This window comes from Myxocyprinus asiaticus, chromosome 21 (genome assembly GCF_019703515.2).
Source record: "Myxocyprinus asiaticus isolate MX2 ecotype Aquarium Trade chromosome 21, UBuf_Myxa_2, whole genome shotgun sequence".
Taxonomy (NCBI): domain Eukaryota; kingdom Metazoa; phylum Chordata; class Actinopteri; order Cypriniformes; family Catostomidae; genus Myxocyprinus; species Myxocyprinus asiaticus.
This window is the reverse complement of record NC_059364.1, coordinates 43,488,994-43,633,172: the sequence shown is the minus strand read 5'-3', so window position 1 is coordinate 43,633,172 and position 144,179 is coordinate 43,488,994. Positions and strand designations below refer to the sequence as shown.

Sequence of the window (144,179 nt, the reverse complement as noted above, 5' to 3'; positions counted from 1 at the left end):
AACAGACAGACATTTTAAATAGCCTACTACTGGCTCTTAGCATTTTGTTTTGTTCACCTCTTGCATATGTGTAGCGAACATTATTATTATCATACTGATGCGCATTAAGTATAAAATACCTTGGGCCGCCAAAAGCTGCACGCATAGGAGCCATTGCCGTGCCAGGCAAAAGTATAAAAAGGCTTTATTCACCGTAGTGTGCTAGACAGTAACTCATTAACTAAATCCTTACATTGAATTCAGTCACAAGTGTGTTTGCCAGAAATATTGGTTGGGATAATTCAGTAGTCTCCTAACACTAAACCCTACCATCATCAATACCCAATTTTACACCCAAGCTTTAAGACCATCTAGCCAAACAGCTAAAAACTGATTGATGATTATATATATATATATATATATATATGATTGATGTCATCAGCAACATTAACACAATGAACTTCAAAAAGAAACAATAATGAATACAACAGGAAAATGTCAGTGATATGGCTGGTTACACATTAACAGATCTACAGCAATGATTAACTAGTTTCACTCAGTGATGAATCAGTTTCACTAAGGCTTTTGTTTTTGATAGTCTTCCTAAACCTCAATACAGGAATGTGTTTTTGCTCCAAATTGCGGGAATACAGTCACACCCTGTGCCTGAGGTGGAGGCGGGTGGGGTGAGGGTTGGAAGGGTGTGGTTGGGTATGACAAAAATATCTGATGAATATGACTAGTATTTTTTGGTCTGACTCCAGATCTAATCACATGGCTCAGCAAAAGTGATCTGTGGCAGGAAAGGCTATGAAATAAAACATTGTAAATAAAAACTTACAATCGACACTGTGGTCCCAAAACTGAAGTTTTCTTGTACTACTCCATGCTATTTGCTCATAACAAATACTTTGTGTAAACGTGTTCAGTCTATTCTGTAAACAACTGCTACTTTTTACTTTATAGTAATGAACAGAACAACACAGATAGGTCTAAGTTTTCACATGCAACATGTTCTACTGACAAAGTTTTGAAAATAACAAATCTATCCATTGAGAAACGGTTTCCCATTGATTACAATAAAACAAAATGTCGGGTTAGGCCTAGAGCTCAACCTCTTTGTAAAGCTGTCAAGTCTCAATTTTCCTTCACATTAACGGACTGATTGACTGGTTCAACTGGTTGTGTGCGACTCTATTTGCAAACTTCGTCAAACTCTTTTATCACCACCCCCCACCCTTCTCAAATATTCCCCAAACCATAAACCAATGTAATTACATAATCCATCACTGTTATTACAACATGCTTACAAGTTAACAATTTCAAAGTCAAATCTGAGTAAATTGAATTAACTTTTCTGAACCACAAAGGGTTGTTTTCTGAAACTATGATAACAAACAAACAAGATAAAGTTCGGGTGTAATGTTTAAAACGATTGAATTACTCTAAATATTTCAATGATTATTCTTTTTAAAAAAGTTGTTTCGCACATCAATCTACCTTTTAGTATTGATCCTAAACCGGGATTAAAATCGTTAGACTTCGTCTCATTATTACGATTGAATACTTACGCATCTCCATGAGGGATTTGCATTCCCAATTATCGTTGCGGCCTCGACACTGTTTCCACATGCTGGCGTAGTGTGTTTTGGCGCCCTGGTCTTCAACCCATCCAGACTGCGCTGCGATGGCAATAATGTCAAAAATCACCGCAAACAGCAGAAGCAGAGGAAGGATCCACCTGCATCTTGGGTAAGAGATTCCACAACGAAACATTTTCGCCAATAACGCAGATTTGTGTGTCGTAACCGATGTGTACAACCGTTGTGTTGGGTGTTTTCGGGCCAAGTGTTTTTCTTAACTCTCCTGGAGCTCCACCCCGCAGTGAAACCTGATCTGATCTGGAGGAGCTCAACCTGTTTAAAAGCTCTCAGGGTTGGGCCTTCAATGAGAACTGACATGACACACTCTTAATCATACTGCACTGTAATAATTTCGCTTTTACAGTAATTTACCATAATAGTTAAACAGTTTTTATTCACCCTCATGCTTTGTTTGTGTCTGAAGTAGGGATGGGCCGATTGATCCTAAAGTATCTATACTTCCGATACTGATATTGTATCAAAAATGTCGATTTTATTTGGCTACCATGAACAATATTCATAAGCTTCAAAGTGAAATAAAAAGGATTAGGAGCGCAACTGATGGCACAGGCAAGATAGACTGTCCGAATTTTAAGCTGCTCCTCCAATCAGAAGGTTCATTTCAGACTAGTGATGGGTCGTTCATGAACGAATCTTTTATGTGACTCAGAAGAACGAGTAGTCTCAGAGAGTGATTCGTTCATTTTGTGTTGGCCGCGCATGTGCATTGCGCAACATCCGTTTGTTTATTACGTGAAAACCGCATAGGTGCTGTACAGGAAACGGAAATGATTAGTTCACCTCTCGAGTGGTCTGGTCTAAGTACATACGGCTGTCACGTGACAAAAGAACGAACGACTCGGACAAGAAGATTCCAGAGGTGAACTAATCATTTCTGTTTCTCATAATTTGTCCTTGGCTTTAAATTTACAATTTTAATTTAATTCTGCTTAAATGAACTAAATGACTTGAATAAAGATTCGTTCATTTTGCTGAACGATGACTCAAAGATTCAAGTCAGTAAAATGATCCGATCTTACCATCGTTGGACATTTGCTAACCAATCATATTTTCCGTTTAAGTAAGGGGCGGGACATTTCCAGCATCTGACGCACTAGCATCCCTGAATAACCTTAATCTGCACTATAAATGTAATATATATATATATATATATATATATATATATATATATATATATATATATATATATAAAAATAAAAACGTATATATATATATATATATATATATATATACACACACACTCACACACTGGTGGCCAAAAGTTTGGAATAATGTTCAGAACTTCTTAAACTACTTCAAAGAGTTCTCATCAAAAAATCCTCCACGTGCAGCAATGACAGCTTTGCAGATCCTTGGCATTCTAGCTGTCAGTTTGTCCAGATACTCAGGTGACATTTCACCCCACACTTCCTGTAGCACTTGCCACAGATGTGGCTGTCTTGTCGGGCACTTCTCACGCACCTTACAGTCTAGCTGATCCCACAAAAGCTCAATGGGGTTAAGATCCAAAACACTCTTTTCCAATTATCTGTTGTCCAATGTCTGTGTTTCTTTGCCCACTCTAACCTTTTCTTTTTGTTTTTGTTTCAAAAGTGGCTTTTTCTTTGCAATTCTTCCCATAAGGCCTGCACCCCTGAGTCTTCTCTTTACTGTTGTACATGAAACTGGTGTTGAGCGGGTAGAATTCAATGAAGCTGTCAGCTGAGGACATGTGAGGCATCTGTTTCTCAAACTAGAGACTCTGATGTACTTCTCCTCTTGTTTAGTTGTACATCTGGCCTTCCACATCTCTTTCTGTCCTTGTTAGAGCCAGTTGTTCTTTGTCTTTGAAGACTGTAGTGTACACCTTTGTATGAAATCTTCAGTTTTTTGGCAATTTCAAGCATTGTATAGCCTTCATTCCTCAAAACAATGATTGACTGATGAGTTTCTAGAGAAAGCTGTTTCTTTTTTGCCATTTTTGACCTAATATTGACCTTAAGACATGCCAGTCTATTGCATACTGTGGCAACTCAAAAACAAACACAAAGACAATGTTAAGCTTCATTTAATGAACCAAATAGCTTTCAACTGTGTTTGATATAATGGCAAGTGATTTTCTAGTATCAAATGATCAATTTATCATGATTACTCAAGGATAAGGTGTTGGAGTGATGACTTCTGGAAATGGGGCCTGTCTAGATTTGATCAAAAATGTACCAATTTCCTTCCGAAACAGCAAAATCTGTACATTATATATATATATATATATATATATATATATATATATATATATATATATATATATATATATGTATATATATACACACACACATTTAAATTGAACTTATGCAGTGAAACTTTGTGAAAATACTGCATGTTATTGCACCTCTGCTAGTTTTTGATTTATTTATTTTATTTTATTTTTGCCTTTTAATGCTGTCGGTGGTGCCTTTTTCACGTGATATCAAATCATTTAAATTTATATTTCTAAGTAGGAAAACAGTTTCACTATACACAGAAAAGCACACAATAGTACACAAATAAAACAACAATCATAAATGTTTATGTAGGATATACAGTATATGGTATTTCAAGATAATGTGTTAACGTGAACATTACTACACTCATATTAGCTACAATGCTTAACAGTTTATTGCATATTATGAATTAGTTTATTAGTTAGAGTAATAATAATGTATTAACAATTTTCATAGTAGCCTAATAAAAGGAATATTAATGACACCTATTAATTTAAATACATATTTAACATCAAGTTACCATTTTTCCTTTCCTTTTTTTTATTTTTTTATTTATTTATTTATTTTTTTTTACAAACGTCCACTTTAATTGAGTGTATTGACACATTCTTCATCAGTACAATTAATGGCTTATCACAATTAATAAAAAAAATATTGTAAGAAGAGATGGATTACATTAATAAGATACATTTAGTAAAATTGGGTGTACAAATCATGCCATTACAGAAAATGATATAATAAACTTTGAGAAACACATTTGAAATGAATGGTTATTACTGATTAAAGTTTGAGCTGGGAACTTGCTTAAAATGTTGCCTTAACAGAATACCATTGATATCCTGGGCATCTAAGAAACACTCTTCCTATTGAACTTTGAGTTTAAGGAACCTTGATGTAAGCTCCCTAAAACAGGTGTAAACAAATAACTAAATATTTATTCATTTTAATTTGGCATATTAAAAAATCCATTACAAATGTTAGCTCTGGTTGTGTCTACCACTCCCCTTTGTGCCTTCTATCTTCAAGAGTTTGTATAAGTTTGCTCCTTGGGTGACTGACAGTTCATCTTTGTCACCGACTCAGTTTAGGTCATCTATGGTTAATATTGCATCCAATTTAAGATCTAGTGTGGAGGAAGCCCAGGGTGGCTGCTGGGATCAGCAGACATAGTGCGGTGGGCACAAGACCCAATCCTGCAGCACTGGAATGACTACCATGATTATGCTGTTTTGTGGGACTTGCAGAGGGAGCAGCCGTGGTGGTGTTGCTGACTGTCTTTTTTTTCCCGATTAACATTTTTTATTGATTCGTACAGATAACAAAGAAAAACAAGACATATATACACAGAATCAAGATTTAACCCCCACTATTACCCCTCCCCAATCACCAACCCCACCCATATATATATATATACACCTCCTCAAAAACTGCTACCCTCCCCATCTCTGCACACCACTCCCGAAATGAGGACGCTCCAGCCGACTTCCATCCCCTTAAAACAATCTGTCTGCCTATCATAACACTGGTCAGGACCAAATTTTTTATGTGTTTATCCCCTATATTGATGACCACCCCATAGCCTAAAATACAGAGTCTGGGGCAAAATGAAATTTGAGTGCCCAATACGTCACACATAAAACTCTGAACCAAGCCACGCCCACAGAGGATACTGAGGACCAGTTGGTCTCCATATAAACATTGATTTCTACCTTTAACATTTTTTGTAATTCAGGATTTTGCAAAAGGTATACATTAAAGCGCCAACTACAGTGCATCCGGAAAGTATTCACAGCACTTCACTTTTTCCACATTTTGTTATGTTACAGCCTTATTCCAAAATGGATTAAATTCATTATTTTCCTCAAAATTCTACAAACAATACCCCATAATGACAACATGAAAGAAGTTTGTTTGAAATCTTTGCAAATGTATTAAAAAATACAAAATGAAAAAAAAAAATCATGTACATAAGTATTCACAGCCTTTGCCATGACACTCAGAATTGAGCTCAGGTGCATCCTGTTTCCACTGATCATCCTTGAGATGTTTCTACAACTTGATTGGAGTCCACCTGTGGTAAATTCAGTTGATTGGACATGATTTGGAAAGGCATACACCTGTCTATATAAGGTCCCACAGTTAACAGTGCATGTCAGAGCACAAACCAAGCCATGAAGTCCAAGGAATTGTCTGAAGACCTCCGAGACAGGATTGTATCGAGGCACAGATCTGGGGAAGGGTACAGAAAAGTTTCTGCAGCATTGAAGGTCCCAATGAGCGCAGTGGCCTCCATCATCCGTAAATGGAAGAAGTTTGGAACCACCAGGACTCTTCCTAGAGCTGGCCGCCTGGCCAAACTGAGCGATTGGGGGAGAAGGGCCTTAGTCAGGGAGGTGACCAAGAACCCGATGGTCACTCTGACAGAGCTCCAGCATTTCTCTGTGGAGAGAGGAGAACCTTCCAGAAGAACAACCATCTCCACCAATCAGGCCTGTATGGTAGAGTGGCCAGACGGAAGCCACTCCTCAGTAAAAGGCACATGACAGCCTGCCTGGAGTTTGCCAAAAGGCACCTGAAGGACTCTCAGACCATGAGAAACAAAGATTGAACTCTTTGGCCTGAATGGCAAGCTTCATGTCTGGAGGAAACCAGGCACCGCGGCCAATACCATACCTACAGTGAAGCATGGTGTTGGCAGCATCATGCTGTGGGGATGTTTTTCAGTGGCAGGAACTGGGAGACTAGTCAGGATCGAGGGAAAGATGAATGCAGCAATGTACTGAGACATCCTTGATGAAAACCTGCTCCAGAGTGCTCTGGACCTCAGACTTGGGCGAAGGTTCATCTTCCAACAGGACAACGACCCTAAGCACACAGCCAAGATAACAAAGGAGTGGCTCCGGGACAACTCTGTGAATGTCCTTGAGTGGCCCAGCCAGAGCCGAGACTTGAACCCGATTGAACATCTCTGGAGAGATCTGAAAATGGCTGTGCACCGATGCTCCCCATCCAACCTGATGGAGCTTGAGAGGTCCTGCGAAGAAGAATGGGAGAAACTGCCCAAAACTAGGTGTGCCAAGCTTGTAGCATCATACTCAAAAAGACTTGAGGCTGTAATTGATGCCAAAGGTGCTTCAACAAAGTATTGAGCAAAGGCTGTGAATACTTATGTACATGTGATGTGATGCAAAGATTTCAAACAAACTTCTTTCACATTGTCATTATGGGGTATTGTTTGTAGAATTTTGAGGAAAATAATGAATTTAATCCATTTTGGAATAAGGCTATAACATAACAAAATATGGAAAAAGTGAAGCGCTGTGAATACTTTATGGATGCACTGTATATTATTTATTTTTCTCCGTATGTGGCAATACCTCTAAACTCACCAGGGCGTGATCTGAGACTAAAATGTCTCCAACTGAGCAATCAACAACAGATGAAATGAGGGACTTAGACATAAAAAAATATATTCTAGAATAAATCTTATGGACTGATGAAAAAAATGTATAGTCCCTACCAGATGGGTTCAGTCTCCAAATATCTATTAGACCAAGATTTTTACACATCCTGTAAAGCATCAGGGGGCTTACACACTTTTGTTTCACTATGATCAAGGACTGAGTCCATCAAAAGATTAAAGTCTCCTCCCAATATTAGATCATGAGGGGTGCCAGCGGCTTGCAACCTCCCTTCAAGATCTATAAAAAAGCCCTGATCATCAGAGTTAGGTGCGTAAATATTAGCCAAAATCAGACTTTTCCCCTGAATTTCTGCTAAAACTATAATGACTCTTCTTAATTTATCTTTAATCTGTTTGAGACATTTGAATTGTAGATGATTACTTATCAGTGTAATGACTCCCCTGCTCTTATTTGAGCCAGCACTAAAGAAAACATGTCCACCCCATATCTTCCTAAATTTTTCAGCTTCCTGCAGGGAAAGATGCATTTCTTGAAGAAATACTATATCACATTTCTTATGTTTAAGAAGAGAAATAACTTTTTTTCATGGGGTGCCGCAACCCATTCACAATTCGACGTGGAGAGAGACAATCCACTCATATTAACATTTTACATTTTGACATATTAGAAAAAATAGATTGTGTGTCAAAATTAAAATTATAAAGACCACATTCCACATTAATGCAACAATCTGAAATGAAACATAGTCATGGAGACATCACTGAACCTCGCCCCGAACCAAACAAACAGAAAAAAGAAAAATGTGCGCATTAACCCACACACGTCAGCGCCAACCGGTGTCCATCCTTCTAAACTCAAACGCCTACGATAGCCCCCACGACAACTTTGCTGTCGGATTGCTCAAGTCCGGTGCTTCTATAAAACAGAATTACACAACAGAAGATAATCTATAAAACAAACTCCAGCCAATAGGTGGTATAAACACAGAGAACACGTAGATTCATCCACATAACTGTCCCGAAGGTGTGTTATTCCACAAAACAAACTCCAGTCTCTAGCAGAACCATCATACAAAAAAATAAAAAAATAAAAACGAATAATAAAAAAAATAAAAAAATAAAATTAAAAAAAGGGCCGTTCAGTTTCTTCGGACAGTGAAAGTGAGCCGGCCCATTCAACTGCTACATGAGTGAAACAAATGACCCAATAAATAATGAGCTACATGAGTGAAACAAATGACCCAATCACTCCAATATCCTGCAAGAAATACTCCACAAAATAAAGTCCAAACAATATGAAGAAGCCAAAAAAATGTTGCCACGCATATACAGTGAAATCTTTTTTTTCCACTTATCCCAGCTAAGCTGAGGTCAGAGTGAGGGTCAGCCATGATACAGCACCCCTGGAGCAGATAGACAGTGGAATCTTGGCAGTGCTGGGGCTTGAACCCCTGACTTTCTGGTCAGTAACCCAGAGCCTTAACTGATGAGCCACCACTGAAAACTCCTAACGCCACCCACTAGGAGGCATAAACACAAAGAACATGCACAACACTGTTCCGAACGAGTGCTGCTACACAAAACAAACTCCAAAAGTGTCTTTTATTGTCTCCAGAGCCTGAGGATTTTGAATTCTTTGATATATTATCTTCCTAGAACAGTTATGGATCAGGGTGTATCGACTCACGATGAAACCAGGGCGTTTATGACACAAAAAGTATCAAAACTAGCAAAGTGCGCAGAGCTCGCTTTTCACACGTCCGAACCTCGCATGGCATCCATGTTCTCCTTCCCATAACATGGTTCTTAACAGTGTAATTTACACCATGCCAGCAAGATACTTACCCTGAAATACATGATGTAAGTTTATGTGGGACTATTTTTTTAATTAAAAAATAATAATAATCTTACACTTTTTACATATGTACTGTATATAAAAGTAAATGAATTTTAGAGATCAGGTGCATGTGTTTTTTTTTCATGGGGGGGGGGGTCATTCTTATATTCACAGTATTCCCACCTCTTCAGATGCTTCTACACCACTGCCTCTGGAGTAAATTCACACTAAAATAACAACATATCTAAAAGTGACATTTCTTATTTCTTATAATTGTTGTTAATAAGTAATTTAAAAAATAGCTAACCATGGTTTTACTAAAGTAATATTGTAGTAACCATGTTTTGTTTTTGTTTTTGTTTTTTTGGGTGGGGGAGGGGGGTGAAACCATGGTTGTACTAAAGTAATATTGTAGTAGCAACCATGGTTAATTGTGTGGTAACTATTTTTTAACTAAATTCCATGGTTAAACTATAGTTACTTTTTGTAAGGGTAAACAAAACAGAAGTCTAACAATTTTCTGTTTAGGCTCACAAATGTAAAAAAAAAAAAAAAAAATTATGACTTGAATTATGACTAACAATTCTATTTTAAATAACCATTTTATCCCAAGAAAAAAAGAAAAAAAAAAATCAATTTAATAGAAGTATTGGTAATGGTAACGGTATCAACGATATTGGTCTTGAAATTGTTGGTATCAGATCGAAAAGAAAATAACTGGTCTGAAGGACTAGTTAATAGCTCATAAACAGTAAAATTAACAGATCCGGTTGATATTTCATGACTTTTTAACTTGATATTTTGTGAAATTTCAACTTGATATCACGCTTCATTTAAGTCCTCCTTGAAAATGTTTACATTACGTATAATCATGTGTGAATGTATGTATTTAGCCTTTATGAAATGTAATACATTTTCACATGTTGACTCAAACGTTATTGTAAAAAACATTACTATAGGCCTTCATGGATAACAATAAACTTTCTGAAAAGTGCATGCCTATTTAAATTTATGTCATGTCCATAAACAAAGAGAAGAAGAACTGGCAGTCTCATGTTCCGGCTGGAGATCTACGCTTAGTTCAGTCTGCCATACTCACACAGTTCAGGACAGCATCACTGAAGTCTGGATGGATGCAAAAGCGCAAAAACCACATATGCAATGTATGCGATGCATATGTACAGACACCCACTCAATGCTTAGATGGGGACGGCACTCACAGCCAGTCCCCCCTTCATCTATCTTCATCAAAGCAAGTAATACTTCACTTTTACATTTTTAATTGTATAACAATATCAACATGAAAATAGCACTTTATGACTCTAGCTCTGAATATCTCTCAGTCATGATCACACAGAGACGATGTCCAGGTAAGCTCAAATCATGAGATTCATCCGCCAGAAGAGCAGTGCTGAAACACGATTCACGTAAATTGTTCTTCTGAAAATTGCTTGCAATTTTAAGTTTCAAAAACCACAGATGTCGCTAGAGAGCACAAAGTTACATAGTGCAGCTTTAATGATTCAAATAGTAAGAAAAAAAGCTTCAATAATATATACTGGGTTTTGATTATAGATAATATCAAAAGAATTTGAAGGTAATATAGTTGGATAATTTTGAAATTGGTATTATTCTTTTTTACGTGTACATCATTTGGGTCTCTGGGACCTCAAAGATAAAGTAAGTTAGTCAATCTCAACAGAACATACATAAGAGTTCAATTGTGTGCTGTGAAATCTCTAGTAAGGAGCAGTACTGTTCTGTAGAATCCCACTGATAACTGTGTCTTTAATAAGATATGTTAGATGTTAATTGTATAAAGAAATATACATTATTTTACCAAGTTATTTACTAACTTCATTCTAAATACATTATGGGATCCCACAGTGCAACAAGTATGGTCTTTTTTCTTTTTCTTTTTTAAGTAATTTGATAAGTAGGAAAAATGGACAATGACTAGCCTGCATTTATTTCACAGTAAACTTCTGAATACAGTATTTAATTGTAAATATTACCTTAAAATCCTTGCAATATATTATAGTGTATTTTGTAAATTGTGAAAGTGGGGGATATATTTTCTTTTCTTTTCTGTTTTACAAATTCTAGCTAAATGTTTTATATATTCTAAAAGACAAGGATATGAGTAGCAATGTGTTGTTGTTGCTTTCTTTAGATGTACATTGTACAGAAGCATTGTTCATGTAAATGAATAGCCTGTTCAGCTTTATCTGATGGCAGTGAGAAGCCCGTGTCCTGTAAACTATTGGCTGTTGTTGGTGCTGAATCTGCCTGAGGCAATTCAGAATGGAGCTGGAAGTCTTGGGAACAAGTTTTGCAGTTCCACACCACAAAATGTTTTTTATTGCAGCTTTTTTTCTAGAAGTTACATGAGCAGTGCTGGGCAGATTACTTTTGAATTGTAATCCGTTACTTATTACAAATTTCAAGCAAATATATTATCAGTAATGTAATATTTAAGATTACATTTGAGGTAATCTGATCTGATTACATTTGGATTACTTTTGGATTACTTCTGACCTAATACTTGTTTGACTGATGTCACGTGCATTTGATAATTTTGTACCGTTTTGACATAAAAATACAAAGATGATGAAAATATATTCCGTTCTTTATTACCAGGAAAAAATCTTTAAAAAAAAAAACTGCTTCTAGCGCTTAATAAAAATATTTAAGCCTATTTTTAAGATTTATGCATTTCAATTTCATAACAAATTCCCATCAGATTTAATTGTGCAATCTTATTAAGTTTTATTACCTTAATTTTACTCAATTGATTATAATGGAAATTTGTTATGAAATTGAAATGCATAAATCTTTAAAAAATAAAAATAAAATGAGTGTAACTGGTCACAATTCCCTCCACATCGCAACGTTTGATACAATCTGCTATCTCACTGCACATTGATATGGTATTGTTTTGTGCATGTTTTGTTTTTCTGACACATCCACTATATGCTTTTATTATAAGGTGATCTTTGCAGATGAATCAAATCATTTGTTTAGGCCTGAAGTCCTGAAACTGCCCATTCAGAAGAAGATTCAAGGAAAATCATGTCCACCCTTTTCATCCACTCATATAGAAACTCTGGTGCGGCCTAATTCCTGCACTCATGATTTCATGTGAATCAGAGGTGAGCAGCGCATGGGGCATATTGGTGGGTGTGGTATCTCAGTGAACAGTCAAAAGAGTTACTGATGAAATACAGTCGTGGAGACATCAGCTAATTAAAGAAAAAATTTTCAAATGAGTCATGAAACACTTCAGCGGAGAGGGTGGAGACAGCTTCGCCTTAACACTCCCTGGTTCGATAAGTTCTATGCCAAAACATCCACATGTGCCTGCAGATATTAAGGTGACACACCCAACAAAGATTAATTGTACTGTAGGTTTAGGGTATGCAATAACCCAGCTAGCAAATTTATGTTCTTAAAACATTTTCCAAACATAACGTTGTGGTTGTGGGAACATGAAAATGTCGAGTTTTCTTAACATTAGTAGAACGTTTTTTTAAGGTTAATAACGTTATAAGGATGTTCCATTAATGTTTTTTTTTTACAACATTTGTTCCAAACCTTTAAATAATGTTAGCCAAAGTTGTTGGAACGTTCCCTGTTAGGTGGGAAGCTAAAGGTATGGGTGTGAATGGCCGACAAATTTCACTAGAAGCTTAGAATGCCTGTGTCAGGATATATCTGACTATGTCTTAGTGATGTTTTTTATACAGTATATATATTCTAGAATAAAAGAGTTGTAAAATTAGTGTAAGTCAAGTTATTATTTAATAACTAAAATGGACAAAACAGTTTTTGACTAGTCACAGGTTGGTGAATTTCTAGAAGTGTTTCTCACCAGGTTCACCCGTAATATAAATATAGGATTTTTGTTGTTGTTGTTGTTGTTGTTGTTGTTGTTGTTGAGAGCTATACAGAGAATACAAGCTTAGGTGAATGAACTAAGGTCGGTTCTGTCAGCTCTACCACAGCACTTCTATAATGGCAAACAAAATATGAATTTCTATCAAATAGCTTAAGGGTGATTTGAAGAATAATAAAAGATTATATATACAAGTTATATTTAGGAGCAATTTTACATTTTGTTGTAATAGTCATTGCATCGCTAGTCTTTAACCTGAGTCCAGTGAAAATTAAGAGATTTTAATTTGACCTTGTTTGTCTCTCTGATTAAACTACAGCCGGTGCCAGCCCGACATCACTTCAGTCTTCAGAGGATGAACTGATGCCAACTCCAACCATAAGACGTGGGATACTTCATATGCAATTGCCTGAACCTTGGATTTAGGATAGACCTCACAGAAATTACCTGCCGGTTGAACTGCAATGCACCTCACAGATCTCTGCCTGCATCACCTCGGTCTAATGATGGACAACACTCTTATAATGGAATACATAGACTATCAATTAATTGCCAACAAAACCCTTCATCAGCCAACTAACAAGGACAATGCATCTGTGTGAACTTCTGCAGTTAATCCAGGATGGACTTCAAAGACATTAGACATTAATTTTACAGTTCATACAAAATCTTTGTTTTAAACACTGGCCCTTAACACTTACTTAGTTTAATAATTTTAAACCATGACTTGCACTATACAGAAGTAATATCAGCATTATATTCATGCTGTTAGCCAGAGGGGAACTGGCCCCCACAGTGAGTCTGGTTTCTCCCAAGGTTATTTTTCTCCATTAATCAACATCTTATGGAGTTTTGTGTTCCTTGCCACAGTTGCCTTCAGTTTGCTCACAGGAGTTCTAAATACAATTATTATTTAATTATTTAATTTCTATACACAATTTACAATCATATTTAATCAAACTACACAATGATGACTCTTAAGACTTTATAGATATTACTGTTAAATCTTTTGTTAATGCATGATTTCCTGTAAAGCTGCTTTGAAACGACGTGTGTTGTGAAAAGCGCTATACAAATAAAAATGTTCACCAATAGATGGCTTATTTATACACAGGAATGATATACCTCATAATTACTTTATATTTGAGAACAAGCTACAACCAAAGTGTTAAAATATGTATATAGGTTGACATATATACTGTATATACAGTATGTGTATATGTTTATATGTCAACCAACAGTAAGCAAGTGTGATGAGGTCGACGACGAATGAGGATCTAAATGCGGCTTTAATGAAAAACCAAAGATGAACAAAGCAACTCAGAATAAAATGCAGCAAAACACAGGAAACCAGACACCCAACATGACAACACATGTAAAGACTGATGAAGAAACCAGGGGAAACAAGGGCTTAAATACACATGGACAAACAAGGAAACGAGGAACATCTGGGGAAAACAATAAGGGGAAAACCAATCATGAAATGAAACTACAAAAGGCATAATCTTGTTATTAATTTAAACTGCACAATGATGACTTTAAGACATTACAGCTTCATTTTCTGTTACAGCATGACTCTGTAAAGCCTATTTGTTTTTATTTATTTATTATTTTTACGCTTTTTAGGTCTACACATTTATTTGTTATACAAAGATATACCTCATAGTAACAAACAACATAAATAAATATAAATATAAAAGGAATATCAAATTTAAAATTTGATTGTTACAATTTTTATATTAATATATTAATACTTTGTAACGTTTTCTTATAGCCTTTGTAATTAAAAGTTCTGTATTCACCTGTATAAATAAGTAAAAAATAATAATATAGTACAATAAAAATGTAAACAAAACAAAAAATATAAAATGTATATAAACATTATATAAATATATCGATATATGGGTCAATGTCGTGATGCAAATTTCTTTGTCCACATCTAATAAATTATTCAAAAATACATTACAAGTGCAGTTCACACAAAACAAATACTTGAACATGTTTTCATTTACATGGTTCAAAGTCATTTTAATATTTTTCCTGGGGCTTAAAGTAAAAAATGTCATGCCCCTCCGGAGGCAGTAAAAAAAAAAAAAAAAAAAAGTCTCATTAAAAGCTGAAATTCTTGAAAAAAGAAATATTGGCATGAGTTGTGCTGAATAATGCATTTTTTTTTTTTTTTTTTAAATAAGCAGTGAAACCATTTTATCTTAAAATATGATTAATATTTTAAAAACTTTTATATATATATTCACTTTGAAACATATGTTTGAAAACTTTTTTGGAAGTGTACACTCTCATGTATTCAAAGAGCAAGGAAACTATTTTAATTCTTTTACTTGCTGGTTACACCACACTTTTAAAGTCATTAAATAACTTTTTTTAATTAATTAATTAATTAATTAATTTTTGGTAGCAAATGATGACAAACTCAAAGATGACGTCTACGAATTTGACGTGTGTTTAATCTTGACTTGCTCTTCCTTTTCTTTAAAAAAAAACAAACAAAAAGAAGTAACAGTGAGGCACTTACAATTTATAAATATAAAATGAACAATAAAAATGTAATTAAATTTAGAATGATATCATTATTATTGTATATATTAGATATAGTTGATTTATTATATTTAGTTAAAGTTTATTTTATAATTGTATTAAAAAATATTAATTTGGTTAATATAGTAATTATAACTTCTGCATCCACCTGTAAAAATAAGTAAAAAAAAATAAATAAATAAATAAAAAAACAAATACCAGTAGACGGCGGTATAATCACCACGTGACTACAAACTGTGACGTTGCACAGGAACACATGAGCTGTCCTCTTCCGGTGGCCATATTGCAGTGATACAGCGGGTTTATTGTTTTCGGTTCATCATGCTGTCTGCACAAACTTACGGTGAGAATGGAAAGATGAAAGAATATCACTACACGGGACCAGTGGAGCATAAATTCTCTCCTTATGCCTTCAACGGAGGGTAAGAACACTGCAAAACGCGATATTCTCAGGGTTCTGTTTGTCTTCCTTAGCCACAGCTAGCGAACATGACACTTCAATTCATAACATAATCTCAGTTATAAACTCTTAATAAAGTCTGTTTGGTGGTGTGATTCAGGATTCTGCAAGCTTCAAAAGCACTGGTCATTTCAAGAATTAAATTGAGCTACTGATGTAAAATCACAACTCTGTAAATACGGGTTGAGTTGATGTGAACTGAGGTCTGTTTTACTTTCGCTATCAAAAACGCAGTATTTGATGGGGAATAAAGAGATTGCTACTTGCATTTTCTCAAATAAAAATCCCACCATGCCAAAACTGCTGATTTTTACATGCCTGTCTGAATTTTGCCAAATCAATTCATGGTTTAAATGCGGATTCAAATGATTATTTTATGACTATTCCCCCCATCTAAGTAAGATGTCTTCTCACAGTAGTTGCAAAGCAAACTATTTTTAAGCAAACACTTAAGTCTTATTTTTTATTATTATTATTATATTTTTCAGGACTGTGCTGGCCGTGGCTGGTGAAGACTTTGCTATTGTGGCTTCAGACACACGTTTAAGTGAGGGATACAGCATCCACAGCCGTGATTCCCCTAAGTGCTACAAACTGTAAGTGACTGCGTGTTCAACATGATGCATTTTGTGTGTCAGTCAGTGCATGTAACTATAACTCTACAGATAGTTCATAAAGATGAGACACATCATATACTGAAAGCTGAATCTGATCTCTCTGGTTCAAGGACAAACACTACTGTGCTCGGCTGCAGTGGTTTCCATGGCGACTGCTTGACGCTAACCAAAATCATTGAGGCAAGACTGAAGGTGGGTTTGACAGTGGACTAGAAAAGTACATAATTTTGTAACGTTGATTGTGTGTGCATGCACATCAGTTTCCAACTTGATAGGTAAACGCTCGTCAAGACAGAATTTGATGTTGGCTTGACAAAGCCTTGTCTTAAAGTTTAAACTAGTTTTAGAAGTTTGATTGTTACAAAGACATTACAGTAAGAAAAACACCTAGCTAGCTAGATTGTCAGATGGACTGTCACATAGATAGTCAGGCAGCTTAGATCTGAATAGAAGCAGAGACTATTTAGCAGAGACAGGTCACTTCTATTAAATTGAATGAGAGAAATCGGAATGGTAAACAGATGTAGAAAGGAAGTCCCGCCTTACAGGTAAAAGAGCCAGTCACCTTTTAGGTACAGACATCGCCTGTCAGTCAATTTGAGAACATGCATACGCATTAGCTATACAAACCGGGAAAATAGCTTTTTTTTTAGCATAATTTGAGGTAAAGAAGCTAATGTTTATGATTCCAGTGTTGTCAGATTTTACTGCTGATTTGAAATACGTTCTTTGTTCGTAATCTTGACCAACCGTTTCTGAGATTTCGGTCTTTCCTCATTCAAGTAGATAGGAGCTGCTCTTGCATGCTGCTTGTTTACATAGAAAAATAACTGCCCAGGATTGTTCCAAAGATGGCCGCCAGTGGACTGACTTGCTTAAAAGACTTTTGAAAAGGGTTTGTTTACTTTTGAATTTTTCGACTCCAGCCAGGTCTCCTAAGCAACCAAATTGGCCCGGTTGCTAGGGAGGGTAGAGTCACATAGGGTAACCTCCTCATGGTCGTGATTAGTTGTTCCCGCTCTCAATGGGGCGCGTGGTGAGTTGTGCGTGGATCGCGGAGAGTAGCATGAGCCTCCACATGCTGTGAGTCTCCGTGCTGTCATGCACAACAAGCGACATGATAAAATGCACAGATTGACAGTGTCAGAAGCGGAGGCAACTGAGACTTGTCCTCCACCACCCAGATTGAGGTGAGTAACTGCGCCACCACGAAGACCTACTAAGTAGTGGGAATTGGGCATTCCAAATTGGGGATTTTTCTTTTTTTTTATATAATCCCCTGTGTGAAAAAAAACAAACAAAACGTAAATCCACTCTGTTAGAAAAGTCATACCACACTTAGTCAGAACAGTCTGAAGGTCTGTGCCGAGTTTGGCTCCATGAGGAGTTAATGTTAGAAATAGTTTGGGGATTTTGGAAAAAACCCTAAACCATGTTTGGAGAATAACAGTATGTTGGCTTTGGCATTTAATAAATTAGTATTTATTTATTTTTTTTATGTTTATAATGTAGAATCTCCTCCATGCTTTTCACAACTGTCTGTATCTTATGTCACACAGTATTACTTGCGCAGATATACAGTAAATGAACAGTGGGTATTTAGGATAAAGTTTTCACATGACCCAAAATTCTGTTTCACACATGCATTTGCCAGATTTCTTAGATTTTTAGAGATGGGAATATTGACTTAAAGGATTAGTTCACCCAAAAATGAAAATTCAGTCATTGTTTACTCACCCGTGTTGTTATAACGCTATATGACTTTCTTAACACAAAGGGAGAAATTGTGAAGAAATTGTGTGCTCAGTGATGTCATACAATGGCAGTTTATGGTGACCACCTCTTCAAGCTTCAAAATTATAATTCAGAAGTCTAATAAATTCTTCCATGAGACTCATGATTATGAAAGCATATAAGGTTTGGTGAGAAACGAACTGAAATCTAATATATTATTTAGTAAAAATGTTTACTGACCGTTATTCTCCTGTGCACGTTCATGAGTCTGCAGCTCTTTGCACAAAGCAACAGTAGTTACGCAGCACGGGCAAGATGGGGCGTTCAAGCGATATTAACAACAGAAAACACAACATAGCTGCACACAAACCAGAGAACAGAACTTACAGATCATGTCTGAAGAGTTTGTAGTCGAAAAATAGATGCATTTCTATGCAGTCCTCAATTAAACAGAGAGATGGGGCTGAAGGAAGCAACAGTCACACTGTGTCCTAACCAGACGGCAAACGATATGCAGTGAAGTTTTTTGTCCTAAGCAGCTGCGACGAGCAATGGGACATTCTGTTGATCGCTTGGTTTCTTTATTTGGTGTCGCGCCTGATAATCCCTTTCGCTATGAACTGGCATGGTCCAAAATGTGATGCGTGGTGCGAGCGCAAAGCGATTGTGTTCCGCGACTGCTTTTGAGTCCATGAATAATGTATAACACAACACTTAAGGGCAGCCAGGGGAGTTTCTTGTGCCCTCCTTGGGTAAGATGGTGCCCTACACAGACTGCGTAATTTGCATATAGGGAGCGGCGGGACTTGTAGCTACCTTCAGCCTCATACATCACACTTTTTGATCGAGTACTGGACATTGAAATGCATCTATTTTTTGACAAAAAACTCTTCAGACATGTTTTGTTAGTTCTGTTCTCTGGTTTGTGTGCAGCTGTGTTGTGTTTTCTGTTGTTAATATCGCTGGTGGTCCTGTTTAAGCGAAATTAGTTTTAACTTGAACGCCCCATCTCGCCTGTCTTTAAAGTAATTTTTACTGAGGATGCCTGTAATGTTTGCTGTCAATTCGCACAAGATAAGCAGTGTCTGCTGAAACTGCAGAGTTGGGCATTTCTTCGTCGTTGACGTGTTCATGTTGAAACAGCTCAGAAATATTCCTAAACCTTACATTTTTTTGAAGGAGGTCTGATATTAAGTATTATAGATTTACTGTCACAATAACTGCAAAAAGGTTTAAAAAAAAAATGCGTCCAAGAGTGCCTCTATATTTTAAACTCATTTCTCAAGGAGATTGGGTAATATATCAATTTGCACAGGATTAGTAATTGTTAGCACCACAGGAACACACAATTCATATAAAGTCTGAAAAAGGTACTGATATGACTGATTCACATGGGATTAAAATCACAGAAAAGCTCTGGTGTTTATTACATTATCACACATCCTTATATTAAACCAATCCCATCTGAATAGGGCTGTATGAAGGGTATGGTAATCTAGTTAACAGTACACATTTACATCTAACAGATTTAATTAAAAAAATAAATAAATAGAATGACATTATAATTTGTTGAGCACAGTCTGAAATGAAACTTGAATTTTAGCCAAACTGATTTATTAAATGGTTTTAAAAGTATTTATTTAGTAATTTTAGTTACTAGCCTAAAATTTTTGCAGCAGCTTTGTTATAATAATGGGATATGCAACAAAAATACTGTAATATGTCCTCTAAGTTTGTGTTGTTGACTTCTGAATTTCTTCAGCAGTGAAACTTTGTTACTGTAATGGTGGAATACAGTGGAACTATTGCAGAAATTATGTATCTGTTCTTTTACCAAACAAATTGTAGAATAATATCAACGTAAGATATCTGTCTTTATCGCAGTATGTCTATGAAGTTTCTAGTTTAGATTTAAGGGTTAGTACATCAGTCCTGTCAAGTCATTCAAGATGTTGAAGAATGCATGAAAGGAGTTATCTTCTAATTTATATAATCAACGTGTTTCCTAATAAGTGATCCTCCTCCTCTTATAGATGTACAAGCATTCAAATAATAAGACCATGACCAGTGGAGCCATCGCAGCTATGCTGTCAACAATCCTGTATGGAAGGCGTTTCTTCCCTTACTACGTGTACAACATCATCGGTGGTCTGGATGAGGAGGGTGAGTTTGCGAAACTCAGACAAGCATGGTTTGTCCAAATTATAAAGAAATATATTTTTATTTCCCCTTTTTTTTTTTTTTAAGGTCGAGGTGCTGTTTACAGTTTTGATCCGGTTGGATCGTACCAGAGAGACACTTACAAAGCAGGTGGCTCAGCAAGTGCAATGCTGCAGCCTCTTCTGGACAACCAGGTAAAAAAATTCAAGTTAATCTAGATTATCTATTTTATTATTTTCCTTAAAGAAAATGAAATGCATTTTGTACCATTAAGGGTTTTTGCATTGCTTTCATTACAATCATGATAGTCATTGCAATAAATAAATAGTAATAATTTGTATTAAGTATTTATTGCATTGTACTGCCTTTAAGAAATGCAATTTTTAATGAAAAAAATAATTTTATTACAGTAAATACAGTAATAACAGCAAAAATTACCACTGAGATTAATGAAAATTAAAATAAATGTAAACATCGACACATTACAGTTATGATAACTTGGGGATAAAATATGCTTAAAAATATTCAAAAATGTGATTTGCTCCTATAAATAAGCTTCTTTAAACTATATATATATATATATATATATATATATATATATATATATATATATATATACACTGATCAGCCACAACATTAAAACCACCTGCCTAATATTGTGTAGGTCCCCCTCATGCTGAGATGCTATTCTTCTCACCACAGTTGTACAGAGTGGTTATCTGAGTTACCGTTGACTTTGTCAGTTTGAACCAGTCTGGCCATTCTCTGTTGACTTCCTCATCAACAAGACATTTCCGTCCACAGAACTGCCGCTCACTTGATGTTTTTTGTTTTTCAAAACAAACTGAAAACTCAAACCAGCCCATCTGGCACCAACAATCATGCCACGGTCCAAATCACTGAGATCAAATTTTTTAACTGGCTGTTTTTCCATATTTACTTACTACTAGATGGCTCTGTCCTGAAACTGCAGGTACCCTCAAGTCATTATGGCTATGACATATACCAAGTTTGGCGTCAATACGCCTAAGCATGGAAAAGATACAGCCTTACAACCATTTTGGCGTGCTCGCTGTCAAATTCGTTGAAGCATTATTCGAGAACGGTTTGGTCTATCAAAAAGCTTTTAATAACTTTTTGTCTCCAGTGTCCCTAGATGATACACAACAAATTTAGTGCAAATCGGAGTTACGGTCTTGGAGGAGTTTGAAAAAGTAGATTTTTCAGAAAATTCTAAATGGCAGAAAATCTAGTCAGATGGAAATTGAAATCATGGTGTGCATTAGACTTGGCATGAGCCAAGGAATCATAGGCCTTACGGTTCAAAAGTTGTGAGCATAAACAAAAGTGCAACCTTGAACAGTTGGTGGCGCTAGAGACCTCAAATTTGGGTCAGTTAGAGTGCAGAGTGTCCTTTTATCAGTGTGCCAAATTTCATAACTTTCCTATGTACGGTTCTATGGGCTGCCATAGACTTCATTGGCGGAATAATAAGAAGAAGAAGAACACTAATGAATACAATAGATGCCTATGCACTTTCAGTGCTTGGCCCCTAACTACAGGATTCACACTTTCATGGAAATCCTGGAAATATCAGGGAATTTTTAAATTGTTCCAGGATTGGAAAAGTCGTGTAAATGAATAAAACCTTAAAAATTGTTGGATGTTATGGAAATTTTACTAGTAAACAGTGTGGTTTTATGGTTTTGCTGATCTCTAAGATATTTAATCTTCTATATTTTTCTCTTGTGTGTAGAGAAACTTGCTCACAAGCCATTGTGATGTTTGATTTGTGAACATCATCCCAAAAGCTTAAATGAGTTTTTCATATGCTCAGATTGGATTCAAAAACATGGAGAATGTGGAGCAACTGCCCCTGACTCTGGAGAAGGCCGTGCAGCTGGTGAAGGATGTGTTCATCTCCGCTGCAGAGAGAGACGTCTATACTGGAGACGCCCTCAAGATCTGTATCATCACCAAGGAAGGCATTCGAGATGAGATTGTGCCACTGAGGAAAGACTGAGACGTGTTCTCTGCCAAAATTAGTCTGTTTTTGTTTTTCTACAGTTGCATACATCTTTCTGCTGTTCTTTTTATATTCTTTCTCAAGAATAAATACGTTACCAATACCAGTGTTGTATTTTACTCCATTTATTATGCCATTCAAGGAATATTCCTGGATTAATACAAATTATGCTCAATCGACAGCATTTGTGGCATAATGTTGATTACAACAAAAATGTAATTCAACTCGTCTCTCATTTTCTTTAAACAAAACAAAACAAAAATCTTGGTTCCAGAGAGGCACTTAAAATGGAAGTGAAGAAGGGCAATCCGTAAACATTAAAGTACTCACTGTTTCAAAAGTATAGCCACAAGACAAGCTATATGATTTTAGTATGATAAAATGACTTGCTTACCTTTTCTGTGTACAGTTACATGTACATCCATTTTTTTTTTACAACTTTGTTGCCATGACAACATAATGCTGTAAACTTTAAAACTGTGATTTAAACAACTTTACAGCTCAAACTACACAAGTTTTAACAGAAGAATTAATGTAAGTGCTTTTGTAAAATTAAAAGCTTCACATTTCTGCCTTTTAAACCCTCAAAAAATTGGTCAGGGTCTCACTATAACCTCGTTTTTTGCTGCGAATATTAAACTTTTTTTTTTTTTTTTTTGTGGTAATCTGAATTATGCCACAAATGCTGTCAAATTAGCTTGGTTTGTATCAAATCTGGATTATTTCTTTAACATTGCATCATATACAAACACACTAATCAGGTCCATTTGAATATGGTTAATGTGGTCAGCGAATGATCACATGTCAGGGTTTGTACAGTCTTGGAAAAGTTGGAAAATGCTTGATTTTCACAGTTATGCTTTCAAGGCTTGAAAAATATGATTTTGAATATGCTACGTGAAAATGATTCTACCTATGGTTCTTTAAAACACTAGTGGTTTAAGGTTTTTTTAGAGAACCTTTGATAAAATGGTTCTATGTGGAACTAAAAAAAAGGGTTCTCCTATGGCATCACTCTCAGGAACCCTACTGTGGTTCTTTAAAGCAGTAGTTAAAGTGTTCTTTATAGAACTTTGGGTAAAATGATTCTTTGTATGGCAAAAAAGTGTTCTCCACATGTACATGGCTGTTCACGTGATATAAAAGAAAACGTGACTCATCGGACCAGGCAACCTTCCACTGCTCTGAGGTCCAGTTCCAACACTTGCCCATTGTAGGTGCATTCGACGGTGGACACCCTTTTGCACTCTGACCTGTCTGCGGCTACGCAACCCCATATGCAGCAGAGTGCACTGTGTGTTGTGACACATTCCTCCCGTAACTATCATTATCATTTTCTGTGACTTGTGCCACAGCAGACCTTCTGTCGGTTTGGACCAGACAGGATATCCTTCGTTGCTCTCGTGTATCGATGAGCCTTGGGCGCCCAACACCCTGTTGCCGGCTTTTGGTTTGTCCCTCCTCGGACCACTGTCGGTAGGTACTCACCACTGCTGACTGGGAGCATCCCACAAGCCTTGCCGTTTCAGAGATGCTCTGACCCAGTCGTCTGGCCATAACAATTTGGCCCTTGTCAAAGTCACTCAGGTCTTTACTCCTCCCCATTTCTCCTGCATTCAACACGTTGACTACAAGAACTGATTGTTCGTTTACCATCTCATCTACCCAGACCTTGACATGTGGCCTTGTTAGGAGATGATCAATGTTATTCGCTTCAATTGTGAGTAGTCATAATGGTTTGGCTCATTAGTGTATATCTAAATTCTAACCCTAACCGTGTGTGGAGGTGACGCCCCCTTTTGGAGATCTCCGGCCTGCAGCTATACCTACTTGCATTTGTGTCTGAAGTGCAACTGTCACGTGATCCTCAAATAGCTTTCAAATAGACCAAAGACCCGAGAACTAGTCTATACATCCCAATTCAACTGACAAAATTTTGAGCTAATTCTCTGTTTAACAATTAAAAAGAGAATGCAAAGGTATAATGCCCACTAGTTTGAATTTTATAGTTTATTTCACCTTTTAATAGTGATTGTCTACATATTGGTCTGCATTTATAAAAAGAGTTTGCATGATTCTGGTGCATCTAGTTGTGTCAGGTAGGAGTTGCTGCAGTTGGGCTCTGTGTCTGCTGGGGTTTGCACAGAGTGACAGTGACACGGAGACTGAAAGGGCTTGAGCGGCTCTAATAAACACCTGCCTTAGTTTCCAGGCCAGCACTGAGTTAGAAGGATCCCCTCAGACCAGAGAGCCACCTGAGCAGCCAACCTGTAAGCACTCTTGTCATTATCTCTTTAGTCTATTAAAATTATAGTGCCCCCCAGAATTAAATTCTGACGTTATTTATTTGCTCATATGAGATTATTTTTCATGGAACACAAAAAGCAAGTTTGGACAATGGTGTCCATTAGGGGTGTGCAGTGAAGCATGTGTCTGTATCTGTTGAAATGGCAAAATTGTCTGTATCTGTATTCTGATATAAACGTATAAGGGCAGCGCTTAAATGGAGAGTGTGTCAAAACTAAACAAAAAGCCCATTTTAAATGTGACTCGATTCCATTTATAGTTTCCAATAACAAATATGCCTTGTATAATTATTAAAATGATTTGTTCTTCTTCTATTTAATAGATTATTTTTATTCTTAGTTCTCACAAGATAAAGCTGTGAGAAATAAATTGACAGTAGGATAATAGAATGCATTTTGTTTTTTTTTGTTTTTTTTTTATAACCTACATACTGTATATTTACATATTTAGTAAATAGTATTTACTACAAGGTTGTTCGAGCGTGATCAAATTGCGCAGTAGCTCAACTGATAGAACTCCACACTTTTTGATGCATAGGACCTGGGTACAAGTCCTGAAGAGCATGTGAGTCGACTACACGTGAGCTGAAAGTGTCACAGAAGCACAGGGAGGGACTGGATTGGGAGCACCGGGACTTTTCCCAGTGTGCCGGTTGAGTAGTGAGCCACTCAAAATACTCAAAGTGTGATGAAACAGTGCTACCTGATTAATACAGCATTTCCGCCACTGGCCGCAGAGTGCGATCATGGGTGATCGCGTGGGCCAGATGGGCTGGATTTTTCCAGGGGCGATTTTGACTCACAGTCCAGGCCTATAGAGGCACCACAAAATGTTGTGTTTGCATCAGCAAATGCGTTTTTCATCTAACATTTGCTTTTGTGACCTTTTGTTAAAGGTTTAGGGTAGGGAGGTAGGTTTTACTGATTTGACTCAACAGAGTTTTGACCATAAAAACCTCACCTGTTTTGGAGAACATTTAACTCTTTTTGCACACACAGATGACATTTCACCTCAGAACTGCCGTGAAACGTATAAGAAACCAAATACATTTAATTTTCATGAGATCAGGTTTGTTGAAATAATGTTTTTGATCAACATAAAAATCCTCTAAGATGATACCATATGGGGCAAAGAGGGGTTTTCTGTTCACAAATGACTTAAATTGGTTTGTCTCTCATCTGAGGGAGAGCAGGAGGGCTTGTAGCAGCCAGAAGTAATAGTATAGTAAAGACACCAATCAAATCAGCCATTAATGCTCAACTGACTCCTTGTAAATCTGTACACGAGTTCAGCACTTGATGATAAACCAACAACACCAGCATGTTTGTTCAGATGGCAAAATGTATTCCATGCTTAAATTTTATGGCTAATGGCTTATGATCGAAGATCACTGACGTGCACAGAATGGGGGCAGCAGGGGCGCAAGCCCCTTTCTTTCACAATTCTAAAGGTGCCCGTTTGGTCATCCAGAAAAAGGGGAGAAATTTTAATAATTCAATTAAAATAGTTAACAAAATTAAAATCTCATCATAAACATGGCATTACTGTATGAATATACCCTTCACTAACAGTCTTGTGGAAGGGCCCTCCGAGAAAAGATAAATTTTCTCACTTTTGTTTTGAACGAACTTTCGAGTGGCATCCCCTCCCGCAGCAGCGCCCTTCAAGGAAGCAAAAAATGCAGTTTTGAATTCGCCCCGGAGCATCGAATTGCTGTTACCTCAGACGAGTATCAGGTCAGATAAAAAGCCCCCTCCATGTATTGTGTTGTAAGTTCATCAAAAGAATATTACTCGATTCCTAACGCATTTCCAACATTGCATACCACTAGTGTAGACAGATTTATTAATTATAATGGGAGTGGTCACGTTGCTTTCAGTGATATAAATTCAGTTAGTCTTTTATAGAATATTAACATAAACTGAAGGAGCTGTCAGGTTCAGCCAAAGCCAGTTTGTTTTTGTTGAAACTAATAAGCCATTAGACAAATCACTTTCAGAAAAATACCATTAGACTACCACAGTACCGCCGCTCCCTTTACACGTATTACGCAGTCTGCATAGGGCACCAACTCCCTAGAGGGGCAGCATCATACCTTAGGGGGCACCAGAAACTCCACCGGCTGCACTTACATGTTGATTATTCCACTTACACCATGGTTACCACACCTTAAGACATCGTTCAGGTTTTTATCTCAAGACATTTTCTGGTTTTTGTCCCTAAAACGCTCTTATGACAGCGACTACTTTCTTCCGCCAAGGATTCAGCGTCTAGAATATTATTGTACGGAATGGTCGATCATGTTCATATTTCATGATACTGTCATGGTACTCCAAATTACTTAAAAAAAAAACACCATGGTTTTACAATGACACATGTCAAAAACATGAGGTTATCACAGACCATGTCTGAAAATAAATAAATAAACAAGTGTATTACCACCGTGCTTTTTGTGAGAAATATAACAGAATAGGCTGTTATCTGTGATAAAGGAAAAATGGATTAAATTAGGTACAGTATATACTGTATATACAAGAAAATGGTTAAATACTCAAAAAGCAAAGAAATTAGTAAAGTATTTATAATTACTAATTTAAAAAAAAAAAAAAAATGTTATCCTTCCGCCCCATCCCTGCTAATGTCTGAGCAGGTTAATGTCAAAGATTTATGTCAAAGATTTTTTTTTTTTTTTTTTTTGCAGTGAATCTCATGCAAGCACGTCTATGCCCCATTTTGAAACAAAAATAAAATAAGAAATTCAAGTAAGAAATGATTGGTTGCGTAAAATAAATTATGCAACACACATTTTTAGGATTAATTTAGGATTTGTTTGTATTATTTTATGACAATTAAGCACATTTCCCCCAATTACTTTAGTCTAATCACAATTTTAAATCTTGTAATCAGATTACAGTTACTTTCTTTCACTGAAGTTAATTACTTTCGTTAAAGGTGCTTCCTCATTTAAAAAGTTTAACTCTTAAAGACATGAATTGTAATTTTACAATGTATGTTGGAAATCATGAGCACTCATATTAAAATGAAGATTCCAGTCATATCAGTAACCTTATAAAAGCTGTTTTATTCTACATGGAGAGGGTCCGCATATGGGGGCTGCCATGTTAGAATCACATGACCAGCTGAATACTACTCACTTAATCTCAGTATCCGTCCTGTTATTTGACACTTTCACTCATTGATTGAAGTAATCATGGCTGACTGTGAATACTAAATTTCTACAATGTCATCTGAAACTGAAAACTGTTGATTTTAAATGATGCTGCATCCAAGTCACTAAGTGTCCAAGTCCAAGATGACAAACACAAAAGTTACTGAGTGCACCTATAATTTACATTACTTGGGTTACACATATGTCTAAAATAATATTATTTTTGTAGAAAACATGTGAAAATGAATTATTTTCATATGTGCACCTGTTTGTGTGAGGTACCGAGTGCACGATTTACAGGCGACAGTATACAAGGAATTATAGACATTATTTAGTGACAAAATAAATGCTTTGATGAAAAGTGTTTTTGAAAGTAACTTAAAAGTAAAATAATTAGTAGTAAGAGTACCTTTTCAGCAAAGTAACATAATTATACTTTGAGAAGTGATTAGTAATCTGTTGTGGATTACTTTTTGAGTACATTACCTAAAACTGGTTGTATTTACATTATGGTAATAAGAATTGGACAAGAACATGTGCTTTAAAAGTCTAAAGATTATTCTAATTTTGGGGTGATATGTGACTGGGACATGCTCTTGCCAGTCTGTTTTCTGAATGTGTATACTAACAATCATTTTATATTTTCTCAGAGGACATAAGACAAGCAGGACAATTGAGGTACAAGCTCTGAATTAAATGTCCTATTTGCAAGTCGATTCCCACTTCCCAGCCTTTTTGTGAACAAACCTTTGATGATGCCTTCATGACAGGAGAGATCATTCATATTCTGATGAAACATGAACTGTATGAGAATCCTCAGCTAGCCCCCTATCTGACAGCACATGGAAAATCATGGGACTTGGTAACTTTTTTGAGATTAATTGTTGCTTGTCAGCTCTTAGATATACCCTGGTGGCCATAAGTTTGCAATAATGTACAGATTTTACAGTTTCTGAATTATACTGGCACTTTAATTCTCCAAAGTGGCATTCAACCAATCACAAAGTATAGTCAGGTCATTACTGATGTAAAAAACAGCACCATCACTATTTGAAAAAAGTCATTTTTGATCAAATCTAGACAGGCCCCATCTCCAGCAGCCATCACTCCAACACCTTATCCTTGAGTAATCATGCTAAATTGATCATTTGGTACTAGAAAATCACTTGCCATTATATCAAACACAGCTGAAAGCTATTTAGATCGTTAAATGAAGCTTAACATTGTCTTTGTGTTTGTTTTTGTGTTGCCACAGTATACAATAGTCTTAAGTCATGTCTTAAGGTCAATATTAGGTCAAAAATGGCAAAAAAAAAAAAAAAGAAAGAAAAAAAAAAGAAACATCATTCTCTAGAAACTCATCAGTCAATCATTGTTTTGAGGAATAAAGGCTATACAATGCTTGAAATTTTGAAGATTTCATACAAAGGTGTACACTACAGTCTTCAAAGACAAAGGACAACTGACTCTAACAAGAACAGAAAGAGATGTGGAAGGCCAGATGTACAACTAAACAAGAGGAGAAGTACATCAGAGTCTCTAGTTTGAGAAATAGACGCCTCACATGTCCTCAGCTGACAGCTTCATTGAATTCTACTCGCTCAACACCAGTTTCATGTACAACAGTAAAGAGAAGACTCAGGGGTGCAGGCCTTATGGGAAGAATTGCAAAGAAAAAGCCATTTTTTAAACAGAAAAACAAAAAGAAAAGGTTAGAGTGGGCAAAGAAACACAGACATTGGACAACAGATAATTGGAAAAGAGTGTTATGGATCTTAACCCCATTGAGCTTTTGTGGGATCAGCTAGACTGTAAGGTGCGTGAGAAGTGCCTGACAAGACAGCCACATCTATGGCAAGTGCTACAGGAAGTGTGGGGTGAAATGTCACCTGAGTATCTGGACAAACTGACAGCTAGAATGCCAAGGATCTGCAAAGCTGTCATTGCTGCACATGGAGGATTTTTTGATGAGAACTCTTTGAAGTAGTTTAAGAAGTTCTGAATGTTTTTTTCAATTTGTAATAGTAATTTCTCACGTTATTGTCCTGGCTATACATTGTGATCAGCTGAGTACCAGTTTCTTTCCATAAGAGCAAAATCTGTACATTATTCCGAACTTTTGGCCGCCAGCGTACATTTGATAAATATAACTAGCTTTTCATTATGTTGGCTGCACATATCCGACTTAGACTACTGTTATTGTTATTGTACTTGGGTTAGGTTTATTTTTAAATCGCAAATCAAAGACCTTCATTTAAATGCAACTCCCCTAGAGAGCTTTCAAGCTACATCCATTAAACTCACCAGAGACCTTCGACATGTTCTATCTTTTCTCCAGTGTTTGGTAGACTGCTTTAGAAATGTAATCTGGTACTTATTGCAAATTGGAATCAGTAATCTTTTAGATTACACTTTTAGGTCATCTAATCAGATTTTTTTGGATTATTTGTTGCATGTTGACTAAGTAATCAAAAATGAAAATCCAGATTTTATGTGTATTAAGTACTAATTTACACTCCCTTCATTAAACATTAGTAAACATAAAATCAAACAACAATTTGCTATTTGTCGGTCCCTGAGTGAATGCAATCAATACGTAATCCATAAAAAGTAACGCAGTATCGCACGCATTTAAAAACATATTAGTACAAATACTTGATTCTTATAATCTAAGTACATAATTCAGATTACATGTAGTCTATTACTACCCAACACTGTTTTCCCATAGCTGACAAACTTCCCTAAAAATCCCATATACTTCCATTGAAATTATCTGACTATGATTCCCGCTTTCAAGCCACATCCACCAATGAGACCTTCAGCCTGTTCTGACTTAGTATTCTTAATTTTTTTAACAGGTCAGACTTTCGTTTTGCCTGTCGCTAACAATCAAATTCCAAAAAATCCCAGACTTTCATCTATTTTATTTTATTAATTTTTTTAACAGTCTGTTTTTCAATCAACCAACCAACCAAATCGCTTTTCTTAAATTTTTTATTTTTTTTTACTCTTTTCAAAATTCCAGATAAGGATTGGTCAAGGGAACATCTTCCTTTCTAGTTGAGTAATACGGATCATTGCATTTGAGGGGAAGTTCATGACCAAACTCCTGAGGACAGTTTACGCTAGAATTTGACAAATCGGTGGATAATGAGGAGCTGCAGGACTTTTTCAAATTCAAGTGCTGGATAAGATTTTTCAGTGAGGGAATGTACTTTTGATTCTGATTCATATTGCTGCTTATTACCATGTTAAATAACCACAGTATTTATTATGGTAGTCCTTATGTTTTATCTTTATATATTATTAAATCCATTTGAACATTTAAGACAAAGTGAAACGCTGTTTAACTTTTGTAATCGGACACATTCCTAAGCCAAACAGGATATTCAACAAGTACTATATGTAGGACGGAATTTCATATCCATCTGGAATTGACTGCATCATGAAAAGTGGATGCTACAAAAATAGAATGGAGCAGGTGGTTGGAGGGGAGGGGTTGAAAAGCAAATAGAATCTGTTACGTCCAAAAAGGATAGTGTTTTTTTGGAGCAGGTTATTCAATTTAATATAAGATTATGAAGACAAACATTTTGTTTTACTTGGAAAAACATCCACTGATAAATCGTGCACAATGAGACCAGGAACGTGCATTAAGAAAGTAAATAGGATCAATTTTCATTTCAAGATGAATTTAAAATCCTGGTTATAATACAGGTTCTGATTGCAGCAAGTTATTACGTTGCTTGGCAACCGGAAACACCCAAAAAAAAAAAAAAAATTTAAAAAAAAAAAAAAAAAGATTACTATTATATTAAATAAATTACTATTAATATTAAATTCAACTATTTATTGAACATTGATGTCTTTATCATATTGTTGTTTACACAGTTTTGTGTCATGCCTGAAAACACCCCTCAACCATGGTATAAATCACTGTAACGTACTGCCTTATTGCTTTATTCATTAGGTTAAGTTTGGTTATTTAAAGCATATCAACTTGACTTTCACCACAAAAGGCACAAATGCAGTTAATATTGCAAAGAATTATAACACATTTTTAAAAGAACTCCATATAGCACATATGAACTTAAGACTTAATACATTCATGTATAAACTTAGTCAACCAATATTCCAATTTGTTTGGGAATAGTAGAAAAGTTCTGCAACCTTGTACTGTAGGGCAGTAACTACTTTCCACTCAGACTGTGTTAAGTTTGGTCACGATAAGGACTCGCACAGACTGGTCAAACGAAGAGCAAACACAAAGTCCCTGTTTGTCAGGGCTCCAGTCCAGACTGGAAATGGGTTGTGTGGACACAGTGACATTCTGCAGGAGGTTAACAGTCCCAGCGACGCCCATGTCCAAATCATCTGCACCCTTTTTACTCCTTTGGGCTGGATACTCACTAGAAAATTTGAAAAACAATGCTCAGTCGAACATGGCAAAATAAATAACTCTTTAAATGTTCAAGAAATTAACCATGGTTTACACACTTTGAATTTGAACGACTTTTCATCATGATTACTGGATGAGAAAGGAATGTATACAGTCATCGCAAAAAATACATAAATAAATAAAACCCCAGACAGGGTGATCAGGACTTGTATCACCCTGAATCGTGAAGGTTGCCTGGGACACCGGTCAGATACATAGTTAGCAGTCATTATACAACTATCCTTGACTATTCTGATTGGTCATTCAGGCATTGAGCAGAGTATTCTAGAGAGTCTTGTAATAAGGCATTTCATTCAATCATTTAAAAAAAATTAAATTTGTGTGTGTGTTGGAAAGGCATCTGAAAAAAGTCGATTTTCAATTAAATTAAACATGGCAGACAGGAAAGTATGGCCGACCATGGCATAATGGGATCATTGTCCTCGGCATGACCCAAGGAATGTAAAAAGACTAGTCTCATGAACAAAACAAATGAAAAGATACAAGGAATTTGAAACATTAAGTTATAATTTTTTACCACTAGGTGGCGCTGACCATAAACTTCTCGGGTAACTTTAGGGCATGGTGCGATGACACAGACCAAGTTTTGTAATGATGCAATAATGCATTCGTAAAATAAATTTTACAACAAAATTCAAAATGGCCGATGCCCAATATTGCAGGCAGAGGAGCATTATTTGACTAGGTGGCGCTGTGTGAAACTGCTCAGGTACCCTCAGGTCATATTGGCTATGGTATTTACCAAGTTTCATTTCAATATGCCAAAGTGTTGCCAATATATAGCTTCACGACATCTTTGATGAGCTCGCCGTCAGCTTTTGATAACTTTTTGTCAAGAGTGTACCTTGATGATAAAATACAAATACATGCCAGATTTTGTGCGAATTGGACATTTGGCCTAAGAGATTAGAGAAATACGTTTTTGAGATTTTTGTTTTTTTGGAATAATTAATACAAAAATCTCTCCAATAAGACTCTGAATGGACAGACTAATCAATTAAATGTTTTAGATCAAAGCAAAACTAGAAAAAAAATACAGTGGCAATAAAAAGTATGTGAACCCTTTGGAATTAGCTGGTTTTCTGCATTAATTGGTCATAAAATGTGATCTCATCTTCATCAAAGTCACAAGTATAGACAAACACAATGTGCTTAAGCTAACAACACACAAACAATTACAATCTTTTTACGCCTTTATTGATCAAATCCCATTAAACATTCAAGTGCTGTGTAAAAAGTGAACCCTTGGATTTAATAACTGGTCGATCCTCCTTTGGCAGCAATAACCTCAACCAAGTGTTTCCGGTAGCTGCAGATTAGACCTGCAGAAGGAACGTTCAGAAGGAATTTTGGATCATTCTTCCTTACAGATCTGCTTCAGCTCAGTAATATTCGTAGGATATCTGGTGTGAACGGCTCTCTTGAGGTCATTCAACAGCATCTCTATTGGGTTAAGGTCTGGGCTCTGACTGGGCCACTCCAAAAGGTGGATTGTCTTATTTGGAAGCCATTCTGTAGTGGATTTACTTCAATGTTTAGGGTCATTGACCTGCTGCATCAGCCAACTTCTACTGAACTTCACTGGCGCACAGCCACCCTGACATTATCCTGTAGGATAATACTTCACCGTTGGAATAATGTTTTCATGTTGGTTTGTGATGCCCTTTTTACGCCAAACTTAGTGCTGTGTGTTCTTCCCAAACAAATCAAAAAAACTTTTTCCCAGTAGTGTTGTGGAGTTTCAAGGTGGTCTTTGGCAAACTTCAGGTGCGCAGCAATATTTTTTTGTTGGAAAGCAGTGTCTTCTTTCGTGATGTCCTGCCATGGAAACCATACATGTTTTCCTTATAGTAGACTCATGAATAGAGATGTTAACCAGTTCCAATGATTCCTTCAAGTCTTTAGCTGTCACTCTAAGGTTCTTTTTTACCTCATTGAGCATTCTGTGGTGTGCCCTTTGGCTGTGGCTGGATGGCCACATCCAGGGAGAGTAGCCACAAAACTAAATAGTCTTGATTTATATACAATGTGTGTAATGGTGGACAGATGAATATTTAAGCTCTTTGAGATAACTTTGTAACCCTTTCCAGCTTTATGCAAAGCAACAGTTCTTGATCGTAGGTCTTCTGAGATCTCTTTTGCGAAGCATGGTCCACATCAGCAGATCTTGTAAATAGCAAACTCAAAATGTTTAAGTGTTTTTTATAAGTCAAAGTAGATCTAAACCACACCTCCAATCTCATTTCATTAACTGGATGCCAGGTTTGCCAACTCCTGACTCTAATTAGCTTTTGTTGACATCTTTAGCTTAGTGGGTTCATATCATTTTTCCAACCTACACTGTGAATGTTTGAATAATGTATTCAATATGTACAAGAACAATACAATACTTTGTGTGTTATTAGTTAAAACATATTGTGTTTGTTCATTATTGTAACTTAGATGATCAAACCAGATTTTAAGACAAATTTATACATAAATGCAGGTAATTCCAAAGGGTTCACATTTTCTTGCCACTGTATCTCTAGTAATCACCAAATAAATGTCTATTTAAATTACTTTTCCATGCCTGTATATCACAATTTGATATATGAAAAACCTAATATTTCCAGGTTTTCCATAACTGTGGAATCTCTGATTAACTGCAGTTTACATATGAGAAATCACTTACTATTTCCATAAGTGCAGATTACCCGCTCCGCCAGCTGTCATGAAAATGTCACGATTTTGAGGCAAATGCCTCACTTGCCATACTGTAGACTTATGAGCCTAAAATACAAAAAGCAAATATCTAAAACTCTCAAATTGATAAGAGTAATAGGGGTGTAATGGTTTATCATGGCACGATGCATCGTGGTTAAAAATGTGACGATGCGCATCATGGACAATGGACGTTTTTTTTCGCGTTCTATCCAATAAACGCGACGTCCAGCGCCTACGTAACGTGGGCATACACATGGAAATCGCTTCATTGGTCACAAGGAGGTCTAAAATACGATTGCACACTAGCAGCCACAGGTGTTGTACTTGTACCATGAGTTTGGCTGAAAGTGAAACCAGGAGCGGGAGTGAGAAGCACCTTTTCAGCACGAGGGATTGAATGTCCGTTTGAAGTGCAAGAGTGATCTGCTCTGACTGTTCGAGAGAAAATTAAAGTTTACAGAGGTTTAATGAGAGTGCCATATTAATCTACTATATATAATGCAGAATATTGTGTATAATAATGCTATGGGGGAATATAATCCTAATGTCAAATGTCATGTCATCAATTAGAATTCATCAGTAAATTATTATTATTTAACTGGATAAACATGCACTTCCATTAAATATGTATTTTTAGAAGAATATTTAGATGAAATCAGAGGCAAGACTATTTTAGAAAAATAACATTTGATTTTAAAATATTTTTGTAATCAGTGACAGTGTGTAAGCAGCATATGTATCGAACTTAATTCCGTATTTTCAGTAAGTAGAATTATTAGCTAATATTTCCATTTGGTGTCACCATTGCCCTGGTCTGGGCTGTTATTTAGCACTTTTAAGAACAGTACTTTTAGCTAAATTTTTAGGGAAACTGTTTTGCATATGACTATAAAGTAATAATAATAATAATTAAAAAAAAAACTTTCAATCTTAACTTCTTGATTCAGGCTTAGTTTAAAGAATCGTGAACCGAACCGAATCGTGAGATGAGTGAACCGTACACCCCTAAAGAGTAACTATCAGGGTAATATTTAGCAAGATACACATCTTTTTTTTTTTTTTACAGCAAGTGCACAGAATATTGATTCTGTTAAATGATTATTTTGGGTTTCCCTATCAACATATAAAATAAACAGTATAATAAATTATTCAACAGGAATTATGCAACAGGAAAAAAAAAAATCACTAAGTATACCACTCCAGTAAAACAAAAATACCATTCACACATTTTCCACCCATGTAAGCTAAACTCATCAGCAGACTGGCACACCTTTTCAGACACTGAAGCAAAGCCACTGGTGGGATGCTGAGTCCTCATGTCAAACACATGAAATTTCCCTTCTAAAGATGTTGCCACAAGTTTGTTCATGTTGATGTCTTTTCTGTCAAATTCAAGAGAGCATACCTGTCACAGAAAAAAAAAAAAAGTGTCAAATTAGTTTTCATCCTGTTCTGCAGTTTGGTAGGACCAAACGCATCTGGTGTTGCATTGCAACAGCACTAGTTTGTCTACACGGGAAGCATCCAAGCTGCACATCACAGAATGTTGTAAGTTGAAAGTTAATAATGCTAAAACTTTGTTTACATACAGTTAGAATATGTATTAAATTAATTTAATTTCTGTAACACCTAAAAAAAAATACAGTAACAGGGCATACGTAAACCGAAGGCAATGATTTAGTTGATGCATCACAATGAATGCGCACCTCACATCCAGTGTAGACAGAGTCATTATTTACATTACTGTATTTAATATTTGTGAAGCAGCAACATTAATAAAATCAACACATCCAAGGTGAATATCCCACTTACACCATTTTTGATATTCGTTTCCCATCGTAGAGACATATTTCTGAGATCAAATAGCTTGATGTCACCATTATCATATCCAGCACACACACAGCGGTCTTGGTCGTTGAACGCATGGCCTTGAAATAAAACAAGGCAATCTGCAATTAGTCGCTTGTCATTTTCCCAAATCAAATGCATTGACAGGATAATGTTTACCTTGCTCTTTCTTTGTTTTAGTGTTTCTTACACTACAAAAGCACAGTACAACATATATGACAAATGCCAGAATCAAGAAAAATGGCAATATAACTAATAATAATACTAATTACTATTACTAAGTATTAATACCTGCAGTAAAATATTCTAGGATTATCAAAACATTTCAGTGAGATTAAATGATAAATACAGTTTCTTAAAAAACTCACAACTAGCACTATATAGTCAATAAAATATTGAAGAGCAGAGCATAAAAAGATAAATATATATACTGTATGTACTACAGATCTTTCCATGACTAAGATTTTATTAAATTCCATGACTTTTCCAGGCTTGGAAATCACAATTGTAAAATTCCCTAATATTCCCATGTTTTCCACAACCATGTGAACCCTGAATGAGAGCAAAACATGTCAAATTAAATATTATTCCAAGTTTGACTGAGAGATGTTTAATTTGAGTGATGTAAATACACACCGAATGCAACAGTCCAGCAATCTCTCTTGGTTTCTCCCTCCATTGGCTCCATGTTTGCCACAGGTGTGTCTTTCTGCCTGGAGTCCCACACCTTAACAGTACCTGTCATAATCGGCACACACAGACACAAACATCAGGGCCAATAATATGTTAAGACTAAACATTTGAAGTGTCAATGGTAGTTTCCAATGCACAAGTAATGATAAAGTGTTAAGGTTTTCAAAAGCGATTTTGTGATAAGACTAGTTACCATCTCTACTTCCAGTAACGATCTCAGGGGCCCCGTCTCCGATGCCCAGCCCTCCCACTCCATCAATGCTGTTTATGATCTCCTTGTGCGCTTTCGCAGAGTACACTGGACAGTCAGGTACTTCAAGATTCCTGCAAAGCCAAATTCCAATCTCAGATCGCACATTTCTGGAACTGTTTAGGGTTGGATGGTAAACATGTAAATGGGGAAAAACATTAATCCTACCAAACATTCAGACTGCCATCGAAGTCTCCTGTTGCCAAATGCCTCTGCTGGAGAGATGTGGCTCCAAATGTTCCACATTTGATTGGCTTGGCTTTTTCTATCTGAAATATACATATATACATTAAAATAATTAAATCAAACTGCAAAATTGATTAAAAAGACTAACAATTCTAGTTAAAGCAAGGTATTAAAAAGGATAGTTCACCTAAATGAAAATTCTGTCATTATTTACTCACGCCTATGTGCTTCTATTTTTTTCCATGGAAAATAAAAGGAGAATTTTTTAGAATCTTAATAAGTGCCATAAAAGTTGTACATATGTATGCTACACACACAGGAAATGCCGCATATAGAGCCAGATTTCTGCCAAAAGTAAACAAATAGAAATTTCTGCAAACACACACAATCCGCTTTGCAAAGTAAAACTCGACTCTCAAACAAACCGAAAGCGATTTGCAAATACAAAGGGCCATTTGAGAGAAAATGAAGAGTAGTTATCCAGTACTAACGACTTAACAAATATATGCGCTGTGTTTTACAAATAAATAAATGCGTTTCATTTGAGGCTACATTATATTTCACAAATAAATACAATCTATTCTACAAATTCTACCGGATTGTCAAACAAATACAAAATCCGATGTGAACAAATACATACCACTTGTGAGTCACGTGACTTTTGGCACAATTTTCTCAAACACAGTCCTGATTTTCTCACAAATGGTCTGAGCCACATCCTTTTTTAAAACAGTAGATGATGCAGTGCTGCCACACACTTTCACTCAGTTTTGTCGTTACTTCATATTACATGGTAAACGACTTATTTTCTAGTAAAAATGAGATCCTTTCTGGTAATAACAAAATATGTCATTAATAACAATATTTTCTAGTAAAAATATATATATATTTATCCGTAAAAAAATTTCTGATCAGGTAAATACGAGTAATTTTCTACTAATAACGAGATAAAAATGACCTACATGAATCTCGTTTGTAGTCATTATAGCATAGTTAATTTGACTGATCTATTTATACTTTATCCTCACTTTTAACCATAAAGACATTTTAATACCTTTATGCCTAAAGCTGTTTCCCGGTAACATCGCAATTAATGCTTTAAAGATCATTTTACATCGCAGGCTACATTATTTTACGATAAGCAGTGCTTAGACCTGAAACCAGAGGATCAATGAATGAATGAAGTGTCTTAATATGGAGATTTGTAGTTCAATACAATGCTGAGGCCTGTTGTTAAATACAGTATCTGATACAGTTCTACTCAGCAGTCATTGAGTCTGTCCTCTGCACTTCAATAACTGTCTGGTTTGGTTCAGCTATGAAATCAGACATCAGAAGACTACAAAGGACAGTTTGGACTGCTGAGAGGATTACTGGTTGCCCCCTGCCCCCCTTCAAGAACTGTACACTTCCAGAGTGAGGAAAAAGGCTGGAAAAATCACTCAGGACCCCACTCACCCAGCCCACTACCTTTTTGAACTGTTGCCTTCTGGACGGCACTACAGAGCACTGAACACCAGAACCGTCAGGCACAGGAAAAGTTTTTTCCCTCAGGCTATCCATCTCATGAACAGTTAAAACTGCCTCATTGAGCAATAATTATATGCAATACACAGCTTAGTCTATTTATATTTATCCAACATATCCTACCTCTTCTGCCATTACATTCCCTTGCTTCTGTATATAACAGATTTGTGTTTGTACATACGCATATATATATATACACACACACACACTCAAAAGTTTTGAAACACTCATTCTTGATTATAATTTTTCCTCACATTTTAGAATAAAGTCATCAAAACTATATTTTTGTCTACAAAACTCATTTCAAACATTTTAGCATACGCCTTCAGATCAAAAGATTTTTAAGATCATGAGAAACATTTCAGTCAAGTGTTTCATAACTTTTGACCGGTAGTGTCTCTCAGTGTCTCTCTCTCTCTCTCTCTCTCTCTCTCTCTCACACACACACAAGTTTGGAATAATGTACAGATTTTGCTCTTATGGAACGAAATTGGAACTTTTATTCACCAAAGTTGCATTCAACTGATCACAATGTAAAGTCAGGACATTAATAATGTGAAAAATTACTATTACAAATTGAAAAAAATGTTCAGAACTTCTTAAACTACTTCAAAGTTCTCATCAAAAACTCCTCCATGTGCAGCAATGACAGCTTTGCAGATCCTTGGCATTCTAGCTGTCAGTTTGTCCAGATACTCAGGTGACATTTCACCCCACACTTCCTGTAGCACTTGCCATAGATGTGGCTGACTTGCACCCCTGAGTCTTCTCTTTACTGTTGTACATGAAACTGGTGTTGAGCAGGTAGAATTCAATGAAGTTGTCAGCTGACGACATGTGAGGCGTCTATTTCTTAAACTAGAGATTCCGATGTACTTATCCTCTTGTTTAGTTGTACATCTGGCCTTCCACATCTCTTTCTGTCCTTGTTAGAGCCAGTTGTCACTTTGTCATTATGGGGTATTGTTTGTAGAACTTTGAGGAAAATAATGAATTTAATCCATTTTGGAATAAGGCTGTAACATAACAAAATGTGGAAAAAGTGAAGCGCCGTGAATACTTTCCGGATGCACTGTAATGCATTTATCTCGGGCCACTTTAATAAATTCCTAAGAAGCTGAGCATCTGGGGGCCTGGGTAGCTCAGCAAGTAAAGACGCTGACTACCACCCCTGGAGTCGCAAGTTCAAATCCAGGGCATGCTGAGTGACTCCAGCCAGGTCTCCTAAGCAACCAAATTGGCCCAGTTGCTAGGGAGGGTACAGTCACATGGGGTAACCTCCCCGTGGTCGCTATAATGTGGTTCTCGCTCTTGGCGGGGCGTGTGGTGAGCTGTGCATGGATGCCGCAGAGAACAGCGTGAAGTCTCCAAACGCGCTATGTCCCCGCGGTAACACGCTCAACAAGCCACGTGATAAGATGCGTGGATTGACGGTCTTTGACGCGAAGGCAACTGAGATTCGTCCTCTGCCACCCCGACTGAGGCAAGTCACTACGCCACCACGAGGACTTAGAGCGCATTGGGAATTTGGCATTCCAAATTGGGGAGAAAAAAAAAGGAAGCTGAGCACAGTACTTCTGAAACCTGTTCTTCTCAAAGCCATAATTGTTTCCCTTGTTAAATAAATGTTCAATAACTTTAATACGCGTGTAGACAAGATTACATGCCATTTCCACATTTGCCAGCATTTTCACATAATTTTTCGTGTTGATGAGACAAACTCCTGGACATATTGACGAAAATGTTTTGTGTATCTTTAATATTTGTAAAACAAAGCGCATATGTTTGTTAAAGCTAGGGTGTGTAATCCAGAGAGGCTAGCAGTTAGCAAGCTAGCTCTGAAAGCATTGAGCCCGCCCCCGCTTCAGAGGTGTCTCCAAAGCCACGCCTCCTCAATCACACATGAACACACACACGAGCTAAATACTTAATTACATTAACAAAACATAAAAAAAATAAAATAAAAAAAATCAAACCATGTAATTACCTGTCCAAAAGAAAAACAGCAACCATGGCATAACTTTTCACAGTTGCCTCCAGCGTGGAAAATAAACACCAATGTTAATTCTGCTTTTAGCACGCTCTTGATCCAGACGTTTTTCGTTGTAGAAGTTTCTAACAGGGTCTTTCTTTTCTTGATTCCTTTTACTGGTGGTTCAGGAGGAACAAAGTAGCTGCGGTTCGCCTTCCATTCTCATGCTCGCTCTGGACAGCATCAAGGAACCCGTGCTGATGACGTGTGATTGTCTGCGCGAACAAGTTGCATGGCGGTATGCAAATATAGATTGACAGACAGGAAGGACATCCTATCATTACATTCGGACAGAATGCAATGATTGGTTGATCATTTTTTAGTCCTGCCCCTTCCACAGAAGACATATATATACAGGTGCATCTCAATAAATTAGAATGTCGTGGAAAAGTTCATTTATTTCAGTAATTCAACTCAAATTGTGAAACTCGTGTATTAAATAAATTCAATGCACACAGACTGAAGTAGTTTAAGTCTTTGGTTCTTTTAATTGTGATGATTTTGGCTCACATTTAACAAAAACCCACCAATTCACTATCTCAAAAAATTGGAATATGGTGACATGCCAATCAGCTAATCAACTCAAAACACCTGCAAAGGTTTCCTGAGCCTTCAAAATGGTCTCTCAGTTTGGTTCACTAGGCTACACAATCATGGGGAAGACTGCTGATCTGACAGTTGTCCAGAAGACAATCATTGACACCCTTCACAAGGAAAGTAAGCCACAAACATTCATTGCCAAAGAAGCTGGCTGTTCACAGAGTGCTGTATCCAAGCATGTTAACAGAAAGTTGAGTGGAAGGAAAAAGTGTGGAAGAAAAAGATGCACAACCGAGAGAACTGCAGCCTTATGAGGATTGTCAAGCAAAATCGATTCAAGAATTTGGGTGAACTTCACAAGGAATGGACTGAGGCTGGGGTCAAGGCATCAAGAGCCACCACACACAGACATGTCAAGGAATTTGGATACAGTTGTCGTATTCCTCTTGTTAAGCCACTCCTGAACCACAGACAACGTCAGAGGCGTCTTACCTGGACTAAGGAGAAGAAGAACTGGACTGTTGCCCAGTGGTCCAAAGTCCTCTTTTGAGATGAGAGCAAGTTTTGTATTTCATTTGGAAACCAAGGTCCTAGAGTCTGGAGGAAGGGTGGAGAAGCTCATAGCCCAAGTTGCTTGAAGTCCAGTGTTAAGTTTCCACAGTCTGTGATGATTTGGGGTGCAATGTCATCTGCTGGTGTTGGTCCATTGTGTTTTTGGAAAACCAAAGTCACTGCACCCGTTTACCAAGAAATTTTGGAGCACTTCATGCTTCCTTCTGCTGACCAGCTTTTTAAAGATGCTGATTTCATTTTCCAGCAGGATTTGGCACCTGCCCACACTGCCAAAAGCACCAAAAGTTGGTTAAATGACCATGGTGTTGGTGTGCTTGACTGGCCAGCAAACTCACCAGACCTGAACCCCATAGAGAATCTATGGGGTATTGTCAAGAGGAAAATGAGAAACAAGAGACCAAAAAATGCAGATGAGCTGAAGGCCACCGTCAAAGAAACCTGGGCTTCCATACCACCTCAGCAGTGCCACAAACTGATCACCTCCATGCCACGCCGAATTGAGGCAGTAATTAAAGCAAAAGGAGCCCCTACCAAGTATTGATTACATATACAGTAAATGAACATACTTTCCAGAAGGCCAACAATTCACTAAATTCACTTATGGTGTATTCTAATTTTTTGAGATAGTGAATTGGTGGGTTTTTGTTAAATGTGAGCCAAAATCATCATAATTAAAAGAACCAAAGACTTAAACTACTTCAGTCTGTGTGCACTGAATTTATTTAATACACGAGTTTCACAATTTGAGTTGAATTACTGAAATAAATGAACTTTTCCATGACATTCTAATTTACTGAGATGCACCTGTATATTTTTTTACATTTAGACCACTTAAATTATTATTATTTTTTTTCTCCCAATTTGGAATGGCCAATTCCCAATGTGCTTTTAAGTCCTCGTGGTCATGTAGTGATTCACTTCAGTCCGGGTGGCGGAGGACAAATCCCAGTTGCCTCCACGTCTGAGATCGTCAACCCATGCATCTTATCACGTGTCTTGTTGAGCGCGTTGCCACGGAGACATAGTGTGTGTGGAGGCTTCACGCCATCCATGCTCAACTCACCACGCGCCCCACCGAGAACGAACCACATTATAGCGATCATGAGGAGGTTACCCAATGTGACTCTACCATCCCTAGCAACCGGGCCAATGGCTGGAGTCACTCAGCACACCCTGGGATTCAAACTAGCGAACTCCAGGGGTGGTAGCCAGCGTGACCACTTAAATTATTGATTGCTATCAGGATGTGAAGAGACTTTCAACCAGTATAACAAAAAATGTTTCTGGAAAATTTTGCTTTAAGCCAATAGTACTGTACAACTACTCTTCATTTTCTCTCAAATGCCTGTTACTGTTCAATTCCAGGGACAAAAACATTGAATAGACGCAGCGGTTAGTCTCCACCTCACCCATCCGCTGCATCTTAGGTATGAATTGGCCAGCATTTCAGTAATTATTGAGAAATTTGTGTGGATGGGTCCTGCGCTAGTATAATTCAGTGTGGGATTTGTACAGCGCTGGCTGGGGATGCGGTGCCTGGGCCGTCGACCTCAGCTCCAGGTCAGGGAAACCCAGAGGGAAGTGAGGGCTCCACCTTGTCCATGGAGGATTTCCTTCTGGAGCAGACAAGAGATGAGTCTCTCAGGCACGCCTTTGACAAAGTGAGAGTAATTGATGGTTAACAGATTCAGCCCAGCATTGCGCTCTCCTACCTCTACTTTTTAATTATTAAAGTCAGATCGTATCGGGTGACGCAGGACACCCAAACAAAAGAAAATACAACATAGTTGTTAATTCCGAAATTATTATAGTCATCATAATCATTATAATCCGATGGCGGGACATTTAGGGCAAGATAAGACATTGAACTGTCTCATGGCCCGTTTCTACATTCATGGGGATGTACGCAGGTGGTGTGCTGCATGTCGCGAATGTCAGTTGGTGAATCCTTCGGCCACTCCAAAAGCGTCATTGTGCCCTCTTTCATTGATTGATGTCCCCTTCGAAAGAATTGGCATGGACCTCGTCAGGCCATTAGAACAGACAGCACAGGCACTTTGTATTAGTCTTGGTGGATTATGCAATGCGATACACCTGAAACAGTGCCCCTGCGCTACATTTCAGCACGCAGTGTTGCAGAGGCACTCTTTAAAATTTTCTCCCGAGCTGGGATCCCGAAAGAGATCCTAACTGATCAGGGCACCTCGTTTAGGTCACGTACACTCCGCGAACTTTATGAACTACTGTGGATTAATTCGATCCGCACCAGTGTTTACCATCCTCAGACAGATGGCCTGATCAATTTTCAGGTTAAATGAAGGGATAGAGGTGGAGCACGTCAGATTTACCAGCTCAATCTCCTAAAACCGTGGAGAGAGAGAGGCGGTCCCTGTGACTTTGGCAATGGTGGTTCCAGAAATGGTTGGAGCTCGGACTAGAGGTTAACTTAAAAGCCACCGATCGAGTCACCCCGGTCACTTGCGGAGACCACCTCTCACCGTCACAAGTCACGGAGGTTGCAAGGAGAATTCTCCGATGTGTTCTCGCCTCTTCCCGGTCATACGAATCTCATAGAGCACCATATCGAAACAACCCCAGGGGTAGTGGTAAGCAGTCATCCCTACCAATTACCTGAACACAAAAAACAGTGGTTTGGGAAGAATTAAGTCATGCTAGATATGGGGGTAATAGAAGAATCCCACAGTGACTGGGCCAGCCCGGTGGTGCTGGTTCCGAAGAGTGACGGCTTGTCCTGGTTCTATGTGGATTATAGAAAAGTCAATGTGGTGTCTAAATTCGACACGTACCCATGCCTCGCATTGACAAACTGCTCAGTTAGGTGCGGCTCACTTTTATTAGAGAGGGCTATTGGCAGACCCCCTTGACTCCTATGTCCCGAGAAAAAACTGCCTTCTCCACTCCGTTTGGCTTATACGTTTCAGTGCCTTATGGACAGAGTCCTCAGACCACACTCTGCGTACACCGCAGGCCAGATGGCTCCCCAGCCTGAGACGGACGATGGGGGTATGTGGTGGTGGGGGCATGGTTAGGTGCTGGTTTGTGAATGGAGAGCGAGATCAGAAGATGAGAACGGTAAGGATCATCACCTGGCAATGACTGTCTAACAGCTGTTTGTCATTACAGTGAGAGTGGAGACGGGCTTTAAAAGCGAGCCAGACGCCAGGCAGGAGGAGAGTTGCACGCAGCAGTGTGTTGATGTGTGATCATCATTTCTTTACGCTGAAAAGCATTATTTGAGTTTTGTGAAGCACTGAAAAGTGTGCGAAAATAAAGACCCTTTTGAGTTGGATCTCGCCGTCTCCCGCTTCCTCCTTTCCCCTAACTAGTTTAGGATACCTCTCCAGCACTCTTTAAACAATTTAGGAGCTGAGACCAAATCTTAACACTTATGAACCTTTATGAATCACACTTATTCTTAAGTCTAGGAATAAAAGTAAAATTACGTCAATCTTAAAATTGACAGACTTAAGACAAAAATTTTACTCTAAGTGGCTTTATACATACAGCCTCAGATTACAAGTATTTTTTATTAAGTTAATTATGTTTAAGTACATTACTTGGGTTACACATTTCTAAAATACTATTATTCATGTAGAATTTAAAACATTAATTATGTTCATATGTACTAGGGCTGCATGATATGGAGGAAAAATGTGATATGCGATAAGTTGTTGGAAAATGCGATATTCGATTCGATTATCCTATGATGACGTCATCAGTGCGAGCAGAACCCCCTCGTGGGGACAAAGAGGAATGACTTCAAGTGACAATCCATTAATTGAAAATCATTTGATCTATCCACACAGATCCACAGCAGCTAATAATATGTTTGGGTTTGCATACCGGCGCCTGGTCTTATTATCTGCACACACACACGTGCAGAGTGAAAGCACAGGACAGCGCCAGTTACAGCTTCATATGCACAAATTGTGCCACGCTCCATTATTTGAGTCTGTGCCTATGCACACTGCAGGCACACACACCAAGTGACACTCACGCCCCCAGTCTATATTCTGCTATCTGCGTGGCCTTGAACGTTGCTGTTTTAAAATATCTGTACTGTATTAAATATCATTCCGTTATCGCAAGCCCTTGCGATATGCATATCATGATATAATGTAAATGTACAATATTTCAAAAAATTTGATATTTCTTACAGTGCTGTTATGTAAGTCTCTGCATTTCTGTGACAGCTGAAGGGCGTACGTCCCTTAAAGGAATAGTTCACCCAAAAATGAAAATTTGCTGAATTTACTCACCCTCAGGCCATCCAAGATGTATCTAAGTTTCTTTCTTAATCAAAACAGAATTTAAGATTTCTAGGATTTCATTTCAGGCCTCCTCCTCTAAACAATGCAAGTGAATGTCCTCCATTTTTTGACGGTCCAAAATGCATATTTAGGGTGCATCAAAATAATCCACACGACTCCAGTCGACAAATAAATTTCTTCTGAATCCAAATGATTGATTATTTTTAGAAACAAAACACTACTTATATACACTTTTTAACTACAAATGTTCACTTCCGTACATCTCTGTGACGTGCGCTCACGAGAGGGATGACGTGCGCTCATGAGAGGGATGACGTAAGCTCGTTGGTAAGGTCACGTGTCACGTGGAGGAGGAGTCAGGAAGCGCATCATTGTTTACATTGTTTTTTTTTAATTAGTATTATTTGGAAATTAAAAAAAAACATTTATATTCTTTTGAAATTGTTTTGGACTGTTTTGGTTTGTGAATGGCACAAGTTTCTCTTGTAAACAATGACGCGCTTCCTGCCTCCTCCACGTGACGCGTGACCTTAATCAATCGTTTGCGTTCAGAAGAACTTTATTTGTCGACTGGAGTCGTGTGGATTATTTTGATGCACCCTAAATATGCATTTTGGACCGTCAAAAAATGGAGGACATTCACTTGCATTGTTTAGAGGAGGAGGCCTGAAATTAAATCCTAGAAATCTTAAATTCTGTTTTGATGAAGAAAGAAACTCAGATACATCTTGGATGGCCTGAGGGTGAGTAAATTATCAGCAAATTTTAATTTTTGGGTGAACTATTCATTTAAGTCATTGTTGGGTAAAAACATGTGGTGCTGAGTGTATGACTTGCGTGTGACAATGAACAAGCAGGAAATCTAGACATTATTTTGAATTTGTTAAGCAAAAAACTAAAACAAAACACTTTTCAGTGAAAAGTGTTTTAGAAAATAACAAACGTAATTAGTAATGTGATTCATTTTTCAATGAAGTAAACAGTAATGTGATTAAAATGTTTATAGAATTTATTAGTAATTTGGGGTGGATTACATTTTGAGTAACTTAACCAACACTTCTTATGTCACACGTGAACCAATGGCGTTTTGGCGTTAATAGCTGCTTTTCCACTATTGGGCCAGTGCGAGCCAGGGCTATCAACTGGTCAGCTGGGGCCAATTGCCTCGGACTTCGAGCCAAGAGACCAAAATCGATCTGCATTCCCACCATCAGGCCAATAGCCCCGCAACGCTGCCCTAAAACCCGCCCTTAATACGCCGCCCTGGTGCCAACATCACACACTCCACCCATTTCACAAGCAAGAGAGAAACTCAAGCTGAGGTATCAGACTCTGGAGACTAGCTAGTGTTTGAAAGGAACTGTATTGGCAATCCCCCTCCCCCCCCCGAACCTGTACCGTTGTGCACTGGATACACAACTTGGCAAGTTCGGCTACAATATACTTACTCACGTCTTTGTTTTGGCCGATGCCATCGATCTGACATTGCACATTTTTATCAGTCCAAATATTCAGAAGAGCCCTGATTTCGTCTGCTGACCAGTACTGACGATTCTCCATTCTCCGTTGATCTGTTGAGGCCAGCTGGTAGCTAGATATGAAAAATTGGGAAATGAGTATCTTGGTGCTGAAACCTCTGACCTGACTCAGAGAAACTCTGCCTTTGACACTGACCCCGCCTCAATCCCCAGTTGGCCTTCTTTGGCCCAAGGGTAATTGGTGGGCCAGGGTGTTTGGGCACTGGCAACGCAGAAACCGAGACAAGGCACAATGAAGCCCCAGAAGTGACAGTGGGAACGCAACTGGCATGTACTAGCACACCCTCATTTGGCCCGAGAGTGGAAAGGCGGCTAATGATGACAAACCTGGTGCGAAGTGATCTATTTGGTTTTTGTTTTGTTTTTTTATCTGCACGTGATTGCAGTGATTTCATAGTTTCAGTAGATGGGAAGATTTTTAGGGAATAATGACTTAAAATTTAATCCTGTTCCTCACACAATGCTATCATATGGTTTCAGAAGACCTGGAATATAGTGCACAAGACATTTCTTGGTCTTTCTTGGATTTTGACAGCCATGGCCACCACTAACAGTCGTTGTATGAAAAAGAGCTGGATAAAGCTTCTACAAAATGTCAAATTTTTTGGATAAAATAACAGCATACGACATGAGGGTGGGTAAACAATAAATGAACTGACATTTGTGTGTAAACTAATCCTTTAAAAGGTACTAGAAACAATTTCATACATTTTGCTTGAACTTCCACCAGAATTAGACCTCCCTCATTGCTTCAGCCACACACCTCTGTTAAAAACCTGCCCTCCAATGACATGTCAGCCAACTAATGAGAGTCAATCCGAATGGGCAAAATGACTGACACACAGAGAGACTTTCTGATTGGCTAAGAAGGTGCGGGCCGCTTTCCCAACTCATTTGGTTGTTGCTCACCAAGAGGGCTATGATTTCTCAGGACACCATTTTTTTTTAGTGATATCTGTCAGTTAATAATAGGGACATTTTATGAATAATTTGGAGGTTTTTTTTGAGAAAACATCAAGACAAATCTACAGATTCTGAAAAGGACAAAACAGGAACGGTTCTTGGGTTGAAGTAGGTGGACATAATGGACGACTCTTCGGATGGTGGTAATCAAGATATGAGTTCCAAGAAGTATAATATAATAAAAGGAAATAACATGAGTGATGAGTCTGAATATGAGCAAAGGTATACAAGTAAAATCAGGGATACAGGGAAAAGGGTGATGAGAAATAGTGATAAAAGTTATGATCACATTTGTCAAACAAGCAAAACAATACATGCATCCTGTTAAATTATCAAAAGCGATAGTAAAAGAAATAGGATCAGTGAAAGGGGCAACATGTCTGAGCAATGGAAGAGTCTTGATTAAGTGTAAAGATGAAAATCAGAGAGCAAAGGTTCTAAAACTAAAATCACTGGCTGGTGGTACAATAAGCTGTGCTGGAGTAGATGTGAAGAAGCGTGGGGTGATTTCAGGAGTGCCCTTAAATGTAACTATGGAAGAAATAAAAGGAAACTTGACTGGAGGCAAAGTTGCTTTGGCTAAAAGATTGATGACATGGAAAGATAAGGAAAAGTGTGATAGTCTTTCTGTGTTGATACTCTTTGAAGACAGCAATTTACCAGTAAAGGTGAAGCTAGGTTTCATCAGTCATGTGGTATGGGAATATGTACCCCCTCCTTTGCTTTGTTATAAATGTCAGCATATAAGACATACTGCTGCTGTTTGCAAAGGGGAAATGCGTTGTGCAAAATGTGGAGGAGAGCATGAATATGGGAAATGTCAGGAAGGAGCTGAGATAAAATGCTGCAACTGTGGGGGAGAGCACAGCACTGCATATGCAGGATGTCCAGTACAACAGCAGGCTCGTGAAATCCAGAAGGTAAAGTCCACCCAGAATTTAACATATGCAGAAGCAGCTCGCAGAATAAAACATGTAGAAGAAACAAGAGTACAAAATGGACAGGCGCAAACCTCTCAGACTAATGAGCCAATGACACAGCTGAACTTGTTAAAGAATGACTCAACTGACAATATTAACATGAGCAAAACTGATTTTGTGGCATTTAGCTGTGCAGTGGTGAATGGCACTGCGCAGGTAGAAAAAAGATCTGACAAAATAAAAATTGTGGTAGAATGTGCAAACAAATTCTTGAACTGCATTGATATATCAGCAGAGCAAGTTCACAAGATATTAAAATCTAAAGAAGGGAAAACAGAAGGAAGTATAACAGCAAGCTATGATGCATCTCAATGTAGTGATATATAACATTATCATGTCTTTCCTGTTGCTTCATTGGAATGCCAGAGGCTTAAATCGCTAATGGACAGGAGTTTAAAAAACATATTGCAGATATGAATACATTTCATGATATCATCTGTATACAAGAAACATGGTTATGCAAGTCATTGGACTTTAGACTGAATGGCTATGAGACAATAAGGAAAGACAGGATTAATGGTAGAGGTGGAGGATGTGCGACATTCATAAAAGAAAATGTGATAGATATGCAAAGAATGAAAGTAATGCAGAGTGAATATGTATAGAAGTAATTGGTACACAGGGGGTAATCAGATTATTAAATTTCTATAATCCATGTTCAGAATTAACAGTAGATATCCTGAAAAGTGCCATTGGAGAAATGTCAAACAAAATTATTATATGTGGTGATATGAATGCTCACAATAGTATTTGGGGTAGCATGAATACAGATAAAAATAGAGAAATAATAGAAGAATTCATGGAAGAGAACTATTTAGTGTGTCTAAATGATGGCAATCCAACAAGAATAGACATAACAGTCATGTTTGGATATCACAATAGTTTCAGCATCACTAGCTGGTAAATGTATATGGTCAGTATCTAAGGATAATATAGGAAGTGATCATTTTCCAGTGACCTGTGAAATTCAAAATAAGATTCAACTACAAAAATGTAATTATGGTGTAAAATGGACATATAAGAAAGCAGATTGGGAAAATTTCAAATTTTATGTGAAGAACAATTCGATAATCTGTCAGTAGAGGGTAATGTTGATGATAGGTATGGTAAAGTAATGAAGGACATTTATTTTGCAGCCTCTCAGTCTATCCCACTATTAAGTGATACAGGTACAAGAAAGAATGTGCCATGGTGGTCAGAGGAATGCTCGACAGCAATCAGAGAAAGGAATAAAGCATTTCAGATTTTAAAAAGAACACACCCCAGAAGCAGTCATAGATTATCAAAGGAAAAGAGCTTATGTTAAAAAGGTTATTAAAAGTACAAAAAGGACAGCATGGAAAAACTTCAGCAATACAATAGGGAGGGAAACCGAAATAAACGTAGTCTGGCATATGATAAAGATGATGAATGGAATTGACAGCTTCAAAAAGATACCTGTAATGGAGGAAAATGGGAAGGTAGCTATTACAAATAAAGACAAGGCTACAATGTTGGCTCAAACATTTGCTAAAGCTCATAGCATTGAGAATTTAGATGATACATTCTTAGCAAGATGACAACAAATTAAGAATATATACGGAAATACTTGCAAGAAAAAGCAAGATTTTAATAGTAGTTTGGATGACAAGTTTAATTATTTTGAGTTAAAATCAGCTATTAATAACTCAAAGAATACAACACCAGGTAAAGATATGATAAGTTATAAAATCTTAAAGAAATTATCATCAAAAGCATTAAAAACATTATTGGACTTATATAATTATATATGGAATGTGGGCATCCTTCCTAAGCAATGGAAAACTGCAATTGTGCTCCCTCTAGCTAAGCCTGGGAAAGATATAACAAAACCTAGTAGTCATAGACCCATCGCTCTTACCTCTACGCTATGTAAAGTAATGGAAAAAATGATTGTGAGGTGACTGAATTACACCTTGGAGAAAAGGGAAGTGTTATCAACGTTTCAAAGTGGTTTTAGGAAAAGTAGGTCAACAGTACATCCTTTGGTATTGTTTGAAAATGAAGTTAAAAAAGCTTTTGTAATGAAAGAATACATGATTGCAGTCTTCTTTGACATAGAAAAGGCTTATGACACTTTGTGGAGGGAAGGTTTGCTAATTAAACTGAATAAAATTGGAATAGGTGGCAAATTTTATAACTGGGTTTTAGACTTTTTATTCAAACACACTTTCCAGTTTAAAATTTGAACTATCAGCTTCTTATAACATTCTAAATGGAACTCTGCAGGGTAGTGCAATTAGCCCAATATTGTTTCATTTAATGATTAATGAAGTTTTTGATAAAGTTAAAAAACCAGGAATAGGACTAACTCTTTATGCAGATGACGGAGCATTATGGAAGAGAGGCCGTAATATTAAAAATGTAGTTAAAGTCATACAGGAGTCAATTAAAGAAGTGGAGGAATGGTCACTGGATTGGGGTCTAAAGTTTTCAGTCTCAAAAACACAATATGTTATTCACAAAGAACAAGAGGACTGAACATTTAGATCTGAAGTTGTATGATCAAACATTGGAAAGAGTACCCGTTTTTAAATATCTTGGTTTATGGTTTGATGAAAAATTAACATAGAAATTGCATTTAAGTAAAATTGAATCAAAGTGTAAAAAGATCATAAATTGCATGCGTACGGTTGCTAGTCACAATTGGGGAGCTAGTCGTAGTGCATTGTTGTGCATGTATCAAGCATTGATTCGTTCTTGCTTTGATTATGGATGCATGGTATACGGGTCGGCAACCAAGTCTTTACTGAAAAAAACTAGATGTTATTCAATCCAGAGCATTAAGAATATGTTGTGGAGCAGTTAAAACATCCCCTGTAGATGCAATTGGGGTAGAAATGGGAGAGATGCCTCTAGATCTTAGAAGGGAAAATCTGGCTGTGACATACTGGGTGAATCTTCAACAATCAATGAATAATCATCTTACTCGCAAAGTATAGGAGGAGTGCTGGGAATATTCATATGATGGAGGACATAGTTTTGGATGGAAGAGTAGAATGTGGGCTAAGGAATGTGGCATGGACAATAAGATCTTCTGTCCTAATGTGCCGCTTACTGATGCTCCACCATGGAGAGTCCCTGAACCGCTGGTAGATTTGAGCTTACTAGACAAGTCCAAAGAAGAATACATTTGAAACGAGGTTAATGCTTTTTTAAATAACAAATTTCATTCAATTTTACAAATATTTGCAGATGGTTCTAAGGAACCTGTCAGTCAAAAGGTTGGAATAGGTTAATATGTTCCGAAATTGAAAATACAAATTAGTTTGAAACTGCCCGATGAGTTATCTGTGTACACTGCAGAGTTAACTGCTATAATAATAGGACTACAGTGGGTTGAACAAGTCAGACCAAACAAAGTAGTGATATGCTCAGATTCTTCTTCAGCTTTAAAGTATAATACATGCAAGATCAAACAGAGAAGATTTATTAATGGAAGTATATTTATCATTATACAGACTGAAAGAGGCTGGAATAGTGGTGTATTTCTGTTGGGGAATCTGGTAATGAAGTTGTTGATAAACTAGCAAAAAAAAAGCACTAGACAAGAGGGAGGTGGATGTTAAAGTACCTATGGGAAAAAAGGAGGCAAAATCGATTTTAAAGAAAAAGTTAATGAATAAGTGGCAAATTAGATGGGACAGTAGTAACAGGGAGATGGTGTTATAGTATTACACAGACAGTAGGGAGGATAAATTGCCAGGGAGGAAATAGAAAAGAAGTATTGCTGTCTAGATTAAGACTGGGACTTACAGGGTTGTAATCAACACTGGCACTTATGGGTTTGCATGAAAATGGATTATGCGATGTGTGTGGTGTATATGAAAATGTATGTCATGTGCTGTTTATGTGTAGTAAATATAATATATATCGTGATATATTATTTGGTCACTTTAAGAATGGGGAGGACAGAATGTAGTACGAGGATATTTTAGGTAAAGGTTTAATGGACAGACAGGTATACAGAGCACTAATAAATGTATATATGACTCAGGTCTAGGGTCTAGAATATAATATGTGTGGATGGAAATACTCTACCTAATCTGGAGCATGAAGAGCTAATTGTGAATGTTAGAGGAGCTGAACACGCAGCGCTAGCATGAGCATGCACTCTGATTGGTCCACGGATTGGGAAGGAGTATGAAACATCCATACAGATTTTAAACTTCAGACTCATCACCCATGCAAGTTTAATTTGCCATCCAGTACAGTTGGTGGCGATAATGCTCCTAAAGAGTTGATCGCCATTACACAAGAAGAAGAAGAAGAATTTGGAGCGCCATTAAAAATGAATATTTTATTGTAACTGTTACAAAGATTAGCCCCATTAAAAACAAAGAGTGCTTTGCTCTATGGGCAAGTACAATTACTTCGTGAAACAAACGTTAACGTTTTATTGAAGGTTTATGAATTGTATAATGTGTCTTCAGAACAGTTTTGATAATTATATGATAAAAATGGTTGCTATTTATGAAGAAGGGGGCATATAATGTGTCCAGCTCAAATAACTTCATACCGCTTCACTGTCGCCATGACAACCACGAGCTTTCTAGAAACTAGCTAATCGAGCTTGCGAATAAATGCAGATCAATCTTCATTTGGTTTATGTCAAGATAAACAGTGCAAACCTCTTTGACAAGCTGCAGCTCCCCGTGTTGGATCTCGTAGATCTGCATGACTCCTGTTCCTCTGGCGAAGTTCCCCATACAAACACACTTTGCGCTGCAGGGAATCCATTTGCTCTCAAACACAGTGTAGTTCAAACTCTTCTGGATGTGCGCGATGATTTGTGGCTTTTCGAGTGTTGTTGACATGTTTTTCAGATGCAAAGAATATTAAAAATCCGATCAGTTTACAAACAATACAAGAGATTTCGGTCGTTCGTGTGTTTCTTCTTCTTTTAGATTGCTTGGCAGTTGGCAAACCAGCTTGCATTTGCATTACCGCCACCTACCGGACTGGAGTGTGGAACAGTAGATTAGCAGGCAAAGAAAAAAGAAAAAGACTCAATTATTTCTAAGAGCCCCGTTTCCTTCAGATACTCAATTAGGTAACTGTATATTCCCCATGATGCCTCTCCCATGAGCTTAGATTTTTTTAAATACTGATATTAGTTCTTTCCTTTCCTCCTCATATTCCCTACATTCCAGCAGCATATGCTGAACAGATTCAGGGTGACCATCTTCTATGTGTTTCTTTCTGCTTCTTCTGAGGTTTATAGGCAGTTGGCAAACCAGCTTTTGGTGTATTATCGCCACCAACTGGACAGGAGTGTGGAGTGCCGGAAGGAAGAAGAAAGGGGAAAAAACTATAATTATTTTTTTTCATGATCTATTCATTATTTATTATGTGTGTATGGTATTTAAGTCCTGCTATATAAACCTGTTACTCTGATATAATTTAATAATGTAAATTATTTCCCTTGTCCTGGACCATTTACAAGAAGACTTTGCATTGTGATGTTCACTACAACCATAGTTTGAAATGGATACAGCATTACTCAAATGCAATAGTTTTCAGTTATCCATGCCATTAATTCACAATCAGCCAGGATTAATTTTATCCCTGGGTGAAAGTGTCTAATAACAGGACAGTTACTGAGATTAAGCGAGTAGTATTCAGCTGATCATGATTCTAAAATGGCAGCCCCCGTAAGGGGACCCTCTTCATGTAGAATAAAACAGCTTTTTTAAGGTTACTGATATGACTGGAGTTTTCATCTTATGTGAGTGCTCATGATTTTATACATACATTTCAAAATGACAATTAATTTCTCTAGAAGTAAAACTTTTTAAATGAGGGAAAATTACTGGGTGCACCTTTAAGTTTAGATCTTACATTTTCATATGCTGTACAGCGAAGGAGCACATACTCAACTGTCTCTACTTGGCTCCAATATATGCATTGTCCTGTTTTATGTTTCCCTGTTACAAATAATTAATTATTTAGACCAGAGCGCACTAGTCTGAGATGAATGATAATTGTATCCTCTTTTTGTTTATTATAAACTATCCTCCCTGTACTAACTTGTTCATAGTAGTGCCATCTTTGTCTGTGAGTCTGTGAGAGAAAGACTTAGACTTCTTATACCTATTATCTGAGCATCTCTGGAAGCAGTCCACCCAAAGCTTCATATGTTGTTATCTCTATGCTCCCAACACTCCTCCAAAACTTTCTGCACTGGGTGTACTTCAGAGTGTCCCTTTAAGCTGGCTCTACATTAACAGATTCAGAAGAACTCGAACTGGGTTGGGGGTGTCACACTTAATGACTGTTTTCACTAATCTTGCCCTTCTAGTCAGTGAGCCTGTCACATTTACCGATGAAAAACTGAGGGAAGGTGTCAAACTTAACGACTGCCTTTGACTTTTCTCTACACCACTGTCACACCCCACCCACAAGCCAGACATTTATTTTCAGTGTTTCATAGCATTAACTCAGCTGGGAGTCCAGACAGTCAAGTGATTAACACCTCCCACTGCCCTCTGCCTGGCCAGTCATTATGTTAATGAAGCTAACATCTGAAAATCATTGGAAAAATCAGCTAGTGTAGAGCCAGCTTTAGGTTGACCAAATATGCCATTGCTAATTGAAGTCTACAGAGATCCAATGGGGTTTTCCCCATCTCTACCTGCAATGCTGGAATTGAGGAAGATCTGAAAGCTCCACAGCATATTCTTAAACCATGTGCCTACACTGCTTCAATCTTTCAAATTGTATTTGGTTCTGCAGACCCATACACCATGCTCCCATTATACAGAGAAGACCTAATTATATCCATTTTAAGGAATGTCGACTAACACCCACTCAACTCCTGTCAGAAGAAAAATCAGAATCAGCTTTATTGCCAAGTATGCTTACACATGCAAGGAATTTGCCTTGGTGACAGGAGCTTCCAGTGCACAACAATACAAAACAGCAACAAGACATAGATAATAATAAAAAAACTAATACAAAATTGAATAATAATAAAAATAAATAAATAAATAAATAATTGATATATAAATATATATATATATATATATATATATATATATATATACATACACACACACACACACATACATGCATATATACACATGTACACACACACATACATACATACAAACATACACATACGTAGTGCAAATCTAAATACAAATCTGTTATATACAGTGCAAGGGAATTTAATGGCAGAAGAGGTTGGATGTGTTGGATAAATATAAAAAGACTAGACTGTGAATTATTAATTATTGCTCAGTGGGGCAGTTTTAACTGTTAATGAGATGGATAGCCTGAGGAAAAAAACTGTTCCTGTCACAGTATCTGTGAGCTCATCCAGGTCAGTGGCTGCAGCCTCAAAAACACTCCAATCAGTGCAGTCAAAGCAGGCTTGTAGTTCCAGCTCTGCTTCATTGGTCCATCTCTTTACAGTCCTTACTACAGGCTTAGCAGATTTTAGTTTCTGTCTGAAGGTTGGAAGAAGATGAACCAGACAGTGATCAGAGAGTCCCAAAGCTGCTCTAGGGACAGAACGATATATATCCTTGATTGTTGAGTAGTAATAATCCAGTATATTTCTGTCTCTGGTGGGCCATGTAATGTGCTCTTTGTACTTGGGCAGTTTATGTGTGAGGTTTGCTTTGTTAAAATCCCCAAGAATAATAATAACTGAGTCCGGGTATTGTTGTTTCGTGTCTGTGATCTGATCAGCCAGCTGTTGCAGCGCTGCACTTACGCACGCATTTGGCGCGATATAAACACTCACCAGAATAAATGTAGAAAGGCTTACAGTTAATAAAGAGCGCTTCCAAATTAGGACAGCACATCTTCTTTAACGTTGTTACATCTGTACACCAACTTTCATTGATGTAAATGCATGTTCCACCGCCTCTCGTTTTCCCTGTTAAATCCGCGATGCGATCCCCTCTGAACAGCTGAAAGTCCAGCAGATGTAATGCGCTGTCCGGAATGGCTTCACTCAGCCAGGTTTCTGTGAAGCACAAGGCAGCAGAGGTCCTTGTTTATATGGGTGAGGAGATGTAGTTCATCCGTTTTGTAAGGAAGAGAGCGGAGATTCGCTAGATGAATGCTCAGCAGCGCTGTTCGAAAGCCGCGCCGACGGAGCCTGACCAGCGCGCCTGCTCGTCTTCCTCGCCTGCGTCTCTTGAACAGCAAAGCTGCGCCTCTGACTAACATGTCCAGCAAAGCGTCCGAATATTCAAAAACAGGGAAAAGATTGTCTGGTATATGCTTTCGAATGTTCAGCAGTTCGTCCCTGGTAAAACTGATTGGAAAAAGATTACTACACACAGGATAAACAAACAAAAAAAATAAAAGAATAGGAGCGCTCCACACCGAGGCGGCCATCTGCGGCGCCATCATGATGTCAAACATCTTAATATATTTATGCATTTTTTGCATTTAGTTAACAGCTTCTGAGCATGCATCCCAAAAGTCAACCTAGAGTCCATCCATATTGCCAGGCATCTTTTCACTGATACTTGTTCCAGTATCTGGCCATACAGCATTAGATGTGTTTTATTTACAAAGTAACAAAATGCAACAGGGTGATTCTCATGAAACCTGTTAAGAAAATGTCCTGGTCCTATATTACTTCAAATTAAAAGAAACAAATAAGAAATAATTTTTTGCATGTTATATTATATTTTGCAACTGTGAGGCTGCAACTTAACCCTAACCTCTAGAAACTCTGTAGAGACCCAGAGAGACTGCTTTTAAATCCAGTATCTGGGATCATGCATTAATGTCACTTTTCATGCTAGAATCTAATGGAGAGAGAGTGCACAGCTTGTATGAGTTGAATTTTTATTGAAGAATTTGGGACTGTTTAAGGTCCTGGTTGGCAACATAGATTTATTAGACATTCCACATTTGTAATAGGGTGATTCTCACAAAACGTGATAAGACAATGTCATGGTCCTATTTTACTCAAAAATCAAAATAAACGTTATGAAAAAAATGTCTATTTTTAGTGCCATTAAGATTTTTTTCTTTGTGTTATTATTTTTATGCCAGTTAAGCACGTTACCCCCCATTTACATTACTGCAACATGAAAAAAGCGATGGTCATTATGAGATTCTCATTACTGCGACATAAAAATATACATTATTTAAATTATATTTAAATTGTAATAATTTTTTATACATCATAGTAGTAGTCTCTTGGTACTGCCTTAACTTCCACTTATTTTAATAACAAAAATAATATGATTGTATAACAGCATCTTTTTTACTGTAATACAATAAAAAACGACTGTGCTATGGTAATAAGTATCATCACTGAAATAAATGGGAAGAGTAAAAGTAGAACGTAATTTCATATATAAATACAGATGCAAGTAGCAATTATGGGGCCAAGCACCAAAATGGCAAGCACTGCCTACAACCCAAAGATCACATATGACATAAAGCACAAACACACACAACATTTGAACATATGACTTTCTGTTTAATAGGTCACTGCACAGTCCACTGCACCACAGAATTGAGAATCACCAAAGGGACAGTTTACAAGTCAAGCTGATGGTAAAGAGACATGGCAAGGCTAGATTCAGCAAACAAGTGTGGATTATCTTTTGAACTCTAGGTGGTGCTGTCTCAAAACTGCTTAGATTTTCTCAGGTCATATGATGCATTTCAATTTTCTTTTAAATCTGACAATTCTTTTAAAAGATGTAACACTTTTTAATCAAATTGAATATGGAATATTGAAGCAGGAATTATGTATTGAAGTATGGCCTACATTGTTGTAAGTACAACGTGAAAACTCAACAGCAGTACAAATTTTATAAACATTCTTTGCTGGACTTTAACTCACCACCTTATCTACTAGGCCATTCAACTGACACAACTTAACAACACCAAAGAGACTGTCCAAGTGAAGAGTAGAAAACACTTTCTGAGAAAATGTTGTAATTGCCAAGTGTATTTGAACTGAGGCAGGAATTATGCAATGTAGTACAGACTGCAGTAAGCACAACAGAAGCACAATTTCTAAAGGCGCACTTTGCTGGACTCAAACTCACAACCTTTTGAGTCATATCCCAATGCGTTAACCACTGGGCCACTTAGTTAACCTACTTAAGCAATGCCAAAGACACATTCCAAGCTAAGAGAACAAAACGCTAGCTATGAATAGCTTGATTTTAATGCTAAATAGTTTTGAATTCAAGCAGGAATTATTCAATGTAGTACAACCTACATAGTATCAAGCTCAACATGAAGACTCAGTGGTCAACAGAATTACAGTTTTTAAAACCATACTTTGCTGGACTTGAACTCACATCCTTTCAAGCAAATCCAACACTTTAACCACCCTGCCTGGTCTGGAGAATGTTTCAAGACTTTGTTTGGACAAATTGGACAAAGTTTAAAGGACAGGAAGCTTTTAAACTCCAAACACTAGAATCCAAGATGGCGGCCATTGTAATGGGTGGAGTTTTAATTAAGGGGTCCATTTAAATCATCAAGAGGAGAGTAATCTGACAATAAAAGAATAGTGTATTTAGGACTAACGGTTTAAAAGATATGCGCAAAAGAAAAGGTAATTTTTGAACTAGTGGTGGCGCAATGCTGTTTGTCCTAGAGGTCCCAAATTTGGTATGGGGACTAGTCATGACCACCCCTATCAGTGTGCAAAATTTCATAACTTTCCTACATATCGGTTCTATGGGCTGTCATAGCCTCCCATTGGGAGGAAGAAGAAGCAGAATAATAATAAATAGAGCTACAAGCATTGCACAACCCAAAGACCACAAACACCATTACACATCACCTCAAGAATGATTTGAACCTATGCCTTTTCATTCAACAGGTCACAGCACAATCTACTGCACCACAGAGTCACAACACTGACAGTCACCAAAGGGACATACCAAGCATACAGCAGTCACAGCCAATCATCATAGTCACCATAATCAACTTCTTATTCATGTAACTACAACAAAATGAAAATCAAAATTTGATTGGAGAAAAGACCTGCAACCATTTAGTAAACACAATGCAAAGATCTCCATAACAACAGAAACCTTAACTGCACAATTTATCAAGGTGGGGATTTGAATCCACAACTCTTAAAACTATAAAACAAAGCTTGAACACACTGAGCCACTCAGTCAACATACCAACTAAGTGGCAAAGAGACTTCCTGAGGTTAGAGTCAGCACACAAGTGTAGGTTATCTTTTCAACTGTAGGTGGCGTTGTCTCTAAACTGATCAGTTATCCACAGGACATGATGTTTATGATGCATACAAATTTTCTTTTAAATCTGACAATGCTTTTAAAAGATATATCACTTTTTAATAAAATTCAATGTGACAGGGACAGAATGGCTGATATGAGAAACAATCATATCACTGAAATCCGCATGACCTAAGGAATCCACAGACACCAATAGCATAATTTTAGGACATACGGTTCAAAAGTTACAGGCAAAAATAGCCTTTTTTTATTTATTTATTTATTTATTTATTTTTACATATTTTGATGCATCGGTTGTGCCGTCTCCAAACTTTGCTTGTACCCTCAGCTCACGGTACCGAAGAAGCACACCAAGTTTAGTTTCGACAGGACAAACCGTTGCTTAGATACAGCCTCACATCCAGTTTTACATCGACCTTGTTAACTTTGCGGTGTCGTAACTTTTAAACAAATTCTAAATTCTTTACTATGTGTGGCTTTACTGTGTGGCAAGGTCTGGAGATTATTTTGAGCCAGTGTTTGGACAAATCGGACAAAGTTTGAAGGAAGTGAAACTTGAAAACTGTAAACATCATTATTCGAGATGGCAGCTACTCTAACGGGCGGAGTTATAATGTATGTGGGTTCATTTGAATCATTAAGATGAGAGTAATCAGACCAAAAAATTTGTTTCTTGGACAAACGGTTCAAAAGATACACGCAAAAGAAAATGGAATACTTGGACTGGTTGTGGCGCTATGAAGTGTGTCCTAGAGGTCCCAAATTTGCTATTGGTACTATTCATGGCCACCCCAATCAGTGTGCCAAATTTAATAATTTTCCCACAAACGGTCCTATGGGCTGCTATAGACTTCCATTGGGAGGAAGAAGAAGCAGAATAATAATACTAATAATAATACTAACGGAAACAATAGGGGCTACGCACCTTCGGTGCTTGGCCCCTAATAAAATCAACTTGTGGCAACGGTTGAAAAGTAGCGACCACGAACCCTAGCTGTGCCCCCTAGCTGTGTGTATCCACTATATAGTGCACTATTTTGGGGGTCGGCCATTTTGTAGTAGTGTCCGAATTCTTTCCTTACATCTCATTCCCTACATTTGTTTACTCATTCTTACAGTCGATGTACAATCGTCAACGCTTTCTTGCCCATAATCCAACGCGGGGAGGAGTGACGTGCAGGGAGAGAGAGAGCGAGTGGGTGAGCGAGAAAGATAGAGGGAGAGACGCCAGTTTACAGCTACATTTCATTCATGTTTTATTTTACACTGGTGTAGTGTTTTACTTTTTGACATATCAAAACTTGATTAAAAATAACATGATAAAATATAGCGATCCAAAATCATACAGATAAATGTAACAATTGATTATTTATATAGATGATATATTTTATATATATATATATATATATATATATATATATATATATATATATATATATATATTGCTATTAAAATGCTAAGTGATTTTCTTTATTCACTAATTCACTGAGGCGATATTATTGTTAACTCAGAAAACTGCGCATAGTGGAAATTATTCAAATATTCGTTTCTCACATGAATGAATTCATCTAATAATCAATGGATGTTAATGAAGGTATTTTTGTAGCAAAACAACTGAGCGCCTGTGACAGTGGAATTTGTAGTTGTAGAGATTAGCCACACATGTGTACCAGTAAATCTGAAGTCACAGAGAAAAAGGTTATGAGTTGCAAACTTGTAGACAACACAACAGTTACACCTTCTCAAATTCTTCATTGCGGGTGCACAAATCCTATTCTACGAATCACAAATTTAGAAACTCATACGCTCACATTTTTGCTACAGTTGCTGCAGTGAATACTGTGCAAAACACATTCATCAAAATACGTGAAGTCACGGACAAATTTTGCTCATCTGCAAATCAGTATGTGAATTCATCCAATGAGAGTTGCACACTTGTAGAATATTTTCTCACAAATAATTTTATTTTCTTGGATATTTTTCTCTCACAAACACAAGTACATAACTACAACTGCTTGAATCTGCTGCTGCGAGTCTCAAACACTGTTTTTCGCTTGCAAATGACAAGTTTCACGCGCTCTCCCTTTTGCACCACATATCTGTGTACAATATGGAGCAAAAGTGATTTGTGCATCTGTAGAGGCAGCGGCGGGCACTGTTCAGAGATCAGACAATTTTGGCCAATCAGAAGAGCTAGTTTGGGCGCCTATCCGTTGGCGGAACTTGGCGACCGAACGAGTAGGGGAAAAAAAAAACTATTCCATGAGCATCTTCCCGAGCTGGCAGTGGCAAATACCAATAAAGGCATGTTTTTTCTTTCTTTTTCTGAAATCACTCACCGTTATACATTTGTTTATAGTTTAAATATGTGCGCTGGTCAGCTACAGTTGGTAATCAGTTAGTTAGGTTACTTAGGTTAGCCTTTCTTGTTTCATGAAAGGTAAGCTAACGCTAGACTACCTGCACTGTTAAGTTGCTATTCAGTCGTCTCGTATTAAAGGATACCCTCATATTAAATGATTTATTCCTTATATTCTCTTCTGCTTTACCTTCTAGAAAAATGACAGAACAGGGTGGGTCTTCGCAGGTGAGTCTCATATCGTAAGATTACCCTTATGAGAATTTACCATGGTCAGAAAACCATGGGTACCATGTTTTTTTTTTTTTTTTGTGGACAGTCATTTTTATAGGAATACCATAGTAAAGTAAAGGGATGTTAGAGTTTGTACTACAGTAGGCAAATTGCCCAATAATTATTACTCCCATAGGGAAGCAGTCCCGAAATTGGAAGCTGCAGTGAGTCACAGAGCGGGTTAATTAACATTTTATAAAGCCTATAGGCAATTTAAAGCATGTTTTTCATCCAACGGTACTGCAAATAGGCCTTCCATATAATATAAAATCAATATTTACATAGTCTAAGAATAGTAAGTTATCTCACTCCCATGTGCCCTGCAGTGTCCCACTAAATCACATCTGCTGACCTGCAACAGAGGCTTAATCACTTGGAAACAGGTGCTTCCTCACGAAACTAAGCTAGAGTTTAGTGAGTGAGCGATAATGTTAGGCCATATTTATCATTGTTTCTCTGTGCCATGACTATAACAAATAGAATTCCGGGATTTTAATTTCAGGTTTGTTTTATGCAAAACTGATACCTTATTATAGTCCATGTGTAATCCACAATGTTAATTAACCTGCTCTGTGACTCACTGCAGCTTCCAATTTCGGGACTGCTTCCCTATGGGAGTAATAATTACTGGGCAAATTGCCTACTGTAGTGCAAACTTTGACATCCCTTTACTTTACTATGGTATTCCTATAAAAATTACTATCCACCAAAAACAAACGAAAAAAAATAAAAATAAAATAAATAATAATAATAATAATAATAATAAAAAACATGGTACCCATGGTTTTCTGACCATGGTAAATTCTCATAAGGGTAATCTTACGATATGAGACTCACCTGCGAAGACCCACCCTGTTCTGTCATTTTTCTAGAAGGTAAAGCAGAAGAGAATATAAGGAATAAATCATTTAATATGAGGGTATCCTTTAATACGAGACGACTGAATAGCAACTTAACAGTGCAGGTAGTCTAGCTCGGGAAGATGCTCATGGAATAGTTTTTTTTTTTCCCCCTACTCGTTCGGTCGCCAAGTTCCGCCAACGGATAGGCGCCCAAACTAGCTCTTCTGATTGGCCAAAATTGTCTGATCTCTGAACAGTGCCCGCCGCTGCCTCTACAGATGCACAAATCACTTTTGCTTCATATTTTACACAGATATGTGGTGCAAAAGGGAGAGCGCGTGAAACTTGTCATTTGCAAGCGAAAAACAGTGTTTGAGACTCGCAGCAGCAGATTCAAGCAGTTGTAGTTATGTACTTGTGTTTGTGAGAGAAAAATATCCAAGAAAATAAAATTATTTGTGAGAAAATATTCTACAAGTGTGCAACTCTCATTGGATGAATTCACATACTGATTTGCAGATGAGCAAAATTTGTCCGTGACTTCACGTATTTTGATGAATGTGTGAATGTGTTTTGCACAGTATTCACTGCAGCAACTGTAGCAAAAATGTGAGCGTATGAGTTTTTTAATTTGTGATTCGTAGAATAGGATTTGTGCACCTGCGATGAAGAATTTGAGAAGGTGTAACTGTTGAGTTGTGTTTGTGGGAGAGAGAAAAAATTCTACAAGTTTGCAAGTCTTAAAACATTTTTCTCTGTGACTTTAAATTTACTGGTACACATGTGTGGCTAATCTCTACAACTAAAAATTCCACTGTTACAGGCGCTCAGTTGTTTTGCTCAAAAAATACCTTCATAGATGTTGTTATTAATAACTTTAGTACTGTATTACAGTCGCCTGAGGGCGCTATGCGCACATGTCATGTCTTCTCGGCGCTTAGAAATGCTGCCATCGGAGAGTGTCAAGATGGTAAAATAATAAAAATAAATACACTAATTTACACTTGTGCAAATGTTGTTATTCTTGGCAGTTTTTTAGCAGTATAAATATGATGGAAATAACGGGTTAAACATGATATACATATACCATTTGATAAGAATAGAAAGTATTATTATTGCTGTTATTATGATTATTATTATCCTAAATGTAAGATAAAAGTTCATATGTGACGAAGTTGTTTCTGCGTCATCTCCAACACTCTCCGACGCTCCGTTTATACGTCAGCGTCCGAATTCACTCATTTCGTTCACTCCTTGCATGATGTAGGGCAATCACAGACATCCACTATATAGGAAGTACAAATTTAAATTTTTCAAAATTCCTCCCCGATTACTTGTTTTAAAAGAGATTATTATTATTTAGAGACATTAAGTGGGATAAAAAATCTCAAAGCAAAATATTTGTATTTTTGTTGAAGGATTTTGGTTTTGTAATGTAAAACTTCTCCTATTCGCCTACATTATTTTTATTTTTGTTTAGTTTACTTATTTTCTGTAATTTATTGTTTGGTATGTTGTGGAGAATATGATGTGTAAATTGAACTGTAATCGCAGTCTTTGTAAATCTTTCAGTTACGACTGCCTTTCTGTTGATGTTAATACAATAATAATAATAATAATAATATTATATATATATATATATATATATATATATATATATATATATATATAGATAGATAGATAGATAGATAGATAGATAGATAGGAAGTAGTGAATGAGCGAAACAAGGGAGCCATTTCAGAAACCGTCGCCAACAAATCATAGCTGTCCTTATGTATGCCTGCTCTAAATTAACTGCAACTCTGATTATTATTATTTTTTTTTTACACGAACACGCATACGACTGTAAAACTCTTTGATTGTTTAGGTATCTACTTTATCAAAAGTATTTATTTTTGATAACTTACAGCGAAATGAATGGTTCATGTAATTAGTAATAGCATTTGGCACGGGCTGGACAGCACTTATGTCCTTTCTGTAACATGGCGAACGCCGCATGTTCATGGTAAACATCTCCTGCGTTTTATAAAACTGTAATTTTATAAATTTAATTTCACTATGGAATCTGCAACAAACACGACGACTGAGGCAACTGCTACTATGGACTGTGACGGAAACACAGAGGTATTTGAGAAAGTAAAATCAAAGAAGACACGGAAACGTAAGCGGGATGCGAGTGAAGTGTATATGGAGTCGGACACAGCAGCACCCAAGAGACCGCAGTTCCCACCCATATCAGGAGACCAACTCAAGGTACATACTGAACACTGTATATAAACTCAGTGTAGTAATATGTGATGTTGAATTATAAAACAGCCCATGGGGCTAAATGCTCAACACTGGTGATTAAAGTTCCCCACGTGCCACTCATGTACGCATGCGCTGAACTCAGCTGATGGGTCAGTGTTGTTTGGAGTTGTGTGACGTTATGGTAGTGGTCTAGTTTCTGTAATTTTTGCCACGAGTCTATATTTAAAAACGAGTAAAATAATGTATACCTTATTCTTTTCCAATGTTGTGCTCTATTGTGTCTAGATTGGAAAAGAGGTAAACTCAGTGGTGTTTGTGTTAAGGGAGAAATCTTTAGTTTTCTTAGTTTCTTTTCTTTAAATGCAGTAATAAGTATACTGTAAATCAGATTAATTATTAATAATAAAATAAATACATGATTATATTTAACATTGACTATTTAAAGGAATATTCTGGGTTCAATACAAGTTAAGCTCAATAGACAGCATTTATGGCACAATGTTGATTACTACAAAAATTTATTTCCATTTGTCCTTCCATTTCTTGAAAAAAAAAAAAGCACAAATCTTGGCACTAATTGTTCCAAAAGTATAGCCACAAGATGTAAACGATATATGTGTGTGTGTGTCTTAATATGATTTTAGTGTGATAAAATCGCTTGCTAGCTTTTTCTGTGTAAAGTTATATCAAATTTTATAACTGCGTTGCCATGACCATATAACACTGCAAACCCTAAAATGGCCAAGAAGGATGTAGTCGCAGGCTGAGCACCAAACTGCTAGAAAAGATTTACAGATTTACCCCAACCCTTTTCCTAACCTTGTGTGGAAGTGTCACCGCCCTTTTGGAGCTGGCCCGCCTTCTTTTGGAGATCTCCAGAAAAAAACGACAATTTAAACAACTTTACAGTTCAAATAATAAACAAGTTTTAACAGATGAATTAATGTACGTGCTTTTATAAAATAAGTTTCACATTTCTGCTTTTTAAACCCTTTCAAAAATTGGCCCCATTCACTTTCATTGTAAGCACCCCACTGTAAATGTTTTTAAAGGTGTGCACAGTAATTTTTTGAAAGATCTCGAAGTGGCTTACATTGGCTTACACTGACACCTAGTGGCCTGGATGCTGCATCATTCAAACGGTAGTTTTCAGTTACCAATGCCATTGTAGAAATTCACTATGCACAGTAAACTAGGATTAATTTAAAGGTGCTCTCAGTAATTTTTTCCTCATTTAAAAAGTAATTTTGAAACATATGTCTAAAATCATGACCACTCATGTGAGATGAAGACTTAATTTTATATCAGTAACCTTATAAAAGCTCTTTTATTCTGTGGAGCAGGGGCACCTTATGGGAGCAGCCATGTTAGCATCACATGACCAGCCGAATACTACTCGCTTAATCTCAGTAACCGCTTTGTTATTGGATACTTTCACTCAGGGATTTAATTAATCCTGGCTGCCTGTGAATAGTGAATTTTTACAATGGCATCAATAACTGAAAATTATTGAGTTTGAATGATGCAGCATCCACTACCCTAGGTGTCAGTGTAAGTTCAAACAATGTGAACAAAAACCTACTGAATGCACCTTTAATCCATGAATGAAAGTGTCCAATAAGAGGACTGTGACTGAGATTATTTGGCTGCTCCATAAAATAAAAGAACTTTTATAAGGTTACTGATATGACTGAACTCTTTATCTCATTTGAGTGGATATGATTTTATACATATGTTTTCAAATTACTAAAAAAACATTTTTTTCACAATTCCACAAATGCTGTTAATTGAGCCTGACTTGTAATGAACCCGGAATATTCCTTTCATTACAAATAGATGGCAGATAGAAAAAAAAACAAAAAACTTTTGACTCATATTTAAACTAGCGGGTTGTAATACAAACTAAATTTGAAAACAGTTGGTTCACATGATCAAAGGCACCTTAAATGAGGAATTCCTGGAATGTCAGGTGAAAAGATAACTTCAGTTAAAAACAATAGCAAAGGTCATTGCACGTATGTATTTTGGAAAGAATGGGTACTGGTTAGTGATGCACCGAAATGAAATTTTTTGGCTGTAACTGAAAATTCTGAAAAATGGAAAAAGCTTTATATACAGTAGCCTAATATATATATATATATATATAAAATGTATACAGATGCGCATCTCAGTTATAAGCACCATCTTGTTACCATCAACATATATTTAAACATTAGCTGCTGTTTACATCTTTTCACATAGAACGCTGCATTTTCTGCATGTCAGTATCTCTGTTACTTGATTTTAAAGTAACAGTTTTTGTTCAGATTTTTGGCTAAGATTTTCGCCTTTTTTCCTCTTTCGTCCATAAACCGAAAATAGCATTTTTGGCCAAAATATTTTGGCGGCTGAAATTTCAGTGCATCCCTAGTACTGGTAGACCAAATGCTGCAAATTGCCCAATTCATGGAATGACCCATGTAATGCTGTTCCATTTGTAAAATGTGTAAGCATATTCATTTTCATACATAAAAGTATTTTAATTTTATGGCTTATTTTGTGTTTCAGGGAGGTGCAGACGAAATGCGGAAAGTGCCTGTGCCTGCTCACCGTTACACACCCTTAAAAGAAAACTGGCTGAAAATTTTCACCCCCATAGTAGAAAACCTGCAGCTTCAAGTCCGTTTTAATCTCAAAACAAGAAATGTCGAAATTAAAGTAAGTGAAGACGATTTAGACAAGTTAGATTATGATTTTATTGGGAAATTATAAACTGATGTCTGTGTCTCAAAAAATGCATTTAAAATGGTTCAAGTGTGCAGTGAAATTGAACTTCTCTTATTTGACAGACATGCAAAGAAACACAAGATATTGGTGCCCTCACCAAAGCTTCAGATTTTGTGAAGGCCTTTGTTTTAGGATTTCAGGTGGAAGTGAGTATAATTGACATTACTTTAAAATAGGGCTGTGCGATATATGAAATATGATCTTGCTGGCTATATGAATGATTTTTAAGTTTTCTTAAGACCGTGTCTTTAGACTAGTTTTGCGATTCTTCCTTGTCTTGTGAGAGTGTTAAGATGTTGACAGATGTTTGATTACAGTCTTTGATTTAAACTTCAGTAGCAAACATCGCAATAGACTTGGTAAATATGATTGATAAATCAGTTCAAACAGTCATTTTTAGTGAATCAATTCAAAATTCTGATTCAACAGTTTGTTTGCATCACATGAAAATGTTCATGGAAGTCTCCATGAAGCATTGTTCATGTTTTAAAATGTTTTTTCAATAAATCTTAAAATATATGTAGGAAATATTGCTGTTTATTACAACAGATTCCCTGAAAGCACACACACATCACCCAGACACTTATTTGATGTGTGTGTGTTTACACTTGGAAGATGTTTTTTTTTTTTTTTTTCGGTTGTTTGCTCATTTGCAATACGTCTTTAAGACGTTTCCTCTCGGATGTCAATAAGACATTCAGCAGATGTCTTTGAATCGTTTAGGATTTAGAGTGTTTGTAAATCTGATCTTTTTAAGATGTTTTGAAGATGTTAATTTGAATGCGATGCTTTCTAGATTAAAAGATATCTCGAGATGTACGTATGCTATCTGGCCTGTTGCATAAACATAATTATTACAAGACTCTGTGGAATACTGGATTCTGTTTGGTCAATCGCACCATCTTGCGATCTGATATTTCTGAGTGACAACCGCACATCTGGGGATTAAGTGATATCAGACCACTTCTCCGGGTATTGCGAGTCATCTTTCCTAATATTCATATCACTCTGCGATCTCTACAAGTAAACTAATAAATTAATTTCAACTTAAAAACAAGGTTTTATGTCCATTTATTTACTTGACAAGTAGTCATGTAATAAGCGGGATAATGAGCAAAATAAAAAGCAACAAAACTCTGACACAAACCGGTTAAATTCAGCTTTCTAGGTTTCTAGAGACCATTTGACTCTTCACATAATAAAATTATTTCAACACAAATCAATATTTCATGTTCATTTTATTTATTTATTTGGAAGGTGGCCATGCAATAAGCGGGATTATGTACAGTCAGACAGTCATCTCAAAATAAACCTCTTCAGGGTGATATAAGACCCCTTTACTTCGGGGTCCTAAAGAGCCTGTCAGGCATTCTTCTTTGTGTTTTAGTTAAAAAACAGTGTGGAATACATGATTATTTTTTAAAAGGTTTTTACTGTATTTTACTTCTTGCATTTAACACTTTGCAACAATGGCTGTTGGTTGAAATGATGGTTCATCTGATTTTAAAAAAATACGAGCGCAAATACATAAATATTGAGATGTATATCGTTTTGAGAATTGTTTAGCTATATTGCACAGCCCTAGTCTTCAATTGTTTACTATTATTCTTCAGTTTTCATCAGGTAATGTATAACGTATGTTAACCTGTGTCATCTCTCAGGATGCACTGGCACTGATCAGATTAGATGAACTGTTTTTGGAAACATTTGATGTCACAGATGGTAAGTCATTATTAACATTATAAAGCTATTTTTTAAGAGTGACTTTGCTTCCATCACTAATTTGTGTGTGTTTTTCAGTTAAACCTTTAAAAGGAGATCACTTATCCAGAGCTGTCGGCAGGATAGCTGGCAAAGGAGGCAAAACAAAATTCACTATTGAGAACGTGACGAAAACCAGGATTGTGCTGGCAGACACGTGAGTCCGTTTCAAAGATATAAAAATAAAGAATTAATTAAGAAAAACACTTGATTGAGTTGCTTGTTCTGGAAATTCTTTCTTGTATATGTTTTAGTGCTGTCAGTCGATTAACATTTGTAATCGCGATTAATCATAATTTTTCATAGTTAATCGCAGTTTTTGAAAGTGCTGAAATTTTACTCTATATATAGATTTTTTTCCTATCAAATTGCATTTCTTTCTTTCTTAGGAAAGAAAACAAAACAATATGTAACAATAATGTTTATTAACATTTTCCAAACAAAGTCTTCCATAGTATAAAGGTAGAAATGCACTAAAATTGAACAAATTCAAGTAACATTAAATGTTTCGCAAAGTCTAAGTGGGAGGTTGAAAGAACTAGTCCCCACATAGGTTGCGTATTCATTGCAATACACATTAAATCTCTTAAACTCTCATCCTCCACAAATAATAATCGGCTGGCAGACTGTGGCTATCCTCTTTCCTACAGCAATCGTGAAACTTTATTCACGATTCGCGTCAGGGTGTCAACGCCAGTGTCAAGCACCGTGAAAAGCTCTTGCTAACGTCTCATTCTGCATTTTCGTGATAGTTAAGACTTTTTGTAAAAATTGGATTAAATGCGCTAAACACGATTTAAGAGAAATTAATGCGTTAAACTTTAATCACATTTGTTAACGCCTAACTTTCACAGCTCTAATATGTTTGCAACCTAGAATACAGAGTTGAATATTTTGTTTTGGTTCTTCTCAACAGGAAGATTCATATATTGGGATCTTTCCAGAATATCAAAATGGCACGGACGGCAATATGCAACCTCATTCTCGGTTAGTAAAGTGAAATACTTAACTTGTGTTTCTGAACAAACAAATGATAGAAATTAATACTGATTCTTCATTTTCACCAGGGAGCCCACCATCAAAAGTATATGGCAACATTCGGGCTGTGGCGAGCCGCGCAGCTGAGAGGTTCTAACACACGAAGATCTACAAAAGTGCACCGCTCTTGGACTTTTCCCTAATTACTGCTATTGATATACAAAGTTGGTGCCACATTGGCATGAACTGTGTCTATGAATTGTATGGTGATTAATTTGAGGATCATTGGACTTTGTTTGACCAATTCCTCAAATCAGTGGATATTCACCGAGCTTTAAAATAATAAACACACCATGGAAATAAAGGAATGTGAAGTTTAAAATGTTTATTGTTTCCTTAAAGTATCAAGTAGTCCATATATCCCACGGTAGTTAATATGATTCAGCATGCAGAATTCCAAAACTGACATGTAATAATAATGTGTCCTCATATGAGATCCCATTTCATTCACCAAAAGAAGACAAAAGTTGCAGATAAAGTAATTTTTCTTATTAAAGCATTAACACCTTATATTTAAAGATATGTATTTACAAAACAAAGGGCTAAATGATGTGACCTGAATTTGGTACGTGGCTTGAATATGACATGTGCCACTTGTGAGAAAATCAAAAAAATATCAATTTATTTAACTTGTGTTTGCATGATTTAAATTTGGCAACATATGTATTTTATGGTTTTTTGATATTGGATATAAATTTCACAGCTTAAGTGTAAACAATTGGAATAGGTTTAACTGATAAACATGCAGAAAGCAACTAATCCATCAAGCATGCACACCAGAAGTGATCTTGTGGTTAAAGATTTATTGATATGCGGATATCTGTGTAAAAAGACAGAAACTGAATTAACGCTTATAGCCATTGGTTTGGTTAAGCTGCTCCTGTCATGCATGTAAACATTCAGTAAATTAATTTTATAGTTGTAATAAGCTGTAGTCCCATTGAAAATATTGTACTTGCCTACACCAATTTTTACAAGCTTTTAGATACTTTAAAGCTAATATTAATATATATTAATCAACTGCATTGTGAACCAACTGTAATACATACATTTACCAAAGCTAAAGGGTATCCCACTGCATTAACATATAAATATATAGTGGGCCCCAAAAATGAATTGGACACTTTAAGCCACATTAGACAAAATACCAAAGCAAGTGTCATTTATTTTAACGAAAGATAGCACTAGCACACTTTTTTGGTAGATGATTGAAATTAAGACAATATGTTTCTGGACACTTTTTGTTGTCAAATGTTAACAGAACATGTCCATAGAATGTGATAAACTACCTATGTAGTCACGCTGCTAAACACCTGCGTGAACTTGAGAGGAACTGAGTTAATACATTCACTTAAAAGGATCATGTGACCAATTGGTTTAAAGACATTGCAAAAACTGCCCAGAAAAAGAGTTGGTTCTAATCCCATGCCTACCCTGGAAGCGCTTTTTTGACACGTAAACATTCTAAATGACGAATAATCTGTATCATACTTTTATTTTCTTCAGAAATCCACTGGAATGAACATTTACTTATTACAGAATTATTATTACTATGTTTTTGCTGCAAACACTGCACACATATGGTAAAAAAAAAAAAAAAAGGATTTAAATTAGTAGACCTGAAACATCACAAGCTGGCTTTAAGACGTTTATTAAATATGTAACAAATGAAATTAATAGCAAAAAGAGTCACACGTATGATATTTGGTAAGTAAAATCATTTTATTTTTAGATGGAAGGGATAATAAAGTGGCTGGATTTAATTTGTCACAAATGACGCTTCCAGTGTGAACGATTTGCTTTTGTCGCGACGTGCCGTTCGTGTCCGGTGTTAAAAACACTTCAAAATTTGGGTGCAGATGCCACTTCCTTCGATGTTTAGTTTCTAATGCAATGACATTCATACATCTTTAAGTGTGACTTAAGTATCCAAATACCATTTGAGGCCCCTGTATGAGCTGTTCCTGGGCTTGTCAGATATGTATGTTTCTTATGAAGTGCTTATAAAGTAAACCAGTTATATTTTTCTTGGTACCAGTTTCTACTGGACTGTCTGAATGAATCTGTTGCACTCTCCAACAATAAACACATTTATACATAAACGTTATATCACAATTAATACAAAAACAAGTATTAAAGATGGTTAGATGCTAGAATCCAAAATGCTAGAATGATAGAAATAGTGTATATCACAAAGTGTAACAGAATACGTTAAAATTAACCTTGCATCTTTTCATGCAATCAAATGAGTTCACTTGAATTTAATGGTGGTAGACTTTTTTCTGAAAGGTTTTATAACTGCGTGTTCTGCTTGGCACGTCATACCTTACTTACACTTATTTATATTACGCCTATTTTTCTTTAAAAAAGATGAAAACAAAATAAATATAAAAAAGAAGCATTGGAAAAAAAAAATGAAATATGAACAAGCCAACACTCTTTCCTCTTTCACTGAGATGCTCTATCATTGTCCATAAGCCCATGCGGTGCTACACTGGGTTATTGAGCAGATTTGAGTTCAATAACATTTACACGTCGGCATCACAAGGCTTCTATTGAAAAAAGTGGCTTGGTAAATACTTCCTTTGAAATACACAGAGAGCATGTGCTGGATATTTTGAGCAGATCATCAGATGGAGAGGAAAGTGGATGTTGTGGAGATGGGATTCGCTCACACGTCCACAACCATCTTCTTGTGTATATCAAGACCTCCAACAACCTGTAGAAGGAAGCAGTAAACATATGAATACAATGAATCATTTGAGAACCCTATTAATTTCCATGTTAAAAATGGAAAGTTATAAAATAGGAAGTTCCAGCTTTAAAATCTGACTTGAGCCACATTTGCATTCCTTGTAACCAATTCAAATAATTGTACTAAGGCTGGGTACTGATACAGATTTCCAGATTTGATTAGATTCCAATTTACAAGCTCTCAATCTGATTTGATTCAGGTTCATTGGGTATATTTCAGTTATGATGTATTTTTTGATTACATATGAAAGAAATTATCTCTCGGCTAATGCTGTTAATTATACATGGGACCTTTTAACTTGGTACATTACAAAAATACTAAATTTTACAAATTTTATTTTGTCATTATCTTTTCATAATATGTCACAATTTTGCTTTTCCAAAATTTACAAATTCCATGTATTCCATCAATAAATATGATGTCATGAAATTGCATATACTGTATTATACTGCATATACACTGATGAGCCAAAACATTTTGACCACTCACAGCTGAAGCGAATAACGTTGATGATCTCCTAACAAGGCCACATTGTCAAGGTCTGTGTAGATTAGATGGTAAGTGAACAATCGTTTCTCGTAGTAAGAGAAATGGGCAAGAGTAAAGACCTGAGCGACTTTGACAAGGGCCAAATTGTTATGGCCAGACGACTGGGTCAGAGCATCTCTGAAACAGCAAGGCTTGTGAGGTGCTCCCGGTCAGCAGTGGTGAGTACCTACCGACAGTGGTCCGAGGAGGGACAAACCACAAACCGGCGACTGGGTGTTGGGCCCCCAAGTTTAATCATTGTGCGAGGGCAAAGTCTGGTTTGAACCGACAGAAGGTCTAATGTGGCACAAGTCACAAGTTTTTTTTAATGATGCTTATGGGAGGAATGTGTTACAACAGTGCATTGCACCCTGCTGCGTATGGGGCTGTGTAGCCACAGACCTGTCAGAGTGCCCATGACGACCCCTGTCCACCATCGAAAGCGCCTACAATGGGCATGCGAGCGACGGAACTGGACCTTGGAACAGTGGAAGGTCACCTGGTCCGATGAGTCCCGTTTTCTTTTTCATCACGTGGACGGTGTACGTGTGCGCCGTTTACCTGGGGAAGAGATGGAACCAGGATGCACAGATGGAAGATGACGAGCTGGTGGAGGTTGTGTGATGCTCTGGGTAATGTTCTGTTGGGAAACCCTGGGTCCGGCCATTCATGTGGATGCCAATTTGACAAATGCCACCTACCTAAACATCGTTGCAGACCAGGTACACCTCTTCATGGCAATGGTGTTCCCTGATGGCAGTGGCCTTTTTCAGCAGGATAATGCGTCCTGCCACACTGCACACATTGTTTTGGAATGGTTTGAGGAACATGATGAAGAGTTCAAGGCCTCAAAATTCCCCAGATCTCAATCCGATTGAGCATCTGTGGGATGTGCTGGACCAACAAGTCTGATCCATGGCGGCTCCACCTCGTAACTTACAGAACTTGAAGGATCTGCTGCTAATGTCTTGGTGCCAGATACCACAGGAAACCTTCAGGAGTCTTGGAGAGTTCATGCCTCGGCGGGTCGGCACTGTTTTGGGGGCACACGGAGGACCAACAGCATATTAGGCAAGTGGTCATAATGTTTGGGCTCATCTGTTGTTTTTGTTTATTGTTTACATTATTAATTTGTACTATTTACAAGTATTTGCACTGATATGTACAAGTGCTAAAATTGAACTGTCTCTTTAAGAATAGTGACATTTCAGCGAGTGTCTCACAGAAGTGTTTGTGTTGAGTGCATATTACCGAGAGTGAAGCCGAATGGCTTCTTTACTGCATCACTGCTATGTGTGATTACAAATAAATGTTGCTATTTTTGTTGTTTATGATCAACTGACTGTAAAGAACAGAAAATATATTAAAAGAGACATTATCCAATGGCAAATGGAGTACGTGGATATGGTCACACGTTACACAGAATGCGTCAAACCCAACTTTTACACTTAATACGCAGTGAAAAGATCTCGGTTATTCTTCGCCACTATACTACTCAATCACTGGCAAAATCTGAAATGTACTAATCACAGACATTTTTAGTCGCAAAGCATGAAATTTGGTCGCATATGCAAGTGATTTACTTGCGCTGTAGAGGGTTCACATAGAGTAAAAGATAAATCTTGGGATTTTAAGAATCGATATCAGGATCTTTCAAACAAAGATAGCGATTCATCCAAAAATCGATATTTTTACCCAGCTCTAAATTGTACAATTGAAATAGTGGACAATTATGTCGAGCTGTTGCTCAGCAAATGTACACAGCCAACAGTTAGGCTAATAAACTATAGTATTTGTCGTAGAAAAGTTTATTAAGGTTATTATTAAAAATTTTAATGTAATAGTTCACCCCACAAAGGAACATTACAAACCCATATGCTTTTATTCCTTTTTTTTTTTTGCGGAACACAAAAGTAGAATTTTTGAAGTATTCTGAAATATTCTGTTAATTATTCTTTGAACAAAAGCAGTCATTTGAAATATCCCTGCTTAAAAACTACTTAAACCAGCCTAAACTACTTATCTGGTCTGTAATCTTGGCCTTAGCTCTGTTTTGATGGTTATAGAGGGGTTTTGGGCACTTAACAGCTGGTCAGACTGAGAGACCAGCTGGCCGACCAGCTAAACCAGGCAAAAACCTTATGATGATTTAAGCTTTTTAAATCAAATTTAAGTTTCCTTTTCAGCAGGGATACCTGACATTTTCACATTACAAGAAAAACAAGCAACTAAATTAGTTCGCTTACAGCACAGAACTCCTCGAAAGATATTTTTCCATCTCCGTCCTTGTCTGCATTGATGATGGTCTTATCCACAATCTGCTGCAGCTGTGTGTCTTTCAGGTTGTTGCCCACCATCATCTTCAACACCTGGAACAGCTCCCCGTTGGAAATGTAGCCATCCTTGTCCATGTCATAGATCCTAAATGCGACTGGGAGACAGAAAAAAACCCCACCAGATTAGAATGAAGGGAATCCGTCAATTATTCACAGATGTAGGTCGATAGATAAATACAGAGCAGATGTGAATTAGTAGCATACTCACAGCGAAGCTTCTGTTCCTTATCACCCTTCACGCTGAACTGTGAGACACCCTCTATAAACTCTGTAGAGACCCATAAACATTGCTTTTAAATCCAGAATCCAGGATCATGCATTAATGACAAGTGACATTTTTTATTGCTAGAATGCAAGCACAATAATACAGGATTTTGAGGACAGGGAAGGAATTTATTTTCTGATATAGTTTTGCGTTTCCTCAAAAAATGTTTTGCGTTCCCTAACAATACCTTTAACTGTCCCTTACAAAAATTTAACATGGTTTTACTACAGTAACCATAGCTGAACTATGGTATTTGCAGTAAAAGGGGAGTAAACACTGAATTTACTACGGTAACCATATTTGAACCATGATTCATAATAAAACCATAGTCATAATACAGAAAAACCAAAATAATGGTAATAATAATTTTTATTATTTTGCCAAAAATCATGGTTACTACAGTTTTACTATAGTAACAAATTAACCACAGATCACTATAGTAAACCTGCAGTAACCATGTAACCATTTTTTTGTGGTAAGAGCGTCTCGGTTACAACCGTAAACTTGGTTCCCTGAAGGGTCCCTGAGATGCTGCGCCAGTCAGAGGTGGGTAGATTACCCAAAATCTTTACTCAAGTAGAAGTAAAAGTAGTAATGTAAAAAACGTCTCGAGTAAGAGTAAGAAAGTATCCAGTTAAAAGAATACTCAAGTAGCGAGTAACTAGTTACTTCCACATAAAACATGGACGATTACGCCCCAATATTCCATTACATAATACATATTTAACATGAATTACAGAATAATAATAATTATACTAATAATAATAATTATTATTATTAAAGGAAACTGTCATGTTGTTTCAAACCATATGACTTTCTTCAATGCAACACAATTAATGAGATGTCAGACAGAATGTTAGCCGTAGTCACCATTTACTGTCACTGCATGTTTTTTCCTCCATATTTTAAAAGGGAATGGTGACTGAGACTGTCAGTCTCTAACATTATGCCTAATATCTTTTATGGATTCCACAAAATACACAGTCACACAGATTTGGAACAACATGTTGACAGAACATTAATTTATGGTTGACTATCACTTTAAGGACACTTGTCAGATTTGGACAAATCTGTCAATTAGAAGAGAAGTTTGGAGACCAGTTTCTAGTAATTATTATAGTGAAAAAACGTGAACAATGTCCCACAGGCCCAATTACACTGATCAGCCACAACATTAAAACCACCTGCCTAATATTGTGTAGGTCCCCCTCGTGCTGCCAAAAGAGTGAACCTGCATCTCAGAATAGCATTGTATGAAGATGTATGGATGCATCTTTATACCAGCGTACACATGGTCTCAGTCGGGGTCCTGAAGTCCGGAAGTGTTTGCACCAGCACGACGAAAATCTGGATTATGAGTCGCAGGATGCAGACTGCAAGTTGTGTAGTGTACACTTGGCTTTAGGGAGCTCCTCGCAGAAGTGCAGATCTCTGAAACCTTTCCATTGGCAGATAGTGCTTGGTGCTCCGCCCCCAACATTTACTATGGTATTTAAAACCATGGTTTCATTGCTCGCAATGACACGTGCATATAAACTGAAGCCTTATTGTTTTGTCTTTTTGCGAGGGAATATAAAATAATTGTGAGGGAACACAAAACATTTTGCGCAAAACTAATTTTAAGTATTTAAGCATAAGCCTTCAGTTCAAAAAGGTTTTCAAGATCATAACAAACTTAAATTCAAATTGTGTCTAAACGTTTGACTTGTAGTGTATATAAGGACAGAATAAAAGTGAAAAGTAATTGAACTTTCTTGGCCAAGGAAACAAAGAGCTATTTCATCTCAATTTGAAAAAGAAGCCTTGTGACAAATTAGCTTAACGTAGCTCAAAGTATTTAATGAGTACAAGCTTTTGATTGTACTAATGAAAACATTTTAAAAGACTCCTTAGACTCATTATATAATGCTTAAAGGATAAATAAACCAAAAGTGAAAATTCTGTCATCATTTACTCATATGAAGATGTCTGGCAGTATGTTCATCTCAATCACATTTATTTTCATTGCATTCTTTTTTTCATACAGTGAACGTGAATGGTGATTAAGGGTGTCATTCTGCCTAACATCTCCTTTTGTGTTCCATTTGTGTTTCTGCATTTGGAAGAACATGAGTGTGAGTAAATGACGACAGAATTTCCATTTTGGGGTAAAAATCCCTTTAAATCATCAAGAAGTCTGTCAAGAACATGTTTGGTTCATATTTCACCCCAAAATCAAAAGAAAGAAATAAGATATTATATTTCCCTTAAATCTTACTGTAAACCATTTCCCATTCTTATTACTGTAATACAAAAATCTTACTCCAATTACTGCAATGCAAAAAGTATGATATATAATTTAAATTGCAAGGTGCTTATTCATCATGGTAGTATTTGTTCAAAATCATTGTATAACTGTAATGAGAATCAAAGGAGAATAACCACTGCAAATAATAGAAATTACAAAAAAGAAATCTCAAAAGTAAAACGTCCAGATACATTATGGTAATACAAATGAAAAGAAGAAAGAAATTATACTTTCCCTAAATCTTAAACCATTCCCCATTCTCATTCAAAAAAATAATGGGAATTACAAAAAACTGGTAACATTTTAAAATAAGGTTCCATTTGTTAACATTAGTAAACAACATTAGTTACATGAACGAACAATGAACAATACTTATTAAGCATTTATTAATCTTAGTTCATGTTAATTTCAACATATACTAGTACACTTTTAAAATCAAAAGTTGTATTTGTTAACAGTAGTTAATGCATTATGAACTAACATGAACTAACAATGAACAATTGAATTTTCTTAACTAACATGAACTGAGATTAATAAATGATGTAACATATATATTGTTAATTGTTTGTTCATGATATCTTATGCATTAACTAATGATAACAAATGGAACCTTATTGTAAAGTGTTACCAAAAAACCTTGGTATGGTAATGAAACTTTTGGGGAGAAAATGTGCTTTATCATGAAAATATTGTAACAAAATGTAAAAAGCTGAAATAGTCCTAAAATAACCTTCATTTTCTTTATGCAAAATATCGAATAATTTGAATCTATTTATTTTAGGATGAAATGATATTACAGAATGTTTACATGAGATTCACCCTCATAAACTATAGAGTAATGGTGATATGATCATTTGAAATATGCAAATTCATTCTTGTAACAGTAAAATCGTTTTTTTGGGGGGCATTGTTGACTGTTCTTACCTTTGAAATCCACCTCGCCGTTGCCATCTGTGTCAAATATATCAATAACCCTCTGCACCAGTGGATTCTGCTGTAACTCCGGCAGGGACATGAACTCTTCCACACTGAGGGAGCCTGAGTTATCTAGGTCGAGTTTCTTAAACCTCTTTCCCAGCCGTTTAATCTCATCAGCATCAACTGGAGCAGAGACAGAGAGTCAAAGAGAAAATGAGAGAAAAATAAACTAATGAATGGACATGCTAACAATATTAGCAAACAATCCATCACATGGATGACGGCCTAATCGAGAAGCTTTCAGAGTTTCAGTCAAAACACACACACTGTCTCAAAACAAACACTACACATACTGTACAGTCAAACAGGGGTAAATTAACCAAACCTGATACACTTACATCCAAAATGATCCTTAGCTACACCGGGCATTATATTGGTCATTCCACACAGAGTCTTACTCATTGCTCTATACCTCTGAGCCATGCTGAGCCCAACTTTCTGTACAATACCACTGGTAAGCTTTACAATATCATACTCAGTTACTAACTGTAAGCTCATTCAGTCACATGACCCTTTATTTGGCCACCCCCCGACTCTGGTCACTTCTGCAAAAGCTCCAGATTTTAAGACTGTAACTGACAGCAAGAGGACAATGGTGAAAATAAATAAATAAATAACATTGTAACTTTAATAAGTTAAAGGTAAAATTCTGCTGAACACAAAAATGACTTAAATTTAAACAACAGATAGACTAACACACAAGTTGCTGGATGGCATATACTCCTTGGTATTTAGAAAAGTATATGATAATTACATGTTTTTTATTATAACATATTTCATATGGTGTGTCATATCATATATTTTATAATATGTAAAAAAAAAAAAAAAGGAAATGTGCCACGTGTTCTATTTTGTTATGAGATTGTTATGAGATAATATCTTAAATTTCCTATCATATTTTCAATCTAGTCTACTGAAATTAAGATTTAATTAATAGTATTATTTGTATTAATTAGCCATGTGCTGATTTGATCAAAACTATTTCATTTGTTTTAAGTGAATTTTTACAAACCAAACTTTTTTTATGACATTATTTCCATCTTTACCCATTTATGCGCATAATCTATTACTGTCAAAAACATATTTTGATTATATTTTTACAAATAATTATTATACCATTAGGTAAATAAATATACATATATATGATAACTTTAATAATAATAATAATAATAAGCATAATAATTCAATAATAATAAATAATATTATAAAAATATTATTATATTTATATTTTAATATATTATTTTTTAATATAACCGTAATTTTTAACCATAAGGTAAATATTATAACTTTAATAAAAATAAATAATAATAAGCATAATAATTCAATAATAATAAATAATATTATAAAAATATTATTATATTTATATTTTAATATATTATTTTTAATATAACCGTAATTTCTAACCGTAAGGTAAATATGATAACTTTAATAATAATAATAATTCAATAATAATAAATGATATTATACAAATATTATTTTATTGATATTTTAATAAATTAAACTAATAACAGAATTATAAAAAAAATAATCTAAATTCATACAGAACCTTATGACTTTAATAATAAATAGAAACAAAGTATGTAAGAAAATGCAACTGTCTGAAATGTCAGTATTAATTACAAATGTAGAAATCAATTATATATATATATATATATATATATATATATATATATACAGGTGCATCTCAATAAATTAGAATGTCGTGGAAAAGTTCATTTATTTCAGTAATTCAATTCAAATTGTGAAACTCGTGTATTAAATAAATACAATGCACACAGACTGAAGTAGTTTAAGTCTTTGGTTCTTTTAATTGTGATGATTTTGGCTCACATTTAACAAAAACCCACCAATTCACTATCTCAAAAAATTAGAATACATCATAAGACCAATAAAAAAAACATTTTTAGTGAATTGTTGGCCTTCTGGAAAGTATGTTCATTTACTGTATATGTACTCAATACTTGGTAGGGGCTCCTTTTGCTTTAATTACTGCATCAATTCGGCGTGGCATGGAGGTGATCAGTTTGTGGCACTGCTGAGGTGGTATGGAAGCCCAGGTTTCTTTGACAGTGGCCTTCAGCTCATCTGCATTTTTTGGTCTCTTGTTTCTCATTTTCCTCTTGACAATACCCCATAGATTCTCTATGGGGTTCAGGTCTGGTGAGTTTGCTGGCCAGTCAAGCACACCAACACCATGGTCATTTAACCAACTTTTGGTGCTTTTGGCAGTGTGGGCAGGTGCCAAATCCTGCTGGAAAATGAAATCAGCATCTTTAAAAAGCTGGTCAGCAGAAGGAAGCATGAAGTGCTCCAAAATTTCTTGGTAAATGGGTGCAGCGACTTTGGTTTTCAAAAAACACAATGAACCAACACCAGCAGATGACTTTGCACCCCAAATCATCACAGACTGTGGAAACTTAACACTGGACTTCAAGCAACTTGGGCTATGAGCTTCTCCACCCTTCCTCCAGACTCTAGGACCTTGGTTTCCAAATGAAATACAAAACTTGCTCTCATCTGAAAAGAGGACTTTGGACCACTGGGCAACAGTCCAGTTCTTCTTCTCCTTAGCCCAGGTAAGACGCCTCTGACCTTGTCTGTGGTTCAGGAGTGGCTTAACAAGAGGAATACGACAACTGTAGCCAAATTCCTTGACACGTCTGTGTGTGGTGGCTCTTGATGCCTTGACCCCAGCCTCAGTCCATTCCTTGTGAAGTTCACCCAAATTCTTGAATCGATTTTGCTTGACAATCATAAGGCTGCGGTTCTCTCGGTTGGTTGTGCATCTTTTTCTTCCACACTTTTTCCTTCCACTCAACTTTCTGTTAACATGCTTGGATACAGCACTCTGTGAACAGCCAGCTTCTTTGGCAATGAATGTTTGTGGCTTACCCTCCTTGTGAAGGGTGTCAATGATTGTCTTCTGGACAACTGTCAGATCAGCAGTCTTCCCCATGATTGTGTAGCCTAGTGAACCAAACTGAGAGACCATTTTGAAGGCTCAGGAAACCTTTGCAGGTGTTTTGAGTTGATTAGCTGATTAACATGCCACCATATTCTAATTTTTTGAGATAGTGAATTGGTAGGTTTTTGTTAAATGTGAGCCAAAATCATCACAATTAAAAGAACCAAAGACTTAAACTACTTCAGTCTGTGTGCATTGAATTTATTTAATACACGAGTTTCACAATTTGAGTTGAATTACTGAAATAAATGAACTTTTCCATGACATTCTAATTTATTGAGATGCACCTGTATATATATATATATATACACACACACACACACATACATATATACATATGTACATATGTGTGTACTCAAATTGTGAAACTCGTGTATTAAATAAATTCAATGCACACAGACTATCTGGAGATAGTGAATTGGTGGGTTTTTGTTAAATGTGAGCCAAAATCATCACAATTAAAAGAACCAAAGACTTAAACTACTTCAGTCTCTGTGCATTGAATTTATTTAATACACGAGTTTCACAATTTGAGTTGAATTACTGAAATAAATGAACTTTTCCATGACATTCTAATTTATTGAGATGCACCTGTATATATATATATATATACACACACACACACACATACATATATACATATGTACATATGTGTGTACTCAAATTGTGAAACTCGTGTATTAAATAAATTCAATGCACACAGACTATCTGGAGATAGTGAATTGGTGGGTTTTTGTTAAATGTGAGCCAAAATCATCACAATTAAAAGAACCAAAGACTTAAACTACTTCAGTCTCTGTGCATTGAATTTATTTAATACACGAGTTTCACAATTTGAGTTGAATTACTGAAATAAATGAACTTTTCCATGACATTATAATTTATTGAGATGCACCTGTATATATATATATATATATATATATATATATATATATATATATATATATATATATATATATATAAGATAAAGACTATGTAATGCTGTTATCTATGCATGACACCCTGAACATGCAGAAAGGCCTCACATCATCCACGGATGTGCATCTGAGTGGGAGTTCAGGACTATCAGCATGAGGGCGTTTCTACAATTCAAGTGTAGACTATCATGTGTTCCCAATAGCTGATGACTAATCAAAAGGTAGAGGTGGATGGATAGATGAATACTGTGAGCTTTCTAAAGTACAGTCTGTTTTTATTTTCTGATATTGAACTGACAAGGCATTTAGCATGCACAGATAAGGATCAACGCACTTTTCCAAATGCAAAATAGAAGTATTTTTACTAGTGGTCTCAAATGTTTGGATCCACAGTAAACAAGATGCAGTCACATAAACCTAATGTTCTATTAAAAAAAAAACTACAAAGATGACAATAGCTCTATGTGCACATCTATTAACTCCATCTCTGAGATCAGTGGTGATGAATCATGACTAGCATATCATCTGTAATTAATGTCTCCATCAACAGAAGTTAAACCACTGAGATAATGGCAGTGTGGAATCAAAAGTGTGATAATTCCATAAGTTCAAAATATCTATTCCATTAGTATAATGACCTGAGCTACTGATAGGGGAGGACAGATATGTGAACAACATGTTCTGTTGTACATACAGGTTTTGGCTGATACCAATACTGAAAAAATGTCTACCCCAAAAAAAATGAAAAGAAATAATAAAAAAAATAGAATGCTCCTTTGAGAATGTTAGAATAAAACTCTTTTGTGTTGAGAAAAGCCTCACATTTATTTTGATAGATAATGCATTAAAGGTAAACAATTTTGGTAACACTTTTCAATTAGGTTGAATATGTAAACACAAAAATTAACAGCAACCTTGTCTCATAGAATCATGTTACTATACCTACATTTTTGCAAAATGCCTCTTATGTGCCTCGTAAAATAATAAAATAATATAAAACAAATTAAGTAAGTAGCTTTCATTCAGAAAATACTCTTTTTGAAATATCAGTAACAATATTGTTTATTTTACCTGATCAAAATCAGCAGAGATTTTACTGCAAAAGACACGTGCATCACAGTAAGAAGGTAGCCATTTTGGAAATGATATTACAAAATCTTTTACTTCCAGAAAAGCACGGAAACCAGGATGCAGTAGACATCCAGTACATTGCATATAACAGGTTTTTTAGTCAAGTTTTGATCACGTTGATGATGTAGAGGCTTTAGAAAATCATGTTTTATAAATGTGGTTTAATATGTGAAAGTGCTGCTCATAAGCCTGTCGCGATTATTAAATAATCGTCTGAGCGCGATTATTTGATCTAACTGCGATTATTCTGTAATTAAATTTCCAATCACATTTTACTGTCCAAAAAAGCAGCATCATTGAACGCACTAAATGCAGCTCCTGAAGAGCGTGTGAAGATTAATATTTTTTAAACCAGACTTGAAGCGCTGTGATGTGTGCGCAGTCTGCAGAGTTTTTCACCAAAGTCCAGCGAAAATATACATTATGAGCCAAAACATTGTGCCTAATATGCTGTTGGGCTTTTGTGTACCACCAAAACAGCGCGAACCCGCCAAGGCATGGAGTCAACAAGACCCATGAAGGTGTCCTCTGGTATCTGGCACCAAGACATTAGCAGCAGATCCTTCAAGTCCTGTAAGATGCGAGGTGGAGCCACCATGGATCAGACTTGTTGGTCCAACACATCCCACAGATGCTCAATCAGATTGAGATCTGGGGAATTTGGAGGCCAGGGAAACACCTTGAACTCTTCATCATGTTCCTCAAAACATTCCTAAACAATGTGTGCGTGTGGCAGGGCGCATTATCCTGCTGAAAGAGGCCACTGCCATCAGGGAATACCACTGCCATGAAGGGGTGTACCTGGTCTGCAATGATGTTTAGGTAGGTGGCACGTGTCAAATTGACATCCACATGAATGGCCGGACCCAGGGTTTCCCAGCAGAATATTGCCCAGAGCATCTCACTCCCTCCACCGGCTTGTCGTCTTCCCACAGTGCATCCTGGTGCCATCACTTCCCCAGGTAAACGGCGCACACGTACACGGCCATCCACATGATGTAAAAGAAAACAGGACTAATCGGACCAGGCGACCTTCTTCCACTGCTCCAAGTTCCAGTTCCGACGCTCGCATGCCCATGGTAGGTGCTTTCGACAGTGGACAGGGGTCATCATGGACACGCTGACCAGTCTGTGGCTACGCAGCCCCATACACAACAGGCACTGTGTTGTGACACATTCCTCCCGTAACCATCATTAAAATTTTCTGTGACTTGTGCCACAGTAGACCTTCTGTCAGTTCGGACCAGACGGGATAGCCTTCATTGCCTTCGTGCATCGATGAACCTTGGGTGCCCAACACCCTCTCACCAGTTTGTGGTTTTCCCTCCTCGGACCACTGCTGACCGGGAGCACCCCACAAGCCTTGCCATTTCAAAGATGCTCTGACACAGTCATCTAGTCATAACAATTTGTCCCTTGTCACTCAGGTCTTTACTCCTGCCAATTTCTCCTGCATTCAACACGTTGACTACAAGAACTGATTGTTCGCTTACCATCTAATCTACCCAGACCTTGACATGTGGCCTTGTTAGGAGATGATTAACATTATTCACTTCACCTGTCAGTGGTCATAATGTTTTGGCTCATCAGTTTAAGTGAGGATTTAAGTGAATGCAAAGCGCTCCGGTTTCACTTTCATTTAACAGCAAATGGCAAATTTTATATTTTGGGTTAGTTTGGGGTTCAGATACACATTGTTAATGACATGTAGTGACACAGAAGCGTGCTCTGATGATAGAATGAATAAACACAGAATCTCCGATACCATTTTTTTTGACAACGAATACAAGTACTGATACTTTTTTATTAGTACTCGCCGATACCGAGTCCAATACTTGTTCCGATACCTGTTTTTTTTTTCTGAACTCAATATCAGCAGTTTATTTCAATTTTATCATCAAAATTGTGTTTAAATAAATAAATAAATTAAAACTTTAATCAAATGAAAGTATAACAATTCATTTTCAACATTAAATTGTATTATTTATCAAATGAAGTGATTTTATACAGAACCTAACAGCACAATCCTAAATACAATATTGGAGTTATTTTTTGGTAAATAAAGTGCTGCATAATAGAGCATCACAATGTGACATATTGCTTAAATATAACACAGTTATTATTGATTTATTATTATTATTTATTTATTTATTTATTAGTAGTAGTAGTATAACAGTGAATATTACATAACTATACAGTAGTGATCTATTTCTTATTGCAAAAGGTTACTATATAAATAAATAAATATGTAGTTTGTATATGACTCGTGCTAAAAAGTGAATTAGTGCTCTGCCTGCGGTCATCTGCTACAAACAGAGCGTGCAATGCTCATAATAGTGTTTTCTGTGCATGAGCCAAAGATCTCTAAAAGTATGAGCAGTTTGTGTCTCTATGCCTGCACAACACCGGCTCCATACATTCACAAGCACTCACATTTAAGTCGCTGCACGTGCAAACTATCTATTTATCTCATTAAGTCGCAGCCTTTGCTGTTAAATAATCTCACTAGGACATGACATGATTTTAATCTGCGCACTGAATGTTTACATAATGACATTCGTACGTCAGATGGTATCGGTTTTTGGTATCGGAGCATTTTTACGAGTACAAGTACATGAGCGCGGTATCGGACCCCATTCCGATACCAGTATCGGTATCGGTGCATCCCTAATCTCAAAGGTCTTTCTTCATGTCAAATAAGGGCTCGTGGGTTTAATCAGAGAGCCGTAATGTGTGAAAGTAAAGAATTTTAGTTACAAATATTTTATTATTGCATACATATAATATAATAAAATATAATATAATATAATATAATATAATAGCTATTCAGGTTGGCTGGGTTCCAACAATAACATTGTAAATGCAAAATGGACTAAGACTAAAGTTGACCAAAAAGAGAACAGATATTCTGAAATATTTAGATATTTAAAATATAATTTTTTATGTCATTCATAAGTTTTTAAAGCCTTAAAGGAAATCATGTAAAAGTTAAATATGAATAAATGTCTTCTTAAGGTTTATGAAGCACACATAAACCTATGACAAAAGTATGACAATTTGTATGACATTAATCCTCATAATGAAAGCCCTAAAACAGACAATTAGTCATCACAATCGTCATAATCGTGAGAACCCTAAAACAGACAATTAACTGTCATAACCGCAATTATTTGTTTGACAATTATTCGTCCACCAAATGTCATAATCTTGACAGCCCTAGCTGCTCATTTAGCTTCTTTTTACACAAAAGAGCCCTGTTGTTGTCTCTAAGCCAGTTTCAGATCTAATGATTTTACTATCATTGCCACACAGCCACAAATCTGACATCATGCTATGAATGAATGAAGAGTATGAATTGGACAAGACCTTAAGCACTAATATTTTTAGCCATGAGGTCATACGAACCCCTCATTAGTACCCTAAGGGAAACCCCCAGCAACAAGGGACTTCAGCAAGCAGGCTCGGGTTTATTTTGAGTCCTTACAGACAGCTTGGGATGCTTTTGGGCTCGGCCAAATGCCTGTATGAGCCACATTATTCCACATATGCATTCAGAAGTAGGTCATTTGCTATCAGAAAGCTTACAGTTCTCAAAATTAACTCTTGGCCTAAACTATCACATGTATTTGCTCTTTGGGGACACCATATATGTGATGGTTAAGTTTGGGTATGGGAGTATTTGTGAGTCTGTTTGGTAAGTATTTGGCACACTATAAGAGTGAAGTTCATCACCGGTTTAAGTTTTAAGTCTGTGTCTAGTCCAAAGTATGTATAAATATATATATATATATATATATATATATATATATATATATATATATATATATATATATATATATATATACACACACAGTTGTGCTCAAAAGTTTGCATACCCTTGGAGATTTGGTAATATTCAGTATGTACCATTTTTAAAGAAAACGTGTGAGCATGCAAAACACATTTCTTTTATTTCTTATGGGATTCATATTCAACTGTAGGTTATAACAGAATGGCACAATCATAAAACAAAACATGGCAACAAAGAAAAAAATTAAATGACCCCTGTTCAAAAGTCTGCATACCCTTAGTTCTTAATACTGTGTATTGCCCCCTTTAGCATCAGTGACAGTGTGCAGTCTTTTGTAATAGTTGTCTATGAGGCCCCAAATTCTTGCAGGTGGTATAGCTGCCCATTCGTCTTGGCAAAATGCCTCCAGGTCATGCAAAGTCTTCGGTCATCTTGCATGAACTGCACGTTTGAGATCTCCCCAGAGTGGCTCGATGATATTAAGGTCAGGAGACTGTGATGGCCACTCCAGAACCTTCAACTTTTTGTACTGTAACCACTGGAGGGACAACTTGGCCTTGTGCTTAGGGTCATTGTCATGCTGGAAAGTCCGAGAGCGTCCCATGCGCAGCTTTCGTGCAGAAGAATGCAAACTGTCTGCCAGTATTTTCTGATAACATGCTGCATTCATCTTGCCAATTTTCACAAGATTCCCCATGCCTTTAGAGCACACACCCCCAAAACATCAGTGAAATTAACCATTAATTGCCATTTAAACCTGTGTGTGTCACCTTCTGTGTCTGGAACAAGGCCAAACATTCAAGGGTGTGTAAACTTTTGATCAGGGCCATTTGGGTGATTTCTGTTATCATTATGATTTAAAAAGGAGCCAAACAACTATGTGATAATAAATGGCTTCATATGATCACTATCCTTAAATAAAAGACAGTTTTTTGCATGATCAGTCATATTTTCAAAATCAATGCCAAAATTTCACAATTTCTGCCAGGGTATGCAAACTTTTAAGCACAACTGTATACATATACATATATATACATATATATATTGTCCTGCCAACATTTTTCAAGAGTTCTGAGTATTTTCACATGCAAAAGACCTTTGCATCAAACTCCTCATTGTTGGCAAAGGTTTGCTTCACCACTACCGGTGAAGAGCTGCAAACTTCTGTCAATCATTTGCAGCAAATTGCAAGCTTATTTGAATGTGAAAATAATGAGTGGGAAATCTGCATGAAGTTTGTCAGAACTCTAGATTTTTTGTAAGGAAAATGCTATTTCCATGCAACCAATTTTTTAAATAACGTGTCAGAAACAACATCAATTTTATATTAAACATTAATACTTCATTGCAAGACCAGTTTACAACACTACATGTTTAAAGTGAAATCTTTAAAGCTGTAAGTTTAACAGTTTTGACATTTATTGATTCTTTTGTACAGCTGTCATAAAACAATACACATACTGGTTATGACAATGTCAGACATAAATTTTATGTTGGACATTCATTTTAGCCTGACGTCTATTTAAAAAAAAAATAGTTTTCAAAATGCCCCTCACTCTTTTGCAAATCTGCTTCATTTTGTAAAAAATAGTGTTAAATAGTGGAATTCCTGGTGAAGAACTACACTAGCCATGATCCTGAAAAGAAATGATCCACCAATCAGAGAACTGCAGCCGAAAAAGAGCACCAAAAGAGCTCTGCAGCAACCGCCCACTCCAATGACACACTGTAAATGATCCAATTGGAACAGTCTTCCTACACTCTCAAGGGCTGAATGATCTTAACTGACTCACATGTGGGCGTACACAAAGTTATCCAAGCTTTGGCATACACAGCAAATTATACCATAACACTTCATACTTACAGCTCTAAAGCCACAAGCTCATCTGCAGAGCCCCTCTTCTACTCCTTATTTTTCTTTTCTTATTTCTCACACTGTTTCACTTTGTGAGAGATCTGGGACTTACATGTGTCATATGCATGATTTATTATCAATATGGGATTCAAATGCTGAAACTTGCTATAAATTAACTAACATTTTCAGGGATTTCAACGTGTCAAATTCAGGCCCAGGCCTATCACAGACTCTCTTCTCTCTTTTAGTTTTGAATGTGTTAAACATTTGTGTACATCAGACGGAAGCAAAGCTAATTAAAACAAAGTTTCAGAGAACTCCTATCCATTTTACCACTAGCAAAACCCATATGCTGCATGTATAATCACACATCACTAATTATCTAGATATTACCACTATTTTAGATTTAAAACAAACAACATCATTGATAAAAACAAACTGGTCTCATAGAATCAAGCTACTGTATCTACATTTTTGCAAAATTATTTGTATGTGGCTCGTTGTACTGTACGTATCACATCAGTTTCCTGGTGAAATAGACACTAGAGGCTACAACAACAATGACTTTTATTAACTTGAACTCAAATCATGAGTAAAATGGCAGATTACCACTTCATAAACACATATTTTTCACCCAGTTCCTCACACAATGCAATCTTATGTCATCTAAACACTTGTACTATTGCGCATGACTTGTAGGGTGATACATTTTAACGTTTGCATTAATTAAACTGACTACATTTACAGGCTTATTCGAGCATGGTCAAATTGTGCAGTCAGTGTCGGGGAATCTACTCAAACTATGTACTGTAGCTAGCTAAGCTACCAACTATTCAACAGAAAAATTAGTTAAGCTTAGCTGAAAGCTACACTTCAGAGAATGTAGCAAGTTACACTACAAGCCACATGGCAAAAGTAGCTTGCTACATTAAAGCTACTTCATTCAGAGCATAGCACCATATAGTGCAATACAGTATACAAGTATACAGCATGGTGTGATATAAAATGTATGTGCATGTAAAAACATGTACAATCATATTTATACATGCTACCTATACAAACCCATGTGTTCAATATATATGATTTTTTTCTTGTACAAACCCATACCCATTTGAACATAATTTCCTTTGCACATTCCTGTATAACAACTCTACCTACATATACAGTACTATTTATCTTAACCTGTAATTCTGTGTCTAGCTGTTGTATTTCTGTATGTACTGGAAGCGTCTGTTCAGAGACCAAATTCCTTGAGTGTGTGTGTGTGTGTGAGCACAGCTGGACAATAACACTCCAATATCTAATGATATCAGATGGTAATACCATGATACTTTGATGACTTGAGTCGACACGTGAGCCGAAAGTGTCATAGAAGCACCACAAAAATGACATGGTTGCGTCAGCAATTGCATTTTTCATTTCACATTTGCTTTTTATGACACTATCAGTTTGGTCTAGGTTTAAGGTTAAGAGTAGGGAGGTACATTTGAAGTCAGAAGTTTACAGCTGAAGTCAGAATACATTTAAACTAAGTTTTTCACAATTCCTGACATTTAATCATAGAAAACATTTCCTGTCTTAGGTCAGTTAGGATCACTATATTTTAAGAATGTGAAAAATCAGAATAATAGTAGAGAGAATTATTTCTTTCAGCTTTTATTTCTTTCATCACATTCTCAGTGGGTAAGAAGTTTACATACGCTTTGTTAGTATTTGGTAGCATTGCCTTTAAATTGTTTAACTTGGGTCAAACATTTTGGGTAGCCTTCCACAAGCTTCTCACAATAAGTTGTTGGAATTTACCTGAAAGGTTGCTAATCAAGGAAGAAGCCACTGCTCCAAAACTGCCATAAAAAAGCCAGACTACAGTTTGCAAGTGCACATGGGGACAAAGATCTTACTTTTTGGAGAAATGTCCTCTGGTCTAATGAAACAAAAATTTTACTGTTTGGCCATAATGTCCAATAATGTTTGGGAGAATGATATGTTTGGAGGAAAAAGGGTGAGGCTTGCAAGCCGAAGAACACCATCCCAACCGTGAAGCATAGGGGTGGCAGCATCATGTTGTGGGGGTGCTCTGCTGCAGGAGGGACTGGTGCACTTCACAAAGTAGATGGCATCATGAGGAAGGAAAATTATGTGGATATATTGAAGCAACATCTCAAGACATCAGACAGGAAGTTAAAGCTCGGTCGCAAATGGGTCTTCCAAATGGACAATGACCCCAAGCATACCTCCAAAGTTGTGACAAAATGGCTTAAGGATAACAAAGTCAAGGTACTGGAATGACCATCACAAAGCCCTGACTTCAGTCCGATTGAAAATTTGTGGGCAGAGCTGAAAAAGTGTGTGTGAGCAAGGAGGTCTACTAACCTGACTCAGTTACACCAGTTCTGTCTGGAGGAATGGGCAAAGATTCCAGCAACTTATTGTGAGAGGCTTTGTGGAAGGTTACTCAAAATGTTTGACCCAAGTACAAACAATTTAAAGGCAATGCTACCAAATACTAACAAAGTGTATGTAAACTTCTGACCCACTGGGAATGTGATGAAACAAATAAAAGCTGAAATAAATCATTCTCTCTACTATTATTCTGACATTTCACATTCTTAAAATAAAATAGTGATCCTAACTGACCTAAGACAGGGAATGTTTTCTATGATTAAATGTGAGGAATTGTGAAAAACTTAGTTTAAATGTATTTGGCTAAGGTGTATGTAAACTTCTGACTTCAAATGTAGGTAGGTTTTGTTGATTTCAAACTCAATCATTAACCTTTAAAACCTCATCTGTTTGGGAGAAAATGGAACTGGCTTTTAGCACCAACCAATTGACATTTACCTCGGAACTACTGCGTACGTGTAATTAATCATGAAATATAATTTTGCACAAATGTCACCACAGTTATTTTTCTCAATTTTCATGAGATCAGGCTGGATAAAAAAAAATCTTTTGAGATATTTTCTAAATTATCAATACCTTGTAGAGTTAATTAACATATTGGAATAGTGAGTTTTATGTTTAAATTAGGTACAAACTGTAAAATACTTACAGTGTGAGCACATTTCCATGGCATAACTCGCTTCATTTCCCTACAAAAGAAGAAAACAAGAGCAACATTAAATATTCAGAATTTATAAACTGTTACTGAACACATCAAACATTCCTCTCTCAAACAGACGTATAGATTGGGGTCAATGTTCCCTCACGCTGCATTTCATTTAGAGCACACATTCTTCATAGATTCGTAACACTCAACTTCACACCGGTGCTGATATGAAAGTGATTGGAAAGTCTTTAAGAAGCCTTGATTCTTTTGCATCATCTTATGTTTTTTTTGTTTTTTTTTGGCCAAGTTAAAAGACCACAGAATGAGTTATAGGAAGTGATTATTGGTGAATTCCGATCAGTGGTTGATCAACTGGAGCAACCTTAATTGGTACTTAACCTGTAAAGTACTTTAGAGTGGCCCAACATTCAGAGGATCCCAATGACGCAGATCCCAAATGGAGGTTATTAAGTGCAAAAAAATATTAATGTTTAAACAAAAAAACTGTACAAAAACCAAATAAACCGCAACAATATGCAAAAATAGCTACACCATTTAAAAATGGCCCAAATTCACTACACCGCTTCACACACACACACACACACACACACACACTCTTTCTCCTTCAGTCTATCAGACTGACTGAAATGACACTCTGTTCTGGCATTATTTGAACATTTAATATAGCATAGTATATAAAACCGAGACAATCTGAATGCCTCTGACATTGGGAAATCCTGTCTTATTTATTTTATACCTAGCTTTGCTGTTGCACTGAAACACTACATTATTTCCTTTCATTTAAAGCAATTGTTGCTGTGTTCTAGAACATGAAATACTAAATGGTTCCACCCTCCATCTCTCCATCTGCTTTGATTTATTATTTATAACGTTCCATTCAGTTCAAGGGCTCAAAGGCCCATATTCACGGTGACACTGAATGCTATATATCACAGTAGTGAGGTGTGCCTCGTCTGTTTTTAATGGAGTCTAGCATTAGGGTGAATATCTTATATTCTCTGCTTTGAATCTAAGATTCAAAAACACCAAGCACTACATATAGAGTAAAAATAGTCTACCACCATGAGGTTTTGCTTTGTTTTTAGGCATTTCATGTCTGGATTATCAACATTTATATCACAAATCTCAACAGTTTCCACACTCTACATTTGTGATGTATAAATCTATATTGGTTTGGTGCTATGAAGTGTGATTTTGTAGCACGTATCATCTGATCTGCAGTGAGAGGTGGACATGCTCTTGGTTGCGGTGTAGCCTATTCTAATCCCACACAAAAACCCCCATTCCAGCCCAATCTACAACGTGACGGCACAACTGTATGGAGAAACACTAACACACTGCATTCTAATCAATTGCGATGCAACAAGCAATTTGTCAGTCCACACTGAATGCAAAACTGCTATGCCACGTGACACACAGCAAATACATCAAAATCTACCATGTCAGTGTACAGCATAGGACTATGGGGTGAATTCACTAAGAATGAATTGCGGCTGGTAAAAGCACTGTTTATTTGCACGTGCAGTCTGTGCTGGTTTAGTGCCTGATTCACAAAAAAAAATTATGCAGATCAGGAAACGGTGCAAATGTGCCCACAAAATCTGAGGTGAATGCAATTTGCACAGCACAATTACGTACGAGATGTAGGGCTGCTCGATTATGGCAAAAATCATAATCACGATTATTTTAGTCAATATTGAGATCAAGATTATTTAACACGATTACTCATTGACTTTGGAAACATTATGCATTTTTTTAAAAACTTGTCTTTTTAACAGTGGATTTCCTTGAACTTGAAATGTAAACTGCACTGGGTAGGGGAGGAGGCTATTGTCATGTGATTATTATTTTATGTTGCATATGGTAGTCAAATAAAGTAAAGCCTCCATTGCCACTATTTACAGCAGGGATGCACATTGTTCTATTGAGAGAGATATACTTTTTCATCATGTTATTGCAGCAAGATCTTCCATGGACAATAAAGGCTATACATTATTACAATACCAAACAATGACAATTCTCAATACCAGCTTCAAAACAACAACAAATAACACTAACTAATATTTTAATTATGGAAGAATGGTTTCAAGTAATTATTCAAGACTAGTAAACAGTCAGTAATAATATAACAATAAAAAAACAGCAATGAATAGAAATAGATTAAAAATAATAGAACAAAAAATACAAATTAAGAAAATTCTATAAAAAAGTTTTTAACCGCATTTTCAAGTATTCAAGTAAACATTCAGAATGAAATGCAAAATAAAACTACTACTGGTTTTCACTGTATGATAATAATACATTCATACTTTTTAAAGCTACTAAAGTTATTCAGTCAAGAGCAGTGAGTGTTTTCTCCTTTTCTTGTTATGGTTGTTTGATTATTATAATGACACACTACACTAGTGGATACACATCCACTTTTTTCCCCACTGTTTACGCTCACTTTAGACATCACTCTCTGTGTTTACATAAATACCTCACCAAGACGGGCATTTTGGCGGAATTTTGAAATGTATTTGACCGTTCAGGTGCGCATTAATGCGAGCATTTCCGGAACACATGCGCATGTTCAGCACACACACATATACCGCCAGTCAATCAAACAGGGCGCAGTTGTTACTAGATTGTTAGTGAATTATAAAATTATGTGCTCTGCATTAGATTCAACAGCAGAATAAAAATATGAACTTTCTAATAAGTGACACAGGCCTAGGTTATCACAAACATAGCTGGTTATTTTTTCGTTATTGACATTTTAATCAGTCTGCTTGTCCTGTCAGGCAAGTCAAATTCTCTTTCATTTGCCCCTTCAAAAATCCACTTGTCCCAGACAAGCGTTAATGTTGAGCCCTGATTAAATATTGTATTCAACATTCTCTGATAACTATTTTTTTCTTCTGCAGTATAGCTCCTAAAATAAATGTACGTTGTTTTAAAGGATTTTTAGATATTCTTTTGGAAAACAAGCCAAAAAAAATAAAAAATAATCAAAAACGTATTTTGTTCCAGTGTATAATGGGCTAAGACTATACCCCTTCACCTTTATGTTCACTTCGATCCATCTTTAACTCACAAAAAACAAACTTTCTCTTCTTAATAGAACTGCGTATCGCCGATTTTCTTCATAATAAGATACACACAGTGAACGTGACACATGATTCATTATGTCGTGAGCCATCACGTTATAATCTAGCAGCAGCAAACACGTGCAAGTGTCGAGCGTCCCCGCGCCAGAGTGTGCATCAGCCGGGAGAAGATTCGATCTCTTCCCCTTTTACTTTACACAACTCATACACGTGGCGCTGATCACACAGAGTAATGCTAGTTTCTGAGTTTATTTTCATAACCCACTTCCTTATTATTTAAACTTTAATAAAGGATGCTTTATAGATATAACGCCGGGGTGTTTCATTGTGAAACAGAATGCAGCACAATAATCGTTTTATCTCGATTATCTTGTTTTCATAATCGTTGGAGGTCAAAATCGTAATTGAAAATAAAATTCAATTAATCGCCCAGCCCTAACAAGACGGTTCTGAGCACTATATAGTGGAGGATGCAGCAAACCACCAAGATCTGACACACTCTGCCAGGACTGCAAAGCATTACTTCACTACTGTGATACAGACACCTGATTCATCTCTTTAACTTGCTGAAAATGCATTTGACTACACTGTGGATCTGGATATATGCCAGGTTATAACCAGAGGTGGGTAGTAACACGCTACATTTACTTGAGTAACTTTTTTGAAAATAATTACTTTTATGAGTATATTAAAAGGTGGGTAATTTTCACTCTTACTCAAGTAAATTTTGAATTAATAAAATGTAATTTTACTTTGTTACAATCGCAATGTTACATTACTGGTTTTAATTTAATAAGTGTAATAAATGTGTAATTTATTTAGAGATTTTTGAAATGGACTTTTACGACAGCGGAGTCGAGTCGAGTCCACCACTGCGGCAGCAGCAAGTGCACCAAATAAACACTTTCTTAACTCCACACCATGAAAAAGAGTAGTTTCATCTTAAAGTGCCATCATTTTACACCAAGACAAGTGGATATTTCAAGATTAAAAGTGCAGCGCTGTAAGTTTTGGCGATTACGATAATGTGGGCTTGTCTGTGTCATTGTCATTTTCAGGGTGATTTTGTAACTATGGGCTCTTATGACCTCAGTTTATAAGTATACATTTTTATATCAGTGTTGAAATATATCAGTTCCTAAATCCATGTAAACATCTGCGTTAAGTGTAAATGTCTTATGCTGTGCGGATCACGTGCTTGACTTCTGGAGCACGAGCTGACAGTATGTCTGCGCCTGCACAGTATTTCTGCGTTTGACAAATGCGACATGGACAACAAAAAACAAGCTCTGAACTTAAATAAGCTCAACACGCTTCCAAATACAGAGATAAGCTGCAGTTTACGCTTAGTGTACAGAACTAATGATCTCAATTCTTTCAACACTAAAAATACTGTAACTACACTGACTTAAGTATCCATACAGTACTTTAAAAAGCAACCAGACTTTTGAAATAGTGACAGTAGGCATTAATAAAGCATGATTTCTTTCGTTTTATTCAGCATTACATATAATTGGGCCTGTGGGACATTGTTCACGTTTTTTCACTATAATAATTACTAGAAACTAGTTTCCAAACTTCTCTTTTAATTGACAGATTTGTCCAAATCTGACAAGTGTCCTTAAAGTGATAGTCAACCATAAATTAATGTTCTGTCATAATTTCCCACCCTCATGTTGTTCCAAAACTGTGTGACTGTGTATTTTGTGGAATCCATAAAAGATATTAGGCATAATGTTAGAGACTGACAGTCTCAGTCACCATTCCCTTTTAAAATATGGAGGAAAAAACATGCAGTGACAGTAAATGGTGACTACGGCTAACATTCTGTCTGACATCTCATTAATTGTGTTGCATTGAAGAAAGTCATATGGTTTGAAACAACATGACAGTTTCCTTTAATAATAATAATTATTATTATTAGTATAATTATTATTATTCTGTAATTCATGTTAAATATGTATTATGTAATGGAATATTGGGGCGTAATCGTCCATGTTTTATGTGGAAGTAACTAGTTACTCGCTACTTGAGTATTCTTTTAACTGGATACTTTCTTACTCTTACTCGAGACGTTTTTTACATTACTACGTTTACTTCTACTCGAGTAATATCTTTTTTTAAAGTAACTGCACTTTTACTTGAGTAAAGATTTTAGGTACTCTACTCACCTCTGGTTATAACACTCTTCTGCATCATTTAATCATAATTTAATGAATTACAACTGATATGATCGATTGAAAAAGTATAAAAAGGTTTAAAAAAAAAAAAAAAAATTCAGTTACAACTTGCTTTCCCCAGGCAGTAATAATGCTCTGTTTATTGCACTGGTTAAATAGCACAGTTTTGTGATTAAAGCACAATCTATAATGAGCCTAATTAACGTAGAGAGGAGGCATGTTTGTGCGGAATGATAATGACTTAAAGGTGCACTCAGTAACTTTTGTCTTTATGTCATCTTGGACTAACACTGACACCTAGCGGCTTGGATGCAGCATCATTTAAAATCAACAGTTTTCAGTTTCAGATGCCATTGTTAAAATTTAGCATTCACAGTCAGCCATGATTACTTTAATCAATGAGTGAAAGTGTCAAATAACAGGACGGATACTGAGAGTAGTATTTGGCTGGTCATGTGATTCTAACATGGCAGCCCCCATGTGCGGACCCTCTCCATGTAGAATAAAACAGCTTTTATAAGGTTACTGATATGACTGGAATCTTCATTTTAATGTGAGTGCTCATGATTTCCTACATATATTGCAAAATTACAATTCATGTCTTTAAGAGTTAAACTTTTTTAATGAGGGAAAAATTACTGAGTGCACCTTTAATTTAAATACTCAAGACACAGCGCTATTTTAGTGCTGACTGTGCTCGTTTAAACTTGATTGCAGGTGGTTAGTGAATAAGAGGAATAATAACAGGTTTTTGCACTGAAATTCTATGCAAAAAAGTGCCGCAACATTTTAATTAGCTAATTAATTTAGTGCCTGATTCATTAAGAATTATCTGAGTTTTGTAAATAAAGTACTTTTGCGGTTGCGCACCTACTCAGTGTTTACAGCAGCATCTCCCGCTGAGCATGTTAAGAATAAGATGCGTTCCTACTACGAACATCAACTGGGGATAATGGGGTGGCGAACACTGGAAAAGGGGCCCCCCTGGGAGTTGTGGGCGCCTGGGCTTCAGCCCGTGTAAGCCCGTGCGTTAATGCACCCCTGCATGTCATAGCACTTCACCAGCACATATAGTGCCTGGTTAAACAGGATTGCAGATGGTTAGAGAATAAAAGATTTTTGCCTTTTGGTGCAAGTGTTTAGTGAATTCAAACCTTGTGTGTTTTTATATGATTACGAAAGAATATGCCCCCATAAAGGTCAAAAGTGCACCTGAAATCAATTGAACCTGAAAATATTGCCCCTTAATAAATAAAAAAAAAAATTATTTGACACTGTCAGAGAATTTTTAGCTTGGGATGTATAGAGAACTGGTCTGGATTGTTCTTAATCAGTGTCACAAATCTGTAGACAAGTTCTCATGTCCCACACAAAATGTCATGTACATTCTTTTCCAAGTGAAGCTACTTATAATTCTTCTTAACACCACAATCATTCATAAAAACTGTATTAAAGCATGCCATACATATGCCCTTCATTAGGAGAAAAGTGTTTTGTAAATGATACAGCAACTCTAATATAGAGTGCTATGCTAACTTAAAGGTGCACTCAGTAATTTTTTCCTCATTTAAAAAGTTTTACTTCTAAAGACATAAATTGTAATTTTTAACATATGATTAAAAATCATAAGCACTTACATGAGATGAAGACACTAGTCATATCAGTAACCTTATAAAAGCTGTTTTATTCTACATGGAGAGGGTCCACACAAGGGGGCGGCCATTTTAGAATCACATGACCAGCCGAATACTACTCACTCAATCTCAGTAATCGTCCTGTTATTTGACACTTTCACTCATTGATTAAAGTAATCACGACTGACTGTGAATACTACATTTCTACAATGCCACTGGTTACTGAAAACTATTGCAATTGAATGTTATTGCATCCACGCCCCTAGGTGTCAGTGTGAGTCCAAGTGGACATATTAAAGAAATTACTGAGTGCACCTTCAAGGGTAAAAGGGAAGTGACACACTGCAATGCAAATGAGAATGGTGGTTTAAGATCTTACTGAGAAAGCCAAAGTAACCTGTCTCACCATGATTTCTGCTTTAAAGACCTTTCCTAAACATTTTGTTGATTTAGCATTACACTTCATGTTTTTTTCTTGAAATTATACCAAACACATGAAACTGTCTATGAAAACCAGATGCAATAAATGCAGAGCTAAAGTAAAATGACATCAGGAGAAATTATGTTGATTTGCACACAGGTATATATATATATCAGGTCCCCCAAGACCAAAATAAACTTGAATTGGAGCAATGATAATTCACAGTAAGACTACTAATCAGTTGATATGAGAAAATTATGCCTTGTGGTTCAAATAAGAGAAAAAAAGATTGCAATATATACTGCTTCAAATGAATTCCTGAATCATTAGTGGGCTTCTTTGAGATGTAAATGAACTATTTAGTGGGCTGCACATTGTCTGGGAGGACTAAGAGGAAAACACTCAGTTTAGCTCATAAATAATGCATTCACCATTCAGACTCAATTAGACTGCAAAAAATATGCAGTGCACAAAATTATTTATGCAATGCACCTAGCAAAAAATAAATAAATAAAAATATCAAAATACAAACAATAAACATTGAAACATCTTCACAAACAAGATGTAAATAGACAAATGCATCATTGCTGGATATGGTCATTCCTATATCTTGGATGTCCATTTGCATAGGCGCATTTGTTTATAAGAAATAGGCTGTGAATAATGAAATGTAAACAGTCAGTGTTTGGGATCCAAATCCATAAAGCGTCATCATTCTGCTAAAAGATAAACTATTTAAACTAGGGAATCTAGCACTCTTAAAAACACTACTTGAATATCACAAATTGATTTTCCTTTTCCCTGCCGTGCTGAAGCAGTCCGGGGAGCGGGTCCGGCGACGCATCTAATTCGGCCGGTATCCTCCCCGCTCCGTTCCTGGACCTGCAAGGATGCCAGTGTGCATGCACAAGGGATAAGAGACCGGTCCCTGGAGGAGAGGTGCGCTCATCTTTTAAAGGCAGTGGTGATGAGGCATTATTAACATCAGGTGCACCTCATTACACCTTACAGAATGGGGATAGTCACTGCACCCCTCCTGTCTCCTACCCATTTATGTATTAATTTTTTACTCGATTTGTTTTCTCAGGTCAAACATTAGTGCAAGGCCTAAAAAGTGTGCAAAAAGCAAAACAAAACAAGTGATTCCCCTTGTTGAAAGAAATGGCAAAAACCATCCCCCCTTTCCATCTCCTTTAGATCGAAGTTGGAGTGCACCTTTCTAATGATGTATAGGTTGTCATGATTGAATAAGAACTGTATGACAATAACATGCATTAAATGAAAACAATGTCAATCGCAAGGCTGCCGGCGATCTTTGTGTGATAACTCAGCAGATATGCATGTCGAGGAGAAGGTGACTATATCTGATGCTCGCAAACTGTCTTTTTTTTTGAGGAGACAGCTGATTGCGAACAATATTTGCTGCACTGCTAATGTTCCCCCGCCACTCATGGTGCATGTGTGTGTGTGTGTGTTTTTGAGCAACTCATGATGTTGTCATGCTTAAATGGGCAAAAGTGCATGCACAAGTTATTTTACTTCCTGAACAAGTGCAGACCTGAGTAAAGGTTACTTTCTTACTCATGCCTATATATACTCCCACTAGGTCAAATTATGAAAAAGAACCAAATTGCACACCATAGCTATGCAGACAACACCCATATCTAACTAGTCCTATCACCAAATGACTACAACACCATAGACTCTGTATTGCTGTAATGGGCTACGCACCAGCCTTCCCAAAAAGACCATTAGACAGCTGCAGCTCATTCAGAATGCTGCTGCCAGGATTCTGTGCAGAACCAAAGAAATCTAAGCATATTACTCCAGTCCTCCATGTTTTTACACTGGCTTCCAATTACATTTAGAATTTACTTTAACATACAACTACAAGTATATAAATCACTCAATGGCCTAGGACATAAATATACTGCAGATAAGAGTGTTGAATATAAACTTAACAGACCTCTCAGATCATTAATATCAAGTCATAAATACCAAGGGTTCACTCAAAAGAAGGTTAGAAAGCATTTAGCTATTATGCCACCCGCGGTGGGAACCAGCTTCCAGAAGAGGTCAGGTGTGCTCCAACAGTAGCCACATTCAAATCCAGACTGAAAACACATCTGTTTAACTGTGCATTTACTGACTGAGCACTGTGCTGCACTTGCTGATCTGCTGCACTGCATCATTTATTTCTGTATTCTTTTCCTTTTTTATTCATTAGAATTTTTTGAACCCTTTCGCACGTACGATCAAACCGGTGTGATTACACTAGGCTGTGCTCAGACGTGTATGATCGAACCATTGTGATCTGCATTCGCGCTGCTGTTTACAAGCAAAAGAGGGATTGAAGCGGTTGTCATGATGAACCAGCTGCTCAAATAGTCTTTTCAACATCACAATAACTTTATTTTTATATGTTACAAACTTTCAAACAATCACTAAATAAAAGTATAAAGATGTTACTGTCGGAGCGCACTGTTTTGATCCAAAAAAACGAATAAACAAAATATACAAACTAGTCAGTCCACTCGAGCCTTCACCCATTCCATCCGTCACAACCACTTCTGCCTGGGAAAGTGGAAGGGCTAGTTTTTTTAGAACCATCTATGCTCCTCATTTTGTATGCTTCTATGACGAGACAAACTCTAAATCCCACCTTGCATTGCAACAAAAATATGGCAACGCGAATAGCCGGCAAGCACGATCGCATCTTATCTATCATAATCAATAATTATAAACATCTAAAAACCACATTATACTGTATGTTTGATCACATATAATCTGTCCTCCAGTGCATCTGATATGAAGTGTAAGGTAAGATTTGTTTTAATTAGAGCATGCATTAAAGAACTCACGCTGGCGGGTCCGTCAGTACAGGAGAAACTCACATGCAAAAAGGTTAATTATTTATTATTTAATACTTTTTATTCTTATTTCTTGTTCTTAATTGGTTTTAAAATTTATTTTTATGTATCTTGTATTTTCTTTATAATTTTTATGTAAAGCACTTTGAATTGACATTGTGTATGAAATGCCTCATGTGAACCGCGCCACAGTTCCATTGCAGACCACCTCCTACAGGTAGTCTCGGGTTTGATACCACGGTCTGCAAAACAGCTTTCATATTACCAATTATTCATGGGAACTGTGCTCTGTTTTGGACTAAACTGCCCCTTAGAAAATTCATCTACTTTTAATTTGTCACTGGTGTTATTGTTACTGTGTTTCAACCCTTGCTTCATTTGTTGGAAAAAATAAAAATAAAATAATAAAATAAAGAACAACAGTCAAGTTGACCTTTATGAATAAAAACAAGGCAGAGGCTAATTTATTTAGAGTGTGTTTATTTAGAGTCCTACAGACACACTACATCTACCCCTAAACCTAACCCTAACCTTTCTTTACAATAAATTAACCATGGTTTTACTACAGTAACCATAGGATCACCATGATATTTTGTAGGAAAACATAGTAACCACAAAATTAAACATGGTTACTACATATAAACACCATATTACTGTAGTAACACCATTATTAACTGAATCAATGCTATGGTTTCTGCCAAAACACATGGTCATTCCCTCAATTTAACTGAGTAATGACGTTTCCAAAACATGTGTAATTAAGCTCACTTAACTCGGTATTCATATAAAATGAACTTAACTATTTCTAAGTTAGAGTAAATAGCTGCAAGGTGATTTAACTCAGATTTGTTTTTTAAATATCATTCTTTCTACTTAATAATTTTAATTGAATGGATTCAAATTTAGATCATACAGTAACACTGCCCATATAAAGAAGACTATAACTGATTCTAGGTGAATAATAAAAGAAACTTATTTCTCCAGAGATATGCATAGACACATTCAGCTGCACATGCACAAGGAAAACTGAGATAGTGTTAACAGGTGACATCACACGAAACAACTATTTGCAACAAAAATATATAAATACTACTACAAAAAAGCTAAAACCACTATGAATAATTAATAACAACTATTTTAATGCCTTCATAAGTTCCCGTTGACCAAGGAAATATAATTAAATAATTCAAGTGCAAGGGATTATGAGTATTCCCCATAGCCTCAATTTTGTACCCAATGTTATTAACACACAAAATCTTAAGTCAAAGGATTTTAAAGAAAAATATGATCAAGGAACATATATGTTTGAGGTATGAAATTTCAAGCAATGTTTCATTAAGATATCTAGATTTTTCAAGTAATGCCAACATTAGGTTTTACAGTGTAATAAAACTACCTTTATATAAATGTTTATGTATTATTATAAGTAGTATTATAGAACATATTAAGAGAGGAGACAGGAAAAAGAATGGAAAAAAATAGTGACGAAGATTGAATCAAACCCCAGTCGAAAAGCCACAGTGTCGCCTCTGAAGCAACACTGACAATGCAGATTGTCGTAAATTTCTATGTTTCCAATAGACTACTGAGGTGCAAATAGCCGCGCTGTGTGGCAGGTGTTATTTACACCTGGGTGCAAATAGTCAAGATGTTAAAAACATTTTACCCTCAGCTTTTATGGGTGAAAACTGGACTGAACCGAATTGAAAATTACAATATTTTGTAAGTCTGAAAGTGTACTCTATTTTTTGGAAGCTACATCAAACCTTTCACTGACCAAAAACAAAGCATTTAAAAACATGCGTAAAGGAGGAGGCTGGTTGTCAAATATCAGTGGAATATGTCCATAATAATGTGATGAACTACACCTGTGGTTACACTGCTGGGACACCCGTGTGAACTTGAGGGGAACTGACTTCCACTATGGCCACTAAAAATCTCCTTGACAGTTCTCAAAAGATGGTTTAAAGCCACTGCAAAACCAGTTCAGTAAGGTGAAATTAATTTTGAGAAAGGTTCTAGCATCATTAGTTTGTAGATGCCACTTGTTTCATTAAATTCATACATTTTTAAATATGCTGTTAGTGTCCAAATACTTCTTGTACTTTTTTTAACATTATATATATAAACTGCTTTTGTTTTATTCCCAGTCATGTCAACTGTATCTGAGAAACTTTTTGTGTTGATACAACAAAGCAATCAAAAGTTATAGCATTACAAAAATTATTTATCATAGTGTCCAAAAACGTCTCCATGTATCCAAAGGCCTCTCCAAACAAATAAAACATAATATTTGTACATAAGAAAAATGACTAAATAGCATGCAGACATGATTTTAGTAATGAGATTTCTCAGAATGAGTGCCTTTTGACTCAATGAGTCTGCATCGAGTTTGTGTTATTTACCTGCCGCATCTCCTGGTGGCCACATTGTGCTTTGTGTGGGTTATCTAATGATCTTATGCATCTGATTACCTTGTGTGTGGGCTTGTTTGAAAGATTATCGCCTCTTTTAAGTAATGGTATGTGATATTTTATGTTCTGTTTATTTTTTGTGATGTTATAAGCAAAAATGCAGCAGACAAGTAACACCAACATAACTGTCAAAGACAGTTTTGAGTAAAACAAACAGGTTGCTTGTATTCTACTCTTTGAGAGCTTTCCAAGAACATGACACATGGCTATTTGATCAGTTTGATATTTATATTAATTGCAATAATATGTGCAGCACAATTTTTTCAATCAAAACGGAACACGTCTGCAAATTTCAAAGCACTTGTTCAGCTTTGGTCATAATGCCTACATGCATTGGAAAGTAGAGCTTCTAAGCTTTCAAACAATATCTATTTTGTGTTGGTCAAGACTGTATTCATTAATATTTTGACAATTATTGTTTTTTCTCGTGGGCCCATGCGGGACCATCCAAGCTTAAAGGGTTAAACCAATATGTCTGGCTGAATTTTATCACTTCTCACAACTTACAAAAACATTGTACCCACAAGATCCATATGACAGTGGCAGCATCATGCAGTGGGGCTTCTCATCAGCAGGGAAACAAGATAAGAGAACCTGATGCTTGGGAGAAAGTTCTTAAAAGCCATGTCCACACTAATTTCGCTACATTTATGCCTTTCATCCACACTAGTTTTCGTCGACTGAAAATGAAATGTTTCAAAAATGCTATCCATTACTGCATACTCTAGAAAACGATGACGCTGAATTTTCAAATGAAAACAGACAAATTTGGATGTGGCCAGTTGCATTCCCACTGTCACCTCTGGGACTTCATTGTGCCTCCTCTGGGCTTTTTCAGGGAAAACGGCCAAGTGCCTTTAGCCTGTTGATTACCCTTGGGCCAAACAAGGCTAACTGGGGATTGAGGCAGGGTCAATGTCAAAGGCGGAGTTTCTCTGAGTCAGGTCAGAGGTTTCAGCACCAAGATATTCATTTCCCAATTTTTCATATCTAAATACCAGCTTACCTCAACAGATCAATGGAGAGTTGTCAGTAATCAGGGCTCTTTTGAATATATAGGCTAATGAAAATGTGAAACGTCAGATCGATGGCATCTGCTGACATGAAGACGTTGTTAAGTATATTGTAGCCAACCTTGCAAAGTTGTGTATCCAGTGCACAATGGTACAGGTTCCAGAAAAATTAAAACAACTGCAGACACAGTACAAATCCGTGTTTATTTCGAGAGCTAACTAGTCTGATACCTCAGCTTGAGTATCCCTCTTGCTTGTGAAACGGGCGGGGTGTGTGACGTTGGCACCAGGGTGGTGTATTAAAGGTGTAATGTCATGAGGGATCAAATTTTCCTTGATATTTTGACCTATAAGTGGTCTTTCTACTATAAAAACATACTGTAAATTACAGAACTTAATCCCCAATGCAATAAAAGCATTTATTGAAACCAAGCTACAAACATGCCGCATTCTCTACTTCCACGACTACCCTACGTCACCAGAGGTACATTTATTCATGACGGCATCTACAGTGAATAAACATCAACGCCTACATAACATCATCTTACTCTTGACCCCGCCCACTGATGCTTCAGTTCGTAAACTGAGAGAGAGAGCAGGACGGACAGGCCTCACTATTCTTGAACACCAAAGGTTACCCATCTGGACTAATTTGAATTATTTTTGTATTTAAACATGCACTACACAGATGTCTTTGACCGCTTGATACATATCTCGTGCCGCTTTTAAAAGACAGGGTGTCAAGTTACAACTCTGAAGAGGAGAAACCATTTGGTTTCATTCAGCTGCTGCCTCTTGTTGTTATGAACACAAACGCATCATGGACGCTTTCTCGAGCCCATCTGCACTATTTTAATTGTTGGTGTATGTAAACTTACACTAGATGGTCTTTGATCGTTTTGATGCGTTCCCGGCTTCAGTGCACGATGATATTTGATGTGTGAATCTTCATCATGCTTCGGACTACGAATGAGCGGGTTTTCGCCTCATATCAGCATTGGATTGTTTGTTTTTCCGGCTCATATCAGCGGGATTGCTTGTGAACCAGTCATAATACGATTCAAGCTTTGCAAAGGAACTGTTATTGAAGGATTGGGCAGAAAAACTTTACTAACATTATCAGTGGACCTCAGGGAAGATAATAAAACTATAAAAAAAGAGCATTTCATGACCCCTTTAAGGGCAGGTTTTAGGGCAACGATGCAGGGCTACTGGCCTGATGGTAGGAATGCAGATCGATTTTGGCCCCGGCTGACCAGATGATAGCCCTGGCTCGCACTGATTCAATACTGGAAAAGCTTCTAATGATCCCAAATACCAAGCCATATTCACATTAGTGTGTAAATATCCTACAACGGCCCATCTGCACTTTTTGAAAGTTGCAGTGCGCTATCCTCATTACCAGAAAGAAAGGGCCAAAAGTCACATCTGAGCTGTCTGAAAAGCTGGTACATGCTTACCCTCAAAACTCATTGCGACAAAAGCTGGCAAAATATTGAAATCAGGCAACTGAACAATTCAAACAGCATATGTCTGTTGTTAGCTTATGTTAGTAAACATGAAACAATGTCACATTAAAATAATACATTTTAAGTTTAAGTGCTTTGAAACACATATCAGAAAAGACAAATGTTAACACTGTTTTTAACAAATAACAGAATTGGCCAAGAGTCTGAAAAAATTTGCAAGGCACTGTCTTAGCCGGCTAGTCTTCGGTAGCCAGACTTTTGACTGTTGGCATAAAGTGTGGTCCACATTGCAGTCCTCTAACAAACTCTAACAAGCCTTTGATGCCACTATGCCTGGCAAACTTTAGCAAATCCAGAGACTAGTTCTTCCAAAAAAGTGTCAACTCGATAAACACGACTTCCAGGTGGACTAATAAAAAAAAAAAAAATGTGTGCACTTACATAAGATGTTGCATGTTAGTCAGCCAATCAGATTAGAGATGGTCATATTAAGAAAGTTGTGTTCAATATGCATCAGACGGCCATTTAATGGACTGTGGTGGGTGTGCCGTCTGAGGCTGAGACCAAAGCAGGACCACCTCAGCTTCATAAAGACTAACACTTTGTTTTTTCAATTTGTCACAAGACAAAGTCAATGTTTCAGGGATTCTGTGCTCTGTTAGTGGTTTGACCTCCAGTTGACAGTGACTAAGTTTACATGAATGCCAGAAAGTGGTGGCTTATTGAGAGAAAGTGGCGTTCCCGTTAACATGCACTGTATAAATGGCATACTCCCATATACATGCGGCTCGGTCAGTAAGCAGCTCCACAGCAAAGTAATTTCCCCACGATGCTTGTTTAAATAACAAACATGGCATCCAAGGAAGACTTTGCTATTTTATTCTCCATTGCTTCACTTTATTTCCAGATATTCCAGAGTTGTTGCTGTGTTTGTTTCCAGAGGTCGACCGATATATCGGGTTTACCGATTAATTGGGCTGATAGTTGCATTTTTTTAACCATCGGCTATCAGAAAAAATCAACTCTTCCGATAGTTATTTTTGGATTCATTTCTGCATGGCTGGCGCTGGAGGGTTCTACTGTCTTAACTAATTGGTTCATCAATATAACGGTGTCCTCTAGAGGTTAAATAAAAACAATCACTCTCTCCTCATGGAATTTGTTTTGCAGCGTGACTAGGCTATTTATAGAGACAGACGCTTCAAAAGCAGGTTTGGAACATCGACAGAGAAAACCCAAGGTATTTATATCATGCACATTATTATTATTGTCATGGTACAATAAATCAGTCATTTAAGACAACCAACGGTGGTTTGATAATTAATTTGTTTATAACTAATCGTTGCACTGGATATCTGCATTGCCGACAAGGTGGAGAGGACGCTAACGTTAAAGCTAACATTAGCTGTTTGAATGGTTAGAACAAAGTTACAAGTCAAGGATGGAAATTGCTAACCTTTCCTCTTAATATGCTGTTTTGAATAATAAAAAAAAGTCATTTATAAATAGGGCTGCAACTAATGATTATTTTCATAACTGATTAATCAAACGATTATTAGAATGATTATTCGACTATTCTGCAATTATTGCAACAATTAATCATTAGCTCTTAACCGATTATTCAGCTTGTGCCCTGACATATAATGTTGTATTAAACATGCATACTAACAATAAAGAGGACAAAAGCATCTTTTAAAAATACCTCTAAATGACATTCACTGAATTAAAGGGAAAAAATATTTTGTATTAAATTTTATTCAGTAAAAAATTCATTGCAGAAATCCTATTGTTATTAAGTGTTTTTGTCTTGTTTTCTATTTAAAATTGTCTAAAAATCCTTAAAACAAGATACATTTAGTTGAGAAGCAACATATAATATATTTAGACTTGCTTTAAGAGAATGTATCTTAAATATAAGTGTATTTTTTCACTTGGTTATACTTCCCTGAGTGCAGTAAAGACAAAATATACTTATATTTAAGATCTGTTCTCTAAAAGCAAGTCTAAATATCTTATATGTTGCTTCTCAGGTGAATGCCTCTTTTTAAAAGGATTTTTAGATATTTTAAAATATTTGTATTTTTAATATTATATTCAACATTCTCAGATAACAGTTTTTTCTTCTGCAGTATAGCTGCTAATGTAAATATATGTTGTTTTAGATATTTATATGGGAAAACAAGCCAAAACAAAAACTCATCAAAAACGTATTTGGTTGCAGTGTATAATGAGGCAAAGACTACCCTCTCTCACCTTTCTGTTCACTTCAATTCATCTTTAACTCTCTCTTATTAATAAAGCTGTGTATTGCCAATTTTCTTCACGATAAGAAACACACAGTGACACATATATTATGATTCAATAAGTCGTGAGCCATCACGTTAAAATCTAGCTGCATTAAGCGTGCGCGCTCGAGGGTCGAGCGTCCCCGCGACAGACTGTGCATCAGCTGGGTGCAGTTTCAATCTCTCCCGGAACATTCGAGCAATTCATAGAAGTGGTGCTGACTGCACAGAGAAATGCCATTTTCGAGTTTGTAGTTATTTACATGATCTGCTTCCGTATTATTTGAACTTTAATAAAGCTATACCGCATTAAATATAACTGCATTAAAGATGTAATGCCGGTATTTTTCCTTTAAAGACGCTCGACAGGCAAATTTTGCCTCAGCTCCTGCTCCACTTATTCCACAACTATTTTACACTGAGTGGAAAGTTTTCATTCATATTTTAAATGTAAAAAACGATCAGCCGATTAATCGGCTATCGGCCTGTTTTCCCACCTTAGTTATCGGTATTGGCAAAACCCACTATCGGTCGACCGCTATTTGTTTCCTTAACTTTCCATAGTGACCTGCAGCGGAATCATGCTGCAATAGTGGAGTTTCCCTCTAATGTAAAACTCTGGGATTCCCCCAATATATGAGCGCATAGAGTCGATATTTTACACTAGTGTATATAAATGGCCATAGTTTATAGTGTATGTACTTTCCCCACTGAACTGAAATCTTTCCGCTGTGTACTTGTTGGGTTCCATCCTATGACGTTTGTTATCCGGTCTGTTCACACACATGTGCACTCCTCAAAAACCTGTAAAAACGCAGCAATTGCGTTTACATGACCACATAAGCCACGTTCTCCGGGAGAATCCCAGGTGTTTTAAACTGATTTCTCTTAATACCTTAAATGGCATAAGGAAACTGGCATTCTCATTTACATGACGTTTTAAAATCTGCTCTCTGCAAAAACCCTGGAATAAACGGTCTTTTTTTTTTTTTTTCCTCCCAATTTGGAATGCCCAATTCCCAATGTGCTTTTAAGTCCTCGTGGTCGCGTAGTGATTCGCCTCAGTCCGGGTGGCGGAGGACGAATCCCAGTTGCCTCCGCATCTGAGATCGTCAACCCACGCATCTTATCACGTGGCTTGTTGAGCACGTTGCCACGGAGACATAGCGTGTGTGGAGGCTTCACGCCACCCACCGCGGCAACCACGCTCAACTCACCACGCACCCCACGAAAACGCCCCACATTATAGCGACCACGAGGAGTTTACCCCATGTAAATCTACCCTCCCAAGCAACCGGGCCAATTTGGTTGCTTAGGAGACCTGGCTGGAGTCACTCAGCATGTCCTGGGATTCAAACTAGCGAGCTAGCGAACTCCAAGGTTCGTAGCCAGCGTATTTTACCACTGTGCTACTCAGGACCCCGAATAAACGGTTTTCTTAAGTGCATGTAAACGTGGACATTGTGGCAACTTTAACATGACTTTGCTCTAGATGTCTGCACCCATCTCTAGCACTGCCAGTTTTTACAAAGTCACTTCCAGACTCTTCCAGAAACAGATAAAGACTGTGCGCACAGAACAGTTATATTATACCGAAGCCCTAAGGACCTGAAACAAAACCTGGTAGGACAGACCTAGTTTTTGTTCCAGTTAACTTCAATGTATTTACAATGATTTAGGCCACCCATATAATGTGCTGCTTTGATATAAATATGCTTACATATCATATATGTTTTGATTTTTGTCACTTGTTACAAGCTATGAATATCAAAACTTGCAATATTTTTGCATTTGGAAAACCAACCAATTTAATTTACATCTACTAACAACAGGACAACTGAATCAAATGTTTAACCCTGAAGTGATTCAGCTTGAGTGTGTAAGAGCTAGGTGATGCTTCTAGAATTACATCTTTTGCATTGTTGCATTCTGTAAACCATGATGTTTGTAATCAGGTGTAAGGAAGGTGTTAGTTTCACACTTTATAGATTTCAGGGGTCTGAGAGTGGTTTACAAGAACTTTAGCTCATATGTGTACAATCCAACAAATGATCTTAGACCTTTTAGAGAGAATCACACTTACAGTATCTCAGAAGGTGATCCAACATGATCACACAGGAAGTCTGCTTGTTGTTACGATAGTACTGGAACCCAAGTATCGGCCACATTATGCAGACTCACTGACAAGCGCTATCTCCTATCAGACATTTTTGCTTCGGCTCCAACATGTGTGGCATGTGTCCCCTGTGGCGTGACCGGAAGAGTGTTGTGTCAGCAGTGTGAGACCTGGGTTCTGATCCCACTTTGAAACCAGGAAGTCATCACATTCGAATAATCAGTGATGAGCGTGATTCTTGCACTGTATTACAGCCTGTACAACTGAAAACAACTCGCTTCACAATTCACCTTTTGTGCCTCTACGTGTACATTCACCCAACACTTAAAGTTTTGACCACTGGGGGCAGTGTTTCGAATTTCGGTAAGCGCAGATCGATTTCAGCTAAAGGAAAGTTAACCTACTGTTTCCAATTTCACTGTGAGATCAGTGTGGTGATCGGAGTATGGATTTAATGGCACTCTTATAATGTACATTCTGAAAGCAAAGCATTCCAGGTTTACATTGTGGACATCATTTCAAACATTTTTGTTTTCAATGCCATGTCAACACTGAAACAGAAATTAATAGATAACTTAATATTATCATTAATATAATATTATTGTGGTCTGGGTTCCAAAAAGAAACAACAGTGTTAATGGAAAGTGAACTTAGGCCCGGGACCAAAATGAGATCTGAGTCCATTTTAGGTGCCAGGGATGGTGGGTGCGAAAGCGAAAAAACAAAACAAAAATTTAATTTGTTCAAATTATTTTGGTTCTTTTTCTAATTTGGACTAATTTGTCATTTTCAGTTTTGTTCAAGGTGACTGAATCAAAGGTTTTTTTTAATAATTGTCCCATAAGTGAAAGGATTTGGGGTAAAAAGTCCCCCTGTTGCAGGGACAAAAGCCCCCATAAGTGAATCGATTTGTTAAGAAAAATGTTCAAACTGGGCTCACAATGTCTGATCCAATCAAAATGGAGATTCATTTGTTTATAGAATACTTGAGATGTTATAAAATGCCAAATGTGATGGAAATTAACAGGAAATGGTTATTTCAAATAGGCATTATCTTAAAATGTCTCAAAAGTATTTGCCTAAGTTGACCAATTTTGCCCTTTAACTACTATTGTCCCTGTATTTACACGATATCACTATACCCCCCTAGGAGTGTGTGGGGTAAAAGGCCCCCTCACCACCTTAACATTTTTTATTAAAACATTATTATTACTGTTTTTATTTCCACACAAATTATGATGCTCCATCAATATTCAATAAAAAGACATTTATTTTTTCAATCTTGAAAAAAGCATATGTTCCTTAAGGTGTGCCCTACATATCATGATATATGAATATAGTTATCACTCAGTACCATGGTGATGGTATATCACAAAACTATGGAATTACCATCGGATACCATCACTGTTCCCACAGCGCTTTTTTTGAAGCACTTCAGTACAATTGATCAAGAGAGCTGAATACACATGTGTTGTAATACTAAGCACTTTTAGATTGGTCATCTACATATTACATATAGCCTAGCACAATAAATCGTAATAGTCTGAATTTCAGAGGTGGCATGAAAAAACTAAATAATATACAACACAAACCCTTCAATAATTGCAATGTGTATTTCTAATCAGTCTCCACACTGCATGCAAAATATCTGACAACCTATATACATCAGTAAATTTATTTCATAATGGATTAGCAGAAAGAAACAGCAAAACATCCTGAATCTTTCCAGCATCCACTGGAGGAAAAATCTCCAATGTATAAAACTGTCGAGCTCGTATTAATGGAAATAAAGATGCTTGCTTCCTCTAATAACTAATAAAGCTATACACAGTAGCTGAGGCTTTAACTTCACATACCAAATAACCTCACACAAGACAGCAGCCTCATTCAACACCATTTAACTCTGATGATCTGTGATCTGTCATTTCTGCAATGGCTTTGCAACAACTTTGCATGAAACAGACTGAGAATAGATACACCTACTGAAGCCTGGCTGATGCACATTATGAAATGCATAAACGCTTCTAGTTAGAACAGTTCTTCCATCGGTCGAATTTGTTCTTAATTGTTTAAAATATGAATTTGAAACTATAATGTCTGGTATTTATAAACAATGCTATGAATGTGTTGTATTCCTTACCATTTTGCTGCCTGTGCGACGGAATTCGCCCTCGGAAATGAACAGCAAAAAATGAGAGCACAGATACAAGAAGAAAATTCTGCTCTTGATATCGTTATTTTGTAAAGAAAAGGCTTGTTTTGACACAGCGGCGGTGTAAGCTATTTTCCGTCTGTTTCCGTGGGTTTCACTGCAGTAGCGATGGGAGGAAGAGCCGCAGGGCGGGGAGGTAGGGAGGGGCGAGGGAGACGCGCTGCTATTGGACGAGAGATGAAGGAGGCGGAGCATATACGTGCTGATGGGCGGTTCTTTTGTCCACTGCATACGGGACCCTTTCGCCCACACACAAAAACACATTTGCATAGCAGCTGCTCAGAGTCAGGGCTTCACAAGTGTTACTGTGCGTTCTGTAGGTGGGTCATAGTATGCAGTACATTTTCATTTCCCCATCATTTTTCTTTCTTTAGCTATTGGACACATTATTAAATTAACAATTTTTAAAGATGAAAATCATATTAGTTTTCTTTTATTACAATAACAAAATTAAGTGTTACTGTTCAACCATCTACAGTAATCACATAGCTGTGAGATTGACATTCACACCGTGCTTGAACCAATATAGCTTTGTTGGGCTGGTCGGGATGCTCAAACAAACAACACGGTGTTTACACTTTTCAGGGGCATCAACCCTTCTTGAGATTTCATGAATATAAACGTCTTACCACACCTTATTTTTAACGTGGTCTTAAAGACTTACCCACTGTTAAAAATCTTAAAATGCTTCATTAACAAGCTAAGAAGACCGTGCTGTGTCTGAAACTGCCCCCTATCCACTATATAGTGCACTATTTCGGGTGTCCGCCATTTTGTGAGTGAGCCACTCTTTCCCTACTTTTGTTCACTTGTTATTACCCACAATGCACTCTAATTTCGAGTGTACCTTCGGTTAATTGCCCATAATCCACCGCGGGGTAGACGTACGAGCTGGGAGTTTACTGCTTCCTTCACTCCTGCAATGTTTTATTTCATGCTGAATGTATTAAATTACTTTTTGACAAATCATTGCATGATTAAAATAACATAATAACATATAGAGAGACAAAACATACAGATACATTTTAAAATATACTCTTTATTTATATTTTATAAAACTTTTGCCATTAAGCTGAAGAATTTTTTATTTACTAAATAATTCCCTGATGCGATATTATTTTAACTCAGGAGACTGCACACAGTGGAAATGATAATTCTGTGGATGATTTAAAAGAATAGTTCACCCAAAAATGAAAATTTGTTGATAATTTACTCACCCTCAAGCCATCCAAGATGTATCTGATTTTCTTTCTTCATCAAAACAGAATTTAAGACTTTTAGGATTTCATTTCGGCCTCCTCCTCTAAAACAATGCAAGTGAATGTCCTCCATTTTTTGACGGTTCAAAATGCATATTTAGGGTGCATCAAAATAAACCACACAACTCCAGTCGACAAATAAAGTTCTTCTGAACCCAAACGATTGATTATTTTTTAGAAACAAATCTTATACACTTTTTAACTACAAATGTTCGCTTCCGTGCAACTCTGTGACATGCACTCATGAGAGGGATGACGTAAGCTTGTTGTCAAAAGAAATAAATAGTACTTTTTGAAAAATATGGCAAATATAAATCTAGAAGGTCTAGAAAATGCTATTCATTATCCTCTCATGGTGGCCACCATGTTGAGAACACATGACCAGCCGAATACTACCAAAGATTGTTTAGCCCAAGAGAGAGAAATTGGGTGCTTCTCAATGTGCATTCTTATGTGTTCTTACGTTCTCATGGAATTGTTCGATGTTTTCAGTTCCAACACTCAAGAACGCAATTAATGAGAGTGCATAAAATTATCCGGATTTGTTTTTGATCAGGCCGAATATGGAGGATGCATTGGATGGTGACTTGTGGGAAGTGCTGGGTAGATTACTTCTGAATTGTAATCAGGTAGGCTACTGAATACAAATGACATGACAAAAATTGCAATTGGTAACGTAATCTTGTAGATTACATTTTTGGAGTAATCTAATCCTATTACTTTTGGATTACTTTCTTCCTAACTCTTTTATTTGATGTCACTTGCATTTGAGTAGGATAATCTTGTACCATTTTAACATGAAAATACAAAGAGGAAGGAAAATATATTCCATTCTTTATTAATATAAAAAAAAGCCTCACAAAAACAGCTCCTCAGACATTGTTTAAAAGTGCATGATCGTTTGTGTTCTGCGACTGCTAACGGGTCCTTGAATAACATATAATGTGCGAATAAGATGGTGCCCCCCTAGGGAGTTTGTGCCCTACACAGACTAGGTAATATGCAAATAGGGTGTGGCGATACTGAAAAGGACATTTTTCGTTGTGTATTCCATCAAGAGTTTCCCACTGTAAGCTCGTGAAAGTTTGGCATGAGAGTTGTCACTCCGTCAACATTTGTTGTTTTGTTGGGCATAATTTTAATAAAGTAATAAACACATGGTGGAAACAATTGTTAACAGACTTTATTCTTTTACGTGTCACTAGTCCTGCAAAACCTTACTGGTGTGATAATCCTATCACTGGTGTCTGATAATGCCAGTAGTTCACTGGCTACGAATATGCTGGGATGGGGAATTGCACAACAGAAAGATTGCAGCACATCTCAAAGCTCGCAATAGATGCATTCTACATCCTACGTACTGAACAAAAAATGACGTAGTGCACCTTTAAGTGTTATTGACCCTAATGGATTTGCTTAAAAGTCTTAAAGGTGACATTTGTAATACTTTCTCCTATCCCAGTTTAATGTGCAGAGACAACTATAAGTAGTCCATCTATTGGTTAAATAGCATGAAAGGTGTAAACACTGTCCCTGCATCCGAATTTGCATACATTTCTACTTATATAGTATTCCATAAACAGTAAGCCAATGGAGTAGTATGTCCGAATCTTCAGTATTCATAAAAGAGTAAGCGATACACCTGGATGACCTACTATTTCCGGCGAGATTCTGAAATGCAGAAGTAAAAAAAATAAATAAATAAACGGCGGAAAATGGGCGGCTCTTTGCAACTGCAAGTGCTTTACTCTATATACCAAGAAAGCCAGAGTAATTATTTTCATGGTTGTTATTACATATTCGGGTCACGGGACAATGCCTATGTTCTTGGAGGAAGTATGTCTGGAATTTATTCATACTACTCACCCGCATACCTGAATGTACTTTTTTACCAGCCGAAATGTGCGTCCATCATCAAATGTAGTACATACTCTGACAGTATGCATTTCGGACATAGGCTACAGCTTTGTGTCGCTCTCAAAACATAGCAACATTGGTTCAACCAATGGCGTGAATTTGAGGTGGGACAACCTATTGTCTGACCAATAGCAGAAGGGGTGAGTATGAAAACATCATTTTTGTGCTGCAGAAATGACAAATCATTACTTCAGTTTGAATATGTAATGACTTAACTGAAACAAAACAGACAGCATTTTTTGGAATACTTTATTTTATATTTGCTCAAATATACAATATACTGTATATGTCAATTTTGCAAAATAAGTGGAAAAAATAGATCCAGCTACCATTATTGCACATTTAGTATCACAATACACCATTACAAAATACTGATTTAAAAAAAAAGACACTCTAGAAAGTTCATGTACGGTAAGATTTATTGCAAAGATGCTACATTGAATCTGTAACTACTGGATTAATAGGCCACACATTATATATTGTAATAGTTTTATCATAAAATCTGTAAACCCACATTAAAGTAAACTTCATCCTTACAGGATTCTTCGGAGGTAGACAACTGGAAGGAAAACTGTAAAAAGAAACAACACTAAAACAAACAGGGTGAAGTGTAACTATATTGCATCAGACACAGTATGTTACAAATTTTCCTGCAGCACCAAGATAAATCCAATAAAACTCCCACTCGTAAATGCATCACAACATTCTAATCACTTGTTAGACACACATCACTAACAGGAAAGGAACAGGCTGCATCCCTACACTATCAAGAGCCTTTGATTTGTTTCTATATGACTCATCAAGGTGGTGTCTAGGGAGGTTTCTAGCTCTGTATTTTGTTTGTCATAAGACTGCCTTCTATCACGGTTGACACATAGACATCTTTCACAGAAATAATTCTTTATTGATCCACATGAGTGTGCGTGTGTCATTGGGTTTACACTCATATTCGATACTGTTGAAGCTGTTCCCCCACTGGCAGTGGTCCCTCTTGTTGTAGTTGTAGAACTTGACCTGCCAGACGGTCTCAAAAAGGCCTGCTTGAGTGAACTGTAAAGTACAGTGATAACATATCAGGAGTAGCTCTTGCTTTGACAACCACTTATGTTCTTATTCAGGTTTTTGTAATATAATAATAGGTTCTGTCCCAAAACCTAGTGAGCTGCCTTGCTTTCTACTGCCTACATATGCACTTGTCTTATAACGTAGCATCCACACTGTCATGGAATCTCATAAAGCCCCATTTACATTGTCAGCGACTCACAGCCACACAGTGACAGAAGATCATTCATTTTCAATGAGAACTGGTAACTTCCGGCAACAGAAGTGGCCTTTGGCAACAGGATGTGGGCATGATAAGAGACGTGACAAAGTTAAGAAAAGTTTAACTTCCTACAAATGCAGAGTGATACTGGGCATTGACTTCCAACATGAGTGTAGATGGTGAAGCTCACGTAATCCGTTTCCTGTGAGAGACTGGAGGAGACAAGTGTAGGAAAGATGGAGGAGTTATTGTTGTCATCGATTTCACTGTTCTATATCACTTGTCTGTAACTACATACATGTATAACCAAAGCTATGGCCAGTTGTGCAGCTGACCAATAACGTTAGAGCAACAGCAGTAGGAACGCCCACTAATGACACAAGAGTACAGAAACTAGCAACATCAAGCAACGAAGTCACTGACAATGTGAACACGACTTAAAGCTACACTATGTAAGATTGTTTTGTTAGAAATGAATAAAATTTCATTAATGAGCAAGTACACCAATAATCCATCTTCCAAACCGTGTTTTGCATTACCCCGATTCACTATAGTAAGCCTACGATTTATATTTTAGAGCTGTCGGGATGGATTTCCCGGGAAATTGCATACTTCTGTCAGTCGTCCATGAGTGTTTACGTCATGTCCATAAATAAAGAAGGTCTGGCTACTATTGTGCGTGTATGGTGCGGTGGAAGGTGTGGTAGTAGCTTTAAGCTAAAAGCTAAAAGTCACAACAAATTAGCAACACTGACCATGGATCGTTCAAAAAGGCAACCTTTGGGGAATCACCCATTGTAAAAATAAAGAAACCTTGAACCAAGAAGAATCTGCAAACAAAAAGACAAAAGACAGAGCCCATAATAAAACAGAAATCAACATCGGCTTGGCTTTTCAGAGGTGGCGAGAACTCCGAGATCTGAAAGGATTTAAAGAAAGTATTTTTTCTTGCTAGTCTCTAACGCTAGCGCTGTAGTTCGTTAGATAGTGTTAGCCACTCCAATGGGGTATTTTATTGTGGGTTGTGGTACTGAAGTGCTTGATTTCATTTTTGACGAAGAACAGTGGAAAATGTAAACTTTATGGGTCCACAAACTAGCTATGTCTTCATCTATCTAATTAGCCAAATAGTGACCATTTCCAGCTAAACAGGTTATCTCTTGAGCTATTTTGTTTCATTTTGTAGCGAATGTTTTATGATCAGTAGGATAATCTGCTTTTATGTTTTTTTTTTGTTTTTTTTGTAGTTTTCAGAAAGGGTACACTAATACGCCTATGCCGAGGTAAGAGCAGAGCTGAAGCCCAACTCAATTAATTATCAAAATAATGTTCCTCCACAAGTAACTTGCAGTTTTATGCTTCAATTGCTAGAGAGCCAAATGTTACAGCTTTAAGTGACAAATGTTTCATCTTGTGTCATACAAATAGCGCTCCTTATGTGAAGCACACAGTCAACTCACAACTGATTTCAAGACTTTGGTGCTAAGCTAACAATCTGATACTCTTACAAGCATACAATTACAAACACACATATTGGTAAAATAGTACATTTTTTAATTAGATTGAGCTCTTTTTGGTACTTTCTTTGGTATTTAATGAATTAAGTAGCCTATAATGGGTAATTCTCACAAAACCTGTCAAGAAAATGTCTTGGTCACATTTACGCCTTTGGCAGATGATTTTATCCAAAGCGATTTACACTGGACTTATTACAGGGACAATGCCCCAGAAACAACCTGGAATTTAGTGTCTTGCTCAAGAACACAGTGGTGGTGGCAGCTGTGGGGATTGAACTGGCAACCTTCTGCTTTCCAGTTCTGTGCTTTAGCCCACTACACTACCACCACTCCATTTAAACCCAAATCAATAATAAAAAAAATACATATAAAATTACATTTTGCATAAAGAAAATTAAGCCTACATTTAGGACTATTAGGATTTTTTCCTTGTGACATTGAAGGTCATGAAAGGTCGAGAATATTTGATTCTCTCCCATTATAATCAACGAAGGTCACTTTTAGAGCCTTAAAGAAAAACTCCGACTTAACTAGCCAGTTAGACTCTTACTATCAAACTTACGTATTTGGAAAATTTTTGGTTCACCTACCAGAGATAAAATGTGTGCTACATATCCTACAATTGTAAGTACTCCACAAATCCAGCCGTCTCCCCTCATTGCTGCGGTTCATGCCCATTTATGTGTTTTCTTTATTCTTTTTCTTTTTTTCGGAAATCTAAACATTTGAATTTGCCTTAGTTCCAGGCATATAGGAAGCATCCAGCCACCAAACAACATGGTCCAAATTTTAATGTTGACTTTTTATGACATTCATGCTAACGTTACCACTATGAGTCACTATGACTAAAGGGCCTCCAGCTGTTGTTTTAAATGAGTTTGACAACTAACTGGAAATGTTCTAGGAACAAAGACGTCACTTCTCAAACCACTGAATATCATTATGAAATGGTCTACAATTTGTGCATTGCATTAATGAGAATTGGGGGGATTCTTAATGAGATTCTAAAATCTTAATGCCCCTAAAAATAGGCTTCATTTTCTATAAGCAATATATAATTTCTTATTTGTGCCTTTTGATTTTGGAGTAAAATAGGAGCTGGACATTTTATTGACAGGTTAGTGAGAATCACCTATATTCATAATTTACATTTCATTTGCCATTTTATTCATGATGCTATATAGATTATAGGATTGCCTTCTCTGTGAAGGATACTTGCGATGCTGCCTTACAATCTGGCCAAAATAAGGCATCTTAGAAGGCAGCATAATTCTTCTCCCTACCTTTTTAAACAGACTTAATGTTGAGAGAGTGCCTATGATGTTTTAAATTGCTATCTATTTACACAGCTCACTAGGCTTTTGGATAATGGAGCGATTGTCAATACTTACCTGTATGCTGATTTGAACAGGTTGTCTCTCTCCACTTTTAGTGTGTGCTACTCCCTCAGTGTCATACATTCCAGTGTATACTACAGACTGGGGGTCCTTAGACTGCTGCTCCAAAGGGAAAGTCACCCCGCCAACAGTCATGGATCTGAGAAATGAGACATGCAGGTGTGATAGCGGGAGAGATGGGTTAAACTCTCCCGCTCAACTCAACAACTCAACAACTCAAAACAAAGTGTTAACAGAATAAACAGAACTGCAAGAGCTAAATAGTTGACACATTTTTTATCATTTGACAGCTTATTAGTACTGTGGTGTAACCAAAGAGATGGGCAATTTATTAAATATTTACAATAAATTTGCAATTATTTTGCTGCTAATATAAAATTAAGCAACACAGTGAATATCATAATGATTTTAATATGCTTTTATTTGGCTATTAATTTTCCTAAAAATTGTGTTCTTAGACTGGTTTCTCAATCGTTCTTTGCAAGTTTTAGAGCACTGAAACCAATATGTTTTAATAGTTTCTCTGATTCTGTTGATCAGTTCAAACTGACCATTTTAGTGAGCTGCTACAACACTCAGATTCAACTATTTGTTTCTGTTCACAAAAACTTTCATGGAAGTTCCTGTGTGATATTTTACATGTAAACATTTTTAGCAAAATATGTATGTATGTAAATATTTAACACTACTATGCATTGTAATATTAATGTGTGATTCTCATGAAACCCGTCAAGAAAATGTCTTGGTCATATTTAACCCCAAATCAATAATCAAAAATAAAAATAATAATAGTAATATTAAAATTACATTCTGCATAAAGAAAATGAAGTCTACATTTAGGACCATTGCTTTGTGACATTATTTTTAGGACACTTAAGCACATTCTAACCCCCAGTTCTCATTACCACAATGCGTCCGGATGTTTACTTCTGTTATTCCCATAGTTTTCAATAGTGATTTTCATCTCATCATACCATAAAACTGTAATTTTTCAAAGAGATTTTACATTGAGTATTTTTTTCAATTAAAATCAGCGAAAATTAAAGGCACTAGGCTACCAGGCTAGTACTATGATGTATAGATACTTTATTAATTAATAATATATCACTTTTCTATGAGTGTTTACGTCATGTCCATAAATAAAGAAGGTCCGGCTACTATTGTGCGTGTATGGTGCGGTGGAAGGTGTGGTAGTAGCTTTAAGCTAAAAGTCACAACAAATTAGCAACATTGACCATGTATCGTTCAAAAAGGCAACCCTCTGGGGAATCACCCATTGTAAAAATAAAGAAACCTTGAACCGAGAAGAGTCTGCAACAAAAAGGAAAGACAAAAGACAGAGCCCATAATAAAACACAAATCAACATCGGCTTGGCTTTTCAGAGGTGGCGAGAACTCCGAGATCTGAAAGGATTTAAAGAAAGTATTTTGTCTTGCTAGTCTGGTAGTCTGTAACACTAGCGCTGTAGTTTGTTAGATAGTGTTAGCCACTCTAATGGGGCATTTTATTGTGGGTTGTGGTACTGAAGTGCTTTATTTCATTTTCGATGAAGGACAGTGGAAAATGTAAACTTTATGGGTCCACAAACTAGCTACGTCTTCATCTATCTAATTAGCCAAATAGTGACCATTTCCAGCTAAACAGGCTATCTCTTGAGCTATTTTGTTTCACTTTGTAGCGAATGTTTTATGATCAGTAGGATAATCTGCTTTTATGTTTCTTTGTAGTTTTCGGACAGGGTACACTAATACGCCTATGCCGAGGTAAGAGCAGAGCTGAAGCCCAACTCAATTAATTATCAAAATAATGTTCCTCCACAAGTAACTTGCAGTTTTATGCTTCAGTTGCTAGAGGGCCAAAAGTTACAGCTTTAAGTGACAAATTTTTCAACTTGTGAAGCACACAGGAGACAAACTCAACTGATTTCAAGACTTTGGTGGTAGCGTAATGCTAAGCTAACAATCTGATACTCTTACAAGCATACAATTACAAACACACATATTGGTAAAATAGTAAATTTTTTAATTAGATTGAGCTCTTTTTGGTAATGTTTTGGTATTTAATCAAATCAAATCAAATCAAATCACTTTTATTGTCACACAGCCATATACACAAGTGCAATGGTGTGTGAAATTCTTGGGTGCAGTTCCAATCAACATAGCAGTCGTGACAGTGATGAGACATACCAATTTACAATAAACATCAGATTTACACAACACAATTTAAAATCTAATATACACATAATTACACACAACACAATATACAAATAATAACATACACTGTACAGTATACAATACACACAATATAGATACACATTATTCAATAAAAAAAAGTATATATAGTATATATAGAATGTACAGTAGGTTGTATTGTACTGTATTGACATTCAGACTGTCGATTGATAGTAAGATGTTAAGAGAGAATATAATATGATAATAATAGAATTTATGACAGTCCGGTGTGAGATATAAGAGTAAGAGTAATAACGTTCAGTGCTGATGTATTTGATCATGGGAGATCAAGAGTTCAAAAGTCTGATTGCTTGGGGGAAGAAGCTATCATGAAGTCGGCTGGTGCGGGTCCTGATGCTGCGATATCGCCTGCCTGATGGTAGCAGAGAGAACAGCCCATGGCTCGGGTGGCTGGAGTCTCTGATGATCCTCCGAGCTTTTTTCACACACCGCCTGGTATGTATGTCCTGGAGGGAGGGAAGCTCACCTCTGATGTTGTGTCTGGCAGTTCGCACCACCCTTTGCAGTGCTTTGCGGTTGTGGGCTGTGCTATTGCCGTACCAGGCGGAGATGCAGCCAGTCAGGATGCTCTCCACAGTGCAGGTGTAGAACCGTGTGAGGATGTGGCGGTTCATTCCAAACTTCCTCAGCCATCTCAGGAAGAAGAGGTGCTGATGAGCCTTCTTCACAATGACTTCAGTGTGGATGGACCATGTGAGTTCCTCAGTGATGTGGACACCCAGGAACTTGAAGCTGCTGAGTCTCTCCACTGGTGCTCCATTGATGGTGATGGGACTGTGTTCTCTGTCTTTTCTTCTGAAGTCCACCACAAGCTCCTTTGTCTTACTGACATTGAGGGAGAGGTTGTGCTCCTGACACCAGTGTGTCAGAGTGTGCACCTCCTCTCTGTAGGCTGTTTCATCATTGTCAGTGATCAGACCTACCACCGTCGTGTCATCAGCAAACTTAATGATGGCATTGTAGCTATGTGTTGCCACACAGTCATGTGTGTACAGGGAATACAGGAGTGGGCTGAGAACACAGCCCTGTGGGGCTTCAGTGTTGAGGGTCAGTGATGAGGAGATGTTGCTGCCTATTCTAAACACCTGGCGTCTGCGTGACAGGAAGTCCAGGATCCAGCTGCACAGCGAGCTGTTTAAGCCCAGAGCCCGGAGTTTCTCATCAAGCTTGGAGGGCACTATGGTGTTGAATGCTGAGCTGTAGTCTACAAACAACATTCTCACATAAGTGTTCTTTTTTTCCAGGTGGAAGAGAGCAGTGTGTATTGTAGATGCAATGGCATCATCAGTGGAGCGGTTGTTGCGGTAAGCAAACTGCAATGGGTCTAGTGAGGGAGGCAGCACAGAGCAGATGTAATCTCTGATTAGTCTCTCAAAGCATTTGCTGATGATGGGGGTCAGAGCAACAGGACTCCAGTCATTTAAGCAAGTGATTTTTGATTGCTTTGGAACAGGCACAAAAGTGGACGTTTTAAAGCATGTGTGGACTACAGACAAAGAGAGGGAAAGGTTCAAAATGTCCGTAAAAACACCAGCCAGCTGGTTCACGCACGCTCTGATGACGCGGCCCGGAATGCCGTTTGGACCCGCGGCTTTGCGGATATTCACCCGTCGGAAGGATCGGGTTACATCCGCTACAGAGACAGAGAGTGAACTAACCTCTGTAGCTTCGGCTGTGAGAGCTCTCTCCGCGTGGGCGGTGTTATTTCCGTCAAAACGAGCATAAAAAGTATTTAGCTCATCCAGGAGAGAGGCAGCGGTGTTCATGGTGGAGTTTTTATTCCCTTTAAAGTCTGTGATGATGTTAATTCCCTGCCACATGCTTCTAGAGTTGGTGGTGTTAAACTGTCCTTCAATCTTGTTCCTGTACTGGCATTTTGCTGTTCTTATGGGCATAACTGGCTTGTTTAAGCTCCTCCGTGTTCCCGGAATTAAAAGCAGAGGTCCGCACATTAAGTGCCACGCAAACATCGCTATTAATCCTTGGCTTCTGGTTCGGATAGATCCATATTGTTCTGGTTGGAACGACGTCCTCTACACACTTTCTGATGAAACACATTATGCTATCAGCGTAAAGCTCGATGTCATCATCAGAGGCGGACCGGAACATCTCCCAGTCCGTGTGATCAAAACAGTCTTGTAGCGTAGAGTCTGATTGGTCCGACCAGCACTGGATCGTTCTGAGGGTGGGTGCTTCCTGTTTCAGTTTCTGCCTGTAAGCGGGCAGAAGCAGAATGGAAGAGTGGTCCGATTTGCCAAATGGTGGGCGGGGGAGGGATTTGTAGCCATCCCGGAAGGGAGAGTAGCAATGGTCCAAAACCCGGTCCCCTCGTGTGTTGAAACTAATGTGTTGGTGGAATATTGGTGCGACTGATTTGAAACTGGCTTTATTAAAGTCCCCGGTCACAACGAACGCGGCCTCAGGGTGCGTGGTTTCCTGTTTGCTTATAATCCCATATAGTTCCTTGAGTGCCCGGTCTGTGTCGGCTTGTGGCGGGATATACACAGCAATGATAATGACTGCTGTGAATTCCCTAGGTATCCAGAATGGTCGACACAGAAGCATGAGAAATTCCAGATCAGGAGAGCAGAAAGACTTGATAGAATGTACGTTAATGAATTAGGCAGTTGGCTACCAGGCTAGTACTATGATGTATACATACTTTACTATTTAATAATAAAAAATAACTTTTTCCACATTGCGGTAATGAGAATATGAAAAAGAGAGTTTTTTTTTTTTTTTGCATTGCGGTAATAAGAAATGGGGGCTAAAATGTGCATAACTGTTATGAAAATAATGTCATCATCTAAAAAATCTTTCGCTTCATTTTCTATATACAAAATAAAATGTCTTATTTGTTTCTTTTGATTTTGGAGTAAAATAGGACCAGAACATTTTCTTGGCAGGTTTCGTGAGATTCACCCATTTATGAAAATAATTAAATGTTTTGTTTGTTTAGTGAAAAACAATGTGGAAAACATGCCTTAAACAAACAACTGTTAAAAACTGAAACTGTAGAGAGAGCAACACTAGACATTTTTGCCTAGATATCTGCATGCGTAACATAGAATACAACACACATTAAAACAAGGCAGAAGTGTGTACATGCTGCCAGTCAAACATGGTTGATGCCCTAATCGTCTGTGGATTTGACTGCCAATAGAAGCAAGCAATCTGTCCTCTCCCTCTGTCAGGGCATGACATGCAGGATAAGCCCTGCAGCTATGCATCTGGACTGGCATGCATGGCATGAAATGTTACATCCAGAAGGAGGTCTTCTTTTCAAATGCATAGTTTTGCTTTCACAAACGTAACATGTTTTTTCAAATGTATAACATTGTAATTGTCATTCAGTGCCATGGTATGCATCAAAGTACCATCATTGCCATCTGATTCCATTAAGGTACCACCGTGGTACTTTTTTGAAAGGGCATGTATTTGATGTCAAAGATTAAGGCACATACTTCTTTATCATGGTTCAAAGATGTATTTTTATTATTTTCTAAATTGTGATACTATTATTGTGTTTATTTTCTGGACATGTACTATGGTAATACCATGTTATTCTTTGAAATACATAGTGGAGAAGGCAAGATCTTTAAGTTTAATATGTCAATAATGTATTATTATGTGATATTTCAAAGTACCACACATTAGTCTAGACCATATGGCACAGTAGTAAATACACAAAATAAGCGTGTCGTTTATTTACTCTCTTGTAGTAATCAAGATTATTTCCTCAGAGCTTTACATTTATGCTTATTTTAATTTGCAAGAGCGTGCTTTCTGTGAAACTACGTGGGTAAAATTTATGATATTAAAATGAGAGAATCAATAAGACATTATACATTCTGATTGTTTAATTGTTATCTACTCACGTCGCCTCAACTGCTCCCGGTTTCACGACCACATCGATCTTGTACTTGGTTCCGGTCAGTAATTTAATCGTTCGGGTCTGCCCAAATCTCGTCCCGTCCGACTTGAAGTACACTGGTCCGTTATTCGGAGTCGTTTTCAAGGAAATGCTGATTTTAATCAGCTGCGGTATGTCGGCCATAATGCTAAATGATGTGGAAAGGCAGTCAGGTGTGAGCAAACAGCTCGAGATATTTCAGGCTGAACTAAATCGAGATGCTGAGAGGTACTCGCATGGAAAACCGTAAAAAAGCATTGCAGAAAGCACTTCCAAAGTCATCTCTACTGTTCCTGACAATAATCCCCTACACAACAGTAATCCTTACAAGCCCGTGTGCCAATCTAATGAGATCAAGAGAGAGGCAGTGTAGCCCACTTCAGATCAACTGGATAGGAGATTTGTTCGTTTGTATGTATGTGTGTTTTAAATTTTTATGTTTTACACAAAGAGACTTACAGGATCGGCAGACCCCCTGGATCAACCTGAGGTTTTATGTCTTATCAATGATACGGTGATAAATCAAACCTTAGCCCAGATCTTTAACCATGTCAGAATACCCCCGAATCAGCAAAGTAGGTTTGATGGGTGTCAATTTGCAGTGTTGGCAGTGAAAAATATAGGCTGCTTAGAGACAATGAGTTAAATACTGTGCTTTATGTGGTCATTAATACTGTACCATAGTATTGTCTGAAGTGCCTTGGAGTACCATGTACCATATGGTAATCATAGTCATAGATATCAATACGTATGAATATTTATGACAGAAGTAACATACCACCTAGTACTATAACTATACTATACTATACTATAAATGGTACTATAATTTCTTCTTCTTCTTCTTCTTCTTATTATTATTATTTATTGTATTTTTTTATGTAAGATGTCAAAAATACCATCACTGTGCTATGGTACAACAATGGTACTTTATTTTGGGTTGATATTTAAGAACAGGCATTCATTTTGCAAGTTCATCTACTTAGTACTATATTCTGTATACTTAAAGAGATAATTCATCTCAAAAATGTCTGTCCAAACCCATATGATGTTTCTTCTTCCAAGAAACACAAAATGAGATGTTAGACAGAATGGTAAGGCTGGTTTATACTTCTGCGTCAAACCTATGATGTAGGCTCCATGAACTGGCCAATGCATTTATTTACATTTATAGTTCTGCGTTGGTGTTTCTGCATCGTTTTGTGAGCCAAACTCAGCCAAAATGCTATTGTATTTAGAGAAAATGCCTAAATTTCTGAAATAACTGTGCATTTCATATATAAACAAAGGCACTGCGATTTGTGGATTCAAAAGTATTTATTAAATCATTGAAGCATTAAAAACGAGTTCATCAAAGTATGTAGTATTTAGGTACATATCATTTATTATACATGTTGCCTGCCATGAAGAGAGACAATAAAACAGTCATATACTGTATGCTTGCTTTTGAGTCGCTTAAAGCTACACTATGTAACTTTTGGCCCTCTAGCGGTTAAAAAAATAAAACTGCATGCGTCTTGCGGAAGAACATTAATGATTAATGAAAGAAAAGACGGATATCCGAAAACATGTCATCTGAGCAGGTAAGTGCCATATCTTATGCTGTTGTTTTGACTTATTGGAAACATTGATATTTTGAAATAAATGACGTTAAAAAAGTTAGGCAATGTTCGTTAACATTAGACATAACGATCGCTAGTCTGATAAGGTCAAATGTTGTAAAGTTTTTATAATTCTGGCCAAATAGACCACAGTAGTAACTAATTTATAGATTGTCATTGTTACCAACCAGTGGTCAACATCATTTCAAGACTCACATGTCCCTGGTAAGCCTAGGACTAAAGGATTTATTTATATAAATTATTGCCGTTATAAAGAAAAATACGCACGTGTGCTAGCAAGTGAAAATTTCTGCACCGATTACAGTATAATTATTGTATTTCACTACACACACACACACACACACACACACACACACAGACGTGTGTGTGATTACACAACTATACATAAACCATATCAATAAATTAAGAATAAAGCCATCTCTGGGTCGCTTTTAAATCCTTTCAGACCTCTGAAAAGCCAAGCCGATATTGATTCAGGTTTTATTACGGACTGTATCACATTCCCTTTTTGCGTGTAGACTCTGCTCTGTTCTGGGTTTCTTTGTTTTTACAACCGGTGATTCCCCGAAGGTTTGCCGTTTTCAATGATCCATGGTCAATTTGGGTAAAGTAAAGACATGGTTTGGAAGATGGATTTTTGTTGCACTCATTCATTAATAACATTTTGTTATTTTTTAACAAAAAAAAAAAAAGTTACATAGTGTAGCTTTAAATAATAATAAATAAATATTATGGCATATTTTGATGCTCCGTGCTGAAAACAATTATCAAATTAAAGGGTTAGTTCATCCAAAAATAAAAATTCTCTCATCATTTACTCACCCTAAAGCCATCTTGGATGTGTATGACTTTCTTTCTTCTGCAGAACACAAACAAAGGTTTTTAGAAGAATATTTTAGCTCTGTTGGTCCATACAATGCAAGTGAAGTGGTGGAGGTCGATGTGTCAGAGGTAGGGGTCGGCACTGTGTTCTCACAGCGATCTTCCTTGGATGGGAGGATGCACCCCTGCGCATTTTATTCCCACCGTCCTGCTGAGAGGAACTACAAGTTACTGGCTGTCAGGCTGGCTTTGGGGGAATGACGTCACTGGTTGGAAGGTGCTAAGGTACCTTTTATTGTCTGGACCAACCACAAGAATCTCAAATACATCCATTTTGCTAAACGTCTTAATTCCTGACAAGTTCGCTGGGCACTTTTCTTCGGCTGGTTGAACTACACAATTACAGTGCCAACAAAAAACAAGAATTAGAGAAACACAGGACACCATACACTACAGTGTACAAAGGATAAGAACTGACCAATGCTAAATCCACATTAATCTGGATACATTTGAAAATGGCATTTTCATTTTCGAAACGCTCTCCGTCCACACTGCCCGTTTCAAGTGTTTTCCAAAAGTTGCTCGTCCACACTGAAATGTACGAAAACTCCTAAATCCCCTTACTGCACATGCGGAAAATCTCTGTTCCATGTACGGATTGAAACACAATTATTCTTGTGTTCCGTCGCCAGACAGCAATTTCGAGTAACCTTCCCATCGCTTTTGAAGGAATACGTTGTGAAGGTTGTACAAAGTAACATCTTTAATAATGCTATCAAAGTGAATAACAGGCACAACAACGCCACTATATCATGGGCCGGCATCTTGATTGTATGGGTTGAACATATCACATGACTACGTCACATGACAACAAATGCGTCATTGTTTTCATATATCTCCATTTTCCTGTCCACACTACTATGGGAAGACGGTGTTTTCAAATGTATCCACTTGTTACTGCAACTACATTTTTGCAAACTGATTTTTAAGTGCCGCGTTCTACGTTTCACTGTAGTTTCCTGGTGAAATTAACACTAGAAGCACTACAACAACTGTGCGTTTTATTCACTTTCAGAAAAATCTGGATTATGTCTGATTATGACTTTATAAACACTAATTTTTCACACTATTACTATTATGTAAGTGTGGAATACATTAAATGTGCACATCTTATAGTGTCAATGTGTGCTTAGCTCCCCTAAGATTGAAATCCTAGAATCGCCCGTGACTTAAATCAATATTTCATAGTCCATTTATTTATTTAGTAAATAGTCGTTTTCGCATAATGCAAGGTTCCTGATCACCATGTTGGGCTAATTTTACGATAATGAGCTCACTGTACATTATCCCTGTAACAATAAGGCTCTAACATTAATAAATGCATCAGGTGTCATGAACTAACAATGCACATTATTTGGTAACACTTTATTTTACAGGGTCCGTGTTACACATATTACATGTTACTAGTATTATTTACTTTAGTAATAACAATAACAGTATGTAAGTACAAGCAGCTATACAAAATAATTACACAGTAAATACATGTAGTTCATTAGTTCTACTCAGTAATTACCTATTAAATACACAGTAACATGAACACTGTATATGAATACCATTGTTTATGAATATGGAAATTATTTTGTGCCATGGTATATATTAAAGGACCATGGTATTATCATGATAACATAGTGTTTGCTCTCAGCAATTTTGTCAGCAGAATATAAGAAGTGACCTACTTTTTGCACTGCCTGAAGAATTATAAACAGACACAGCAGTGGAGGGCGCCCCACACTTAGTAATAGTCAAAAGTAGATCCGTTTCTAGTGAATTCATAAAATAAGAGCTGTTGGATTTAGACTTCGCCAAAAAGTTGTCTTATTTCTTTTCCACACCACTTTTCCACTTTTTTTTTTTTACTAAAGTTGCTGCTTTTTAAAGCAAATTAGAACACAAATCTCAAAGGGATGTTACACCTGTATTTTAAACCAGCTCATAAACTGCAGACACTGTAAAGGCTGGGTCCCCCTCCAGCAACCGCAAGCACATAATGTACTCATAAACCCTCCTACATCTACTTCCTGTGAAATTATTTTTTCTTTAACCAAGCATGACTGCTTATATAATTAGTTTGTTAATAAGGCTGTATTTTCCCATATATACACTACATTATTAAATGTGAAGTGTGTAATTTTTTTCTTTCATCCCAGCTTAATATGCAGTTTCAACTAAACCTAATAAGTCATCTAAGTGACTTCCTGAAAAGTGTAAACAACACTGTGGTCCTCGTGTTACTTAGTCCTGCTAACCTAAAGTCCTCTGCAAAAACACATTTTAGTTCTTCATGCTCATTCACAGCATATATCATATAATAAAGCCTGATGACCATTAAACCATACTCAACTTTATATACAAAGGTTTCTAATGTTGGAAACTCCTCAATTCATGGGTGTCCACTTTACATTAAAATATATTTTAATAGGTTATTAATGTTGAATAAATGTTATTTAGCATTTATAACATGTGAGGTAAAATGGCTCACTGTTTGGCAGGTAATATATGAAAATAACCCTTTTTTGCATGTTGTTATAGCTGCAAATACAGTAAATGATTTATAATGTATCTGTAAATGAATTATAAGTCAGTAATGAATCCCTTTATAATCCCTTAACAAAAGGAACATTCATGTAAAGTGTTACCCATTAAATTTGCAATTCTGTTTGCTAATGCTAAAGAGGCAGAAACACTTCAACTTTATAAATAATGTTCCCTCAGTGGTTCATTGCACCTTAGATTCAGTAAATAACCTTTGTATCAAGAACCAGTTCATTGGTTCTTCAGTTTGGTTCTTTGAAGATTAAAAAAACTGTTAATGGGTGGTTCTTCAGATCTGCATATGAATAATCTAGGTAGGAATAGGTATAGAATATTTTTGTTCTAGATAGTAAATACAGATACAATTATATAATTTATTATTTGAATTTTTATTAAAATGGGCATTTGTTAAAAAATAATAATAAAATAAAATACTGAAAAAAGCACAATATAATGAGCTTCTAATCATATACAAATGAAAATGCTATCATTTACACTTTTTATAATTTAATTTGTTCTGTGGGTTGGAAATAAAAAGGAAACTAGCTGACCATGAAGTGTGTGCAATGTGCAACTTCCCTTTTATCAAAATGTGTCTATAACTGTCAACTGTGGTCACACACGTCAGAGACATATATTCTCCTGCTGAAGTGCATGGCTCTCACACTCATCACTCCCTATAAAAGATAAGCAGCTATTTTTAGTTATGGAACCCACAACAATAAGAGAGGGATACTTAGTGAAAAAGGTAAGAGATGGAGTTTTATCATCCATTTCATTGTAATTCTGAGGAACTATAATAGCTTTTCTATGATACGCTGTAGTGTTTGTCATATGGAACATATAACAAGTTCTCTGGTGCAGGGATACTCAAACATTTTTAACTGAGATCCTATGAACCTGATGTTTTAAAGAGATATTTCACCAAATTGCAATTGTCATCATTTACTCACCATAATGTTGTTCCAAACTTGTATGACTTTCTTTCTTTCTTTCTTTCTGTAAATGATATATAATATGTAAGGCATGACTGACAGCCTCTGTCACATTTCACTTTCATTGCATCTTCTTTCCATACAGTGAAAATGAATGGTGACTGAGGCTGTCAGTCCATAACATTCTGTCTAACATCTCCTTTTTAAAAATAATACATGTTTGGAACAGCATGAGGTTTAGTAAATGATTAACATTTAGAAAACCAGAATATTGAGCAGAGTTGCAGAGTACTATTTTTAGACATAGACATATAGCCACAAGCAGCAATTATTGGGGTCCAAGCATGGAAAAGTGGAGCAAATTTGATGTACAGATCTGCCAGGGACAAAGTAATATAAGCAGTTACTATGTAGGTATTCTGTCTGCCATTTGAGTTTTTTGACTTTTTACTTTTTGTAACTTCTCCAAGACCGTTAGTCTGATTCGCACCAGATTTTTATACGCCAAATTGTTTAGAAGATATAAGCCAATTCATTTTTGGCCATGGCCCATTTCACTTATCAACATATATCTTCTGTACGATTTGATGAATCAAAATTCTTTTGATATTGTTTTGTCTTGAAGGTCTCTAGATGATACATGCAAAACTGAATGCGGATCGGACAAACGGTCTCAGAGGAGTTAGAAACAGTAGGTTTTTCGAAAAACTTTTTTTCGATAGACCTTTGTTTTGATAGACACTTGAAGTACCTTCAGAGACCCCTATTACAAGATAAGCTACTGAATGTTGAGACTGACCTCTAAGCACTGTTATCATGTGATGACGTTTTGTCATTTTTTCCATGAAGTTACGATGCAGCCTACACAAATTGGTCAATTTTAGGAACGGAAGTGGAAATATACTCCTCCTTTTCCAACAATAGCATAGCGGCATGAAATATACACTTTTGTCTGTACAAGTTTCATTTTTCTAATTGCACATTTTACCCTATAGGGTTCTTTTGAAATAAATAACGAGTGATAGGGTTCTTTATAAAAGCATTTCTGCTGAGAGTGAACTTTTTGATTTAACAAAATGTCCTGTTTTCCGTGAAATACAGGGTAATTTGGGCATCAGGGTATGACAACTGAAAGTGAAGTAAAATTGTGACCACCACTCTACGTGTCAGCTAAAACAAAGAACTGAAAATGAAAACATTTGAATGTTTACACTTCGCTCATATCGTCTGCATGCAACTGTTATTTGTGATTATATACAGTGATGGGAAACATTCAGAAAACTTCATAAGAATTAGAAGCACATCAATGGTTTAAGAACTCAAGTCAAATAATATTTAAAAATACATTTTGGCGAGTGTTAGTGCTTTAATGTATAGTTTGTCAGAATTGTTCTTTTTATGTTGTCAATATGTTAGGTTGTTACTTTTATTGTTGTAATTTATAGGCTAATTGTGTTTGTTTTAATTGTTTTAGTAGGCTAATTTGGTTTATTTTTTATTAAGTCTCTCTTGAAAAAGAGATTTTAATTTTAAAGTGACTAACCTGGAAAAATAAAGGTTCAAGAAAACAAATGTGACGATCCATTCGATTATCGGAAAATGTTCACCTTAGGTATTAACTTCTGATTCCATTTATAAAACTGGATCAGAAAAGAAATATTTGTTATGTCTTCAGCAAATACCTAGAACTGTTTTGAAATCTGGTGATTCTATGCATTGTGTTTGTTATCAATAACCACGTAAATATGCACATGACAATACTGATTAATATTTAGGAATTTGGTTTCATTCTAAGGTGTCATGTAAACAGTTTAACCTAATTGCCATATGCCGATTAAACCAATATGCCGGTTTCTAGAAATACGAATAAGACAACTGGCATATGCTGTACTTTTATGTTCATCTGAAATAAGAGATTTTCATTTTAAAGGGACTACTCTGACAAAATAAAGGTTTTGTCATTTTATTTTTGGGCTGCAAATAGTGCTGACATATTGCAAACAGGCTGTACTGTGTATCCATTGTAAAATGTAAAATGTAAAATGGAGTAAAAAGTTAAATGTCTCACATAAGACAGAAGCCCTTTAAAATATATACTGATGAGCCAAAACATTATGACCACCTGCCTAATATGCTGTTGGACCTCTGCATGCCAACAAAACAGCATCGAGCCGTGGAGACATGGAATCTACAAAACCCCTGAAGGTGTCTTGTGGTATCTGACACCAAGACATTAGCAGCAGATCCTTCAAGTCCTGTTAGTTGCGAGGTAGAGCTGCGTGGATCGGACTTGTTGGTCTAGCACATCCCAAAGATGCTCAATCGGATTGAGATCTGGGGAATTTAAGGCCTTGAACTCTTCATCATGTTCCTCAAACCATTCCCAAACAATGTGTGCAGTGTGGCAGGATGCATTATCCTACTGAAAGAGGCCACTGCCATCAGGGAACACCATTGCCATGAAAGGGTGTACCTAGTCTGCAACAATGTTTAGGTAGGTGGCACGTGTCAAATTGGCATCCACATGCATGGCTAGAACCAGGGTTTTCCAGCAGAACATTGCCCAGAGCATCACACTCCCTCCACCGTCTTGTTGTCTTCTCACAGTGCATCCTGGTGCCATCACTTCCCCAGGTAAATGGCGCACACGTACACGGCCTTTGTTGCCCTTGCACATAGATAAACCTCGGGTGCCCAACACCCTGTCGCTGGTTTGTCCCTCCTCCGACCACTGTCCGTAGGTACTCACCACTGCTGACCAGGAGCACCCCAACAAGCCTTGCCGTTTCAGAGATGCTCTGACCCAGTCGTCTGGCCATAACAATTTGGCCCTTGTCAAAAGTCGCTTAGGTCTTTATACCTGCCCATTTTTCCTGAATTCAACACGTTGACTACGAGAACTGATTGTTTGCTTACCATCTAATCTACCCAGACCTTGACATATGGCCATGTTAGGAGATGATCAACGTTCTTCGCGTCACCTGTTAGTGGTCATAATGTTTTTGTCTTATCAGTGTATATGAAATATACGTCTGACAAAATGTACAGAGCTAGGTTACTATCTGTAGGGGAGAGCAAAGACAATAATAAAAAAAAAAAAAATTATATCTTCCTTCATAATTCACACACTGACAAATTATTTTGGTATAAGAAACATATTTGCTAATTGCAATATATCATTGAAATATATACTTTGAGAAAGACTACATTATAGTAAAATTATGAACATTACAGTTGTCCTCTGTTACAATTGTACCTAGTCTTGCTCTACTACAGATATTAATTACAGCGTTAGTATTCTAAGCCTGACAATACTAGTGAATTAGAATTCAGTCAGTAATATTTACATTGGTTATTTAAGGAAGACTGATCAGTAAATTGCTCTTTTGTTCTGCAGGGTACAGTGCTGAACTCATGGAAGGTGGTATGGGTGGTGTTAGCAGATGATGCTATTGAATATTACAAGAAGAAGACAGACAGCAGTCCAAAGGGAATGATCCCTATGTCGGGAGCAGCTGTAACCAGCCCGTGCCAGGATTTCAATAAAAGAATGGTGAAGGAATCCTGTGGCTCTTATACCAATACTGCTGACTTATCTGGATTTTTTTCATTAATATCTTCAATGTTTTTCCAACAGTTAGTGTTTAAGGTCAGCACAGCTAAGAAACAGGACCATTTCTTTCAAGCGACCCATCTTGAGGAAAGAGAGCTTTGGGTGAAAGATCTCAAGAGGGCAATCACATGTATAGAGGGGGGAAAGAAGTTTGCCAGGAAGTCAACACGACGATCTATTCGATTACCGGAAAATGTTAACCTCAGGTACAACCTCATGATTCCATTTCTTTTTAAACTGCTCACTCTATTTATTCTGTTTGTTATCAATGACCACGTTTACATACATGCACATTAAAATACTGATTAATATTTTTTAATTTGGTTATATTACAATTTTGTATGTGTCATGTAAACAGTGTTAGGCAAGTTACTTAAAAAGGAATCTATTACAATAATTAATTATTACTAATTACTACTTATTATTTAATGGAAAAAGTAATCATATTACTACTTTAGTTTTGTTATTTCTAAAACACTTTTCACATTATTTTATAAAAGAGTTACAAGCAATGTACTAAAAGTAATGCATCAGTAACGTCATGGTTACTTGCGTAACCTCCATTCCCTGATGGAGGGAACGAGACGTTGTGTCGATGTAGTGACACTAGGGGTCACTCTTGGGAGCCCGAGACACCTCTGGTCTTTGATAAAAGGCCAATGAAAATTGGCGAGTGGTATTTGCATGCCACTCCCCCGGACATACGGGTATAAAAGGAGCTGGTATGCAACCACTCATTCAGGTTTTATGCTGAGGAGCCGATATAAGGTCCGGCCATTTCAGTGGGTAGTTCAGCATTGTGGCAGGAGGGACACAACATCTCGTTCCCTCCATCAGGGAACGGAGGTTACACAAGTAAACGTGACCAGGAGCCAGGGCAGGATATACCGGATAGCCTCCATCTACTGCTCCACCGTCGAGAACTGCTGGGCAAAGTCCTTGACGGTGTCACCGAATAGGCCAGCCTGGGTGATGGGGACAGCAAGGAACCGTGTCCTGTCAGCCTCACCCATCTCGACCAGGTTGAGCCAAAGGTGGCGCTCCTGGACCACTAATGTGGACATCGTCTGCCCGAGAGACCACGCCGTGACCTCCGTCGCTCGGAGAGCGAGGTCGGTCGCTGAGCGCAGTTCCTGCATAAATCCCGGGGCGGAAGTACCCTCGTGCAGTTCCTTTAGCTCTCCTGGACTTGCAGAAGAGTCATGGCGTGCAGGGCGGAGGCGGCTTGTCCAGTGGCACCGTAGGCCTTGGCCGTCAGAGACGACATAAACCTACAGGCCTTGGACGGGGGCTTTGGGCACCTGCGCTAGGTGGCAGCGCTCTGCGGGCATAGGTGCACCGCGAGTGCCTTTATCCACCGGGGGATTGCCGAATAGCCCTTGGCTGCCCCACCATCAAGGGTAGTGAGGGCAGGGAAGCTGAAAAGATTGGGACCGGGCAGTAAAAAAGTGCCTCCCATGACCTTGTCAGCTCTTCATGCACTTCCGGGAAGAAAGGAACGGGGGCAGGGTGTGGCTTTGAGCCACAATCTCACAAGGCCCAATCTCACACCCCACACCCACTCTGACCTTCAATTCACACAACACCAACACCTCCTGCAACCCCCCTCCTCCCCCCTCCTGCTACTCAACCTGCACTTAAGATCTGTGAAGATGATGTGAGCTGCGTCTTTCGACAACAAAGGATAAGGAAAGCACAGGGCCCAGATGGCATTTCACCTGCATGTCTTAGATCCTGTGCTAACCAGCTGGCCCCCATCTTCATACAGATGTTCAATAGATCACTGGAGCAGTGTGAAGTCCCATGCTGCTTCAAACGTTCCACTATCATCCCCATCCCAAAGAAACCAAAAATCACAGGACTTAATGACTACAGACATGTCGCCCTGATGTCTGTGGTCATGAAATCATTTGAGAGACTGGTGTTGGCCCACCTGAAGAACATAACTGGACCCTTTCTAGATCCCCTTCAATTTGCTTATCGAGCAAACAGGTCTGTGGATGATGCAGTCAACATGGGATTGCATCATATCCTGCAACATCTGGACAGACCAGGGACATATGCAAGGATCCTTTTTGTGGACTTCAGTTCGGCTTTCAACACCATCATCCCAGCTATACTCCAGAATAAATTACACCAACTCTCTGTTCCCTTGTCTATCTGTCAGTGGATTACCAGCTTTCTGACGGACAGGCAGCAGCTTGTGAGACAGTGGAAACTTACTTCAAGTACCTGTACAATCAGCACTGGTGCCCCCCAGGGATGTGTGCTCTCCCCACTACTCTTCTCCCTCTACACCAATGACTGCATCGCCAAGGACCCCTCTGTCAAGCTCCTGAAATTTGCTCCTGATGGTGTTGACACCACTGTCCTCGGCCTCATCTGAAATGACGATGAGTCTGCATACAGAAGGGAGGTTAAACAGCTGGCTGTCTGGTGCAGTCAAAACAACCTGGAGCTGAACATGCTCAAAACGGTGGAGATGATTGTGGGCTTTAGGAGGAACCCCCCAATACTGACCCCCCGCACCATTCTAAACAGCACTGTGGCAGCAGTGGAGTCATTCAGGTTCCTGGGCACTACCATCTCACAGGACCTGAAGTGGGAGACCCACATTGACTCCATTGTGAAAAAGGCCCAGCAGAGGTTGTACTTCCTTCGCCAGCTGAGGAAATTCAGTTCTACTCAGCAGTCACTGAGTCTGTCCTCTGCACTTCAATAACTGTCTGGTTTGTTTCAGCTATGAAATCAGACATCAGAAGACTACAAAGGACAGTTCGGACTGCTGAGAGGATTACTGGTTGCGCCCTGCCCCCCCTTCAAGAACTATACACTTCCAGAGTAAGGAAAAAGGCTGGAAAAATCACTCTGGACCCCACTCACCCTGCCCACTACCTTTTTGAACTGTTGCCTTCTGGCCGACGCTTCAGAGCTCTGAGCACAAGAACCGTCAGGCACAGGAACAGTTTTTTCCCTCAGGCTATCCATCTCATGAACAGTTAAACTGCCCCATTGAGCAATAACTATGTGCAATACACAGTTTAGTCTTTCTTATATTTATCCAACACATCCAAGCTCTTCTGCCATTTCATTCCTCTGAAAAAAAAAAAAAAAAAATTTGCACTGTACATAACAGATTTGTATTTACACTGTACACAACAGATTGTATTTTATTTGCACTACCCATGTGAATGTGTGTGTGTGTATGTATGTGTGTGTCTGTACGTATGTGTATAATTATTTTTTCTTTTTTCTTTTTTATTATTATCTAT

The 144,179-nt window shown here is 37.0% G+C and overlaps 7 protein-coding genes across 9 annotated transcripts in view; 3 read left to right on the top strand and 4 right to left on the bottom strand.

The window, feature by feature from the left end:
- LOC127412230 (p53 apoptosis effector related to PMP-22-like) overlaps positions 1-1,845 on the bottom strand; it is a 10,805-nt gene extending 8,960 nt beyond the window's left edge. Inside the window, exon 1 of the mRNA XM_051648443.1 lies at positions 1,551-1,845. Coding sequence (XP_051504403.1) covers positions 1,551-1,755 — 205 coding nt within the window. The 5' untranslated portion in view covers positions 1,756-1,845. The remainder of the gene's footprint in view (positions 1-1,550) is intronic.
- A 14,004-nt stretch (positions 1,846-15,849) lies between these two features.
- On the top strand, positions 15,850-22,695 carry LOC127412329 (proteasome subunit beta type-1-B-like). The gene is made up of 6 exons (XM_051648590.1): positions 15,850-16,017; positions 16,544-16,651; positions 16,783-16,864; positions 20,440-20,569; positions 20,654-20,760; positions 22,404-22,695. The coding sequence occupies exons 1-6, from the start codon at positions 15,917-15,919 to the stop codon at positions 22,587-22,589; spliced, it is 714 nt and encodes a 237-aa protein (XP_051504550.1). The 5' UTR covers positions 15,850-15,916; the 3' UTR covers positions 22,590-22,695.
- Positions 22,696-31,903: 9,208 nt separating this feature from the next.
- On the bottom strand, positions 31,904-55,854 carry dnaaf10 (dynein axonemal assembly factor 10). The gene is made up of 8 exons (XM_051648564.1): positions 55,302-55,854; positions 38,190-38,290; positions 37,965-38,095; positions 37,715-37,816; positions 37,043-37,158; positions 36,501-36,635; positions 35,199-35,296; positions 31,904-32,477 (listed from the first exon to the last, which is right to left on the bottom strand). Exons 1-8 carry the CDS (start codon positions 55,485-55,487, stop codon positions 32,270-32,272), a joined length of 1,077 nt encoding a protein of 358 aa, XP_051504524.1. The 5' UTR covers positions 55,488-55,854; the 3' UTR covers positions 31,904-32,269.
- Positions 55,855-67,313: 11,459 nt separating this feature from the next.
- Positions 67,314-73,488, top strand: LOC127412318 (RNA-binding protein PNO1). The gene is made up of 7 exons (XM_051648569.1): positions 67,314-67,604; positions 70,149-70,298; positions 70,430-70,513; positions 72,029-72,089; positions 72,168-72,285; positions 73,045-73,115; positions 73,196-73,488. Exons 1-7 carry the CDS (start codon positions 67,410-67,412, stop codon positions 73,261-73,263), a joined length of 747 nt encoding a protein of 248 aa, XP_051504529.1. The 5' UTR covers positions 67,314-67,409; the 3' UTR covers positions 73,264-73,488.
- Positions 73,477-117,904, bottom strand: LOC127412321 (calcineurin subunit B type 1-like). Its single transcript, XM_051648573.1, has 6 exons — positions 117,735-117,904; positions 96,026-96,065; positions 82,262-82,438; positions 78,994-79,053; positions 78,696-78,880; positions 73,477-75,885 (listed from the first exon to the last, which is right to left on the bottom strand). The coding sequence occupies exons 1-6, from the start codon at positions 117,735-117,737 to the stop codon at positions 75,838-75,840; spliced, it is 513 nt and encodes a 170-aa protein (XP_051504533.1). The 5' UTR covers positions 117,738-117,904; the 3' UTR covers positions 73,477-75,837.
- Positions 117,905-121,278: 3,374 nt separating this feature from the next.
- LOC127412322 (CB1 cannabinoid receptor-interacting protein 1-like) lies at positions 121,279-131,598 on the bottom strand. Its single transcript, XM_051648574.1, has 3 exons — positions 131,292-131,598; positions 125,155-125,299; positions 121,279-122,032 (listed from the first exon to the last, which is right to left on the bottom strand). Exons 1-3 carry the CDS (start codon positions 131,468-131,470, stop codon positions 121,868-121,870), a joined length of 489 nt encoding a protein of 162 aa, XP_051504534.1. The 5' UTR covers positions 131,471-131,598; the 3' UTR covers positions 121,279-121,867.
- Positions 131,599-136,962: 5,364 nt separating this feature from the next.
- The window catches only part of LOC127412317 (pleckstrin-like), an 18,065-nt gene continuing 10,848 nt past the window's right edge, over positions 136,963-144,179 (top strand). For 2 of the 3 annotated variants that reach the window (XM_051648568.1, XM_051648565.1), the window contains exons 1-3: positions 136,963-137,107; positions 140,692-140,847; positions 140,932-141,113. In XM_051648568.1, coding sequence (XP_051504528.1) covers positions 137,066-137,107; positions 140,692-140,847; positions 140,932-141,113 — 380 coding nt within the window. In that variant the 5' untranslated portion in view covers positions 136,963-137,065. Of the gene's footprint in view, positions 137,108-137,919; positions 137,986-140,691; positions 140,848-140,931; positions 141,114-144,179 lie in introns of all 3 variants that reach the window. The other variant, XM_051648566.1, reaches the window with a different exon arrangement.

Coding starts and splice junctions, on each gene's coding strand:
- LOC127412329 (XM_051648590.1), top strand. CDS start 15,917: ATGCTGTCTGCACAAACTTACGGTGAGAATGGAAAGATGAAAGAATAT. Junction 16,652..16,782: donor TCCCCTAAGTGCTACAAACT/GTAAGTGACTGC, acceptor CTCTGGTTCAAG/GACAAACACTACTGTGCTCG. Junction 20,761..22,403: donor AGCCTCTTCTGGACAACCAG/GTAAAAAAATTC, acceptor TCATATGCTCAG/ATTGGATTCAAAAACATGGA.
- dnaaf10 (XM_051648564.1), bottom strand. CDS start 55,487: ATGTCAACAACACTCGAAAAGCCACAAATCATCGCGCACATCCAGAAG. Junction 35,297..36,500: donor TTGCTTCAGTGTCTGAAAAG/GTGTGCCAGTCT, acceptor TTTGTATTTTAG/GCTCATAAGTCTACAGTATG. Junction 32,478..35,198: donor AATCTGCACTTATGGAAATA/GTAAGTGATTTC, acceptor CAAATTTTCTAG/TGAGTATCCAGCCCAAAGGA.
- LOC127412318 (XM_051648569.1), top strand. CDS start 67,410: ATGGAATCTGCAACAAACACGACGACTGAGGCAACTGCTACTATGGAC. Junction 67,605..70,148: donor TATCAGGAGACCAACTCAAG/GTACATACTGAA, acceptor TTTGTGTTTCAG/GGAGGTGCAGACGAAATGCG. Junction 73,116..73,195: donor AATATGCAACCTCATTCTCG/GTTAGTAAAGTG, acceptor CATTTTCACCAG/GGAGCCCACCATCAAAAGTA.
- LOC127412321 (XM_051648573.1), bottom strand. Junction 79,054..82,261: donor CGGCGAGGTGGATTTCAAAG/GTAAGAACAGTC, acceptor GGGTCTCTACAG/AGTTTATAGAGGGTGTCTCA. Junction 78,881..78,993: donor TAAGGAACAGAAGCTTCGCT/GTGAGTATGCTA, acceptor TCTGTCTCCCAG/TCGCATTTAGGATCTATGAC.
- LOC127412322 (XM_051648574.1), bottom strand. CDS start 131,470: ATGGCCGACATACCGCAGCTGATTAAAATCAGCATTTCCTTGAAAACG. Junction 125,300..131,291: donor CCGGGAGCAGTTGAGGCGAC/GTGAGTAGATAA, acceptor CTCATTTCTCAG/ATCCATGACTGTTGGCGGGG. Junction 122,033..125,154: donor CTGTTCAAATCAGCATACAG/GTAAGTATTGAC, acceptor TGTACTTTACAG/TTCACTCAAGCAGGCCTTTT.